This window comes from Ambystoma mexicanum, chromosome 6q, assembly GCF_040938575.1.
Source record: "Ambystoma mexicanum isolate Mex_15411 chromosome 6q, UKY_AmexF1_1, whole genome shotgun sequence".
Classification (NCBI taxonomy): Eukaryota; Metazoa; Chordata; class Amphibia; order Caudata; family Ambystomatidae; genus Ambystoma; species Ambystoma mexicanum.
Window position 1 is genome coordinate 300,766,733 of NC_090937.1, and position 144,179 is coordinate 300,910,911.

Below are 144,179 nucleotides of genomic sequence, written 5' to 3' on the forward strand. Positions count from 1 at the left end.
GGCCGAGGTGCATGCAGCCCGCTCTGAGACAAATGCCCTAAGGCGCGAACTGGTAGTCAACAGGGATAAAACAGATGACTTGGCAAGACAGCTCTTACAGACCCAAGCTGGTCTAGCACCCCTACCAAGTCAAGTCCCTTAGGGACAGCCTACCGTGGCACCTGTAGCCACACCCGTTCAAGTATTGCTTCCAGGCAACATCCCTTTAGCACCCCCAGAACGCTTCTCTGGAGATCCCAGGAAATTTGGAGCGCTCATGAATCAATGCCGCCTACAGTTCATATGCAAACCAGACAATTTTCTGAATGACCAATCTAAAGTAGAGTTCTCTCTTATTTAGGAGGGCACGCGGCGGACTGGTCTGTCCCGTTAGTGTTAAGGGATGACCCTTTACTGAGAAATTACCCAGGTTTTTAGCGTGAACTGGAAAAACTATTTGCCCATCGGACTCGAGGTCAGGCCCTGGATGATGAGCTACTCTCTCTGCAACAGGGTGGTCAGGATCTTGTTTCATATGTTGCCACATTCAACCGCCTAATAGCCGAATCAGGTTGGCCGGAGGAGAAACGAATAACATTATTTTATCGAGGACTGAGAGGAGAATTAAAAGATGTCTTGGCGCAAGTAGTTAATCCTCCTGAAGATTGTAGTGAATACATCGACCTAACTATGCATAATCCATGAGCTCTCTAGTGTTTGGGTTTTCCTGGTTACCACTTCCTGTTGCCAAACAGGAAGTGCGTGACAATCCATGAGCTCTCTAGTGTTTGGGTGTGGCTGGCTATATAAGCCACACCCAAGAATCTTCCAGTGCTTCGTGTTGCTTACTGTGAGCTGCATCAGCAACACACTCACCATGCTCTTGATCAGCTAGCTTCAGCTTACCTTCTCCGGATCATCCTGCTTCCGCTTACCTGCTCCGGATCATCCTGCTTCAGCTTACCTGCTCCGGAACATCCTACTTCTGTTTGCCTGCTTCGGATCCTTCTGCTTCAGCTTACAGGTACTCCGTGTTTTCTCCACGCCACAGCTATCTTCGGTCAAGAGGGGACATCACAGCACACCTTAAAGTAAAGGGAAGGGCCCAGGGGAAACAGGTGAATTGAGGTCTGAGTGTTTACCTTGTATTTGACAGGAATCCCTCTGGGTGAAAACAGGGGAAGTGAGAACCCGGGGGTGAAGGGAGGCTCCTCCATCGCTCCTGCAGAGACACAGGTGAGTGTGATACATTGCATCACTTTTTACTGTGGTTCCTTCCTCCACACAATACTTTATGGGTGTGGACTTAAAGAATGCATTTTTAGCATTCCAGTACATGAAGACAGCCAGCACCTTTTTGCCTTTAGCATAGAGGGTCGGTCTTACACATTTTGTAGAGCACCCCAGGGATACACGGAAAGTCCAAACATTTACAGCCAGGCATTAAAAACACAATTGGATACGTTTACCCCATGTCCAGGCACTGTGTTATTACAGTACATCAATGAGTTACTTATAGCGGCAGGCATAAGGTTTCCCCAAATAAGCTGCAATTATGTCAGCAGCAGGTTACTTATCTAGGTCATTTACTTACTATGGGAAAGAAAAGATTGCACCCACAACAAATACAAATGATGCGTAACATTCCAGTACCCAGCACAAAGCAAGAGGTTAGAGGATTTGTGGGGATGACTTCATTCTGTAGACAGTGGATCCCAAACTTTTCTTTGTTGGCTAAGCCCTTACTGGAATATACTTACTAACACTATGCCTGTACCTCTTCCCTGGACTCTGTCTCATCAGGAAAGCTTTGAAGAACTAAAATCTGTGCTATTTAACTCTCCTGCACTAGGAACACCAGACTATACTAAACCATTTTCTCTGTTTGTACATGAACTAAAAGGGTGTGCCTTGTCCATAATAACTCAACCACAAGGGGAGTAAAATCTGCCATGTGCCTATTTTTTGACCACCCTAAACCGTGTGGCTAAATGGTTGCCAAATTGCCTATGGGGTGTAACGGCTTCTGCCCTTTCTGTGAAACAAGCAGTGGGTGGACAGGAGAAATAGGGGTAGATGGATGTTGCCAAACAAATATGTACCTATGATGATATCAGTCACCCATGGAGCGGCTCACATAGGGCCGGATGTTATGATTAATTTGTTAACTGCACTTTGGAGCAACCCAAATAGTCACAAAGCAGTAATAGTGTTTTGTAAAAATGTTATTGTATGTGCTGCACACAATGTTGGGAAAGCAGAAGGACCGCCAAGGGGTCATTTTGGTCCCCTAGATTTCCCATTCAAAGCACTACAAATGGATTTTATTGAAATGCCTCCTTGTCAGAAGACCAAGTATGTTTTAGTAGTTGTCTGCTTAGTTCAGTAAATGGGTAGAGGTATTTCCCTTGGGAGATAACACTGCATTGAGTACAGCCAAAACCCTTGTAAAAGGATATTTTCCAAGATTCCACTCAAAATGGAGTGATAATGGGGTTCGTTTTGTGAACAAAACAATGGACCTGGTATAAGGCAAATGTTTCATGCAATATATCACCTACAGGCGGTAGGTTTAGTAGAACGCTGCAAAGCCACACTCCAAAAGAAGTTGGGTTGACACTTTGCCTTTAGCATTACTACCTATGAGAACTATTGTGCATTCTGGAGTGGGTTTGTCCCCCTATGAGGTTGTTATGGGCTGCCCAGTCAATGTATGGGACTTGCCTCACCCCAAGAAGCTGTCTGATGTGCCCTATCCTTTGCTGATTGATTATTGTAAGGATCTTACTAAAGCATTGTCCATTATTCATAAACAGGTTAAAGGGCTTCATAGGAGTTTGCTGGTCTGGACACACGGGTGCCGGTAAGCTCAATGGCACCGCTCTTTCCGGAATGGCAAACTCTGAGTCTGCCTGCCGTGGCCGCTGTGCCTGACAGGTCTGACCCTGTTGGGCACAGCGGCCATGGTAGGCAGATTGTTCACGGAAGCACCAGCACTGTTGCTAATGGTGCTAGGATTCTATAGGAATGGGGACTTGCAATTTGCCGGCACCTGACTTCCCGGGCCGCCGGACTTATAATGAGCTGGTGGCACTGTGAAGTCAGGTGCCAGTAAAATATTACGGTCTGGCGGCAACCTGTCGGTAGCAATGGCACAGTTACCGCTGGACTCGTAATGATGCCCAAAGACTGCTTGCTGCAGCCTCTGGAGGGGCCTGGACACTCTATTTTACCTGCAACAGGATATTTACAACAAGCTTTCAGCCGTACCTCTGGTCTACAACCCAGGTGGCAAGGTCTGGTGCAGGTGCTCCTGGCAACACAGACAGCAGTTAAGTGTGAGGGACATTAAAAGAGATCGATGCCAGACATATGAAGAAAGCCCCTCTACCCCTTGTGAGAAACCTAAGGCTTTCTCCCATGTAAACCCTGAGAACCCTCTATTCAGGTGGCAAGGGGAGGGCCATCACTTTTTGATCCCAGCCCTGTGGGGTGGGTAAGCTAGGGAGGATCACCTGTTTGGGGGAGTCCTGGGTTACATTCATGGGGGTGCCACAGGTGAGAAGCGGTATACCCACAGGACAATAAGAGGGGAGGAAGAAGTCCCAAAAGCATCCATGGTATATTCTGACTCTCTAAGTTCTGATCCAGGGTTTATTACTCCAAATTCAAAGCCCGGTATTCATGGTGCAAGTAAGAGTAGGAAAAGAGTTAAGTACACCAAGGCTAGAGAATGTTCCTATCCCTGCCGTCAATATCCTAACAGTATTTTGGTAAATAGAAGTAACCCTCAATCCCAATTTAATTCCCCCTCTCCGCATTTCCCATGTTAAACCCCCTTCCTTAGCTTTCATCGGATATTTACAATCCCATTCCACCTCCCCCTCCCTATTTCCGACAAATACTGGGAAGTAGAGGCAACCGAGAGTAGTGAGGATTACCTGTATGAAACACCTTGAGAAACAAAAGGAAGACTGCCACCTACAACCATTCGGTTGTCCCATTAATAAGGTCAACCAGGATCAGGCATTTCACACTGACTACTCACACCTGACTCCACTTGTCTCTTGTTTTAAGTATAAAAGTTGTGATTTTGCACAGTCAAGAGAGCGAGCTGGGAATCCTGAAGGAAGCCCAGAAGCCAAGGAGCAGTGAGCTGAAGGGAGTGGAGCCTGGATGAACCGGAGGGGAGCGGAATGCCGAGGCGCTGGCCCGGTGCTTGTGAGGGACTGCAGCATGGCTAGGGAGCCATGCCTCCAAGGAGCCAGATTGAGGCAGTCCGTCTCCTGCTGGCAGCGTGTGGAGGAGTGCACGTTCCCTTGGGACATGTAGCGGTCCCAAGGGGGGTCTGAGGGGCAAGTGGTGAGACCCTGATCTAAATCCCATTTTACTGAGAGGACCACTCACCAGCGCAAAACTACCCAGTGAGCTTCCAGGGAAAGTGGGAGAACCTCAGGAGCGTGCAGCTGGCTGGAGCATGAAGGGAGAAAGACAGAATGTGCAAGCGGCACGGAGAGGACAGCAAGGAAGAAAGCAGAAAGTAAAAGGAAAGCAAGAGAGAAAGGAGGGAAAAGGCTTGAAAGTAAATCAGAAGGGTGCAAGTGACCCCGAAAGTGAAGGAAAGGTGCAAGTGAGCATCAGAAAGCTAAATAAACTAAGCAAGGAGGATGTGAGTGACCCGAAGTTAAGGTGCAAGTGAGAACCAGTGAGCGAAACAAGTGTCCTCAGGAGCGTGTGGCTGGCTGGAGCAGGAAGGGAAAAAGACAGAATTTGCAAGCGGCACGGAGAGGACAGCAAGGAAAAAAGCAGAAAGTAAAAGGAAAGCAAAAGAGAGAAAGGAGGGAAAAGGCTTGAAGGTAAATCAGAAGGGTGTGAGTGACCCCGAAAGTGAAGGAAAGGTGCAAGTGAGCACCAGAAAGCTAAATAAACTAAGCAAGAAGGATGCAAGTGACCCGAAGTGAAGGTGCAAGTGAGAACCGGTGAGCACAACAAGTGTGCAAGAGGCACAGAAAGGAAAAGGACAGGTGCAAGGGTGCACAAAAGCAAAGAAATGAATGTGCAAGAGGCACAGTGGGAAGGTGCCAAGCTAAAAGAACAGCAAGACAAAGAAGGTGCAAGTGTGCACAACAAAGTGGAAGTTAACAAAGGGGTGCAGGAAGTGCCTGGATAGAAAAGGAAAGGACAGGACAAAGAAGGTGCAAGTGTGCACAGCCAATTGGAAGATAGCCAATGGGGTGCAGGAAGCTCCTGGAAGAGGAAGGAATAGAAGAGAAGCAAGCACAGGAAATACAGAGATGGGGCAAAGATCGGAGGGGTCACGCTTAGGATGAGCCAATACCCTAGCGTTTTATAAAGTCTCTGATATTACCCCATGAGAAGGTTGTGTGTGAATAGAATTGTAAATAAGAGAAAGGCACATCTTGACAAGTTTACATTTTGTGTTTGAAACTGGACTCGTATTTGGAGTTGGAAGGGCCTGAGCTTGGGGAAGGGAACCACAAGAGGCCTAACCAAGGAGAATACTTATTTCACAAGTTGAACTTTTTGTTTAAAACTGAAGAGGCCTAAGCTCATGGAAGGGAACCCTGAGAGGCCTAAGAGAAACTGTGGTGTTAAACTGAACTTGCGTTTGAAACATAAGGGGCCTGAGCTTGGGGAAGGGCACCCTAAGAGGCCTAACAGAGATGAACTTTTATTTGGAGAAACAAGGAGGCATACGCTTGGGGAAGGAAACCCTGAGAAGCCTGGAAGAAACTGTGTTATATTTGTGTTTGATTTGAAACTTGGAAAGAGTAAAGCTTGGGGAAGGGAATCTCCAGGAAATAAAGACATTGGGAATTGTTGAATAGAGTATAAGAACTTTGTGGAGAAGAGTTGATGAACAACTTCTTTTTGAATGTGCTGAACTTTGATCATACTAACCAAGCCACACCTGGTGAGAAGATCACCTGAAACCAGCCTTAACATATATTTCTTTTTGAATAACTATTTTTACTTTAAGGAGACTTCCTACCACATTTTATTAAAGTTTGAGTGGAAGCATAGGTTTAGACACAGGCATAGTTTGGTTTTGGACATTCAGACATCAACAGCCCTTAGAAAGATCAGTTACGGGAACCTTCCCTTTAGAGTTAGGGCCAGTTAGGTATTACACAAACCTGTGTACTGTAGTAAATAAAGGTTTTGAAACTATAACAGTTGAGTCTGTGTCTCTCTTGATACCAGGGCTGTCTCATACCCTCCTGCAACATTAATAGCCTAAGGACGGCTGTGCTGCCGCACCACTTGTCTCTTCTTCTGCTGATAATAAGGAACGCGGATTGTTTTCTCCAACTACAGTGTGCCCTACAAATGTAGTAGGATCATCAGAGGGGCCATGCTATGATCTGAGACTAAGAAAACTTAGATGAAACTGTCAATGACAAACTGATTATTTGCAAACACTCTCAGCAGAGAGCATCTACCCTAGTGGTCAAGACGCCATCTTTAAAGGATTACCTGTGGGTGAGGTATTTTGGACACTCCAGAAATATATTGCTGCCTTCACGGATACACTGACTATGGGCCTCATTACACGGTAGGCGGTAAGGATTTACCGGTACCGGTATTTTACCGGTACCGGTAAATCCTTACCGCCTTACGACGAGGTCCCTTTGCGGGTTGGGGAATTTAACGCCTGCTTTTTGCAGGCGTTAAAAACCAACCCGCAAAGGGACCAGTGGAGCTAATTACGGTACCGCAATTTGCGGTACCGTAACTAGCGCCTTCCCCATTCCCATAGAGCCCTATGGGGCAAAAATGGAAATGGGGAAGGGCAATGGTGGAAGGGGGAATTACCGCCCGCCAACCTTGGAATGGGGCGGTAATTCCCCTTTCCACTAAGGCAGTGCCGGTATTTTAACGGCATGAACCATGGCGCTAATAGCGCCATGGTTCTCCGCCTACCGTGTAATGAGGCCCTATGTCTTTCCATTGTTTTCCTTAGGACAAAAGACAATTGCCCTATACATATGAAGTATTACGCACTAACAGAAAATGTTATTGCTCAAGATTGTGCCTTCTTTTTTCTTGTTTTTGGATCCTCCTTGTGCTGCTTGGCACTTTTGTATTATGTGATATGCATTTGCCCCTTTTGATAAACCCTGCAACTGTACCCTTTCCTAATGTTACTATGGCATTATCATTGTGAATTAATGAGCAGAAATGTGTTTATCACACTTATGCATCATACACAAAAGATGGTTCAATGCAGCAATTGCTATGTATGCTTCAGTTTCCTGCCTTTCGCAGAGGAATGGCTCCCGCTGCAACAGTTTCCCCTCCCATTCTTTGCTTCATTTTATGCTTCCCACCTGGCTTTATTACGTATAGTAACTATAACTATATTGAAAGGAATAGCCAAAGGAATAGCTAATGTTTGCTATGCTTCCCGTTCTTCCTCCTCCTCTTTGTATACCCAATTACAACAGCAAGTGCTCTACAAAGGAGCCTGTGAATTTGTTATTCTCCCAAATGTAACTTTCCTTTTGTCAGATGTGTCCCTTTCTCAGATGTGTTTACTCCTTTTTTTCTCCTGGGGTTGGCTCCTGGCTGCGGCAGCCCCGGCTCTACCAACTATACAGCTATTGGATAGTAACCCTCTCTCCTTTTCCATCTCCTCCCTGCATCTGCGTGGCTTCGGAATAATAGGGGCCGTTTGTATTGAGAACAATGGTACTAAGTTCCTGCGATATAGCATCAACTGCAACATGACATTTACCATCCCCAAAGATGACACCAATGTCCCCCTTTATGTTGGTGACTCAGTGCCTCCACATTGGAGCAGCCCTTGCCATCTAGGATTTGTATTTCCAGCCATATCTATTAGCCCCCTGTTGTTGACACCCTATCAGGCAACGCAGAACTGTTTTTCAGGACGATACTGGTGCACAAATATCTGGCGATCTCATTAAGGCCATCAGCCCCTGGTTTGGCATTGCCGTAAACCTTAGAGTTATCCGTCGACTGGCCAGATTGTTGGAAGCGACCATTAATGACACCACTGAAATATTGAGTAATATCACTGTAGAACTACAGGTGGTATGCTTTGTGGCCCTGCAAAATAGACTGGTTTTAGATATACTTGCAGAAAATGGTGGCATATGCAAAGTCATAGAGGCAGATTGCTGTACCTACGTGCCCGCCACCTCCACTTTTGTTCGCAAAGCAATACAGAAGCTGCATGGTATTGCTGAACAAGCCCACGGGCCTACTGGCACATGGGACCTTAAAAGCTCCCTTTGATCCATCATCAGCTCCTTTGGCTGAAAAATTGGGGCCTTCCAAATGATTGTCCTCTTATTTTTCTTAGGGCCCATTTTCTTCTACATTGTCTATCTGTTTGTGGCCAGGCACTTGCCCGTTTGCTCAAACCCCTTGTTTCATCTGTATCGGTTAGTAATGCATTGATAATGCAAGATGTACCAATACAAGAAATAATGGCCATTGAAATTAGTACCAAGCCTTTTTTTCTCCTTCCCATCCTGTATGTAGGAACTCATGCATATATATACTACATTGTCATCCTCGATTTAACTCCTCGAGGCTTGCAGGCCACCCTGGATAACCTCAAGGCCTATACTGACCTCAACTCACTAAAAGTGAATACGACAAATACCAAAATCATGATCTTCTGCCCACAAGAAGAAGTCTGAAGAAGGTTGCATGGGAGATGAATGGCCAAATAATAGAAGTGGTGACAACATATAAATATTAGGGTCTCGTTGTCGACAATAAATTGCAAGGCCCAGCTCATCTTGACAAAGTGCGCAATAAAACCACTCATTTGATTGCCATTATCAATTCATTTGCCAAAAGAGGAGGAGGCTATTCAATCGACACACTGCTCAAAATTTATCAGGCAAAAGTGTCCTCCGATATTCTGTATGGAGCTGAAATTTGGGCTATTCAAAATCTGGAAATGGTCAGCAAATTGGAGCGTATCTTGTTTAAGAAACTACTCAGACTACCAAAACAAACTCCAGTAGATACGATCTACCTGGAGTTTAACGTGCCACCGATACCTGAAAAAATCCAGCTTAGTAGCATGACCACTGCCTGGAAATTGGTCAATGCGCCAGCTCAGACTTTAATGCAGGTATTACACACATTAATGACGACGCATGCCATGACCACGCCTCAGAGTCATCTTGCAAATTTAAAGATACTCCTGAACCAGTGGTCTCTGCAAGGTGCCTCTGCCTTCACAATAAAGTTGGCTACCTACAAGCTTCATCTTAAGACCCCAATAAAGGATGGTGCATATGAGCACTCTATAGCAAAGCTTACTAAAAGAAAATCAGCCCCTGGAATTCCTCCAATATATCCAGCGTCAGACTTTATCCCTGCCATATGCACAGCAATTTATCGGCAAATGCCTGGTTTGGGATTATGTCAAACTGAAATTCAACATTGTGAAAACCAGGGAAATTGTGGATGCTTCGGAGGGTGTTCCAAGACAAAACAGGGAATGTCGTCTGTGTGGGGGAGCATTTATAGAAACAGTGAAACACCCACTCTTTGACTGTTAGGCTCTGGAGTTATTAAGAGCTTTGACAAAATTGGCTATGAATATGCAAAGTGACCACACATCCAGTGTAGGGTGGGATCTGTACCTGAGTGGAACAAACAAATCATGTATCATTTATTTTACCCGATTATGGAGGGAGATTGATAAGATATTGGACCTTTGATGCCAAAAAGTATTCTATCTGGACTCGGGAAACAGTAATTTGGTTGATCAGTTTTAGCTTGAAGTATGTGACTGTAAGAATTGTTCTTTCTTTGAAACTTCATTTTAAATGATTTGTCTTTTTTATCTTTCTTTCTCACTTTCTCTTTTGTGAAAAGTTTTGTTTACTCAAAACTATATCACAATAAAGAAAAAAAAGATACCACATTAAGTAGATAGAACTGATGCTTAAATGGCCAGTTGTGGAAATATGCAATAAATGAACACAAGTTCTCCTTTTAGTTAATATGTTACATGACAGTTTTACCTGTGGTTCACAGCAGCAAAATTCCAAACAACCTTTGTGTGACAAACTGTAGGCACTGCTCGTTCCAACAGAGAGGCTGGTGGCTAAGAAAAGCTTGCAGTCAAGATGACATGCACAAATAACAGATGGTGATAACTTCCCCTTGACCTTAGGATAAGTAGGGGAAGGAAAACATACCTTACATTTCTTTGTTTGTTCTCTGCTACGATTTACTTGCTGACCCTCCTGTTCACTCCGCCAGTAATTTATCTTCCAAGGACCCTGTGTTATTTACCTGTCATGCTAACGCACCTGAAAAAACTGTATATAAGTGTGCACAGTTTGTAAGTAAGTCAGAGAGCATTTGCGAAACTCATGTGGTCTCTCTCTCTCCGCTCCATTGTGTTGTCTTGATGCTAATAAATGTATCTATGTGACTACGTTACTCTGTGATGGTGTATCATGATTGGTTTTATATTCCAGGTGGTAAAACCCATAGGAGGGTCTCACAGCTTTACTCCAATTTCAAGCTTTCTGCAACTCATGATGCATCAGCCTGCTGTGAGAGCGTCTGCCTCAAGGCATCCATCTCCTGGAGGAGGTGGGTGCTTGTAGCCAAAAGCTCATCATGCAGTGAATCCCTCAAGCTCTCCATTTCATGGCAATGGGAGTCCTGAGATGCCAACATCTCCAGCTGCAGGCTTTTCCTCTGTGCCACAAGACTTTGATGCAGGGAATCCTGCAGAGACTCCCAGTTTGTGGGACAGCCTTGAGGACTACATCTCTGCATGCAGTGTCCCTCTCAGGCTGTTCATCAGCCGCTGCTGTGCATCCCATTCAGTTGGTGGGGAGATGTTCTCAGCCAGGCGATGGATGTCACCGGCCATCTCATGCATTACCTCACCATGTTCGATGGCCGCACGCAGCATCTGCTGCTCCCACTCCAACTGTCTGTCATGCACACGTCCACTACATGTGAGCGGCTGACGGCGGTGGGATGCCGGGGTCCAGGTCCATTGCATTGGGACCCCTGTCCTTGGCTGCAGGTCTGCAAACCTCTATTGTACATCAGTCCCTGATACTGATCCCAACATGGTTGAAGGCGATCTGGCAGCCATACCACCGTAGACGTGGGGCTTACAACTGACCGAACCCGTGACTTCTGGCTCACTCCCTTGGACTCAACCGCCCCATCCGGACTGCTCATTCGGGTACCCTCTATGTCCCTCACTGTGTCCTCTAAATCCAATTAAGAAGCTTCACTTGAAGAGTATGAAGAGTCCGAGGAGTCGGCAACCCAACCGAGGAGTGCCTGCAGCACCTGTGGATTCTCCTGGGGCATGACACCCGGCCTCCACTGGTGGTCTGTCATGTGAACGCCTCCTCTTTCTCCTCTACCTCAGCATCCAATGCATCTTCACATGCACAGAGACAGACAACATCATTTCAATGTATGAGCGCCTTACAGAACATGCAAATGTGAATAACAGTCCATATGCACACAAAATGGCCTGACACACATACATCACACATTGTTACTGGGCACACTGTGTCCTGTACGGCACAGATGAATGGCTTTCAGTGACCTGTGCAATTATGGCTGGGCATATCAGGCTGTGCATATTTTGTGGGATCAACATACACATATATACACTGACATGATGGGCAGTAATTCACATCAGTGGAAGGATGGAGGTCTGTGCAACATCAGCGAGCCCATACTCGACTCAGATATTTTCTCAATGCAACATGTGGAAGTGTGGCCTGTACATTGTCTGACCCAAAACTAAATGCAGGCAAATGTGCTTCCATGATCTCCCCAACCACCATTCCAACACAGCCCCACGCAAGATACGTGGTTGGTCATAATCACATGCCTCACAACCATGTGTGAGCAGACTGCAACATGGAATTGACCAAGGCACGCCCGCAGGGCCACTGCTCCACTGAACCTCCAAATGTGGAATTTACTGAACTGAAACAACTATTGTCCATCCATATATAGCCCCGTCTGAAAGACGGCCTTATGCGTCTATGCACAGACATTGTTGCTCATCCATGTCCACTGGCAGCCAGGGCCATGGAATGGATGACTGTGACATCATGCACACATTGCAGTGTGTCCACATGAGTCATGATAATCTCCACCAAATAAGTGATAAGCATGCATGACACTGAATGTGTACAATGATATGTGTGTTGCATGGCATTGCCACTCATGCATGTACTGGCACAGCAGTGAAAGCCAACAGACAGTGATGTGTATTGTGACACCAACATGTACCACACACGTAAACCACACAACCTCCTCCCTGAATGCGGGTCATGTGACAGAAGTGTACAAGGTAGCAATCATGCAGTGCCCATGGATGGCTGACAACTGCAGCCGACTGTACCGCAACACATATATGAGCATATCATCCAGAATCTTCAACACATACAATATGCACAAATGACACTCACGAGATGTGTCCACATAGGCGTCCATGCCTCCCATGCCTTGCACCTGCTCACTGCTGACCAGTTCACTTGCAACCTCTTCAACAGGAGTCTGCTCCTCCTCTTCTGGTGGCCCCCCTCCAGTGGCATGGGCAGAGGCCAGGTTGACACTGAGCTTGTTCTTGGTTCTTCGAATGAGGTCATCCATCCACTTGTGGATCTCTTTAGCAGTGTGCCTCTCCACACCACAGGCGTTTATGTGGTCTGTGACCTCCTGCCACATCCTCAAACACTGTGTGGGTGTACGGGTGCTGCCAGCCGAGTGGTAGAGTTACCCATGGTGTCCCTGCACATACGCCATGAGGATTTCAAAATCCTCATCGATGAATCGCTTCTTCCTCAATGGCCTTTCCCTTTCACCTGTGCCTGATCATGTGGTGGTGCCTCTTCCTGCTCTGCAGGATTTCCCCACTTGTCCCTTGGTGGTGCTGAGCTTCATATTGTCCTACGACCATGTCCTCGTCCAGGTTCCGGGTCACCTGTGCCCTGAGGCTCAACACATCCTCCGCCTGGGGCTGGGACACATGTCTCCTCACCACGTCCCCTTCCTCTCTCCCTTTTGGAGCCTTACTACTAATGGTCCAAGCAAAGTGAAAAACACCCACAAAAATATATCACACCAAAAAAACAACAGGCTACGTGATGGACTACGTAGATGACTGGTCCCTCAAGGCTCCAAGGCCCCCCAAAACCAATGAAAGTGGTATGCGATACGCAGTAGGCTTCATAAAAAGCAAAAAAGTGCATATGCGATACTCAGAAAGCTTCCCAAAACAAAAGAAAAGTGGTATGCGATACGCAGAAAGCCTCCCACAATCAAAGAAAATGCATACACGAAACACAGAAAGCTCTCCAAAAACAAAAAAAGCAGTACCCGATATGCAGAAAGCCTCCCATATGCAATAACATGTGTATGTGATACCGTATAGGCTATTCAAACCCAAAGAATGCGGCACACAATTCGAATAGGCACCCCAAAGCAAAAATATACAGTATGTGATGCCTAGAGATACCCCTAAACCAGAAAATAAGGTATGCGATGCCTAGATGCACTCCCAAACTAATAAATACAGTACGCGATGCTTATAGGCACCCCCAAAACAAAATATGTGGTACGCGTTACAAGAAGGCAACGGCTTGTGAAGTTCCCCCAAATTCATGTCTGCGATAGCAAATCTTCTATTTCCCCTTCTTTTGAGCAACTAGTATTGCGCATTGCACCTCTTTAATATCCCCGTCATTGCGGTGCGCTGCATAGGCGTGCTGCATGCAGCGCGTAGCGCCTCACGGATGTGACACAGCCTTGCTCCTGCCTCTGTGTCATTTTCTTTGCCTTCTCATGCCATGTACTTCCTCCCACTTCACCATCTGCTGCTGCCTGGTCAAGTGCAAGTGCCTGCTACTCACCAGCACTGTTTTGTAGTGCTAGCTGTTTCCTCATTGCCTCTTCTTCTGAGTCGGCCCTGTGACTACCTCATTTAGCATCTTGGGACTTCCACCTCTCTGTACCACCACAGCTCCAAAGCACAATTACTGGACCCAACTAGCCCATACCTGCCTCGGGGGTTGCCATGTCCGCACCATCATCCTCATCTGCATCGAGCGTCACTCCCACGTCAGCGAAGAAGAGGGCTGCCAACTTCACCAACACCGAAGTTGGCATTCTGCTGGATCAGGTCCTGGACAAATATGATGCCCTCTTCAACCCAGCAATGCAGCTGGAACATGAAGGACGCCACCAGATCTGGTAACTGATTACAGCTGCTATCAATGCGGAGGGGGTGGCAGTCCATTCACAGAAGACCACCAGGAAGCCCTGGGAGGACCTCAAGACCCAGAGCCATGCTAAGGCGGTGGCAGCCCTCGAGGTAGATCCCACTGTGGAGGTGCGCCGTGCCGGCTGCCACCGGATGTCATCTAACCAGCTGCAGGTTCTTGAGAGGTTCTACCAAGCACTCCACACCCAGATCTGTGAGTGGCAAGGACATCTGGAAGCTGCTGGTGAGTACCAATGTGGTGCTCTGCTCTACATTGATTGTGTGTTGTGTATGGGCATGCATGATTGCAGGTACCCCCTTCTGTATACAGTGGTGATCCACAGCGGCATGCAGCCTCCTGCCAATGCTGTGAATATGTGATGGCAGAAATCTGTTCATTGGCCATGCATTGGTATGTGCACTGTTTGTTCTTGGTGACTTGGTGCACTCATGCACAGGCAATGTGAGTTTGTGAGTACAAGTGCTCAGACAATATGTATGCCAAATTACGATGTTGTGGCCATGGAGGTGACATGGATGCAGGGCACCTCTATGGGTTGCAAATTTTCAAGTGAAGTCATCAACACTCATTATCTGAGAGTGACACATGTGCATGGATCTCTGTAAATGTCATGTTAGTGCATTGACCTCTCAGGGACAGGGATCTGTCATTCTACTGTTATGCTCACCTGGTCTCTGCGGAGGCGTTGGGGCACGGTTGCAGCCCTCCCAGGAATTAGATCTCCCCCTTCAGGTATCTCCCCCTGCGGATAAGCTGTGGGCGGTGACAATTGGTGGCACCGCTCCTGTGTTGATATGAAAAAACTTGAGTGCGCTGATTGGTGACTGTTGTACCTCTCAAACTCTTCTACCCAAGGTGAGATTTCTGTGGGAACGTACCGGCCCATAAGGCTCACCTGGTAAGTATGGATGATGAGCTCTCCGTCCTGCTACTTCTGGCAGGGGCGCTTGTGGATGGGATCTAGTTCCTTCACTGATCCCTGGTAAGTAATAGTCCAGTGCAGCTGCGACTATGCTTCTCCTGGTTGGTGGTACGTGTCTAACAATGTCTCTTGTCTTTTCCCCTTTCTGTTTTCTCTCAATGTCTCCTGCCTTTTCCCCTTTCTGTTTTTCTGTCTTGATACTATTGCTCTCGATGTTGTTAATTCCTGAATAACGTTTTCTCTTCTGTTTTCTTCCCAATAGCTGGAAATGCAGCCCAAAGCAGCTGTGGAGGCGCAGAACGCGGCCGGGAGAAAGATGACTGAAACCGCAATGTCTGACAACAGGTGAGTGATGGTTTAAGGGAAAGCGCGAGGTTCGGTGGTAGCGCAACCTTAAACGTAATGTCTGTTTAGTGTCTAACCTTGCCTTTCATTTTTATTTGCAGGTGCTGCGGTCGTGGGTGAAGCGTGTCATGCTGCGTTGTCCAGATGTAGATTTCAGCGTCCCGGATTATTTGGAAGTGAGCCGCGGTGCCAAGATAAAGATGTCTGCGCTCCGGAAGATTTGGAGGTGAGCCGCGGTGCCAAGATGAAGATGTCTGATCTCCAGAAGAGTTGGAGGTGAGCCGTGGTACAAAGATGAAGACGCACACAGGTGAGAGCAGGATCCCCCAGGGGGTAAGTATGGAGGCAGGAGACAAGATTTCCAAAGGTAAATTGAATCCCTGTCGGCGGTGAGCGTTACGCTGCATGGAAGTGCAGAATAACGAGAAGCGTCTGCCTCAGGGATCGGAGCAGCTTTTATAGCTGTGATCGTGGGCACGCCCACTAGGCTTGGCTTGCCTTCCAGACCCTGCCACTCCTAGTAAGTCAGCACATGCCAGGCAATCCAATAGCAGTATCACCACCGAAGAATACATGTGGGGCTGCTTTAAAGATGAAAGTTCCATGTTAAATACACTATGCACCCGAAATGAAAGTGCCATGTCCATAATAAAAGTATTTCTTACCCAAATTAATGTCTTGTTTATTGTTCTTTATGAGCCTGGCTCCAAAGGCGCCAGGACTGTGTCCATCCGGGCCCCCTGTGTGTGTGACCCTGTAAGGTCTGCGCCCTTGGCCCGATGACCATGACACCTACTGCATGTGAAGCCAGAGTTGAGGTGTGATCATGCCATGTGTTTGTGCTGGGGCCAACAGCATAAGCGCTTGTACCTCAGAAATGTGTTCCTGTATGTGTTGCATGCTTACAGGTCAAGCTGTATGGTATGCATGTTGCTACATGTAATTCGTTGGACTGGTACCCAGGCAGGTGTCATGAGACCTCTTCACCCACTTGCATGGCCATGATTTGCCTAGTCAAATCATGACTGGCTTGTGGGATCCTGCATACAACTGGGGTCTTGACACCAATGTGTTCCCAGCAGTACTCCATACCAGCTATGCTTCCATGCATTCAGTGGTTTGCCACCCTACCAAGGGACTCACTGCCCATCCCTGCGCCCCTGTGTTCTGCCTCCCGGGGCCATGCTTCAGGGGGGTTGGTCTTTGCCAGGGGGCCTGGTCCATGGTCTGCATGTGCCCATTGTGATCCTTTGGAATGCCTGGTCATGTGATGGTGGACCTTGGGTATGCATGGTAGGCCAAGAGGGTGGAGCAGGAGACCGAGAAAAGAAACAACTCAAACAGGCCAAGAGGGTGGGCCTGCTATGGATGTCCAGATGGACTACAATCTGGTATGTACTCCTGTTGCGTATATAAGGAGGCATGACACTTTTGGACAGTCCTCCTCCTCTGTCACCCAGGGTACACAGTTTACAACTCTGCATAATTGCCTTACTCCTGTCTACTGTTGACAGAGTGTAACAGTCCCATCTGCCCACCACCTGGTACTCTCTGATACACCCAAGCTCATCACATCCCCTGGATGGACAAGGGCCGTACACTATGCAATGTGCACACATAGCTTTGGCTGCTGGTGCCGCTCTTCAGAGTGGGCTAGTACTTTTGCGGACAAGGAGGGTGCCTGGCCGTCAAATGACCCTCAGTGACTTGCACTGCAACTGTAGGGCAGGCTGTTCATCTGGCTCCCTGCATTCCACAGATTATTCTTGCACACTTGGTTCTTCTCGGGGTTGGACTGCTTGTCCAGCCATGGCCATTGTGACAGGTATTTAACTGCCACCTGCTTAAGGACGGTATTGACTCAAAGGCATGCAACCTCTGGGAGTGTACTCTTCCATGGGTGTCTCTCCCATCCAAGCAGTGCAGAGGCAGAGCAGGCCAGGAGTTCACCAGTGCTCATGTGAGATTACAAGGATGGTGTGCTGACCACATTCAGTGGGTGTGGGCCCACGTGAAAACATTCAGTGGGTGTGGGCCCACGTGAGTCTTGCCAATGAACTTCTCGACCGGGCTCAGTTCAGAATGCAGTCCCAGGCGACGACAGTTACGCAGGTGCCAGACCATCCTTCCCCACACCAGTGGTATGTGCATGAGCAGCAGCCGCACCCTTCTTGCAAGATTATTGCCTGGGCCCAGGCTCATCCAACCACCCATACAGCTGTTCCATTAGGGCATGGTGACCAACAGGGCCCACCACCCTGCAGCATTAGTCCATCCACTGACACTGAGGTCACATGGACAGACCCGAGGGTGTGATGCTCATCCTAGCCCGCACACTTAGGCTCCTGTCACCTGGCTACATACTCATATCAGAGGTGATGGACTGGTACATTAGGGCATGTTACCCAGGCACGTGCTAGTGGTGCTCCATAGCAGTTGGGGCCCACAGGCCTCTCGGGAGGGTACTGCTCTAGTGCGTCAATGGCATGGACCCAGTTGTGCATATTGTGGCCACACACTTGTGTGCCACTGTATAGTAGGCCATGGCTGTCAAGTTTCCCCTGTCACATGCGTGACTCTTTGTGGCCATCCTGTTTGTAGCCTTTCCCACTATGCCTGTCTATACGAGCAAACAAGATGATTATGTGAGACATGCAATGGTGTTGGCGAGACATGTGCCCAGGTGCACTCCCCAGGGCCCTGGCTGCATGTCACACTCATGTCACTTTGGCGTTGATAGTGTACCATGGCATGATTTCTTGAAATGTGTTTGTGGCCACACAACAATGTGCTGGGTTGACATGTGTATGTGCCATGACTGTGAATTATCATTGCCCCAACACAAGTGTGTCAGTGTTAATGCTGATTGCATGGGTGTGTGTGTGTGTGTGTGTGTGTGTGTGTGTGTGTGTGTGTGTGTGTGTGTGTGTGTGTGTGGTTTGTGTGTGTGTGTGTGTGTGTGTGTGTCAGTTGCTGGTTTACCCATGCTGACTTAATGGTACTGTTTATGTTGTGTATGCCACACATGCATTGTCACTGATGACTGATGCCAATGTTCTTTGTCCCCTTGTCCACCATTGCTGGAGCTGCCGAAGAGGGCCAAACCATTGCTGTGGTGAAAAGGAGCAGGGACCAGACCACCAGACCCAGGAAAAGACACCAGCCAGTCAGCATTGCCACCTCCTCCCCTGAGAGCGAATTGGCTGGGGGAGCACCAGTACCATCGGGCAAGGCTGCTGACGGTAAGTCCCAGGAGCGGATTGTGGTGGGGGACACCTCAGCAGATGTGGGACAGGGTGTTGAGAGACAGAGTGGAAGACCCTCTGGAGTCATCAGGGTTGATGCAGGTGGTGGTGGAGGTGGAGACCATTGCAGCCCAGCCCAGGGGGTCAGGCGGGGGCATCGAGGAGGATGTTCAGGCTGCATCCATCGCCCTGGGACATGAGGATGTGCAGTCCACCGTGGAGGGTTCTGCAAACCTCCTGTCCCTGGGACATCTTCTGCAACAGTGACCACCTTCCTGGATGCCTCCACCCAAACCGTTGACCCGCTTCTGGCCAATGTGTCCATCCGAGATTGGGTGCTGCCCGTGCTGGCTGGGGTCACGAGGCAGACCGCATCCATTCGTGATGCTGTACAAGCATCTTGCCAGGAGCTTGTAGAGCATCACAATCAGATGTGCCGCTTCCTGGCCAAGCTGGAAAAAGTGCTCTTCTTGGGTGGGCTTTCTGGTCTGGCCGGGGCAATGGCCCCCTACTCCACTTCCTCATCTCTGCCCCAGTTGTCTTCCAGGGGGCCATCCATGCCACAAACTACCACAGCCCCCTGTCCACCAGTCCCACCACCGCCAAACTTTTTGGTTGTGCCTATGTACCTGCCGAAGGTGGAAGTCCCAAGAACCACACGGGAGGTGGTCACTGTGCCTGTCCAGACACTGACACACAAACAGGCAGTGGAGAGACAGCTGGCCCTTCAGGGTAGTGCAGATGCATACGCCCCCAATGTATGTCATCTGGTCACAGGGTGTACATACAGAGTATGGACTCTGCCCAGCAGCAGCAACAGATGTTGACTGTTAGGAGGCAGATTTCATCAGGCGATTCCACCTGGAGGAAGTACTTGGCAGACGTGAGGCAGGAGGAACACGGGGGATCCCTACAGGCCATGTGCTCTGTGTTCAGGTGCTATCGGAGGCAGCTGGTGGCAGAGAGGCAGCAGGTGAGGGAGGCTTCTGCGATGGTGGCCAAGGCTGAGGTGGCACTGAGGCGGCCTGCCATCCTAGAGCATACTTGCAGGTCGGCAGAGGATTCAGAGAGACAGGTGGTGGCCATCCTGCAAGCCCACCAGGCAACAACAGAGGCCCGCCTAGAGGTGGGGGACCTATATTGTGACTCAGCCCTGGTCGAGGTATTGTTTGAGATTGAGAACCCTGCTGTCAATGTATATAGTTATTTAGGATTAGGGATAATTTTTTACTTTTTATGGTTTATCCCTGGACAGTTTTATCCTTCCCTTGATTTTCTTTAACATAGTTAATTTTTAATACAATTTTTGAAGCTGTTCATTCTGCGCTTCTTGCAGTCTCTTTGTGTGCACATTTGCTTTTGTTATGTTCTCCCAGTGTTCTCCAATCAATCAAATACTGTAATTTACCTCTAGAATATTTAGGACTTCAAATTGTTCCCCCTCAGATTCGATGCACAGAGGAACAGTTTTCTCAGTTAAGTGACTACCTTTAGTGACTGGCTGAAGTAAACTCACATGAAAAGAGTTGTAGATTTTTGAACCACAGTGCAATTTGGATTTTACTGCCACTGCGTTTAAATCTCCTCAATTTGAAAGGGACCAATGAATCTTGGGCTAAATTTGTTTCTCCCTCTCAGTTTCATAATTCTTGCAGACAGCCAAACCTTATCTTCTGTCTGATATCCTCGACTTGCTTGTCTGTGCCTATCAGCAAGCTTTTCATACTTTCCTTACTGCCTTTTAACACCACCCTAGCCCGTTCCACGTTTCTCCTCATAGGTCGAAGTCTTTCTTCAACCTTAGGGAAAGAAACCTCAAAAAGAGGTTCTGACCTAGGAAACTGGGGATGACAGCCCTGATTGCAAAGGAAAGGTGTCATCTGAATGGAGTCATTAGAAACATTATTGCAACTGAATTCATCCAGCCAAAAAAGATCTACCAAACTTCCATCTGATTTAAGGAAATAGCTCCAAAACTTTTCTAGTTCCTGGTAAACCCTCTCAGTACAACCAATGGTTTGTGGATGATAAACCGAAGATAAACTCACTTCCGTTCCCAATTCCTTACAAAATATTGCACAAAATGTTTGATATAAACTGAGATCCCCTGTCAGAAATTATCCAAGTGGGAAGCCCATGCAATCTCACAACCTCTTGGAAGAATGATTTTCCCAAACTAGTTGCTGAGACGCTCCTTTCATGGGTATAAAATGGCCAGCCTATGCCCAGCCTTTGACAAGTAATTACCCACCACCAAAATGGAGGAGCATGCTTCATCTCTAAGCAAAGCTACGATGAAATCTAGTGAATGTGTATGCCAGGGTCTGGGTGGTACAGGTAACAGTGACAGTAAACCGGCTGGTTCACTGTGTTCTCCTTTAGCTTGCGCACAGACTTTGCAAGATTTCACAAACTTTAGCATATCTGTCCTCATTCTACTCCAAGTATTTCTATATCCAGGATGTCCCGCTAAACAGGATTTGTGGCATTCTTTTAAGGCCTCTTCTCTAATCTCCTCACTTGGCAAATAGAGGCGTGCATCCACCTTGGGTAACCCATCTTTAATACTTCTTATTGGATCTCCTCGAACCCATTCTTGTAGCTGTTCTTCAGTCATTGTTGCTTTACTCTAGCTTCAAAATCCAATTTTTCAGTCAAAGCTACAACAAAATGTTCCTTGGCAATTAAGGGTGTTGACTTATCCTCCTCCAACTTCAAGCTACCTAGACATTGACGGGAGAGACCGTCCGCTTTGGCATTTTGTCTTCCAGGCTTAAAGGTAATGTCAAAATTGAATTCAGAGAAAAAGAGATGCCATCTCAATTGCCTCGGGGTCAAGGTTGTGGCAGATTTCAGAAAAAGTAAATTTCTATGATCTGTGAGGACACTAACTGTATGGTGTGCTCCCAAAAGATAGTGCCTCCATTCCTGAAATGCCACCTTTATGGCAAGCAACTCATGATCTGTTATTGTATAATTGATCTCAGCAGGCACCACTTCCTACGAGAAGTATGCCACACTGTGCAATTGGCCTGTCACCTTGTGCCGCTGGGATAGCACAGCACCAACAGCCAAGTTGGAAGCGTCTGCTTCCAAGAAAAAGGTTGATCCGGAACCAGGTGAATAAAAATTGATCCTGGGGTGAAATTTGCCTTTAAATCTTGAAACGCCTGCTCAGCCTCCACTGCCCAGATAAACTTCACCCCCATTCCAAAGTAGTCTTGTGGTTGGAGCAAACTTAAGTGAGAAATCCTGGATGGAGCGCTGATAAAAATTGCCAAACTCCAAAAAGCTTTGTAGCCCCTTTAGACAACTTGACACGGGCCAGTCTGCTACTGCCTGCACCTTTCAAAAAACCATTTCAAGCCCGCGTGGTGAGATCACAAAACCCCAAAATTCAATATGTCTGTATGGAATTGAGACTTCTCAAGTTTAGTGAAAATGTAGTGATCTTGCAACTTTTGTAAAACCTTTCTCACATGCTCCTGATGTTGGATCTCATCCAGGGAATAGATTAAGATGTCATCTATGTAGACAATTACAAACACATCCAGGAATTCATGCAAGGCTGCATTGATGAAAAAGTAGAAGGCCGCCGGCGCATTGCTCAATCCAAAGGGCATAACAAGGTATTCAATTAAGCCAAATGTCGTCTTGAAGGCAGTCTTCCACTCATCTTCCTCTCGAACTCTAATTAGATGATATGCGACTCATAAATCCAACTTCGTGAATATCGTGGAACCTTGGATTTGATCAAGCATCACTGATATAAGTGGAAGAGGATACTGATTCTTACTGGTAAGACGATTTAGAGCTGTATTGTCTATACATGTTCTTAAGGTCTTGTCTTTCATCAGTACAAAGAATAAGGGGGGGCGCGGCAGGAGACTGTGAAGGTCTAATTCAACATTTAGCTTGGTTTTCTTCAAAATTCTTTTCAATGTTCATTTTCCTTTTCAGTGAGAGCATACATTCGACTGCAAGGAATTGGAGCGCCTATTTACAAATCAATCTTGTAATCATAATGTCTGTGAGGCAGTAGCTCTCCTACTTCCTTTTCATCAAATACCCTCCAAAACTCCTCGTCACAGCTTGGTAATTGACCTACCACAGCCCCAATACACCCTCTGGAAAAGCCACACTCAGCTAATCAAAGTGCTTCGCTGCCACCTCCCTCCTCACCTGGCAACAGCTGCTTTCCAGTCTCCCCACCAAAACAATGCATGATACACAATTTTGAGCCAAAACTGATCCTCCTCTTTTCCCAGTCAATCAAGGTGTTGTGTAAGGTAAGCCAGGGCAGTCCCAAAATCAATAGCATTTGAGGTGCGTCAATCAGTTCCCAAACCAACTCCTCCCGATGCCCTCCTTCTATCTCCAGTGGAGAGTTAAGGTGGGCACAACAAGAATAACTGAAAAATTAAAAAATGTGTTAATCAAATTTCAGAGCTGCACGTGTTGAGTATTGAAAAATACAGAGGAGCTGTCTGGTAAAAAAGATACAATGACACAGGATCCAAAATACCAATTGACAGAAAAACTGGGTGAAACTACTCAGTTGGCCAGACGCTCACACACTGCTCTCCTTGAGTGGAGCTGCTAGTTTAGTTCAGAGTGTATAGTTGCAAATGTTTCAAAAAGTTCAATAGTCAGTACGTAAGTTACTCGATAAAGTTCCAAAAAAGTTTTGCATCCCAAAAAATACGATTAATAGTAAATAAAAAGAGCCAAATAGCATCCTCATGAATTCAGGCTCAATTGCCAATGCATTTCGGAGATAAACTCCTTCTTCAGGGCGCTGAGCATTCTATGCATATAATATTTTCAGCAGAAATGCAATTCATCAACATAACCAACGTTCAACAAATTAAATATGAACAGCCAGCAAATTACAATGGTAGACAATATTCAGTAAATGTGTCCATACGTACCAAAATGATAAGAGGTAAGCAATCAAGGGGGATGGGGAAACGGAAAAAAACATAAAATGAATGTGCCATTCCATGAGATATTGAATCGGGGACAAACACATAGTTGTCAAAAACTGGGTAAGAATCTGTAAATGTAATCGATCTACATTAGGAGCTGAGCGAATAATAATTGTAAAAAACTGTTTGCACACAGTGATCAGGATTTACATTCATGTTCAGTGAACCGCCAGAGTTGTGAGGCAGATCATCTAGAAAGAATAGGATACATAGCAGCAATTATGAAAAAGTTCAACTGGGTGTAAAGCCAAAACTGTGGCTTTTACAGAAGTGCTTACCTGATCCGTGAAAGTAGAGAGAATGAGCAGAGATGGCGTGCGCGAGTGTGCGCCATCTTTGTATATAGATGTTGTCAAGTGAACCACTGGTGTCATGATGTGTCAGGGCAGGGGGCGTGGCCACGTCACTGGCGCCTCAATTCCCGGACGTGGCCACGCCATATTTTGACATTTATAGCAGCGCACCAACCCCTCTGGTATCTTGGGTTTAGTTAAATTGGTAGGTATAGTCCAGGCAGGTGACACATGAGTGGTGTTAGGTGAAGAGATGAGTCTTTAGGTTTTTCCTGAATCTTTGGTAAAATGTTTCAAAATACATGTGAGCTGGCAGATTATTCGAGATATTGGCGAGAATCGTAGGGAAGATGGTCCACCTGCTCGCTTCCGTCTACATCTGACGGTCAGTAGAGACTCGCAATGATCTGAGTATTAATCGTAGAACCACACTGGAATTAGTTTTTGGATATTCCAAAGTGATAGAAGGTGACTTCAAAATAAGTGTAGTTATGGGCACCTGAAATGGCGAAAACAAGCCTATATTTTTATGTTACCATCCATTATGATCAGCCCTACAGATAAGGGGTGTATCGGACACTTTTACTCCCTAGAAATAGGCAAATACTCCCAAAAATAAAGAGAGGGAGTAAAAATACTCCCAACAAAAAATAGGAAACTGACATGTAGGACCATGTGCTCCTGCTTTCACCCGCACAGCTCCCTAGATATATTTGGACAAGTAGTACACATAGTACCACATGAAGAAACTACTATTATTGCTGCCTGATTGGCAGAGGTAAACATGTATCTTTTAAGGTATATTAATAACTAGATTCAAAGGAATGATTATTACAAAAGCAATTCCGTTTTCAAGTTAAAACATGTTTACTGGCTTATAAAATACTCCTATTGGGAATTTGACTTCCATTTTTACTCCCTAAAAAAGAATGTTACTCTCAACTTTAAAAAATAGGGAGTAAAATACTCCAGCTTCAAAGTCTTATCTGGAGCACTGATTATTAAGTGCAGACCTAGCTTTGAGAAGCAACTGAGCGCTTTACAAGGACACAGGGAACAACATGGTGAAGGGATCCAGAGCAGAGAAACAAGGCAGTGGGGAGAAAACAGGGTAGGGGGTGTGGAAGGTGGGCAATTTGTCACTCAAGGATCTACAAGCAACCAAGGGAGGGTACAGTGGGGACTAGATCTTCTAGTCTTAGGTAGGGTGGGGAGTGGAGGGTGTGTGGTCGTAGGTGTTGGTGAGGAGCCATTTGTTGAAGAGGGTCTCCTTTCTGAACCATAGAAGCGAGGGGGAGAGTCTGATGTTGACATGGAGGAGGTTCCAGAGTCTTGTGGCGTAGAAAGAGAAGGACTGTCTTCTAGTTCTTTACTTTCTGAAATGGCAGAGTTAAAATCTGCTCATGTCCTTACTTCAGGTATATCAAAGGCCTCCAGAGATGTAGAGTTTCCCACCAAGGTATCTTGGGGACTTCGGGGTGACAACCGTGTAGATGATGCAGCAGGATTTGAAGTTGATGGTGGTCAAATTTGGGAGCCCTTTGATGAGACGTGCTGCAACACACAGGACACACCTCAGGAGTGCCAGGGTAGTCATCAGAAGGCCTTACACAAGTAAATTGCCACCATGCAGGTGGGAGAGGGCCAAGGCTTGAACAGCAGATCTGAAGTTCTTTTCTGGGATGAAGGGCTTTATTTTCCAAAGGAGAGGAAGTTGGTAACAAGCGGTTTGTGTCTTCCTTGCTATGTCTGGTTTGAAGGAGCAGTGTCATCAATGTCGAACCCAAGGGACTTGGCACAGGTGGCCAGAGGGGATGTGAAGCCCTTGAGGTGCATAGCACAGAGAGCCATGTTTGGATGTCAGGGTGTTCGATGTTGGTCAGGAGTAGGAATTCAGTCTTGGAGGGCTGAAGCTTCAAGTAAGCAATAAACATCCACGACTGGATCAATGTGAGGGATGCCTTTGCTAAGAGTATAACTTGAGGTAGACTTGCGTGTCATCTGTGAATTGGTGAATGTGGATGTTGTGTGACGCAAGGGGGGTTCCATGTGGTTCCATGGACTGAGTCTGTGCTAAGCTTACTAGGCTTTTCTAATATACAAACAGGAGCCAAATGGCTCCAAGCTTCTTTAATTCCTGGCCTTTGCACATGGGTTCTTCAAAACAGGTGGTTATAAAATTGAGTTGATTGACTAAACAGGTCCTGGACAGTTTTCTGAACGCCAGAAAATTAGAATGTTTTTGAGAAACAACTGTAGCCTTATCTGTATGTCTGGTGCTTTGTGAAACATCCATAACAAGCATTTTTAGTTGCAAGGGAAAAGCAGCAAACGTTGTGTCTGTAAGCTACTTTAAAATATAAACTTTTGCAATTCATAGTGCAGGTGTTCCCATTCAAGAGACACTGTTAAATGAGTGCTTACAAATGAGATGTGCCCCACCTAAACACATTTTAGAATGACAATATACACAAAATATTTTTATAGCCATTCCTTGTAGATTACCATTTACAATGTTTTTATGCTACTTGTGATGTTTTGCTTGAGAAATGTGTTATCTTCTTTTCTTTTATATTTTCATATTTTTATAGCTCCACTTTTATGCAAGTCATCCGTATGCAGGGGCAGGGCACAATTTCAGGATTAGCTCAAGGGTTGAGGACCATTGTCTTACAGGATCATGGCACAGTCCTACAATAATATTAGCAAGTACTTTCGACAAAAGGTAGGTGTGGAGGGAGGGACCAGAACTAGTCTACCTTTTCACAGAATCTTTATCAACATTGCTGAGCATAAGATCAAGACAGACAGTCAATGTCAACTTCCTAGAAGAATGAAAAGGACAAGAAAATGGCAATAATGTAGAAAGTAGAATTGTCCTCAAACCCAGCAATAAGGCAGGATCAGTTGTGTGGGGGAGGATGGAAGGCAGTTGGAAAGAGGCTCAACTTCCAATCTGCCCTCAACATTCTACATTGGATCACTGCTGAACAAACCAACCATCTTGGCGTGTGTTAGAGCCCAAACCTCCATTTTGAGCACAAATATCTGTCAATCGCTGAGAAAGACCATTAAGGAAAATGAAAGACATTTTACACATTCCCCAACACGCAGCCATCAACAGTAACCGCCCATGCCTGAGTATCTTAGCACCAGGACTTAACCATGTCCCTTGCCTTCCCATGCCCCTGACATCCAGTGCATATATTTTGTGTTAGTCTTGTGGACTGGGGCCTCACTGTGTGCGTGTCATGTTACTATGATGTCTTCTGGTGAACATGTGCGTATGCTACATGAGTGCGGTAGTTGTGGCATCCATGCTCAATGACGATGGGTGGGGACTTGTAGACGTGCGGAGGTGAGGTGCTTTGGGATTCACATTCTTTTAAACTTAGTCATGCACATATGTTTGTTGACTACATGTGTGATTTGCATTAGATGCATGTTGAATTGTGTACATGGTTTGATTGTATGTGTGACAGTTGTTTGCTGTGGCCGAGTCTATACTCTATTGCTGGATGTGTACTTGTGTGTTTGTTGAATTCCTGTGTTGTTGTATGACATGGTGCCATTATTTGGATTGACTTTGATATGTGTTTTACATGTGGGAGTGGGGACATCAGACAGTTGGAGTGGAATATGGCTGTCTCTCTGATGCCATGACTTGTGCAGGGGCACTGTGTGTTTGTTGGTGGAGAGACATTATCAATGTGTGAGTAATGGTATGGATACATGGATGGTAGTGGTGATGTGTGATGATGGTGTTTGGTGTCTCTCATTGTGGATAGCTACTTATTTATCTGTATTTCAAGATGTTCATCATGTTTTACTTGCTTGGTGTATGTCATGCAAGCTCATTTACCTCTGGTCATTTGCTACTGGGGGTTGATTTTGTTGTACGTCGAGTTCCTTCTCGCTCTACTGATGTTTGGATATTCCTTTGGCACGTGCTTGTCAATGTGTATTTGCCCATGCTTCATTCACTGGTATGGGTGTTGGGCATTTTTAGTGTTGTAGTGAGATGGGGCCTCAATGTGGATGGGTGAGCTAAACTCAACACTTATGCAGTAGATGGTAGATTGTTGTGTCACTCCCACGGTACGGCCACCCACCTGCACATATCTGCAATCACCCACTACCAGCTCTCCTTTCATGCATCACCTCTACCATTCGAATGCAGTTGAGTAGCATGATTGATGGTTCAGTCTAGCAGCACACATGTTCTGTCTCCCAGAGCTGCACACGCTGTGACACACTTCACACCATCCATACGCAGGCCTGTTCTGCTTTGGTCACTGGCAGGGATTTTGCCACCCTTACCTACCTGCCTACTTTTGCACGGGCTGGAATGCACCCAGGCATTCTTTATAATTAGGCCCAATTTGTGATTCCTTGGACTTCTGTCCTCCGAGGGCACTTACAGTACACTCACAGTGCTTTCAGGCCATTGCAATGGCACAAAGGCACTATGTATATGCCACATTGCATTGCATTTCCATGTCACATGTATATGGGGTGGTCACAGTGTAGGTGGTGCAACAGTGTGCTGTCCTGTTGATGTGCAGCTGTGTGTGGTCCACCAGGGAGTAATGGAAGATGCTCCAGGCCTGGATTCAACAGCAGTGCTCCCAGTTGATCGTGCTGAGGAGGATATGTGGCAGGTATATCTCATGATGGAGACAGGCCAGAGGAGCTGGGGGTAATTTGAAGCTCCACGTTACACTGGTAGGGGTTTTAAGTGGGGGTGGTGTCAGGACTTGAGGGGACTGCCTGGGGGCTGGGGTGAAGGTGAGTGGCGGTGGTGTCAGGACTTTAGGGGGCTGTCAGGGGGTTGGGGTGGATGTGCATGGAGTATTAGGTGGTGTTAGGACTTGAGGGTGCTCCCAGGGGGTTTGGGCGGAGGTCAGTGGGGGTGGTGTTAGGATTTAATGGGGCTACCTTGGGGTTGGAGTGGAGGTTAGTGGGTTTGGTGGGTGGGGTCAAGACTTGAGGGGGCTAACTGGAGGTTGGGGTGGAGGTGAGTGGCGGTGGTGGGTGGTTTCAGGACTTGAGGGGGCTGCCTGTGGGTTGTGACAGAGGTGAGTGGAGGTGGTGGGTGGTGTCAGGACTTGAGCGGGCTGCCTGAGGGTTGGGGTGGAGGTGAGTGGGTGGGGTGTCAGGACTTGAGGGGGCTGCCTGGGTTTTATGGCAGTGGTGAGTGGGGATGGTGTCAGGACTTGAGGGGGCTGCCTGAGGGTTGGGGTGGAGGTGAGTGGGTGGGGTGTCAGGACTTGACGGGGCTGCCTGGGTTTTGTGGCAGTGGTGAGTGGGGATGGTGTCAGGACTTGAGGGGGCTGCCTGGGGTTGGGGCAGAGGTAAGTGGGTGGGGTGTCAGGACTTGACGGGGCTACTATGACTTAGGGGTGTAGGCCCGCAATTAGGTGCCTTGAAATTAGGGCTGACAGTCGCAGTTTGACTGGGGTGCTGGCTTGAGTTACAGGGGACAGTGTGCATTATTGTCTGGGTTCTGCCTTGAGTTACGGGGGACTGTACGCAGTATCGCTGTGGTGATGCTTGGTGTTAGGGGTGACGGTCCGCTGTTTCGCCGGGATGCTGCCTTGAGTTACGGGGTACAGTACGCAGTATCACTGGGGTGCTGACTTTAGTAACAAGGGAAAGTAAGCAGTATCTCCGGGGTGTTGCCTTGAGTTACGGGGTGATGCCTTGCAGTTTCGACAGTGTGCTGCCTTGAGTTACGGGGGACAGAATGCATCGCTGGGGTGCTGGATGGTGGTGCAAAGGTTGTTTGTTAGCACTGGTTTTTGTTTGCGTGGGGCATGTCGTGGGTCCCCAGTGCAACTTGTTCTTTGCACAACGGGTTACTCTGCAATTTAGAATCCATGAATCGGCGGGCTGTGCAAAACATTTTGCACGCGCAAAGTATGCAGAATGTTGTTTGTGGCACAAAGTAGTTTGAGTAGACCTGGCACTTTTTCTATGAATTGGGCCATAGGAGTCTTTGGGCAAAAGGTAGTTGTAAACACAGAATATACTATTTTCACTTAAATCGATAACTATTGAATATCTATAACAACTCCAAAATTGATTAAGGAAGACTGAACAGTTTGTATTCCTGGACAATCCGTGTTTAAGGATTCCTCTATTTAGAGAGATTATCAAACTAAGAAGAACGTTAGCTTTACCGTGTCAGTGAAAGTTTTGATTTACTGGAATTTCATCTAATTGGTGTTAGATGAGATGAAAATACCTTGTGTAAAGTAAGGCTTTTATGACTTTGGGTTCTGGTCTGCCCCATTTTCATTCATTTGTATGGTGGAGGAGGGGTGGATTGTAATTTACAATTCGGCTGCTTCCTTCCTCTATGCCATACAAATACTACAGCATTTGCTCTGGCATAGATTTTCATGCTGGCTGCAAAGCTGTGGATTCATACAGTGTCTGCCGGCTTTTTGTACCTTCAAAAAGCTGGAGGACTCCATAGTTAACCAATGTAAAAACTGCCTGTCATGCATCCCTAGCAGGCAGCGCTTACTTCATTTGCACGGTGGGGTGCAAAAGGGCGACGTACAAGCATGGATGCTGCCTTTTTACATTCCCCTTATGCACTCCACCGTGCAAATGGGGAAAATTTGGCAGCGGGGGCCTGTCTAGGCTTAAGTGTAAACGTAACAGGTCCTCACCGCCAAATTACCGGGAACTATGAAATTATTCCCCCATGTAAATTTACAGACTGGATGAAAATGTAATACTGTTCGCCAAAAGCCAATATTGTCATTAACCATTTCACTAGATAGTGTTAAGACGAAAGGAGACGAAAGACAATGTACCACCTCATCGGTCACTGTGCTCACTATATTTTGATCCACTGTCACAGGAACTCAGGCAGTCTGAAATTCCCAACGGGATTTGGATGTAGGAGAGTAAAAAGTTAATTGTGCCTTACAAAAACAGCATTGTTTTAACATCTGGCTCCCACCTACATGAATTTGGATTTCTCTGTTGTTACTTCAATTCAAGCTTCTTCCAATTTTCGAATTTCAAATTAAAATACTAATACTCTGCTGCTTCCTGTAAGTTATCACGGATTTTCTAGGATTTTAAACATCCTTGATTTTAATTGTGAATTGTCTATGTTTTGTTGATTGCATCACAGACTTTCCTGAGTGTCCAACTAGGATCTGAATAATTCAGTCCCAGGGTGATTCTACAGTGTTAAACTCAGCCTTTAAAATTGCTCTGTTATCATTTGCAATAATTATGTGTGATTATTTTACACGCAAGCTCTTACCTCCATTATATTGCATTGCCCCAAGCGTATGTATGTATGTAAACGTCTATCAGATCTTGATGTACATGGACTTTTGATTGTGTCTCTTAGTTGTCAAACCTTTCTTCTTGTCGCACAATCTATACTCTGCAACTCTCTATGGCCGGACTGTGATGTTTGTCTTATGCATTGATTTATGCAATCCTTCCATGTACCTGCTAATTGACTTACATGTGATTACTGGTCTGTGTCTTGTGTCTATCACTGTGTTTTGCCCTCATGTCGAAGGAAGTAATTGAACAACCAATAATTAATTACAATTGGTGGTCTTTTCGAGGTGTGCTGTTGTGATTGAGTGATGGATACTATGTCTATTTTCTCAAGAAATATTTGATTAAATATCTTTTGATTTGCACTTTGAGGAAATCAATGGGTTATCACTAATTCTGACTTCTGTGTGCTCTTCACTTGAACTTTTGTTGAACTAGATGTAGGGAAGCCCCGAGTGACGGCAACCGTCTATTATAATCAGCTGACCTCAATTTGTAATGTTGCAGGCCACAAGGATAGGCAGGGGCCATGAAAGAGTCTGCAAGGGCACATGTTCCTGAGTCAGAGGTCCTGTGGTGGTGTATGGATATGTAGGGTGTTTTAGGATGGTCAGGAAACATCTTGGCCACAAGCCTCCTTCTACAGAGGGAAATGGCATGAGGGGCCAGGGTGTGGGTTTGTGTAATACAGTGATAAAGGGGGCGTGGGGTCAGGTAGGTCTCATGGGAAATGGGCCAGATAGGATTTTCCATGGAACAGAGGTTGTTGCTTATCTTTACTAATACAGAAAGATATATAAACCTGTGGAGGTGCAGCAGATCACAGCGTGATGAGGTAATCCCAGAGATCCCAGACCTTGGATGGGTTAGCAGGGATGTGGGGGAAACAGGATCTGCAGTCATGTTGGTGGGACTGGCTTTTTGATTGGCTGTCATGTAGTGAGGAATTTTTTGATGGTTTAAGGGTAAAAAGAGGATTCTGTGGTTGAGTTGTAGACTTTCGATGAGTTGAACTTGGTAGTAAGTTAGCAATTAGGTAATTCCAATGAGTGCGTCTAAGTGCATTATAGAGTAGGAGACAGGGACAGAGGACAAAGGGTTCAGTCAGCATTTCTGGAGGAAACCAAGATATATTCAATTCTGAATTCGTGCTGTAAGTTGTATGGGGATAATTAGGCACTCTGGAGATGTTGTTGACCTTGTGGGGCATGGTCTGGGCTGATGCAGCAGGATGTGAGTTTTCTCTAATATTAAGTCTTCTTGCCTAATCCGTTTGTCGATTTAAAAATCGTTATGCAGTCTTCTGGTGTTTCCAATGAATTCCTGTGTCTAAACGCAATTAAAGCAGTACTATTATTATCCAGGTTTACTGTACTAGATTTAGTTTGAATTATTTGAGGCGCATTATAAATTATAGATAAATAAGTACCATCTTCAGAAAGATGAAGGACCTAGTCGGCCATTAATTCTGCCCTGTGACGGCAGGTGGCTCCTACCTTGCTGTCCCGTCTAGCTGGCCTAGGACAAGATTGCCTGCTTTTTATTTTTTAATCTCAGTCTTGTCAGTGATGTACAGTTCGTATTTGCTTATCCTGTACTTTATGTGAGAATCTGAAAAAATCACTTTCTTCGATCAGAACTTACAGAAATATCTAAATACTATGCAACTCTAACTAGACAATGTTTGGTGGGGGTTTAGAGGGCATGGGTAAGATGTGTGTGATGTCAGCAACCACCCACGATCTTTTTGTGGGGTGTCTCAGAAGTGTAGGCACCAGTAAGACGTGAGACAATGATCAGGGCTTTGCTACGTGTATGGCTTGTTGGTCGCAGCCCCAGACAAATACTTGCTGATGTAGTAAAAGTACTCATCTCACACAGCAATACAGTGTACCGTGACCATTGCTACCGTCTTCAACATGACCAAAATAATTATTATTGAAGTACTGTGCTTGCCAGAAAATCATCTCTTCGGTAATGTTCTGAACTAACAGCATGTGACTGAAGGAGAGAGAAAGAAAGAGAGGGACAGACTAATGGACAGATGGTCTGAGAACCAGAGAAAATACAAACAGACAGAGAGAGTAAATAGGCAGGTAGACATATTGACTAGATAGACACATAGATTAGACAGGCAAAGCAGCATGCGTTTTAGGTAAACGGACAGACACATCGACAGAAAGACCAATAGACAGAGTAATAAAACAGACAGGCAGATTAGACAGACAGAGAGATTGTGTAGGCAGGGAGACAAACAGGTTTGAAAGATTTGACAAACATGCAGATTAGAAGATTAGACAGATGGAACTAAAAGACAGACACACTAGATAAAGGGGAAGACCGATTAGAGAAAGTCGGAAGTTATAAAGACTGGCTAAATCCACACGTGACATAGGCTCATCGGGCAGATTTACTGACACATTAGAAAAACAGATAAACTAGCTCGAAACATTAGATAGACAAATTTGAGTGGGAGAAAAATTAGGCAAACATACAGACATACAGATTATATAGAGCTATTACAGATCTCAGTAGATGGGGTATTTAAATAGAGATGAGTGGTACATCAATTACCTTCAGTTACCATGAGAAGAGCTAATTCTTTAAAACCTGGTATTCAATTTGTATGAGAACTAATGGGTGATGGAATTTGAAGTGAAATTTAGAAGATAGTCTGTAATTTAAACCACTGAACTGTAATGTAAGCACCTGATAATATTATTTTTTTTAAGTTACTTCTCTATGTTGTGCTCAGATTCATTGTCATTTAAAGTGGATATAAAAATTTGCCCAAATACAAAAATTAAACATTTTATATGTTACAAATAATGTTTTATCTTTTGCTGATTTCCCCTCTCAACACTCTTCCCGCCCATCTTATTTTCAATATTTTTTTAGCATTTTTCTTACTTGTGTAGTCCTCCATTTTAAAAGCCCTGAAACAGGAAGTATTAACTGCAGAGGAAACGAATAGCATGTGGAATCAGACAATATTTAGTAAGGCCAACAGTTCTATAATAATCTAAAACACTGACAAATGAAAAATGAAACCACAAACATATTCTGTTTCCTATCATTTATTCATTGCAGCAAAACAAGACAAGCAGGCCATTGCTGATGATTAGCTGTCCTTTTCTGATGATGTCAGTGTTCTCGGACACAGGAAATTGGAAGGTGATTGACTAATATGAAGAAGTGTGAAGTGGATTTGGTTTTGAACCAGACGAATCTTGCCCCCTTTTCATTCCTACAAGGTAAGTAACAACAGGTAAGGGGTCCATGCTAATGAACAGTTTTGTGTTTACAAATTGCAATAATAATGATATGTGACATTGGTTGATATTAAAGGAACGTCTAGCCCACTAACTCGTAAGCACCACAACGCCATATTCTTCATTGGCAAAATGGAGACTGTATTCAGAAGGTCTGTACAGGCCAACATGCGCCATTTCCCCCAGAACCCGTTTTCCTACTCTTGTTTTTTCTTTAAATTCTTCTGCGACTTGTAGTTTGGAATTTATGACTGGAAGTGGAAATCCAGGTGTTCACATCCCAGAATGCAAGGAATAAAACCTCCTGCATTTGGCCTAGACACGCCTTTCTAGGCCTCCATTGGTGCCATTGACAGTGAGCGCTCTACAAAAGGAAAACCCCTCCCAAAGACAAAGCCTTACATGTCTATGCTCTCAGTCACCACCCGTTGAGATTTTGCCCCTTCTAAATGTCTTTGCAGTTACTTTTGGTCTGTTGGGATGACTCATGCATGACGGATGCATCAAGCCAACAGCCGCCATCTTGAGCATATTTTGACTAAGGCTGTTGATGAAAATGTGCTCTTACATCCCTTATGTTCTTAGTAAGAGTTGGTGCATAAAGTAGGCGCACACAGACAATGCAACCAGCACTCAAGCTCCTGTTATCTGCGAAGACAGCACCGCATAAACCTAATACAGCCGTGCTCTGTCTGCCATATCTACTGAGTGTATTGGAATTAGTCAAGACTTCAGTATTCCAGATACCTGAGACATGAAAGAAAAACGTGAAGCTAAGCCTACTGACAGGCAAAAGCAATGGGAACATGGTATGTATTAACATATATTACCTCAAATCCTTTACACAGAAACTTTAACTGCAACATCAACAGCAAACATCCCTTTACATGTCTCGATCAGTTTAGCTCCCTGCAAATGGTGAAGAAACATGTGTCAGAAGAAACAATCTGTGAAATAATGTATACATGTAAAATAACATATTTCTAACATTGTAGTATTTTTGCTACGCAGCTGACTTGTGCAGCTGAGTTGTAGACGTTCTGGCATATATTTTTACAAACCGAGTGCGGGTGGGATGTGCTGTTGTGTGTCTTCAGTTTGTTTAGTGCTCCCGCACTTTCAACCATTACAGTGAACTATGCTCACTCGCTCTCTCACACTCCTCCACCCACTCATTCACTCTCGATCTCACACTCCCTGGCACATTCATGCATGCCTGTGAGCTGCAGTGGGTGTCGGGGGCACTTGCTGGTCTATGTGCTACCATCTGCCCATGGTCCCCATTTCCACTCATGGTGATCGCTCCACCCCTGCCCCCCCCCCCCGCCACCCCAACACCCTGGCAGTATGTGAGTGCCCCATGCCCACTGTTCTTGCCAGCGCCCAAAGTAGAATCCGCACTCTTCTATTTACTTCATTCCCCGCTGCAATGTCCCTTTATAGCCCAGTTTCACCACGTGTGTACCTGTTTGTGTGACACTTGTTTCTTTGAGTCTATTTCTTACTCATGTCTATCCCAAATTACTTCTTTAACATCCCTGGATTACCCCTGTTCTGTATCTGCCCTGTCAACACGGTACCCCATTTATGCCTAACCAGGGTCAAGTTCATATCCCCCCACTCCTGTCCCTCTCCCACCTATACTATTCAGGTTGCTCTGTGCAGTCCTTGTGTGCCTACGGTATCCGCTTGCACAATGCATCTCTCCCCCTCCCTGGGCCTCTGTTTCCTAACACCGGGTCTGTAATGAGCCTTCTGGAAACTATATAGCATCCTTGACGAGAAGCACTGCATTTGCCAGGATCCCCCTTCCCCCGTCCCCCGGGGCTTGGAGGCCCCCAGCATTGTTTCTCCCCTAAATTGAACGGATGCATTATTGCATGCATTCAGTCAAAGGGAAAAGGGGCTTTCCTTGCGCTGGGGGTTTCAACATTACTATCCACCCCACATTGTTGGAGGTCAAAACTTTTGGGAGCTACAATTGCCCACCTCATGATCATGCAGAATTGTCCTCCTAGTAGACAGCCGGGGATAATACTGTGGGTGGCAGTGGTATACGATACACCACTTCATTTTGCTCTCACAGCCTGACTCGTAATGAGATTCTTAGAGGGTTTTAGGGTGCAGGCCACAATGGTTAGCCCAGTAGACCCTCCTCACACCTCCACGTGAGCCTCAAAGGTCATCAACGCACTGCAAAGGACTTGGAAAGGGCTGTGATGTTTGAGAGGGACAGAGCCGTGGGTACACATTCAAAGCAGCTCTCAGTAATGCCCCTGCCCCACCCATCCTAGCACATTGAGGATACAAATAGCCCCACCCCCTAAACTAACACCGTGTTGCATCTACGAAAAGAAAACTAGACAGACCGTGCCATGGTAAATTCGGGTCGCTAATGAGCTGCACATGTACAGCAAATAATACAAAAGAAACCACGTCCAGTTTACACACGAGCAACAGAATATACTCTACCAAACATGGCAAAAGCATGTTAAGGAAGCTGCATGTTGACAGTAGGGACTTACAGTAGTTTGGCCATTGTGCAACTCTTACTCATAATACATGCGATGAAGCACTCCTTACTAGCAGAACAAGCGATATAGAGTTTAAACATGAAAGGCATACCTTTAACCCTAGAAATGGGGTCTAATTCTATGAAAAGGTGTATGTATACGTTCTAATTTTGAGGAGGGGGCGGTAAGTCCCAGGGGCCATCATCAAAAGAGGTATTTGGTCTCATCATTCTAGGCCCCAAAGGGGTACGGCGCCACTCAAATGGTACTTATATACTAGCCGTGTGGATGAAGCGCTGAGCGGAGGGAATCGACAGGCACCAATCAGCGCTAGCACAGGCAAAAGCAAGACTTTGTGGTGTGGTGTACCTCCGTGGCGAAGCATTCATTGCGCTGGTCTGCTTTGCAACACTGGCCACACATAGCCACAAACTTCTCACTGATTATCTTGACCTGTTCTTCTGTGATGCGGGGCTGGTGTTTAATCAGGCTGATCAGGAACCTGCAGAGGGAACAAGACACAGAGATACATCAGGCAAAAGCGCTGGTCCAGAGAACAGCAAGAACAGCAATGGAAGTAGCGGCAGCATGCACGTGCCTGGCTAGCGGGGGCTATCCCGTGTTCAGGTCTACATTTGACTCCACACATGTTCTGGAAGGCACTGTCTGCTGCGGTGGGAGTACTAAATGCCTGGGCTTTTGTTGCCCAAACACTTCATTGCAGAGGATTTGCCATCTGCATCCGCTGTTGCCATCAACAGCCAAGCCCTCGGCAAAGCTGCTTGAACAGCAGCCGCGGCCACGTGGCCGCCATTAAAGCACGGCTACACTGCTTGCAGAGATTCGAATGCAATCCACGGGCATCTGCACATCCTGCCCGCACTCGCGAGCCAAGTGTACAGGATTGCTCCTGGAACCCCATGCTTGGCTATGTCACCATCTCTCAGGCAGGCCCAAAGTCACAGTTCAACATAGGCATGTCTGCCAAGTGGCACCATGTCATGTGCGAGCCAAGGAGTCGGTCGTAGTGTTCTGCTTTGCAGTCTGGGCCTTGTATGCCCATTCCTCCCTCGGTGGAACTCCTAGCACTTACCCCCTGCCTCTCGTCCATTCTCTCTCTCTCTGCACTTGCACCTTCTGAATGCTCACAAGGCCTAGCAGGACCGCCTCTTTCTTTCTCTTCATTTACATTATATTTGCCTTTCATTCCCATGTTCCCACCCTGTTGCCCTCTGGGAGCTTTGAAACACAATTTACTTGATGCATAAGCGCCTTACAAAGGCACAACAAATAAATAAATAAATAAAATACATTCTTATCTTTGGGGGGAAAAAACTGCAGGTCTCAGAATGCAGAGTGAAAATCCAGACCTGGCTCAAGCTGCCACACATGACCGGGGAGGCTTTTCATATAGATATAGGATCAAAGGGCCATTGATGTGTAACCAAGACAAGCTTTGATAGCTCTAACTCCAGGGCACTACCTTCGAGCAATCTTGATCTTGGAGTTATGGGGGGAGCCCCCCAGCAACCATCACAAGGTTTGCTTTAAAAACAAAGCCATAAAAGAGGATGGTAACCTGCAAACTATTGCTTACTTGGTGCAAATTGAAATATGACCAAACGGCCACATTTGAGTATGCATGCAGAGCATGTAGCAATTGGGCGGTACTTGGGCCCGCATTGGCAAATAATCCGAGATGGTTTGTTTTCCCCTTGCCAGCAAGAACAGCTTCGAGCAGATGTGGAATTCCAACTCCATGTAACCCTGTAGCACCAGTAAGGACTCCGACTTTGCCTCGATCTCTGCTTCCTGTGAAACTTGCTCAAAGTCTGGGTTCCTGTCTGAGGCTGTGAAGTGCCTTCCTGGGCTTAGGCTAGTGGTCTGCCGAGAGAAGCTTCGATTTGTGTGCAAAGGTCCCTGTTCAAAGCTGGATCCAGAGGACCATTGAACACCAATGTGTGGCTAACCTACCACTTAGCGTCAAGGGGCATGCACACTTGAAATTGACCATACAAGACATCTTGTCTGATTTTGGCCTACAGAGAATTGATGTGAACTACCTACAAGATCAATCTGCCAGAGCGGCCGCCTTCTCAGCCTCCAGCTGTCCATCAGACCTGAAAGGCCTCTGCATCAGCAGCACCTGGGAGCTGAATCCAACTTGCTGGGGCCGCTGCTAGCCAGCAGTTGTGGCCAGCACCTGTTGAGGAGTTTCGAGTTCCGAGAAAATCTCACTTTTAGAGAATGGACTGGGACAACACACCAAGCAAATCCAGTTGTTGCACATCTTTCTGCCATCTTATGTTCAAAACCTTTTCTGCTCAACCAAGTTTCTTCAACACATGTTCTCTCAAACCCAAACAGATACCTGTAAACTCTCGCCGAGCAGCTCATGCGACCAGCATCAGCTGATGAATCCCGATTGCTAAACCCAAGCCACATCAAGGGCCAAGCACCTTTTTCTCTCAGCTGTGACTTTTTCTTTCTTAATGGAGAGCTCTCTCTGGTCTATCTGGGCCTATGGAGCCCACCTCAGATGTCCGCTTTGCCCATCTCTTGCGTGACTGTTTGGAGCTCCACAGCGTTGCCTAGGCTTGGAGATGTGATTTGCTATCAGGCTCTAGAGCAGAATAGCCCAAACATGGCTTAGCTTGCCATTGGGACCCAGCCCCACTGAAAATAACTGCATTGATGCTTAGAAGATCTTCAGGCATTTACTGAACACCTTTACATGGGCATCTACTGAGGCCATTATAACAGTTCTACTTCATGCCCTCATAAGAATGGCAGCCCCATTGTCTTCAACGGATAATGGTTACATCTATTATCGTTGCATATTTGTCTTCTTCTTTTTTTTTACTCCAAACATCGGTGCAGTAACTAATAAAATGCCAGAATTGCCCGGCAGCTCTGGGGGAGTGTAGGCCGTTGAGCTTGGCCTATTTTACCCTAAGGTGAGCCAACGACAACTTCAAGGAGACTTGCTGTCTTGCCTCTGTCTAAGGGCTCCTGGATAAAGTTTAAATGTCTTATGTTTGGTGTTTGAAGCACTTTATGGTCTTGCCCCTCCCTATCTTTCTTTGTTTGTCTCTTTCTATCTTCCTTCGCATCCTCTTCGGTCAGCCTCCCATTTCCACCTTGTTGTCCCCTCTCCTCCTTGTGCCCAATCTCGTTTCCGATCTTTCTCTCTCCTTGCACCTTTAAATTGGAATACTTTCCCACTCTCTCTCCGATATACTACTGTTTACTCATCCTTTCGAGCTTCTTTACGCTCTCATTTACTTTCATCTGGTTAGCAAGGTCTTATTGCAATTTTGAAATACGTTGTGTTTTAAATATTGATTCTACTGTCTGTACTGTTTTTAATGCCATGTAAAGCGCTTTGGTGTAAGGCGCTATATAAAATAAAATACAAAATACAATAGGAAGCGAAAGAGCTCAGCTAATATCCATTGAACTTCCAGACACACTGCATCAGCATAATCCAGCAGACCCCCATAACATGCAATAACATATCTGGCACTAAGGGGGCAGGGAAGGAAATGCAGCCTCCATTTACAAAAAACCTGAATAAAACATTGTTGTAGCGAAGCACACAAATTTAAGGAACAATTAAATTAGTGAGGATGGCCTGGAGTCAGTAGGAAGAATGCATTGATGGATGGGCGTGTTAGAAATAATAACACATCCTGTAATAGCTTGTGGTCTGGTGTTCCTTGTTTTGACATGCAGAAGACTGATGCTTTTTGCTGGCATGTTTACTGAAATGACCTCTACTATAGACGCCCTGTTTATGTGGTGTCCTACGGAATACCCGCGCACATGTCGGTGCAAAGAGGAGATTTCACTTACGTTTGTTTCTTCAACTGTTGGTCTGCTTCTGAAGGGGTGCAAACTTTATCATTGAAAATGAAACTCTCCGCTGTCACCGGGGGAGGCACATAGCTTTCATCCAATCCCAGGGCGGTGAAACATGGCCTCTGGAAGGATAGCGAGTCTTTGCAGCAGTGGGTCACCTTCTCATTCTCGAAGGGAGTTTTCCGCTGGCACACCTGTCCAAAGACGAGACCGAGCTGCCCGGGGGAAGGGTGAACAACGTGTAAGAGGCGCATTCATTGGCAAACAAGAAGCACACTTAAAGGTTGTCAACAGTTTATACCGTGTGCACAAAATAAATAAAATAATTGCCAACTCACAGTAGTGTTTCTCCACTTCCAAGTGTCAAAGGCACTGGCAAGTGGAGGACACACCTTGCTTCGTGCGAGTGGGGTGAAAGTGGAACATGATTTCTGTTGATCACAGTCTGTGGCCTCTACATTTATATCCTGAAATTGGGCTGGCATTTCCAACAAAAGTTGTTGGAAATATTGCAAAGCTCATTTACTGTTACCACCACTCGGTCTAGTGGATTTTCGAGTGGTGGTAACATGGTACTAGTCTCCAATATTGAAGTCCATAAGGATCCTTGGGATGTTGGCAAATTTACCATAAATGGTAATTCACCTTGGTAAATCTGTGTGTTTTTGCCTTTACATCCAGCATCTTGCTGGAGGTAAATTCTTCACTTCAAGGTAAACACCTGGAATTCAGCACTGCGGTAAAAGTGGCAGTACTTGAGTGAATGCCAAAAACACTTGAAGAATTACTGACACTTTTTTACCACCTGCCAAACTTGGAATTGGGTCCATTTTGTTTAGAAATGATTCATTAATTCTCCAGAATCTGAGCTTTTTAACACAGTTAGTCATTCTGAAAATCAATCAACAACGAAACATCAAACCGTGGGGTAAAAGAAAGCGTGCAAAGATAGCATGAGCGGCCCAGTAGGAAGTGGGACAGTTGGGAAGCCACGTGCTTCTAATGTACATTCTATTGCTCTAAGAATCTTTTTTAACAAAGAGTTTCTTTGTCAGATGAAGTTTGAGGTGCTAAATGCTTTTTCGCATGAAATATATGTACATTGTTAGATGCAGGAAATCTTTCCACCACTTGCCATAGGGCTGGACCCACCCTTTGGAACCATCTCCCTTTATCCGTAAGGGGCCTGAAAAGCCACTTCCTCTCCTCAGCCAAAAGCAGGAGATTTTTCTACCACATTGCCTTCAAAGTCAGAATTTGGCGGTGTGGTAAAAGTGCCAGTAATTCCGTTAATGATGCTTTTTTTTACGGCACCACCAATCTCGGAATGAGCCCCAATGTTCCCACTCGCTTTGCTGACCATAACTGCATATGTGCTCTACTTTCTCCCTTCCTGATGCCCACTCCTCGACTATCCTCTTTGGGGGCGGGGTGGGGGGGTAGTAAGTATCGCCGTTGGCAATGGCACCATATAAGCCACATAAAATAAAGCTATTCGGCAAAGACGCCCATTTGGTGATCCAAGATGCAACCATTAAACTAAGCCCAGGGTTTATCAGGGTTATGGAAAACTGGACAACAATTAAATAAAGGTTCATACTTACTCCTCCCTCAGAGCACGGCATCTGCTGATCTTCAGGTAGTTTGCAGCACCTTTGTCCAATGGTTGTCATAGACTTGGTTAGATGAAGAAGACTCTCAGTCGTACACCTGGGCGATTTTGGTGTGTATTTAGTAATCAAGCTGAAATACAAATTTCCCAGAAGTCAAATCCTGTCCATGCCGTAATAAAATTACACAACCCCAGAAAAAAACTCACAGTATGGGACAGAAGAACAGGAACTGCTTCCAGTCCCCACACCCAAAGGGCAGGATGGTTATTTTCAGAATCCAGTACTGTTTCTTGTAAATAGAAAAAAAGTAACTTAGAGCTTAACCATGAGTTGTGCTTCCATGGTTTGATCCAGCCCTTCACGTACAATATCAACCAGCACATAGAGGCAATCTATCATGGGCACGCTGGTGCTAAGAATTAAAACCATGAAAGTCGAAATGTGGACTGGGAGAATACACAATAGCAGGTGAACGAAAGCTTTGGCTTTCTAGATGTTTTGGCCTACAACTCCCATCAGCCTAGCCAGTGGTGAGGGATCATGGGAAAAGTAGGCCAACATATCTGGAAATCTGCATGTGCCCTACCGCTGCGCAAAAGCCCCAACCGAAGCCCTCTCTATTGGGGTTCAAAGCAGTTGGCTAGCAACATTTATTCTGCCATTTTTACTTCTGCAATTTTAATTTTAATTGAAAGATAAACTCTACTGAGCCACGATGGAAAGCACTATTAATCTCCTATCTGTGTTTCCTGCGGTTGTTCCGCAGACCAGAGAGCACAGGGTTTCCTGGGCTACAGAATCCTGCAAGGGCGGTGTGAGCTCTGGGAGTCCAGATTTTCAAATGTCAACTATAGATGTCTCAGCCCTAGCAGATGTTGACTGGGATTGCTGCAGCCAGTCAAAGTATGATGAATTCGGGTATATATTAATTACATCAATTCTGACAACAATTGCAAAATCATAAATCATCCATTTACACATTACACAAAAGTAAGGCATAAAAACAATAACCCATATGTCATCATTACAAATGCTGCATTCATCTGTCCATTGTACAATCTATAAATTGTAACTTTAACAGGACATTTTGGGGCCATAAACCATCGTTTTATTTATTTTATTTATTTATTTCATTTGTTGATTGTGCCCAGGACCCAGAGGCATCACGGCACTGGTAAATACCCTACAGTGCAGATGAGACACGGGGTGTCTTGGCGGTCGCTGATCGTAAGGTGCATTACTCCTGATAATCATTCCCGCACGGATTAAAGTTCACATGTATTATTCCAGGAAACAAGAGATTGCAGCAGAATCTTGACAGTTAATATGGTAAGGACATTTTTTCCAGGGTCCAAAGGAATCTGTTGTCTGTTGACAGGATAAGGTAATGAGTTGCTACTCTGCTCAGGCAAAATATTTGTATACGCAGCACTGGAGCCTAAAATCATTTCCGCAGGGACTCAGGAAACAGGAGAAAATGTGTGTTGGTCTCTATAGCTGTTTGATCACAGGGGCAGCATGGGAAGTCATCCTGGTTTAAATGATAGCGTCTTCTATTGGCTGTTGGGGGCTGGTGAACATGTAAGTTAGTACTGAAATGTGCAACAACCTGTGAATATGGCATGGACGCGTTACTTGTTAGCGACACATAACTTTTTTGTTAACCAAATAACCAGATCAGTATTTATAAAATACCACTTGTACGCCCTGAGGGTTTCTACTTGAGTTTGAGAGCCCGCTCTGGTTTTATGAACTCAATTTTCCAACTATTGCACTCAATTCATCTTTTTAGTGTTAGAATGTGTCAGGATCTAATTTAAGATTACTTTATTTATTTATTTATGAGTTTTATAATGCACAAAATAATTGGGGGGCGTGCCCCTTCCAAGCTCCTCAGACAAACAAAACAGGTCTCAAATACAATACAATGGTGTGACATATGTACATGGAATATGAAGCGTGAGATGTAGTCTGTTGATTTGCAGTCTTGGCCAGTGATGCTTTCGCTAAGGTACTGTCTGCTACAGACGTTCTGGTGCTTGCAGGTTGTCCATATTACAACAAACATCAACCAAGTTGGCATTGGAAGAAGTCAGATAACCTTTTCGGAGGGCCAAAGCAGGTACATTCAAGGTTATCAGGTAATGCTTAAATGTGGCCATGAGGCAGAAGTGCTAGCCATAATGTATAAGAGCATAGTCATTGGGGGAGGGAATTAGATTTAGTTAATCTAGACAAATGAGTTCTCGATATCAGCGAAAGAACGAGGTTCCATTTAGCCCACCCTTCCATACCATTCTAGGACCAATTCATACCATACCATTACAAAAGCAGGGGCCTGGGATACTCCCAAAACAGACAGGAAAAAACATATTTTCTTCTATGAATGGGTAGGTTTTCGCTGTTAGCTGTTCCACAAAGGCCACTTATATAGAGAGCTTCTGATATCAATTTGGCATTACAGAAAATAAAAGCCACCATTCAGTCGCCCCAAAAATTGACTTAAAAACTGACAAATCAGCGCCACTCTCAAACTTCCTTCAAATCCTGTAGGTTTCCTAAAGGTGTGTTGGTTTCCTACCCTGGATGACCCTTTCAGTCACTGGTCTTGTTTAGCCTGATGGAACAACTCATTCTCGGAAAGGGAAAATGCCCGTTTGCACCCCTAGAATGAGATTGCCTTTCTGAATTTATGCAAGATTCCAGTTCTACAAAGTCTTCCTTCGGTGGTTCGAGAGATGTCAGTGTTATCATATGGTGTGCAGACAGCAGAAAGAAAAGACAAAGGTAGAACTAATATTGTCAAATGGCCTCACATAGATAGTTAGCAGTCGACAATTGGCTAGGAAGGCATTTGTTCGGGCTATGATTTTCTCTTAGCTATCCTATCTTATACAAAGGCATATGTCTCACTATGTGGTCTACAGCTTGGTGTTCTGTTCAGTCTGCTGATGTTCTTAATATGTGTATGAATCTATCCCTTAATTCTGGATCTGAGCAGAAGGTTCCAGGTTATTGGTTAATATTTTACATTGTCTACCTAGATAAATATTGAAAAAATGCCAGAGTCAACTTAACGACAAAGCGAAATCTAGGTGAAATATTAATTGTTATCCTAATAGTGGTGCTATCAACACAAGACATTTCAAATGTCTGTCAAATTGAAAATGTGTTTTATTGGCTCCTAAATGGAGGACTGTTTCACAGAAACTTCGAAGATCTTTCATTCATTGCTGTGTAGACTCTGATTCAGTGACAAAACCTTCTAAGGTCCAACAAAGATGTTCCATCGACATTGGAAACAATACGGGTTATTACATATTATTGTCTGCAGTACAGTGATGTTCACAAAGTTGTGAGCAAGCATTGGCATCTGCTTTTGAAAGATACTGATCTGAAACCAGTACTGCACTCGAAAGCCCAAATAACCAACAGAATATTTGTGATCTTGTCACACAAGAGTCGTTTGGAGGTGATCAAACAGTCTAATTGGTTACAATTGTAAAAAGCCCTTGGAATGGGGGATTAACGCCATATTAATTAATTTTCGTCTCCACTTTTGAGCCCAGAATTATATGTTTTTTTATCTTTCCATCTGAGTATTTGTATGATGTGAGCTTCTTTATAGTGTGTTTTGCACTCTTATAACTCCATCAGCTGGCTCCTTAGATTACTATTTAGAAACATTGCATTATTTATTGCAAATTGGGAATAGTTCTTTGAGCTGGCTATTTTCATGTAAGTTTCATGCTTTGAAAATCGGTTTTATTAACTACTGATCATCGCACTGTCACTTTAGAATCTGAATTATCTTTTTATGGCTCCTTTCTGTAATTGTTTTTTCAATCTGTCGATTTAAATGCACTATGCACTTTACTTGCATCTGAAATGTATGTTTTTAGCACTATGCACTTTATTTCATTGCACTTTTTGCATTGACACTTTGCATTGCTCGTCTACTTTGCTTGTTCTAGCTGTACTACAATTCTGTACCTGGAAACATGGGAGGTGTAGTTGTGTGTGGGTAGGCTATATTAAGTAGTCCTACCTTTTGAATAAGCTGTGGAAACAGTGACATCGTTTTTGTCTTGCACTTCATGCAGACGGTGGATTAATAAAGCCTCTTTTTTGTAGCCTTCCTGCTCTCTTGAGGCTTTTTTTCTGCAATAGCAGATATTGTGCTCAGCAGTGTCTGTCTCTTGAGATTTTCCATTAGCTCGATTGGGTGTGGTTTGATATGTGTGGACTATATTGAGCACTTTGAATATTTATTTATTTATTGCATTTGATTACACACCCAAACCCTTGGGTGTCACGGCGTAGGTTACATACATCACAGGCATCTTAAACAGTTACATATATCTTGGAAATCTTAGGCAGTTACATACATCTTAGGCGTCTTGAGTGACTTACATCAATCTTGGGTATTTTAGGCAGTTACATGGGTGTGAAGAGGACAAGTAGGTTCCACAAAATAAACTCAGGGAACATGTGGGTTAGGCAGTATTCAGGTTGAGGAGACAAACTGTGTTGCACTTGCGCTGTTAGTATTTGTTAAACAACCAGGTTTTTAATTGTTTCTTGAATTTTGGGAATGAAGTTTAGTTGCTGAGGGGGGTAGGAAGTGATTTCCAGATGCGAGGAGCTGCTATGGGGAAGCTGGCGTTACTATGTTAAGCAAAGGTGCTAGTGAGCCTATCATTGGAAACATGCTGCCTTCGGTGTGGCAAATGCTGGTGGCTCATGGGTAATCTAATATATGTGGACATTGTCAAGGCTAATGGTGCAATTCTCCACACAAATGGCAATGGTGAAAATCGACACCTTTGACAGGTTCAATAAGGCAGGAGGATCGGGTCTGTTTTTTGCTTTCACAGGTATGAGATTTGCTAAAATACATTTTCTAAATGACTCACCAATCTAAGTCTATGTAGAACCTCTGTAAAGCAGTAGTGTTTCTGCACGTATTGTCCTTAGAAAACCAGACAGTCTTCCTTCTGTCTAGGCAGTACCTTTGACAACACTGTTAGAATTCTTAATGGAGACTAGGCAGCCACACATTGCAGCACTTTATGGTCTCTAAGGACATTAAGTGCAGGAATGGTCCTTCTTTACAGAGTTCCATGGGTGTCTTTTGGTGATAATATCATCGCAATGGATTAGTTCAACTATGTCTTCTGTGCCTTCGACTTTATAGGGGTTTTAAACAGAACTCAACTACCATTTGTGATTACACTTTCCTTAAGGAAAAAAAAAAACTTTGGCCTCCAGAAAAAAGATTTTGTGGAGATTGTACCTTTTATTGCGCAAAACTGTAACTTTCTGACGCCGAAGTTAACAGAAAATATAGGATTAGACAGTTATGGCTGCCATATCCGTAGGGCATTGACCACTTCTAGAAATCTATGGACTTGAAAGCATGAGAAAGCTGTAGGCGTTAGGTGATATAAAATAAAATACAATGAAGTAGATCACAGGATTTTGTGAAAATCCCTGAACAATCCCACTTTTTCTGCCAGGCCTAAACTTTGAGCACATTTCTGTGATTTTGACTCATTGGGCATTTGATATAGCGTTGGAGTAGCTGCAAAGAGCAGGGATGGACATTTACTGTAGCAGTAGCATGGCAATCATGGAATTGTAGGGGTTAACCATCAGATTAAGGGACCAACATGTGGTATGTAGCTGGGGATAACACATGCAATTAGGACCGTTCGATTTAGCAGACTTGTAGTTGGTCTTCACATGTTTGCAGCTCATGATACTCATTTACAATTTGAGGCATAAGGACATTCAGTGATGTCTGTAATCACAGTATTATTGTGTGAGTACCACTGCCAAGATTAGAACCCAGGACTTCCACCTTAGCTGCTAAATAACATCGCTCCTAATGCCGTGCTCTACCTCGATATAGGCAGCGCTACGGCCTGATGATATAACGGTATGCTAGCCACAGGCTTATAAGAAGAACCTTACATTTGTGGCCTGAATGGATGGATGTTATGTACTATGATAATCTATTCCATTCTGAATCAGTGTATATCATAGGGGGGGTGCGTGTCAAGCATGATCTCTTGGCTGGCCATATGCACTGTACGATTATTGTAGCTTTGAGGGGTTATGGAGTGTTTGGTTGGGTGGTGTCTATCTATGACCACCAGGACATACAATAGTAGCCTCACTTTGTATAGTCGGTAAGAGGGCGCTTGCAAATGGATCACGCTGTGTGATCTTCTTTGGAAAATAATCTTGATTCTGGGATACAGAGTGAGTGTAGAATCCTACTAAAAGGGTTCCTGTCCATGGCCCTCCCAGGGATCTTCATACCCTATAAAGGAAACATGAGCATAAACTCTAGGGAGGGGAGATTCAGGACTATGGCCATTATCTTTCCTTTAGCATCTCAGACCGAGAGGCAGGCTCTTAAGGAAACTTTGAGAAGTTCCTTCTTTTGTATCAGGGTCTGCTGGTAGGGGAAATGGCAGGCCGCATGGCAGTCTGGGTCAGAGGTGAGCAACAAGGGCACACTTCCCTTTACACGCACAGTTTTGGTACATTTAAATACCTCAGGATTTTAAATATCTATTGGTGTAGAACTGCTCAACATTCACATTTAAGGAACTAAATTCATCAGTGACTGGCGAGAACCTTCAAGAAAACCACTCTAGACTACTACAGTACCACGAGGTGGCATCAGACTGGATGGATGTCATGCCTCTGCGGCATAAAGGTATAAGCTGAAGCACATGTTTCATTGTGTCACAACCACAGTTTGTCAGGCAATATTTGCAGTTAAATCACTTTTCATTTCTAGAAAGAGAGAGACTCGACAGGCGGAAGACATTTCGTGAAAATGTTTCAAGTTAGTATTTGGACATAAGCACACTCACTGGTTTTGGAACAAATAGGGCCCCATCTTCTCCAATGCAGCGCAAGTGGTTTTCAATAATGTCTTACTAGCTTCAATTTCGTGCTTCATGGTCTCCTCCTACGAATCAATACAAATGACTGGTTATATAGATGAACATTTGGCCAACATTGAGCACTTGGCCTGAGTTAGTTGCGGTTAGGGTCTAGCGCTCCTTTACCCATCCCCAGACTTTGATCATATGATAAAAATCCCATAATTTACATTACAAGCCATGCAATGTTATACTTTCAACAAAGAAATGCATATTACCTTTCTGCTAGGACAATGATACCGCAACATATCTGGCATCATGATTAATACCATGGTGGACCATTGTTCCAAACCACTTACCCAAAAATCATTAGTTATCTGAGAGTTTTATCTCAAATACCCAAAGTAATTTAAGAAAATGGCGTTCTCTTGGATGCAGGTTTCATTCTAGAACACGCCCCACAGTACATCGAGTCCAATGCTAGCCATTCATCACTATGCCTCTTACGACATGGGATGTTTCACGATTCAGTGATGTGCCGAGGGTTCCCACTATAAATAGTGCAAGGGGCTCATCTGAATAGTGCTGCTGATGGTCTAATATTTCTCACAGTCTGATGTTTCAAAAGTTATCCTAGCTCTGTGCTGTGTTTTCTATGACGTCTCCCCTTTGGTACACATGCAGTCCTGTTTCAGGTCTTGAGAGTCACATATGGCACAGGTGTAATGTTGGAGCAATTTATGGTAGCACATTGGGCAATGGGTTTTACTGCGTGATGGGTGACGGACACTGCTCTGGTTCTAGCCTACTATATGATGTCTTCAACTGTCTTTCTCACCAAAGACCATGGAAATGTAGCTCAACCATCATCAAATGGAAGACCTCTACCCACTGTCTCTCCTTCTCCCTTGATAACAGCCCACGGTGTTCAACTGACATTTCCCTTCACCCACCGCATAAATAAACCTTCTATCCCCTTTCTCGGTGCCGACTGGCCCTACTTTCCAACCAGACCTCCTTACCGGACAGCTCTAGTGTAGACTACTTGTATCAGAACAAGGCTACCTTCCTCCCTCGCTCTTCTCCCTCTTCTCTCCCTGATTATTCACCCTAACTTCTCTCCCCTCAACTCTATGTTGATGTTCCTAGCAGACTTGCTGCATCAACATCAATCCTCAATTAGACATCTTTAGCCGTTTGTGGGTACCCTTTGCTGCCTAAACAGAAGAGGTTGATCAAGTGTTGCTAATGTCAGGGCCACGCTTAGAAACCTCTGGGTATTAAGCGCGTTATAAATAACCTATCACAAATGTCGCTCCTCACCTTTCACGTCCTATCCCCCTGATGCACCCATACCGGTATTGGGATGCTACTGAAGTATGTGACGTTGATTGTTCGTAGCACTCATCTTCTTTGGATGGGCTAGGATAATTGTGAAGGTCAATCAATCCCATAAGGCCAATTTTCTGATTTCCTATCTGTCAGGTTATTGCATGTGACAGTGGGTACCCTGGTGTCATTTGTTGGTACGGCCCCCACTCCACTGGTTATTGTGGCCATTGGTGTCACCCTCATATTTATGAAAAGTGACTAAGACAAAGTATCACAAAGCATGGTCTCAAGAACTATCACTATACCAGCACAACCCTTAGCTATGTCTCCTTTTTTACAGATGCAAAACTGAAGGTGAATGTCTGGAGGGTTTTGAATTGACTAAAAACACTGGCACTGCTGTGGGCAACCCTCTAGATCATCGTTTTCAGTCTACAGTGCCCTTAGAGAAGGGGAAAGACCAGATAGAAAGACATGTTCAACCCCACGGGGCAGAACAGCCTAAACTGCTAAGCTAGATCCCTTCTGCATGAGACCACAAGCATCCCAGACATGCTTCTGGGTTAATGCACATTGTGTACGCAGTGTTCCATGGGTATCTAAACTCAACTGGTTCAGGATCCGCATCTGAGCATGCCTGTCCCATTTGGGGTGACAATTGTGAAAGTGAATGTTGGTGGTTGGAGAGTTCAGAATTAACTGTAACCAGTGGCATTGAACTGGGCCACCGAACATACCATAATTGTTCTTCATTTTAGGCTATTAGAGAAGGGGGAAGCCCCTATGTAAATGACGCTGGTCTAAACCCCAAAAGGGGCAGGCCATCCTGAATTCCAGGTCACATCTCTTCCGCACGCGATCACACTGCAAGCAACACCAGACAGGTGTTAGCCTCATCAGGAGTCATGAGTGAAGGGTAGCTTTGGTATCTATGGCCACCTGGCTCACAATCAACATCTGGGCATACCCGTCCATACCCGTCCCACTTGGAGTGGCATTTGCAAAACGACGGTTTATACAGAGCCGCATTTAGAAACGTCTTTGTGCATCAGGATAGCCATTTGGAGGACTCCCTCGCATAACAGAGACCCTGAGGGTCTCAGAAATGGTTGATGACGCAGAAAGGAATGGTTGAAGCGCATTGCCAACGACCAGTTTGAAAAGGGTGCAGCGTGATAGCTTTGGTGGCTGACGCCTGTCCATTTAGAAGTACCAAGGTTCGCTCCGTCTTATCTCCACGCCCAACTTAGAGTCATTGCCACATACAGCCCCACAGATATGTGGTGTACCAGATAATTGTATTCCCTACATATAGGTACAAATATCACCCACATAAATATGAAACGATGGATATATAATAGCCTGGTAAGCCCTGGTTCCACCCCCACAGCCCCCTGGAGCGGTCCATGTCAGCTGCACCAATAGAGCCTTGGCCTTAGAAGGCGCTCTGATATTATCACTACCTGATTTGAAGAAGGCATTTAAAGTAAAATTCAATCTTCAAATATTGATGATTTAGTAGGCACAAAAAAGCATTGATTACAAAATGATTGTTTCAGAGTCAAAACATATTTTAACTCCCCTAAAATACAGACTCGTGGGAATTTTAGTGACCTTTTTTACTCAGTTTTGCACTGAAAGACATCAAGTTGGAGTACAGGCGTCTGCCTACATGGTGACTGCTCCCGAAAAGGAGGTCTTTCTGTTTCCGGAAGTAGGGTGCTCCAAATCCTGCGGGCCACCCATGCCACGGCTCGAAGTATAATCCCCCAGGAGCAGAGCGCGAGATGCGAGGGGACACATGATTTGCTGCGGCACCCTTCTCCCTGAAACAGACATATTGTCTGAGCAGCACTTCTATTATCACAGGCCACTTTTTCAGTGTTCCCCTCATCTTGAGCATACTCCGTACACAATTTGATGTGTTCGCACTTGTGTCAGTCTGACGTAGGCTTGGCTTCTCCCCTGAGTTTTTGTCTCCTTCCTTGGATGTGATATTTGAAAATAAAAATGCAGTGAGGGTGGCATTGAAAGAGCAAAGAAGGAATACTGCGATGGCCTCTGTTTGTCCAGCAACAGGCCATGTGTGGATATTCATTCAGTCAAAGCCATCCTAGATTTCCTGCCATATTTGAGGGCATGATTGCACTTCCTTTTTTGAATATATTAATCAATGCCTGGTGTGCCTTGGTCATCCCTTGGGCATCTTCTGGACATGCCCTGCTATTATTTAACCTCTGCACACGTTCAAATCTAGGTTATCTTTATATCTTTAAAGTATTGACGCTTTAATTTGTGAATATCAAATGTGCACACAAGCAAGGGCCAAACCTGATGTTGGCCTTCACATATATGCCAAAAGTATCCATTCCTTTTGGGAGAAAGTAGTACAGTCCTGGTTTTAACTTGGCAGTCTGGTACTTGCATTGCTGGAGTCCCCCATTATAAACCCAAAACTACAAGTACCAGAATGCTAAGATAAAACCAGAACTGGACTACTGTCTCCTGAGTGGAACTGAATGGCTAATGTTGGCATGTATGCATTCATGATAATATTTATAAGCGCAGAACAGGGTTAAAGTGGCTTGTGTTGTTTGTTCACTTATAGCGCAGGTACTTTGCCTATTGCAGCGGGCGGCAAACTGTGTCTGCTCACAAGAACACTTTTTGCACAGATTAAGCATGGCTGGCACGTGAATCAATGCTATCAGGACTAAGGAGGGCCCAAATGAACATTTATCAAGAGTTGGACTCCACGGGGAAATGACACGCTGTTTAAATGATCAAACATGGGTGCGAGGGCCAAATCAAAGGCAGGAAAGGAAATGAGAACATTCACACAAACGTATTGTTTATCTAAAACAAATGATAAAAGTGAAAGAACGTACCGCTTTGGCAATGCACTCGTTATGGGCCTCTCCAGCGCAGCATTTTTTAAGAACCTCCTCGTAGCCACTACCGATACGCAAAATCAATTCCTGTGAGTAGTCCTGGTGTCTCTTTGAGTAGTCACAGAGGAACCTGCGACAAGCAAAAGAAGTGTGTGATCAATTGGGCAGGGTCAGAGGCTTAGACTGTCAGAGAGGGCCTGCGGAGGGCGTTGGCTCCTAGTGCAAATAGCCTCCTGTAAACACAACTTCCTCAATGAACTCATGGTAAACAACAAACAATCGTATCATTGCTGCATGATGCAGCATGTCTGCTGCTAAGGTCCATTGGGCCTCATTACGAGTTTGGAGGTAGCCATGCCTTTAATAAGGGCATGGCCACCCCAAACTCAGGTCTGGCTCCGGGACCTGCGAAAGGGGAATTACCGGGCCATCCCAACCTTGGTGGGCCCGGCGATTCCCTTGTGCAGGATCCAGTGCCCGAACGTCCCCATTCCCATTTGAGCCCTCATAGGGCTCAATGGGAATGGGGAGGATGGTAGCAGCGGGTGCTACCATCCTGTTCTATTTGCGGGTGCCGCTCTGTACGCCTGGTCTGACCAGATGTGCAGAGCGCCCCAGCGAGCAGTACTCGTAATGTGGCGGCCCGGTATGAACGGTGCCGGTGCCTGACCGGCACCGTTCATATCGTGGCTGCCACACTTCTAATGAGGCCCACTGACACTTATCAGAATCACAGCTTTTGCCAATGGGAACATCAACTTAGATTTTCACCCCACACTGAGATGGTAAAATAAGGGGAGCTCTTGATGGTTACAAGTAATTGCCAACAGAATCTAAATATGACAAATTCTACAAGCTGAGCAATAAACAACAATACTGTTATCTATGTGACCCGAACAAAACCAGACATTGGGCCTCATTACGACCCAGGCGTTAAGGGTTTAACGGAGCCGTAAAAGGCTGTGGCGCTGTTAACCCCTTAATGCCTTACTACTAGGTCCCTTTGCCGCTCCTGACCTTAACGGCTGGTCTGGCCCACCCGTTAAAGTAGGGACCCGCAAAGGGACCTTGATGGCAATTACGGTACCGCAATTTGCGGTACTGTAATTGCCGCCTTCCTCATTCCCATTGAGCCCTGTGGGGCAAAAATGGGAATGGGGAAGGGCCATGGAGAAAGGGGGAATTACTGCCCCGCCAACCTTGGAATGGGGTGGTAATTCCCCCTTTCTCCATGGCGGACTCCGGCATGGATCATGGTGCTACTAGCACCATGGTTTAGCGCCGGAGTCCTAATGAGGGCCATTAACATATATGTTTAGAAAAGAGGTTCCATTTTAAACTATCTCTTACTGTGCCCTCCAGTTTGAACCAGTCTCTCATACTTTTCAAAAATCTGGATCAACCGGGCCCTTTCTGTGCGGAAATCCTTGTGAGATTTTGCTTGCGTGAGGTCCACTCTATTGGACAGTGTGAGCCACCTTTGCATTGATCTCAATTCTCAGATGTGCTCTTCGTAATTGACGTATCATGCAGCCTCCTCCCATGACTGATCCTGTCGTCGGATTATTAAGAAATAGAGGGTGATGGCATGTCTCCATGTATGCCCTAGTGTGTGCTATCTTTGCATTAAGCCTAATTCTGAGATTCTCCCTCTGCAATGCACCCATCACTCAGCCTCCTACTGTCCTGACCGTTTTTCTGAAGTCAGCGCAGGAGGGTTTATGAAACTATACCGTAGGCAATACAGTAACCTCCAACCTTTAATATAGACCTGTACTACATAATTTGGTAGCATGGACAGAGCAGTCGGGCTTATTTTACAAGGGGGAGAGGCTGCAGGAAAATACAAAGAACTTGTAGCGCGCATATGGTCCAAAGAAACACTTATACACAGATGTATTGTAAAAATAACAGTGTACTTATATATAGACTGGCAAAGAGAATTCTTTAGAAAGGTAAATACTATTTCAAAGTCATAAACACATTATATAAACCAACACTATGCTTATAGTGGTACACCAATGAATAAACCACATTTAGAATAGTTATATGCAGCTAAATGCTAATGAAACCTAGTGTTACACATTTATCTCCCCAGCACTCCAGAAAAGGTGGGATGTGCTGGTCTCACAAAATAAAATGTACAGGGCAGAAAAATCCCTGTGTACCCTTGAGAACATGTGTTCTACAAGGTAAGTCAATAGAAAATACAAAGGAAAGCCCAAGGAGCAACACTGCCCAGAAAATGTAGGTGCCCAAAAAGTTATAGGAAAGTATAGATTCAAAAAAAAACTATGGATAGCCAGAAACATGACACCCATAAAAAGAGTAACAGAACGGGTGAGTGGGGCAAAAAGGTTCCCACTCACTCAGGAACATAGAAAAATAATCCACAAGTCCAGCAAAGTGAAGTTCATCTGGCATATGAATTAAAATCTTGCCTTACACTCGTCTCCCCAGACTAAGGGACAGGAGGATCTAATCCACTCCTGGATGGATCTCCTGTTGCAGGCAGATAAGTCTACTGTAGAGTCCATCAGCAATCTTTTTGTAAACCTTACTGACATTATTTTAAATGTTCAAGATCCTTAATAGACTATAGGACCTACAGGCATTGCTTGGCATTGTTCTAATTTTAAAAGCCTAGGGGACCTGATTTAACAGTCCCTCTGGAGGTGTTCAAGGTCCTGAACCTGAAATAGAGTTTTTAATGGGATCTTTGGCAAGGTGTCCCAAGGACCTAGAGAGGACTCCATGATTCCTATCCACCTCCTTCTGGAACAGGTTGGGTCTCGGGCATTGTAGTTGGATTTTTAATTGGGTCCCTTGTAGAGGATCCAGTAATCTTTTAACATACTGTGCTTTGATTTCAGTGTGTTTATTCGTGTTATCCTACTCCCTGTTTTAGTGTTAAATATATCTCTGATGATTCCGATGATCCGTTCACACCTATTGCTTCGTCACTGAGTCTCCTGTTTGAAGCCTCTCCACCGGCGTGCCAGAATTCTCTATCACCCTGTTGGTGTCACCAGTAGCAGGTAAATTACGTTTGTTATACATAGTTATGTTCCAAGCATCTGAGGGTTTCCTCCTGAACACTTATAGCCTTGTATATGTTACCACAGAGCGTTGACAGAATCTTTGGTGCAAACTGCAAGGTAGCCATGTTGGAATTATTCTCAATTGAAATACCGTTGCCTTCCCTTTCATTCTAGAGTTCGCGAGTCTTAGTAAGGCTGTGCTTGGTTCTGACCTGGATGGCGGGTGCGCAACCTCCGTCCCATCTTTCACAGCTTCAACCTGCGCACTTGTGACACTGTCTCTCACTGTCCCCGAATTAACAGCATTTTCAGACTGCAAAGAATAACACAGGTTGGGCAAAGAGTTGTTGTGATCAATCCTTGAAGATTTTGTGATGTTATGTACTCCGTCTACAGCCTCGGGGTCAGTGTTCTCTCCCCCCTTTATCTGGGGTTGAAAATAGGTACTGATCTTATTAGTTCCTTCTAATTGGTACAAACTTTGCCCCCCACTGGGAGCATCCGTAACACAGACTGCCGGATGATCATTCTGCGTTGCGGCCGAATTTTTAGGACCAAGACCATACTTGCTATTTTTTTCCATTTGCTTTTCCAGGCATGATTTAGTCAAAGTTCTTCCCTTTCTGGTTTGCCGATATTTTGAAAGGTGCAACACCTCACCGCCAAGCCGCAGACTGCTCGACAGCTATACACCTAGCAAAACACTTGATAAGTCAACGGCAGTCACATGATATTTTATCTGTTGTTTGATAATTATTTACACACTTACTGAAAGAGTTTCCTATGTTAAAATACTTTTGAGCGCCACGCGATTTCCAGGAGCTTCCAATTGCCGGACTCGCCATCAATGTATAAGGAGATATGAGGGTGGGTACATGACATGTTGGTACTTGTCCCTTTCACCAGTTAAAATAGGCCTGGCAGCCAAGGTTTCATGATGTGTATAGCCTTGTACCCAAAGAAGCAATGGTTAAAACGTTTTATCTCAAAAATAATTCTCTGATGTATTTCTTTTTTTTTCTTCTTATTTCACCAGCTGAGCAGTGACCCTGCAGGGAGATGCTAGACGGCTGCCCAGGTAAATCTGCAAGTCTTCCAAGAATTACAAGTGTTTTGGAAGGTCACATTTTATTTGAACAGTCATATATTTTAAAGGGGACAAGGATTTGGTTTCCTGATTTATAAATCTTCCAAAAATGGGAGCTAAATTAAAGTCTGCATCCTGCACTGCTAGTAGCTTACTCGTTTGGGCTGTTAGGTGGTCGATTAGCGCCACCTATAAAACGGAACGATTGCATTGCACTACAGATATGGAGAAATGGCACTTGTGGAGGCACCCAAAGCTTGTAGGTGTTGTCTGGTTATTTGCCCACCCATTGACTGCCCGGTACCATGATCATCCCTATAGCAATTCCCATCCAGTTCCTGCCCATCACCGCCCAAAACACCTCCTCATGGAAACTCTTTGTAATCGCTCTAATCCAGCCTCACCATCAAACTTTGCACTCAAAGTGCCTGCCAGTGTTTTTTTCAGAGAGCTAATGACTTAATTGGAGCTGTAAGTTTGCTGCTATTGTAATCAAAATGTCCTATCCAGGTCTGCCTTCAGCCACTTAATTTTTAAGTACTATGGGTGTCATTCACTGAAGTCCTGTTAACAGCAAGCATTGGAAAAGTCAACAGTTTTAGCTTGTGTGTAAGTATTAGGCATTTGCCAGGCACTGCTGTTAGATACTAAGGTACTTGTACCATTTTGCACCTGCTACGAGCAAATGCCAGTTAGTACCACTACAGCAGTGCCTGGCAAGTGTCTTTCCTATGCCTACACAAAAGCCCAAACTGTTGGCATTGCCAATGCTCGTTTTTATATGGAAAGGGTTTAACCAACGTTCACCAAACCAATAACGGTAATTGAGTCCCTCTGCTGTGTACACTGGTCATATCATGTACTGTGTGGGGTTGGGGCTGATTGGTGCTTCAATTGCAAATGATCAAAACTCCCTGGGGGAATGTGGTGAGCAGAAACTTAAGGAACACACAAACATGAAGATCCAGGATTCTGTGCCCAGTCATATCAAAAAATATTTTAATGTGTTGCCCTCTAGATAACACGTGTTTCGGCCTTCCTTGGCCTTTCTCAATTCAGGGCTATTGTATGTAAATGATTCTCCTAAATTGGGTTCATTTGATAATTGTTAGCCTTTTGCTCATGCTCACGAGTTACTGGTGCAATCCCATGTTCTTAATTCTATGCTCCGGTCATCCGCGTTGGCTCCCTGCTGTTAACAGTAGCCTTGATTTGAGAAAGGCCAAAGAAGGCCGAATCACGTGTTATCTAAAGGGCAACACATTAAAATATTTTTTGATATGACTGGGCGCAGAATCCTGGATCTTCATTTTTGTGTGTTGCATAGTTTGTGACGGGTTTCCAGTGGCTTACCGGCAATCCAGTGAATCTGCAAATTTAACCAAATATTAACACTAGGGGAAGCAGGGGCTCCCTACTCCCCTCCAACCATTTGAACATTCTTCATTTACGTGGATCAACAGCATTTTCAGTTTCATTTGACCCTTCAGTCGCCAAACAGACCAGCTGTATCCATAAGCCCGACATTGAGTACACAAAAACTTAAGGACACCTTCCTGCATAAAGCTTTTGAACATCTCAGCCAATACCCATCAATTGTGGCACTAGATGGTTTTCCAGACGTGAGTACTGGCATGCCATGTTATGGTAAGAATCTTCCATACTCTGGCCATCACCAGTCTAGTGGTCTTACAAGGCAGAGACATGTCTGGAGAGTAGTGTATAGTGCACCCGCCAGAAGTGATCCAGTCCATGGTCTGAAGGGGAATGGAAAAGGGGAAAAGTTGAGAAGAAAGTAGAAGCCAGAGTAGGATTGTGAAGAACAAGCCAACAAATGGTGAGGTACAAGTGGGTCCAAGGGGGATGTGCGTGGTGTCAGCCGCTGGAGGGCATCCGTAGTCAGTGCGACCAAATCAAGTGCATGCTGATAGGGAGAATAGTGAAAAGAGCCCCCCATGACTGCAAGCAATCTGTCAGGAGCACTACTTATGGTGCAATGTTGACATGGGAGTAGAATGAGTCTAATCATGGATGTGAGAGGGGCTGGAGATGCGCTATAAAGCGTCCCCTGGAGGATTGGTCACTTCTTTGCCAGATAAGGTCGTTACACATCCCTCTGCACAAATCTGGGTGTAATCTGGTAGTGCCACACCAAAGGACAGGCGTACCAGTGCCACAAACTGACCATGTACAGGGGACTGCAGCGAACACAACAGGGAGACAGGGAAGACGAAGCAGGGGTAAACTCCACCCCCCATGCCAAACCTAGACCACGAGATGAAGGATGATACTGAACGGCATGTTTTGAGATGAGCTTGCCCTTAATGTGGATGTTGAGCGTAAACATATATAGTGAGGCTGATCACTTCTGCAAGCAAAGGTTGGACCGTGGGCTCCCCTCATAAGATGTGTCCAGGCAGCCAAAGGAAGAGCCTCCCTCATTTACTCACCCAAACATTTGCCGGCCTCAGTGTCCCACCGTTATCATGCTGGATCCAGAGGTTCTCGGCCCTTAGGATTGTATATCCCCAAAAGCGCTTTGAAATGTAAATGGTCCCCAAACTGCAGTGTGCTGCATTAGTCCTGCCTGCTATCCTCATTACCAGAAGTCCTAGTGGAGGCATGCTAGCTTCTACTTCATACCGTCATTGTGGCTGTGCTAGCGGAACGCTAAAAAACGTGTCCCTTACATATAACAAGATACTATATACGTGCCGACCCCACACCAGATGAAACTTGCAGTGGTTTATATTCTCAGAACGCAATGATAGTCATTTCATGCCTGGTTGGGCGTACAAAATATTTAGGTGTCACTCTTAGTTCAGGGTTTAAAAAGGTTCTTTGGGTTTAATAAAACATTCCTCACACAGCCATTTTAAAAACAGAAAAGGGTTACATTACCGTCCCATGAATGTATCTCCTTCCTCCTTGAAGTGTTTGCACACCTCAGGGTCATCGATGTACTGACGGACTTGCGGTGACAGGTCAGCGGGCTTCTCATCATTGGGCAGCTTTACGATGCACGCTGAACGTTCAAGGACAGGCTTCTCGCAGCATTCTTTCAGGTGTGTGGAGAGCTCATCCTTCTTCTCACAGGTCTTGGTGGTGAGCTTCATCTGTGAGGTGCGAGAGCCGTCATGGGATTAACTTGGGTTTCATGCAATAATAGGAGCAGCTGGCTCTCTTGGGCTTGCCCCTTTAACTGCTCTAATATTAGAGGGTAACTCATAGTTTGGGTAATTGCGATGTGGGGCGGAGAGGGCAGGCTGTTTCTTATCTGTGATAGCCAAGGCTTTCCTCGCAGTAAAACAGTGTCCACAAGTCTACCCATGCATGCTCCCAGTGTCCTCTATTCTTTGTTGAAGAAGTTGATATTTTGTTTCCACCCTTTTCCCATAAGTGGAACAGTCCAGTAGGGTGGGAATAAGAGTCAGAGTGCAGGACCTTTGACACATGTACTTGAAGAGGAAGGGGAGGATTGCAGCTGGAATGAAAGTGTGGTGGGATTCAGATGTGAGAGGGCTATCCCTTAGGTGGTCGCATTGTGTAATGCATAAATGCGCCAAAAGCATGTTTGGAGATGGCATTACATTGATGTTGCTCGTGATCAAAGGGAAACAACAGACGTGTAAGGGAACAACAAACCCAATAACAGAGGAAGAAAACACTGGAACACAATGCATGTGAAGACAGAACAGAGTGCACGAATACTCGAGAGCGCATCTCCAAAGGTGAACTGAGCATCAGAGAAAAATGCAGAGGCCCTGGTAGGACTCCTGAAAATGAGGTGAAAGCTATGAAAAGAGGAGGTAGGTGATCAAGGGAAGGATTGACGGAAGGAGGAGCTCAAACTAGTCTCCAGACCAGAAGGGAGTCATGCATGTGCAAAGTGTGTTCACAGTTTCCCCCTGGACTGCTATATTGGAATGCCCTGATCCTTGGCACCAACACATTGTGCCACAAGGCTCAGCTCCATTTCAAAAGGATCTTTCACAGACAAATGCAGCTTTTTTAAGTCAATAACAAGCTTCAAAGACAGTATGCATTGTAACAAAACCACTTCGTTTTAAAAAATAAGATATACTTTAGCTCTCCTAAAACGACTTTGTTGCACACAATGTCCAAACTGACTTGCAGAGCCCAATCCCTACATCACCACTTTGATTATGTTGTATTATGTGGCTTAAATCATGTTTTAAACAGATATCGGATGCAATGACAAAACTGACATTAGGCCATGCAATAACATCATTAAACTCAGGCGATGGACGTCCATGAATAACGTCTTAAAAGGCTGCATTCGGCCCGCGGGCCGTATGGTGTGCACCACTGCTTTGGAGCGAACAAGCCGTTCACTCATTCTTTGTGGTAGACCAGTTCTGTACTCAACTTTGCTAGGCGAGAACCCCACCAAAGGGTGCTCTTGCACTGTCTTTGGAATGGAATTTTTTAAGTAGTTCCAAGATGGAGGGGGAGCATCAAGCAAAGGGAGTTGTCACAGAGTTCTGCCGCTCTTGACTGTGATTTCCCTTTGCACAGGGAGTGTTCCTGGGCTCTTCTCGGATCCACTGAAAAGACATCAGTCAGATTTTCCCATCTCCTTGAATGGTGAACAGGAGGGAAAGGGTACGTTTCATCGATTTGCATAAGTACTAGTTACATGTTTTTTGATTCTTCTGAAAACCTGACTGGATTTCACTATTGGATGGCTGGAAGAGCCCAGCTCTCGCAGGGAGCAGTGAAAATGCCACAGAAAGGCATGGAGAGGACAACGCTGGTCATCCTTATGTCGCGCTTCCAAACCACCAATCGACTTTTTAGCTTTATTAGTGTTGTCACTTGTATTACACATTGATACTGTTCTGTTACTCTTGTTGACAAGGCCCCACCTTTTTAGATGGTTTGGACTATGACGTACATGATGCCTCACCATTGACTATGCTGGCCGGGGCTGATGGGATTTTTGGTTCAAAACATCTTGTGAGCCAAAGGTTGCCGACCAGTGCAGCTACAAATGAGTTGCTAATCTGTGTATCTTTGGACATGACAATCCCTTTTTCAACTCATGTTAGACTGCTGCTGGATATACAGAAGAAAAATTAGAACAAAAAGCCACTGCAACAAACATTTACGACTATGGAAGTAATGAAAAGTCGTGTTTACCCTCTCCACCATGCAGGCCATCATATCTCCACCACAGCAGGTCTGGTGCACGTGCACAATACCGTCGGTAAGAGTGTGCGCATTTTCAAATGAAGCGTGTGGGAATTTTTGACAGGTCTGGACCACCTTGCTATAAAAGAAAGGAAAAACAATGTACTTCATAGCACCAAGCCAAGAATATGTTTCCTTTACTCTTCCAGAGTTGTGAATCAATTGTTCAGGCGATTTCTGGTACAATGTTTAATGTGCACGGAGTGGAAGATCTTATGTGGGCGTTGGATAGTGGATGGGACTAGTACAACCAGAGTTCATGGCGGTTGTTGGCGAACTGGACGTGGTCTTCAACCCTGCATCATAGGGTGGACCTCCTCGATAGGGCGCTCTTTGAAATGTTGCCGACGACCAATATGCACACAAGCGGTCTTGCCCTTGATACGCAAGGCTTTAATGACCGCTAAGAAATCCACTGGGAGGAGGTGCTCGAAGGTGAGCCTCAGAAGCTCTGCGGTCGACTCGAGATGATGTATCCCCTTAGTAACAGTAGGCAGAGACATGCCCGCTGGTCCCTGAGTGCCAGAGCCAAGGTCACATTTCCACATGACCTCTAGCCATCATCTTATTATTAACTTTTAAAGATAATTGCTGTCTTTTTGTCTATCGTCTATCTATGTACACACACGCACCCAAACGTGCATCCATGCCCTTTACATTTATTTTCCAATCTAACTGCAAGTCTAACATTCCAGCTCCTTATTGTCGGCACCACGGCAAATCTTAACAAACTGGGCCATCTCTACTCTAATTTCACGATAGACAACAATAACATAACAGTAGCCAAGGAAGTTAAAACCCTTTGCTTCTACCTAGACTCCACTCTCACTTTCAAAAAACAAGTAAATTCCATGGCCTTAGCTACCGCTTACACTTGTAAGTTGATCAGAGCAGCCAGGCCATTCCTCATGCCCAATAATTGCATTACTCTAGCAAGAGCTCTGGTCTTATCTTAATAGGATTATTGCAATGCCCTTTACATAGGGAGCAATAAATCCATTACCAACAAATCCAGATTTTACAAAACAATGCTCTAAGAGCAGCTCTCAACATTCCAAAGAAGGCCCACATATCTGACATCAGAAGATCTAATAACTGGCTCTCCATAAAAGACAAAATCTTCCTTAAATCAGCCTCCTTAAATGCTTACATAAGGCTGTCCCACTGTACCTTACCACTAGATTCTTGAGACAATCTACTAACCGCCCTGCTAGAACAGCCACTGCCAACCTACTTCAAGTGCCTAGATTTAAAGGCATGAAGACAGGCGGCAGTAGCTTCCCGCTTAAAGCTGCCCAAAACTGGAATTCTCTCCCACCCCCGTTAAGGGAAGACATGCCCTACCTACACTTCAGATCCAACCTTATCCACTGGATCAAGGAACATGATATCTGATCCAGCACTACTCTATGATCAAACTGCTGTCAACTTTTACTGCATATTAACTGTTGTCTGTTTCCCTCCATTACATGTTCCTTTGTTGATAACCTCAGCACTGCCTTTAATGTTTTGTAATGTAATGCACAGCATTGTAACCTAAGCTGAACAATCCTCTTTTGCTTTCTGTGCCCTAATACCCTTGGGTCTGGTGCGCATATAAACAAACAAACAAACAAACAAAGTTGTTATTTGAACGAATCACGCCCGAATTGTAATTCCTGTGTATTTCGGCCTTGCCGTATACGCTCTTAATGTGAACTCATGAACCAACGCAGCCCTCAACACGTTTAAATTCAGAGAGGGCCCTGTAGACAGGCAGCTCACATGCCATCTATTGCAGAGTTGTTTTCCCCCTCTATCTAGTGACTTGTTACAGTCCGGACTGGAGAAATGGGGTCTGAGTTGCAAACTGCTTGATCATGATGACAAACACCAGGTGTTTCACCACAGCCCTGACGTCGATGCTGCTGCCTGCTGGTGCTTGACATCGCTACCCTTCTTCAGATGCCTGCTTCCTACTTATACAGAATACCCAGGGGCCTCAATACAAGTTTGGCAGCGATAGCTGTGCCAATGCCCCAAAGCTGAATTACTTTCCCGCATGCGGCACCTGCATTCTCTCAACTATCTAGGGTTAGACTCATTTACCATTTTGGAGTCCCATTTGACTATTACCCAGCATTAATGAATGAGGAAATATTGCATGGGCCAGAACCGCCATTTTGAGTAGAGGTAAAACCTTGCATTACAAACTGCCGGTCATTTGCACAAGTGTAACAAAACCCATAATTGTACAGTAAAAAGGGAGGTATTCTGAAGTGCCACCTGTTTTACCACTACCTCACAACTTGAAATGATGCCCATGCAGTGGTATGTCCGCAGCAGTTGACAAATGAGCTAAGACACAAATCTATTCCCCTTTATTTGCATCAGCAATATTTATACCCGGTGTGACATACACATGTTCTCGGCCAAGGTAGCAGTGCAGCCACCTCATAAGGCCCTGCCCCACCCCTTAATGCCAAAGGGCGACCATGGGCCACCTCACACAGAACAACATAGTGTCATCCGAAATGTTAACATTTGGTGAATTTACTTGCACAGTTCGGCCCTGATTTAGAAGTATTCAATTCCTGATTCCATTCACACATTCTTCAATTGGAAAATAAAAATGCAAGTCTTACTAGGCCTGCAGGGCTCTTTCCTTAAAATTCTCTAGAATGTAGCAGTTATGCTTCTGCACAGCACATATATATTCCACTTGTTCCTTATGGGCGGGCATCTAAAAAACAGACAATAGGGACGGGTTAAACAACTTTTTGATTTTGCATGAGTACACCGCTCATTAACATGGATCTATCTAAACGTACCGACATTTTTGTTACTTTAAAATAAATACATTTCATGCAATATCCCCCAAGCAAAAACACTGCAGCAGGGTGACAATAAAAGGAACCAACAGGCAACTTTCCGACAAAGACTAGTCGGAGAATGGACTCATTTGGGTCAGACTCCTTGTGACCGAAGTGGACTAGGACGACAACGCCACCTACAGCCAACAGGGCAACTTAATCCACTCCCAAGATGGTGCCAAATACCTCGCTGCAGGATTGTGCCCTACATTTCCCACACTTCAGGTAACCTTCGTTTGACTATCCCTTCTTCCCCATGACCAACATACGCTCATCTGAAATGTCCCACCGCCTTGCACTACACAGGAAAATACTCCTCCCGCGTTACCTCAGGCTGTTCAGTTACCACAATCCACATGAATCGAGCGATTACGATGCTCCCCTCTTCAGATTGAGCACCCCACTTCACATCAGGGCCACCTTCAGGCCGAGAGCGATGTCATTTATTAGATCTTCAGCTCTCCGAGGCCGGGTTCACATATTCCCAGAGCAGCACTTGGGAATCGGATACTTCTGACGTGCACCCATCAGCACCTCGGGTTTGGCATCTGCCTCTCCCTCGATCCCACCAACTTTGCACCCCTCTTCTTTTTTTGCAGAGGCCACACCACAAACATGCACAAGGCCACTATAAAAGGCCACTTAAAATTAAATGATATCACCACCTATTACCTTTGTTCCCATTGAAGGTCTAATCTGCTTTCCTTTTCGAGGATGTGTTCATGGACATCTATACCCTCTCCCCCCTTCCCCTGACATCCACTTGGGCTCACCTGAGCAAATGATTTCCAGCAGATGAGCATTGCAGAGAGTTTAACAAAGTGTCTCACCCATGTAAGACCAGCTCCTACAGCGCTGAGGGCAGATGTGGAAGTGCGCGGGAACTAAAGGCTACAACATTCCTTACTTTATGGGAAAATCCATCGTCATTCCCTTACTTGTATCCATCCGGAGCACCATTCCTGGATGGCTGGGAGGAGCATCTTTGTTTCCCACCCTCACTTACCCTCACTTGGGGATCCCAACTTGAGACCCGTGCCAATGTCACTCTAGTGTCTCATCTTGCTGGGCTGTCTCGCAGGTGCAGTCTTGCTTTTGTTTGTTTGCTGGCTGTGGTCATAACACCCATTCCAGAGCCGCCACACGGCACTGCTTAATTGCAGAAAGCTACATGCTGAGCACTGTGGTGCACTCAGTGTTCAGGGTTTGTTTTCTGGAATTAAGCGCGATTAACCGGAAATTGCTGCAGGTAATGGGAGAGCTGTGGGTGGGGGACGGGGGGGGGTGGCTGTAGTACTGGCCATGTTCCCATTTAAGATGTGAATAGTGTTTGATTTGAAAGATGCGGGTGCGTCAAGCTACAAAAATGTAATGTTCACAGAAAAGGTAGGGACAGTGGAACAGGCCTCTAGCAGAAAGAGATTGATACGGTAAATGATTTATTCTAAAAGGTTTGGTGCAGACAAAGAGCAACTAGAACACTAAGGAAACTAGGGTAAATCTGGATAATGTAAGGTCTGCACAAAATGGGCAGAGTTGTTGAACCTGGTGGTCCTTACCAGTATCACTGTATGTGATACTGTGCTTCTCTAATGAACCTACTGAGTGGCATGCTGTGGAATGACATGCCTTCACATTGTGGGTCTGGTAGTTCTGGATACATAATGGGGTACGAAAAATACAGGACAACAAGAACCAGAATACAAAAAAACTACCTGATAGAATTGGGCACATTGGAATGCATGACATAATATTGATGCCGTGCTTCTTAAGGTCTGTTTACTGCTGCGAGGATAAGACTGAGGGCCCAACTCTTATGTTTTCAGACATGTTTATGGGACCCAAACCTTTGGTGACTTACTACAAAGTTCAAGTGCAAGAAAGCATCCTGGCCATATTCCATTCAAGGTTGCACTTGTTCACAGACATATGTGTCCATTAGTGATCGACCCCCCTGCAACCACCGTCACCTCCATACCTGGAAAAGCAGAGCGGTTATTGGGCTAATGAGGACCTCAAAGGAAAAATTAATTGAAAATGCGGGTAACTATGTCAAGCAATTCTGAAAAATGGTTTTATCCATAACAGGTGCAATGCCACATTTCACGTGAACTTATTGGCACTTTCTTTTCTGGGTCTGCAAGGACCCTGCCCTTCTCTGGTCATATGGTGAGCATGACCCCCCAGTTTCGCAAAGTCGGTGATGCCTCTCTCGCCTTGAGCACTGTAGCTTTTCTGTTGCCAACCGTCTGACACCCCCCTCGCTCCCCACCTGACAACTGAGGTCTGAAATCAAAGTGATAAATCGCTACAAAATGGTTTCCCCCTTGCCAGCATCACGGCAGTGACCATGTGCGGAGGAGTCCGAATCTGACAGTGCCTGGGAGATGGAGTGGGGCAGGCGAGAAATAAGTCAGCCAGGGGATACAGGCGTGAGGTGGTAGTGGTACCTCCATCTTCTGTGAACACACGCAGGCTCGGCACTTTGAGTAGTTCAGTAAAGTTGCTGGGATGGAAGATGAGTTCTCTGTAGTATGTAAATTGCACCCAGTCCAGCTCAGTCTGCTGGCCACTTGGGATTCACGCTTCACACTGAGCAATTATTTTCACTGCACAAGATTTTAGAATTGGAATTTTCGCAAAGAAAGCTACCCTTAATTCAATGATACAGCCCGGCTGTCTTACACCCCTCTATTGGAGAATTTCACCATGAACCCCAGGACGAGGTTGTGGGTATTCATTGTCATGAAAAAGTGCACATTTTAACAGCTTGCATGCAACAGCTGAGAATATTACTGTTGCATTATAGTTAATTTGCCATTGGATCACCTGATAGTCGACCACCTGCACTAACTGTGAAAGTTTACTTTTCCCGCTACCTTAAATGATATACCCCTAATACATGCTCTGTTGTATGGACTCTGCCACACCTTTGTGCCCCCCATAACCATCTAATGCATGCGTGTGACATATACTGCTCGTCAGCGCTCTATCACTTACCGAAGCCATGTTCATTCTCCATAAATACCCCGAATTAAATGTGCCGTGACCAATCCATTTCACCTCGTTTCGGGGCTTTGATATTGGAGACATTTGAATAAAAATAGTATTAATTGGTGTGGGGGGCGGAGGGGCGAGGTTCCTAGGTGTAATATGCATACAAAAAAGCCCAAACTATTGGCCTTGCCAATGCTTCTTTTGAACTGTTTTCCATTGCAGCCCTGCCCGGAATACGTGATTTAAAAGTGAGCCCTGCTGGGGTGAGGTAGACCGCGTTTTAGATGCATATGGCTTGCCTTGCGCCTTCAGTTTCCCCATTCTTGCAATGTGGGTAATAGCTGTCGCATTGCAAGCCACAGGATTCTCTGACGAGCACTGCTTTAATCCCCTTTGCAACATATGTTGGGTAGGGTTACATGTCTTTTCACGTAAGGGTTTTTTCATCAAATTGTATTTTGATTAATAACACTATTCGCCGAAAACCTATATACCACATTTTTATTTATTGTTTTCAACTTTTTTCGGTGAAAAAGCTCTTGAGGAAAAAAATGTCACTGTAAAAAGACTGTATACCGTTGGGTAGTATTTCAAAAGAAATGGTCACAGGTTTGCACATTTTTCAAAGAATGTATTTTGAAATGTCTTTATTGGGAGTCGTGGAATGCAGCTACTTGCGTGGAGTAAAGGAGGAGGGGCAAGGGAGAGTGGAGAAGGCGGGTGGGGAGCATAGATGTGCTGGTCCACCGCTTCAGACCCTCCCCCCTCACAGCACCATCACCGGTGCCACCTGCTCGCCTTCTTACCTGTGTATTTGTTGGGTATCTTGTAACATGCAAATTGCATACCAAAGCGGCTTGGAGGCAAAGAGGGAACAGAGGGAGGCAGGAGGGTGTCAAGGGAAATGCTGGCGGGAATTACTATTAGGTTTATCACAAGCCATCGTTAAGGGCTTACCCACCGTTGGGTGTTCTAATCTTGCCTCTGGTGTCTGGCCTTGTACGTCCCCAACAGCCTTCCCTGGGGTATTACGCAAGTAAGACCTAGCCTGATATGAGGAACTGCGCTCTGGGAGTTATGGGGCTACTACCGTATTCCATTTAGTCTACATTTCTAGCAGTGCTCAAATGCACCCATGGTTGCACCCTTTCCACCACAAGCACTGCCTTTAAGCCCAGCAAAATCAGGTAAATACAGTAAATGATGACCTTTGTTAATAGCTGTGTGTAAAGGCACATATAAAAATAATATTTAAAAAATACCTTCTCGCTTAAGCACTGGCCAGCAGTTGCCACATCTTTGCAGCAATGAGAAACAATTCCATCAAAGTCCTGAGCGACGTCAAGGATGGCTGGGCTGTACATCAATGGGTGTCTGCTGGCTACTATATTAATATAACTGAAAGACACGAAGTTCCACAATAACTCATGGTGCAACATCCAATCCACAAGAACGAGTCCTGCCTCATCGCCTTTTATTGATAGACTTGTTTAGTATCATCATCACCGGTGTAGTGCGCTTGTCGCACCCTGGTGTGTGAGATAACATGTTATACTCAACAGTACTTTTAACTCTGTGGCAATGGGGAGGCAGCTTTTGGTGCCCAGGGGGTGGGCGTATGGATCCTTATTGGGCACCTGCATGGTAAGCAATTCAAAGTCAGTGGCAATTGATGAACATTTTCAATGATGGAGCACCTGCGATAACATCTTCTAAAATTAGTGTTAGCAACCAAGTGTAGCGGTGGAGCACTAAGTAATGTAGTGGGATTCTGGTGAGGAGGGGGTTTCTCCGCTGAAATTTTTTTAAAAATAATAATGGCTTGCAATGGCGCATTTTATGGCATGGTGTTTTTGAAAATAGAGTAAAAAGCCATACAATTTACAATTTTTATTTCTGGGTAATACAGGAAACAAATAGCTGCCAGGTCACCAACAGTACACAAGATCATTGTACAACATTTTCATGTTTCCTGTGTCCACAATATTTGCTGTCATTTCCATTCCAAATCACGTTCATAATGCTGTGTACACAATTCATGCAAGCATTGCCACTGTAATTTACCTTCTATAAACTGCACCCAGAATATATGGCAGCATGGACACTATCACTTTCATGATGCTGTAGCCACAATATATTGTACCTTGCCACTGTATATCCCTTTCATGAAGCTGTGTCCACAATATATTTCAGCATTGCCACTGTATATCCCTTTCATGATGCTGCTTCACACACATGGTAGGTCATCATTCATACAGTACATTACTTTGATGTCCTTTCTTCAAACTTGCCTGTATTGCTACGTTACATCACTCTCGGGAATATCCTCCAATATATGCCAGCATTACCACTGTAAATAACTTGTTTGAAGCTGTTCCCACAGTATGCCAGCATTGTTCTGTGGATTACTTTCATAAAGATGCACCAGTATATGCCAGCATTGTCTCAGTGAACCACTTTCATGAAATTGCGACCAAAATAGATACCAGCATTGCAGCTGTTTAGCACACTCATGATGCTATCCCTGCATTATATGACAACATTGCCACAGTAATTCACTTTGACAATGTATCACACGCAATAGAGGCTCCAGTTGTCATTGTGAATAACTTTCAGGACCTTTATTTCCTTGAGAAATGGTAGGAAGACTTTTGTTTAGTCCATCATCCTTGGCCTATACCCTAGGTGACCTTCCATGGCCCACTAGAGTTCAGGGCTTCTCTACCAGGGATAAAGCAGCTTACTGGGCTAAAGCTAGGAGAGCCTCTATTCTGTAAATTTGTTGGGTGGCCACATGGGTCCTTACTTTGACTTTCCCTCTTCACTATTGCTTGCATCTTCCTAAGCACAAGGATCAACGTTTTTCCCCATGCAGTTCTTCGGGCAGATTCTTCTTGGAGTTTTCTGTCACTTCTTAAATGAATGTTCGCAGGGTGTGCAGTAACTCTGTGTCTGCACTATTGTTTAACCAACAGTGATATTGTTTATTCTTCATGCGCGGGGACTAGAATGAGGTACAGGGCATGGAGGTAATGCCCCACATATATGTTGTAATCTTCACTACTCCTTGTCCTACTCTTCCTCATCTCAGTACGTACACCATCCTTCTCTCCTTGGGCCTGTGCCGCCACAACCTCTTGGCTATATTATCAAGAGAATTATGTGGGGAGTACAAAGTGGAGTGGGGGTAGAGTCAAAAAGACTTGACTGAGTGGAGCAATTGTAGAAATAGCTGTTGGGGTGGGGAGTGTCATTCATGAGTAACTACTAGGACAAGGAAGACTAGTAAGAAAAGAAGTAATGAAGTATAGCAGTATGTAAGCGGGGCATTTCTTGTCCTTTTCTGTGACATTTTCATGACACCAAGTGAAGAAATACAGCATTTTGATTTAATATCCAAACATTTCAAAGGAAGGTGTGATGTATTTAGCACCAGATATGGCATGGTGTCATTATCAATTTCGTACCTAATAATTGCTTGTACTTTAGTTACTCTTCCCTTCTCCCAAAATGTTATTGGCTTGGAGAGAAACCTAACGAAAAACCCAAACTTATTCGACACTGTCTGTGTAGTTCCAGTAATATTTGATCAAATACTGGTCCTAAATGTGTTACTTTCTCATTCATTTGTATGATAGTATTTATACACTGTCCTCTATTTAAACTGGTTTCTTCATTATATGCTTGGGGACCTCAGCATCAATCAATTTTCCTAGAGTTAATATCAGCAATACGTGATCCATTAATGCTTTAATCACTTGGAAATGGACATTTAAAGTGTGTCTATGACAAGCAGGACATGGAGGGAATGCTGTGTATCATCACAGAAGGCAAAGAAACACATGCCACGGAGCACCAGCATATTGCGTAATATGGAACCATACGGGTGGCCATTTTGAACCTCGTGAGATTCTTATCCCAGAACAGAGTGGCTCCACATGCCGGATTTCTCTGAGAACTCAGCCACACCGTGAGCCTCTTCTGGAGGGTCTCATGATCTACTGTGTGGAAATGTAGCATAGAGAGGAAGCATCAGCAAAAATTAAGCTTCTGCTGAGTCAGCTGTTTGTATGCTATGGTCTCTGCTCCAATTACTTGGCCAAAACTTTGTCCATTAGCCAATAGCTCCGAGGCTTCCCGGTGGTTTCCTAGCATGTGTGGAGGGGCTCGTTTCTATATGCCAGGTCAGCAATGGCGTCCAGTTGACTGGCCATTTATATAATGTGTCCTCATGTTGAATTGTTGTTGTTTTTAAGAATGCAGTGAACCAAGAAATCATCACAGCATCTGACACCTTCACCTGCTTGGGAGATTGTAATTGTCTTCGGCGTCAGAGGGGCTGGATTAACCCCGTACGGCATGGATCTCCAGGACCTCATGCTAATATTCTCTTGGATCTGCTGTGACCATCTTCAACACGCTCCCCTCACACCCTTACATTTCAGGCGCATTTCGTTGCCCCGCCTCCCAGAGATTACACATATTTTTGCTCCTTAACTGTCCCACATTTGGAAACTAGACTGATCTCCACTAATGCATTGCATTTTTGCTATGGCTCCCTACAACTGATTTATGGAGCTTTCTGAAGCCAAAGATGAGCACTAAAAATAGGAATATAGACATTAAGCAAACTGTATTCAGCACCCGGAAGGGTATTAAATACACAATTTAGAGTTTGTTTTCTGGCTCGGGGTGGACAGTGAATCACTAACCAATGCCTAAAGACTTTTTTCAAACACAGACATGTGAGAAGGCAAGATAGGATGTCACATGTTGTCAATGTGTCCCACCTAGGATGCTCTCCTCTTAAAAAAGGAACCTACCCAGAGTTCCCTTGCTAGTCTTGCAGAATGTACATGTCGCCCTATGCTTTCAATCTTGTTGACTTCACTTATCCCGGATGCTATGCTTGTCACTAGACCTGCTGCTGTACTCTTCTGATGGACTCTAATGAGAGCGAAACTTGTGTCAAGAGCTGATTGCACTGTATTCCAGTTGCGCTTGGACAGACTTTTACTAACACAAAAGTGCACTGTTTTGCATAAAATGGTAAAAACCCACATTATTATCTGGCATATCCTGGAGCAAATCCAGGCTCTGCACTCAAACACCTCCATCAGTAAGACTAAACCAACAAGGAATCCTGTCTGAGCCCATTGGAACAGCACAAGGGGTTAAACAAGGGTGCCCGCTAGCCCCCACTCTTTTCAACGCTTACTTATGGGACTATAAAGACACGGAAAAGGAAGCAAGGCCATGTCCTCCATCTATGGGAGGTACTAAGATATCGCATCTCCTGTATGCAGACAATCTAATTCTTTTAGATCAAACTCCAATAGGTCTGCAGCGCCAATTGGACAACTTGAGCGTGTACATCAGAAAAAACAACTTGGAAATAAATCTAACAAAAACAAAGATAACGACCTTTCAAAGAGAATCGAGGCTGAACAACAACTTTATCTGGCAATTAGAGGGTGCAAAAATTGAGATGGTAAATGAGTTTAAATACTTGGGAGTTATTATGTGTAACAGCTCTGTGGAGGTAAAGATGCAAACGTATTTATTGAATAAAGTCAAAAAGCTGACTAGCCAAGCTAAGGCGATAGAAATAAAATTCTGCCGATTTTCGTTGAGTCCAATTCTTCTATCGAATAAAGCTATGGAGCTGAAGGTTTCCTAAAAATCCCAGAAAACACATGACAAAAGCTTGAAAGCTATTTTTGTAGAAATCTTCTAATCCTACCAGCATCTACACCAATGCCGTTGATTAGAAGAGAGCTGTGCATTCTGTCAATAAAAGCCATCATCGACAGAAACCGATTAATGCTATTCAGAAAAATAATCTTGTCGGAGTGAACAAACATCTTCAAAATAGTTAACAGGGAGCTATATGATTAAAATGCCCAAACTAGAAAGTTTGAATGGAAAAAATCCAACTAAATCTAGAAGAAATAGGTTCAACAGAAAAAGACCTAAAAACCAATCCAACTAAAGTAGCCTCAAAATTGGAAACTTTGGACTGGATAAAAACTGTGGAGATAGCAGCTGAGTACAAACTTACAGCCCATCTACCATCAGTCAGTGGAAAACTGAATGGTATAAGATCATATATGAGGAAATTCCCCAATAAAGAAGTATGTCATACTTTTATGAGAGCGTGCCTTAACATCCTGCCCACAAACGAGATAAGGTCTATAAGAGGAATTTCAAATAATAATACCTGCCGATTCTGTGAGCGGGTCGACCAAAAGGAAACACTCAGACATTTACTCTTGGATTGTATAGGACTGGCAAAGGGAAGACTGACTCACATGGCTCATCTTTTTAAAGAACATTATCTCTATGTGGAAGAAGAATGGTGGACTCGCCTTATTGAGGGAGAGCGACCAAGTGAGGTCATTGCAGTGACACAATTTCTTCGGCATATAGACCTATCAAAAAACATCTGTCACCACAAGAGCACAGAGCTGAAGTGAATCTGAAGTAAATCTGGTAACTTATTACATGGATGGATGATGAAGCCTGTTATTCTCAGCTAAAGGAGAATATTTACACTACCCATGATCATAGGGGTTTTTCTTTCCATTATGCTTTAACATCTATTCTCTGTTACTGTCTTTCTCCCCTGGGATCTTCATTCCACTTCCTTTGTCTTTTTGATGTTTTGATGTTTTATTGTTTTGATGTTTTGATGTTTTAGAAAAGAAAATTCAGGACGAGGAACTTGTTTTTCGAATTGTAAAAAAATGTGTAAGCATTTTAAATTAAAACAAATAATAATGATCTGCCATGATGATGCTTCAACTAACCAGTGCTTTATAATGTTGCCAAGATATCGATCCTGTACACAGGAAGGGCACATCAGGTTGTCGCCTCTGTGATCGAGGTGGCACGTTCAGGCTACTCTCCACCTAAAATGGGAACCAACCCAGGGATGCTTTCCTACTTTTGCATCCTATATGTGTCACCCTATAGAAAATGTACCGTTGGAGGATGTATGTTTTGTTCTACTTCGGGAGTTTGCATGTCTTCTAAAACTGTTAAACAGAATGTGTTTGGAACTCTGGGATAAACTACAAGCAATACAATAACATTCTATGACAGTGCACTAATGCAAGGAAGCACATGTCTTTTTGCACCTAAAAAACAAGAGTGGCAAATTGAAAAGGCAGCATTCTGTGCACAGCTTCACATCAGACTGTCTCTTATGGGATCGCACAGACTCGTCTTAACAATGTACGGTGAAAAGGGTTACCATGCGGACCTTGTAGCTGGTGTAAAATACCACAAGAAAGCAGAACTGAGACATTAAAACAAGTGAAAGCCACAGACCTGGTGGGCGAGCTCTGTGTCGGCAGACTCTGGACACCCCATTTTGGGGGCCTTAGGTTACATTGGGCCGGTTATGGAAGGGCACACTCCAGTGAGCGAAGAAGGTGGGTTTTGGCCTAATAGCGGGCAAGGCCATCGGATATTACCATTTCACTAAATTTGAAAGCAGAAGAGGTATAAGGGGTTTTGAAAAAGGAACCAGGGGTGAGACCGACCCTCCCATTCCAGAGTCTCTGCCTTGGATACTGGCTTTGCTGCAAGAGTTTGGCGTGCAGACATGTTTCAGCATTCGCACTGTTTTCCTTGATTCATACACAGGATTTTATCAGGTAGAAATACTGCAGAACCTGTCATGCCCGACCCCAAACATCACAAAGGTGAGCTATGACATGATATGATGTGGCATTTATCACGCGCCGGCACACACGTGTTTAAAGTATAAAAGTACATGTGCTTACTGTCCCAAGAACAAGTCCCTGTTTTCTGCGTGATCTTTGCAGACCTGCTCAGGCTCCGGCCTTACATATTTTGGCAGTGCTTTCGGGTCGGTGATCTTGTGCTTAACAAAGCACTTGTGTCTTTCCTGGTCCTTCTTTTTACAGCACTCTTCATGGAATGGGTACTTATCGGCATTTTCTGGCGTTTTGCATAATTCATCCAAGATAATGGTCATCTGTGAGGAAACACACATGTGTTCATGACTCCCCCATGGCATATCTTCTTAAGAATGTATTCTAATAAACACAAAAGCATACGTTCCGCTCCTTCCAACTTCTTGCTCCTTTCCATTGGACCCGCCTTCCCCTCCCAGTCTGCTCTACTACCTCCTACCCCTCATTTCGCACTTCTCCAAAATCCTGCCTCTTCCATTCACCCCCCTAGCATCGTTCAGCTTCCTCTCTCTCCACTGAATCCTCCTCCTCCTTCACCTTCTAACCCTCCTCTCTCACTTCAGTCCCCCTCCATATGCACTTAACCTCACCACTAATGTAAATTGTTCCTTGTACTGCTTTCTGGTTCGATTCAATGTTATGTATTGCGTGTTGTAATTGCTTGTTCCTCATGTAAAAGAGAAAAGTATTGTCCTGACACGTATGAGCCACAAAGCTCAATCAATATTGATATTAATTGTTGGTTGTCTCCACAATATATGAGACATCACACAGAGTCTATATAGTACTCAACTGTTGGAGTGTCCTATATTAAGCTCGCTGTGGAATAGAGAACTCCTGGCTATGCATTTTTTTATTTTTTATTTGCATTTCTACCTATGTCCTCATAGCAGACCCTTACAATCTAAGGGCCCAAAAACACTCAATTCAATTGAGTAGTTTCAAAGGTAACTTAGTTATTACTAATATACATCCTTTGAAAACTTCAAGCAATAGTCAGATACTGCATACAAAGTAATTTTAAGAAAAACATTCAAAAGACATCATATATACAGTTCAAACAATAAAATCAAGGATCCTATACACAATATACATACATGGAAACAGTAATAACACAAAGAATTAAAAAAAAAGATATCCTGATATTTTAGGCAATTACATAAGATAAAAAACAACAAATTTGTTTTTGACTAGTGTTCCAAAGCATAAACAATTATTTTACATACACGTGGGTACATGTTATCCCAAGTGTTATCTAAGTAGTGTTCTCAATTTCAACTAAATTATATATTATGTTCCTCAGTGCTATATAAATCTAAATAAATACAAAATACAAACACATAAAGGGAGACCTAGGCTAGAGCTAATCACGTCTGTTACTTTGGAAGATGTGTGCACAGCTGTTAGAATTAGTTTCAGTCACGTTTTTGTTGCCTTTATTAAGAATTAATGTGTTTACATAATTATTGAAAGGCGCTTTGTCCAATGTGTTTCGGCAAAGTTATTGCATACCCTTCAGGGGTGGACTGGGAACCAAAAGAGGGCCTGGAAATAATTTTCAAAACGGCCCCATATTGCACATTTTCTGCACGCCCAACGCTTTTCCTATCAGAAAATGTGGAAATGGCGCACAAAAGAGGCCCAGGGTGCAGAGGCCTACCGGGAAATCTGCAAAGTTACCCATAGGCCAGTCCACCCCTGATGCCCTTCGTTTGGTAACACAGCGGGAGTGCGTAGCATGTACTGTTTATGCAAAGAGACTGGAAAGAATTTCCAATAAAGAACAGATATGTGTGCAAAGTGAGAAAAAAAATAGGAACGCTGCCGCTTTGTGCGAATGGGAAGTGAATTGTGATTCAAGAAGCACAGAAAAAGAGGCATTACAAACAGATGCTGGCACAGCAGGTAGAGGTTCTCACAGCAAACTCCTGCCTGTCAATTTCAAGGTGGCAATGCGACAGGAAGTGAAGTGATGCGTGCTGGGGTGGAAGGGGAGGAGTCATATTCTGCCCACTGGAGCAATCATGGTGTAGTCTGTCATATATAGAGTGTCATGGTTTAAGGTTCCAGAGGAAAAGGTACTGCTTCGACCCCCTACTCCTTTTCAGCATGACCGTGTTTGTTGCTTATTGGGCCATCCTGGCGCTTTCTGCCTCTGGCACCATAGAGGAAGCCGCCCACGACTCCATACTGAGGGCTGGTAAAGAAAACTGCAGGAGTATTGGTGTTAAGGTAATAATAGGTACTAATAATAGCACATGGCGCTCATTATTGATCTCTTCTACTACAATCAGAATCAGTGGCGGCTGGTGACTTTGAAAGATGGTGGGGCGTAGATTTCTCTGGGAGAATTTGGGAGCGAGCGAGTGCAGCGAGCAAGCCCACACCACACCAAGGGGGTCCGTGAGTGTTCTCCCCCGCAACATATTTTGAAAAATGTCTTCCATACTGTGCAATTTACTGTCCAAGCCCACAGAAATACGACATAAAAAGCATCAGGTTTTACGCACTAAATGTGGTGCATTATTCTTACGTGTGCAAGTCTGATGGTGTATTTTACATCAGCTTGTATTGAGAATATCTGGTACTATGATGTATGCATAAAGACATTCATTATATAGATAGCCAGTAATGATGGAAAAATATCTTTTTGTCATGCTATTACTGGCATAAACATGTGTTCATCCTCTTGTTAAGGTGTGATTTTATTCATTTTCTGAAATAACCCACAACATAACTACAAATATAGTAGTACCACACTAACCAGACAGCATTGTATTTGTACAGCTAGGGAGAAATGGCATGTGAGGAGGGATAGAAAGTATGTAGGTGTTGCTTGGTTATTCACCCACCCATTGACTGCCCATGGCCAAGCTAATCCCTATGGCCATTCCACCCATGTCCTGCCCTTCCCTGGGCAAAACACATCATCATGAGAGCTCTTTGAGATAGCTTTTTCCGGCATTACCATCAGACTTTGTGCTCAAAGTGCCTGCCATTGTTTTTTCAAAGCAGTCTTAAGTTAATGACTTAATTGGAGCTCTAAACGCACTACTGGTCTTATAAAAATGTCTTTACCAGGTCTGCCTTCAGCTACTCGATTTAGAAGCACTATTTGTCCTTCACTGAACTCCTTCTGAAAATAAGCACTGGCAAACCCAAAAGTTTTGGCTTGTGTATTGTATTAGGCATTTGCCTGGCACTGCTACTAGAATCCCAGGAACTCGGACCATTTTGCCGTTTGCGCATTCTGCCATCAACTTCCCCGTGAATTTCATTTCCCTGGGCAGGGCTCCGGACGGTCCTGGAGTGGACTGTCCTCCTGGGGAATGATCAAACGTCTTTTTCTGTGGCAATACTTCTGTGCATAAAGGCGTTCACAGGGGTCAATGGAGAGCAGGGTCGGACTGGGCCATACAATTGTCTCGGGCACCAATGAAAAAGTGGCCCACAGTTGCAAAAGGCTATTCATTCCTTTTGTGACACTGTTTGAATAGTACCAAAGGGAGAGTTTTTTGATAAAAAGTGAAGCAAATTGTGCATTTTAAAGAATATACATTCAGCAACACTGGTCAAAGCTACTAGCCACATAGTGAAGTAACTCATCAAACTGGCCCACATTGGCCAAAAAAGTGTCCCACACCAGCATTTTGTGTTTTTGGTTCAGCCGTGGGCCTATTGCCCTATAGGCTAGTCCGAGCCTGATGGAGGGAACTCTTGAACTGGGCTGGAGTCCCATACTGCTTGCTGGTGGCCTGCTAATGCACCAATGCTTGCATGCCCTTTCCCCAAAAAAAACAAGCACACACCCCTGCATAGCCGAATAGCCGATCTCACCTAAAACTGATTAGTATGGCAAAGGGTCGTTTAAGCAGGGTGAATGGCTGCTGCTCTTTCCGACTGTGAGAGAAGTGCTCTCGATGTTCCATTTTGGCAGGTAACATACATGGAAACGGTCTGAATTGAGTTCTAGACTAACGAATAGACTCATTGCAGGGATTCTCCATCAACTGAAACCGCAACTGCCCGCTGGTCCCTCTTCGTTGTCATTTTCATAAGTCAGTGAAGGATGGCCAGGTCCTTCACTGATTTATGAATGTTATGAATTGATTGTACCTGACAGACTCGTGTTTGGGGCGGGGCCTGCAGACGTGCTGGCCCATAGGTGTGGTCAGAGCCAAAACATTTACAGTACACACTCAGCACAGACGGCCTGCAGTAGGAAACTCGCAGAGCCACAGGCAATAAAACACTTTTTTGGCAGCAGGCACTCTTTTGCAGCCTTCGCCATGGGATGGTCTCGGACGAGCCACAGGGACCATATCTACTAGTCCAAATGCCCTATGTCGTATCAGATGGCGGCTACATGTCCCCACTTCTTCATTGAAGCCGGGAAATAAACTCGCCGTTTTGCTAAACGTGTGCAGAAACAATTTATCAAAGTCACAATTTATTAAAACTGGTACCTTTTCTAAAAACTTTAGGAAGAACACCCCAAACCGTGTGTACCTCCAACACTGACAGCCTACAGCTCTCCTAAATATAGCAACAGCCGTGGTCTATTAGGTACACTCGCTTTGGTTAAAAGCATGTTAAAACTGTTCCGCTAACACGTACCTGAAGCCCAGCAGCCCCATGGAGTAAGACTCGGGGTCATAAGGACTGCCTTATGTAATTCGACAGCAGGCCGAGGAGGCCCCGCATCGATGACACCCGGGCTGGGCTCTCCTCTGACTCACACTGTCGTGATTCACCGGTCTGAGTCAGAGGAGAGGAGAGCCACACACAAGTGCTATCCAGGCTATGCAGGGCCAACCGGCCTGCCGCCTGGCCTAGAGGCGACGAAGTCTCAAGTAGTCCAACAAAACAAGGCCCTGCTAGCCCCACAAGCCCCGCATTTCATTTCCCAGGGCAGGTCTCTGGGCGGTCCTCCCGGTCCTGGAGCAGTCTGTCCTGGGGAATGATTTCCAGGCCAGGCTGCCTGCAACACTACAAGTTAAGTTGCTTACCGGCAGCGACAGCGGTGGCCGTCCAGGGAGCCCGGTCGGAGTTGGCTTCTAACACCTCTGCTCTGTCAGGATCCATCCCAGGACAAAATGAAGGTGGCAGTGTGGCACGCACGCACCATGCGGCCTTCACCCCACCCATACTGAAATGTCATTGGCTGGCAAACAGCCAATCACATTTCTGTTGCTATGCGCCCTTGTCCCCTGACTAACTGAAAGCAGCACTGAAATGATCAGATCCACTGCGCTGTTTGCGCACATGATATTAATGCTGGCGGGGCCACCCCTCTATCGCCCCGCCAGCCTCCTAGTTGATGGGGTTACGTAGAGTGCGTGGAGCTACGAGCTCCACACACTTTACTGCAGAAAGAATCTGCGTAAAAAGGGACGCGCCCCTGTGGCAGCCGGCCCATGATGAATATGCAGGCAAGGCAACGAAGCGCACACACAGTCAGCGAGTGTGGGTGCTGGCATATATATATATATTTTTTTTTTTGTTTTGCTCACTGTCACGAAATGCAGCAGAATAGATTCAGATCAGAACTTCTTTTGAATCTGTTCTGCTGCACACATAACAACTTAAGTTGTTCGAACACTCTTCCCTGGGGAGCGTCCTGGATGGGGGGGCGGCGCCCCCCCGCCCAATGAAAGCGGCCGCCACTGATCAGAATGCTTGAAATCCAGTCATTAACTACTGGTATGGACCGCATTCCAAACATTGTGACTTCAGAAGCAGAAAAGGAAACGACGGAAACCATTTCTCCGTATTAAACACAAAGAAATGCAATTTTTCACCAGTATTGTTTTGAACGAGGGACTCCCTATCCGGAGGATTTTATTATCCCTGCACCTTTAACATAACAGGAAGCATCCAATTCAACGTACCGAAGTGAAAGCTAGAACGTGCAACAATGCTTTTACTTCAGGGAAAGATTCCACAGAATGCATGCTCGTGTTCAATCCTTTCCAGTTCAACCTATTCATTATAGTTAAAATGCCTCTTTTACGGACAATCTTTTCATTTTGTTTTACATAGGCAGCAATGGCCTACATATGCATGGCAGGTATGCTTTTCAAGCGCGTTCATAGGCCAAAGGTCCTTTTTTCGAATGAAAATTATCACTAGGCAGATTTAAGCATGCTTATTCTGGGTACCGTACAATTAGACTTCCCCCTTTCTTTGTATATTCATATTGGGCATTTAAATGCCTATATCAAAACCAGCCATCCCATATGTATTTAACAGAAGTATGATAAGAAGGAGGGCTCTGTGACAATTTATGAATTATTCAATTTTTGTGCTGTAAAATCCCAACATATCTTTGAAACCAAGCATGCGAGGAACTTTGTCTAATGCTTTACTCACTACTAAACTAAAAGAATGTATTTCGCCACCACATCCTGAAGCCAATATTGCTGTCACCATTATGTGCTGATACCATATAGACCTCCTGAGGGGTAACTATCCGTAGGGAAAATGGTGCGCCCCAAACGTATGACCCTCTTTGAATTTGGGGACGGTTCATTAACCTGTGATAATGACCCCTCCCTCGGTCTAGAAGACCAAATGATAGGTTTCTGTACGCAACGTCCACGTGCTAAAGGCTGCAGTGAAGAAGCTAGAGGTTACTAGCAATAGTGAAGGTGAGAATTAACGCTGGTGGAACCAAGGTTGCATTGAAGAAGCTAGAGGTTACTAGCAGTAGCGAAGGTGAGAATTAACGCTGGTGGAACCAAGGCTGCAGCGAAGAAGCTAGAGGTTACTAGCAGTAGCGAAGGTGAGAATTAACGCTGGCGGAACCAAGGCTGCAGCGAAGAAGATAGAGGTTACTAGCATTAGCGAAGGTGAGAAATAACGCTGGCAGAACCAAGGCTGCAGCGAGGAAGCTAGAGGTTACTAGCAGTAGCGAAGGTGAGAATTATTGCTGGCGGAACCAAGGCTGCAGCGAGGAAGCTAGAGGTTACTAGCAGTAGCGAAGGTGAGAATTAACGCTGGCGGAACCAAGGCTGCAGCGAAGAAGCTAGAGGTTACTAGCAGTAGCGAAGGTGAGAATTAACGCTGGCGGAACCAAGGCTGCAGCGAAGAAGCTCGAGTTTACTAGCAGTAGCGAAGGTGAGCATTAACGCTGGCGGAACCAAGGCTGCAGCAAAGAAGCTAGAGGTTACTAGCAGTAGTGAAGGTGAGAATTAACGCTGGCGGGACCAAGGCTGCAGCGAAGAAGCTAGAGGTTACTAGCAGTAGTGAAGGTGAGAATTAAGGCGGGCGGAACCAACGAGCAAGCAGGTTCAACAAGGTGGTCAAAAAGAACTGTCAAGGTTAAGACAGAAAAGGAATGGAGAGAAACTGGAGGCTCATCACAAGCACTGTGAGACATGTGGGATCTGGTGAGTGCAACTCGTAAAGAAAGGAGTTTGTATCGGTGTGTGTTATTGTGCTTGGGAAATAGTTATAGTATGGTGTGCTCTTTTCATTAGCATGCTTTTTTATTTGTTATTTTAGCGTGTAGAAACTGATATTGTTGGACGCTTCTTAAAAAACGAATACAATTCATTATTGCATCGTTTATTTAAATTGCTCTGCGGTGCAGAGTGGTCCATTGCACTCTGCATGCTGCCTCATGAAACACCTGTGTGTCCTTAGGTCGCTAGTCTGCTTCATTGTGGGAAACCTTTGATAAACACCTGAACACTGACCAACGTCAATCATACTGAAATGAACAGCATGAACCCGACTTGCCAATCTGACTGACTGACAAAGCAATCCAACAAATGGAAAAGGGGGCGTCCCACAGCGTTTACTGGGCCTCTGCCATTCTGCCCTTTCACTGATAGTATTTTTGTGGAGAACATAAACATATTGTTTGATTTTAACAAAAGCCATTAAATGAAACAAATACTTCAAGCAACAAAAATCATAAAAGCATAAGAGTCCCTTTGTTCCTGCAATCTTCCAGTGAGCCCCCTTGACCTCTCTGAGCAGGCTACATTACACTGTTGCTAGCTGACCGCTGGAGACTTCTGTGTGGGGGTGCAAGGGGATTTTCACCCCGGCTACTATTTTAAGCTCCTTGCATCTCATTCCCAGTTTGTAAGTGCAGTACATTTTTGGCGTTCATTCCTTTACCGTCACTTTCTTGACAGTAACAGAATTACCACGAAATGTTCTGTACCATGGATTTCCAAGATTGCAAGTGATCGCCAGCACAACGCTGAGGGTAAATCCTCCACTTTACCTCCAAAAATTGTCAGTTTTTCCTCATCAAATGACCACTCTCTGTAAATCCAACAAAATCCCTATGGAGTCCTTTGGATGCCTAAAACAGGGAATCACACCGCCTGACCGGCTCTTGTAATCCTGCAGTAAACCCGCAGGGCTGAGTGGCAGCAACGGTGAATACTCACCCGCAGCAAGTACTATACCTCATGTAGGGCCTCATTCTAAGCTTGCCAGTATCCTGCCGGTAGAGCAAATGTAAATACCGCATTAAGGGTCCCGGAGTGACGGTGTAAATCCCCATTCATGAGGGAATTTGCCATTGCCGGTGCTGAGGGCTGCTTTTGCCAGTAGGGCCCCTGGCCTACCTCCAGCTTGCAGCTGGAGGCAACCCAGGTGCCCCACCGGCAAACCCGTAGTCGGATGATCCGGTAAAGGGCCAGTATCCATGAACACTGGCACTTTTTTACCGGACCGGCTGACTTAGAATGCGTCCCTTAGAGTGAACGTGGAGGATGTGTAGAGGCTTTGTGAGTCAAACAAAGCCCCACTTCTCATAAGCCATGCAATAAGGCATGCCCCCCCATCCCCATACTTATTCTTGGCAATGTACAGGATGTTAAAGTTAGTACACCTACACATATTGTGCGTATACACATATTATTTTCATTTTATTTGGGGTATGTATTGGGCACTGAGCTAACCCCGGAAAGCAATGGAGCACTATGTATCAGTAAGGGCTACGCGCATACAGTAGCTGGTTACAGGAGCCAACCGTCGCCACACCGTAGCATGTATTGCCATTTAGGGCGGCAGGGAATCATTTCTATTTTCAGTTAGTGGGGACTATGTAAAGTGCTGAAAGGAGGGAAGGGGTGAAACAGATGGAGTGGTTAGACGATCAGGAGGGACACGGGCAAGTGCTCGGTTTGTACTATCTGGGAAGAAGGTGCTCCTTGAAAGTGTGAAACTTGATTCACAAGGAAGGTGTTGAGCGTCGAGCCCTGCACACGGCATTGGTCTTTTACCTTGCTTACCTTGGGAGTTAACTAGGGCAACTTCAGTTAGGGGGATGTTGCCTGTGGTTTGTTAGTTACGGTAGATGGAACTGGCAATGTGGTTGCCTTGTTATGGTGGGAGAACGCAGCTAATGGCCAGTTTCCCAAGTTGTTCTGAATAAAAATGTGCCTGTTTTTCAATCATCAAGTAGTTACGCTATCTTATGTTACGTCATGTTGATTTAGATCACGCACCGCTACCGGGTTAGAGGGGCTGTGCAAATCACTTAACAATGAAAGCAGTGAAATAGAAGGGCTATGGTACAATTTTATTCTGCACATGAAACTACCAGCCTGCCTCATAGGTGATTCTAAGAAACTGGAAGCAGTGTTATATGTAGGACATTAAATAAGAGGAATCATGTATTTACCAAAAAAAACAGATGTTCGATAGATGAGTAGTGAATACTGGAAAGGGTCCAATGTCTTTTTGCCACTGACAATGCAATCGGTGGCCTTTCCCTTTTTTGGGGATAGTGTTGCTGTCCTCCTGTTTACCGCTACCTCCACCACTATCTAAAATCCTACCCCTCATCAACTTTACTGGGGATTGCAGCAGTGTCATTTCAAACTCAACCAAAATCATAGAATTTGGGGAAAGGTAAGAACTTTCGTACCGCTGAATTTCCACAATCGGCTCGTTTGGCGCCTTTGGAGCAAAGGACAGCAATTTCCATCACATCTTTGACCCGTTGGACATGCTCCTCGTAGGGGCACTTCTGGAGAAACTGAGAAACCATGACCATGACCCTGAAACAGAAAAAAAATAACAGAACAGGAACAAAATAGGATTCATACTTTGAATACAGCAGCAGTAATGGGGATCCTGATAGGAGTAGCGATAGGGGTAGGATTAGGGGCAACAATAGGGAGGGAACTGGATAAGGTAAAGCATTTAACTGTCACGCGAATAGGATTAGGGGCAGGGTATGCATAGGAATGGGAACGAGGATAGGAATGAGTATAGGTATGCATAGGAATGGGAACGAGGATAGGAATGAGTATAGGTATGCATAGGAATGGGAACGAGGATAGGAATGAGTATAGGTATGCATAGAGGAATGGGAACGAGGATAGGAATGAGTATAGGTATGCATAGAGGAATGGGAACGAGGATAGGAATGAGTATAGGTATGCATAGAGGAATGGGAACGAGGATAGGAATGAGTATAGGTATGCATAGGAATGGGAACGAGGATAGGAATGAGTATAGGTATGCATAGGAATGGGAACGAGGATAGGAATGAGTATAGGTATGCATAGAGGAATGGGAACGAGGATAGGAATGAGTATAGGTATGCATAGAGGAATGGGAACGAGGATAGGAATGAGTATAGGTATGCATAGAGGAATGGGAATGAGGATAGGAATGAGCATAGGTATGCATAGGAATGGGAACGAGGATAGGAATGAGTATAGCTATGCATAGGAATGGGAACGAGGATAGGAATGAGTATAGGTATGCATAGAGGAATGGGAACGAGGATAGGAATGAGTATAGGTATGCATAGGAATGGGAACGAGGATAGGAATGAGTATAGGTATGCATAGGAATGGGAACGAGGATAGGAATGAGTATAGGTATGCATAGAGGAATGGGAACGAGGATAGGAATGAGTATAGGTATGCATAGGAATGGGAACGAGGATAGGAATGAGTATAGGTATGCATAGAGGAATGGGAACGAGGATAGGAATGAGTATAGGTATGCATAGAGGAATGGGAACGAGGATAGGAATGAGTATAGGTATGCATAGAGGAATGGGAACGAGGATAGGAATGATTATAGGTATGCATAGGAATGGGAACGAGGATAGGAATGAGTATAGGTATGCATAGGAATGGGAACGAGGATAGGAATGAGTATAGGTATGCATAGAGGAATGGGAACGAGGATAGGAATGAGTATAGGTATGCATAGGAATGGGAACGAGGATAGGAATGAGTATAGGTATGCATAGAGGAATGGGAACGAGGATAGGAATGAGTATAGGTATGCATAGAGGAATGGGAACGTGTATAGGTATGCATAGAGGAATGGGAACGAGGATAGGAATGAGTATAGGTATGCATAGAGGAATGGGAACGAGGATAGGAATGAGTATAGGTATGCATAGAGGAATGGGAACGAGGATAGGAATGAGTATAGGTATGCATAGGAATGGGAACGAGGATAGGAATGAGTATAGGTATGCATAGAGGAATGGGAACGAGGATAGGAATGAGTATAGGTATGCATAGAGGAATGGGAACGAGGATAGGAATGAGTATAGGTATGCATAGGAATGGGAACGAGGATAGGAATGAGTATAGATATGCATAGAGGAATGGGAACGAGGATAGGAATGAGTATAGGTATGCATAGAGGAATGGGAACGAGGATAGGAATGAGTATAGGTATGCATAGAGGAATGGGAACGAGGATAGGAATGAGTATAGGTAAGCATAGAGGAATGGGAACGAGGATAGGAATGAGTATAGGTATGCATAGAGGAATGGGAACGAGGATAGGAATGAGTATAGGTATGCATAGAGGAATGGGAATAGTAGTAGGCTAGGAATAGGAAGCGGGATAGGATTCAAATAGAATAGGAATAGAAAATAAAAAGCATTGTAATTAGCCATATGGATAGAAATTAGACTACTAATAGGAACAAGAACAGGATTAGGAAGAAGACTGGGAATAGAAATGGGAAAAGGAATGAGAATTTGATAAAATATAGATTGTTTGGGGATGTTAATCGTATTAGGAATCGGGGACCAGGATGAAGATTAGATTAGGGATAGGAACGGGAATAATAGGAACCACGGATGATCATGTAGATGGTGTATAGGTTTCCCAGAAGGTGCTCCAGGACTTCCTCTTTTTCCTTTATCATTGGCATTGTAGGGGAGAGGGCTGTCACAGTGGCCTTTCCTTTCTGCAGTCAATCATCCTGGAATGTGTATGTTAGAGGAGAGGGACAAACACGTGGGTGAATAGGCCTGGCACTCGGCAGGCAGGGAGACGGGTCAGACGATCACAATCTTATGTCTACTCTGAAATAACCGCTGCAGCCGCGTCTACCTAAGTGTCTCTGGGCCAAAACTTAAAACTCAAGAAACGCCTTTCGGATGGTGTGTGTGGAGAGAGCTGAACCCTGGCCTGCTTTTATGCACACACCTTTTCTGCATACCAGGCCTGTAACGCTCAACCTGCTATATGATGTGCCACCCTCTTTGCGGGGTCTCTTGTAGCTGTGATTTTATTCCCTGCTTGCATCCAGCTCCTGAACCACTTCCTTTCCCCCCCCCATCTCTTGCTCCTCAATCAGCCTGTGCTGTAGTCGCGCTACGCACTGCTCTTTCGTTTTGTGCAACTACCCTAACCGTCACGTCTGGGTAAATACTCAGGCCTCATGAGTGTAACATGCCTGTGCTTTCTCTAGGTATTAGCATTTAAATTGCAATCATTTGAATACAATCCTATTCAGCACTTGGGGCCTCATTGGGAATTTGGCGGATTTTCGAATGGGAATGCGGCGTGTGCCACACACCCCACACCTCATAATTTGGCAAGCTTTGAAAACAGACAGTATTGGAAATAACTCCTGTTTTACTGTTACTGCCAAACTCAAAATGCGTCCCTTAGTCCCAGCACACTTCTCCGGTGGCTGAAAAGCAAAGAGCCACACACATGTTCACTGCTCCTCAGACATGTCTTTCCTGATGAGAAACCCTGAAACCACTCTGCTTATGGACCGTGGTGCAAACCACCTACCCAATCATTACCGACTCCTATTCATATCGTATCCCCTCCTATTCCAGTCCTATTTCTATCGCTATACCTAACCTGCTACTATACTATTCCTTCCCCATTTCTATTCCTTTTTCGGAAAAATGGATCCACATAAAACTAGAAAAGCCCATAGTTTGGATGCCTGTTGAGCACTTTATGCCAAAAGACGGGAGCAAAGGATATTGCGGAGAGCACGGGCATACATGCCAACCCTCCCGATTTAGGCGGGAGACTCCCGATTTCACGTTCTCCCGCCTAAGATAGTTATGTCCCAATGCATTCCAATGGTGAAATTGTTGTCTCCCAATTTCACTGTAGAACTCTCCCTCTCAGCCACTTCGTAATGTTGGCATGTATGCACCGGGGGCCTGGTTGGGCTGGGGAGTGCATGGAAACTTCACTCGTGGAGGCCATCACAGCAGTCTCTCTGCCCAGGGCCTCGGAGGAAGGCTGCGCAGCCGTAGGGGAGTTGCCTCTAGCACCGGGAGAGTGCATGGAAATGCCACTCTTCGCCCGTGGGGGCACGCCTTCGGCAGTGGAGACCAGGCCATTCCAGAAGTCTCTCTGCACAGCAGGGCCTCTGAGGAAGCGTGCGCAGCCGCAGGAGTTCCCTCTGGCTCCGGGAGGGTGCATGGAAACTTGACTCTTCGCCCGCGTTGGCAGGCCTTGGGCAGTGGAGGCCAGGGCCTTCACAGAAGTCTCTCTGCCCAGTGTTAGGGGGTAAAGCGGTCCATGGGACATCATACCAGATCCCCCGGTTGGATGCTATCGGACACCAGCATCAGGAGGCTCAGGGCCTCGGAGGTTGCCCGGGTGGGGGCTGACCATGGACATCGCACCGGCCCCACCTTACAGTGCTATGGGACACCAGCACTGGGGAGGCTTCAGAGCCTCAGTGATCGGCATGGCTGGCCGTGGTCCTTCATAGGATCCTGCCCTGCAGTCTAAACAGGGAACTTCAGGGCACCGTGTCTACAGGGCGGGCCTGCAGGTCACAATAAAGGACACACACACCAGTTGGGCCATGACCCATCTTAAAAGGGTAACACACGTACCAAGGTACACACCCCCTTAAAGGGGAAATACATATCGGAGGTCCACTCCGTAACATACCTTCTTTTCCATAGGGAACAAACATGTGCGATTCCAACATAACGGTTAACCATTGTAACCACAAACATCACTGACTTCATAAATGTCACCATCTGTCAACTCATCCCCCCCCTCACAGGTGCCAGTCGCAGTGGGTCCTTCTCTGGTGGATGGTTGGCAGTTGTACCGCAAATTACAGAAACCTTTATTAACCTCGGGTACGGAACTGCCACCATTTTAGGACACTCCACCATTGCTGTCCTCTACTGAGACCACTTTAACTATGTACATACTATGCCAGTTCACAGCATCGCAACGCAGTCTACTGAGTCCTCCTAATGCTGAGTCGGGACTGCAGGAGACCAATTCATTCTTCATGAGCATTGGTTCCGGAGTCACTCCCTGGGTCCAGGTTTGTTGCCAGTACAGTTCACAGCCGGCAAAGCCGCACCTGGTAGGTACCAGGGGCCACATCGGCATAGTCCCTTGATGTGGGCAGGGCAGCGATCCCCATACATCCGGCCATCAGGCTGCTCCATTCCCATGTTTATTTCCTTCCATGGCACAGTGTTGGAGACACCTGCCCAGGAGGGCGCACAAGCACCCGTGAGAGCTGCAACCCTTCCTTTCCCATCCTTTTTTTTTCTTTTATGTCAGAGTGCGCCCCATGGGCCCAGGATGCACGGGGTGATGTCTCCTGTGGCTTGTACGCGTTGGCATGATCTTGGTGCTGCAGGCCCCCAGTCCCTGAGGTGCAATTTTACTCTGGTTGTGGTGTAAGTGCTGCTTCCGTGCCCTTTGATGTGTGGTGGCCACTAGAGCTCTGTGGCTCCTCTTTACCGACCCCATGGGCCCCCTGGGGATGAATGCTGGGGCACCCACACCCCGGCAGCCCCCAGAGCCAGGGCTCTGTGCTTGCCGTTCCTTGATGATGGGCCTTGGGGATTATTTGAGGGTAGGTCCTGGGGACATGCGGGCAGCACCGGCATAAAGCACACATTTTGTTTGGCTCTATTTATAGCTCCCACGGGGCAGTGCAGCACTCACCACTGGCGGGCCAGGTCTGAGGATGGCCAGGGAGTAGCGCCTTCCTGCATTCTTCGCTCCGCTCTGGAGCATTTCTTTTCTCAGGCGGAATGGCGGCAGCGTAGCTGCAGCGCTCCATCCCGTGGCTTGTGTCGCTTTCCTTCTGGCCTGGCCTGTGGTGCTGGCAGGCATGCGGGGGATGGGCAGCTCACTTCTCCATGTTGCGGATACCGCAGTTGTGGCCACTTCGGGTTGAGTGGGGGAGGGGCAGCTCCTCTTCGTTGCGGCGGTCGCCGCTTCTCCTTTACGGCAGGTGGGGGAGGTGCAGCTGTGGCTTTCCCCCCTGCGGCTCGTGCCGCTTACCCTCCGTCCATGCCTGTGGTGCGGGCATGCGGGGGAGGGGCCGCTCAGGTCTCCCTTTGGCGGAGGCTGCAGGGCAGGCCTCGGCATCTGTGGGGAAAGAGAGGGGGGGCGGGGCGGCCAGCTCACCTCTTTCCCGGCGAGCGATGCCTCTTCCCGGAGCACTTCCTTGTTGCGGCGGATGCTGCTTCAATTTCTCGGCGGGTGGGGAAAAGGGCACCTCACTCCTTTGGTGCAGCGGTTGCCACGCAGCTTCCTCCGCTCGGCGGTGAGGTGGAGAGGGGTAGGCCGCACGCCTCTTCTGGGGTTGTCCTGGTTGTGGCGGGTGCCACCTCTAATTCACGGCCGGCGGGTGTCATCCCAGTTGCAGCCGGGGCCGCGGGGCATTCTTTCCTGTTCTTGGAGGGGGGAGCAGAAACACTTGTGGCTCCCCTTGCTGTGCGGCCGACGTCGCTCTTCCTGCTGCGGGGCTCGGAGCCCATTTCCTTTTTGCGTGCGGTGGTTGCCGCGGGGGAAAAGAAGTACCGCTTTGTCCCCCCAGGAACCGCCACTTTCTTTCCTTCCTTCTTTCCAGGCACCTCGGGATGCAGCTCACTGCAGGGTGCCCCGGGCTACTGCCGCAGTACGTGCGGTGAAGCGCGGGTCCTTCCAGGCTGCAGTGAGGGTCGGGTGCTATGCTGAAGGGACCGGCTGTGGCCACTCCACTTTCCCTCCTTCTTTACAGGCAGCTCAGGATGCAGCTCACTGCAGGCTGGCCCGGGCTATTGCCATAGTTCGTGCGGTGAAGCGCGGGTCCTTCCTGGCTGCAGTGAGGGTCGGGTGCTGTGCTGAAGGGACGTAGAGACTGCTTACACTTCGTGAGTCCGTGGTCTTCTCTCTCTCCTTTCCCATCTTGAGAAAGAGACGACTTCCTCCTTGTCACCAATGTTAGGGGGTAGAGCGGTCCATGGGACATCATACCAGATCCCCCCGTTGGATGCTATGGGACACCAGCATCAGGAGGCTCAGGCCTCGGAGGTTGCCCGGGTGGGGGCTGACCATGGACATCGCACCGGCCCCACCTTACTGTGCTATGGGACACCAGCACTGGGGAGGCTTCAGAGCCTCAGTGATCGGCACGGTTGGCCGTGGTGCTTCATAGGGTCCTGCCCTGTAGGCTAAACAGGGAACTTCAGGGCACCGTGGCCTGCAGGCCCTGTGTCTACAGGGCGGGCCTGCAGGCCACAATAAAAGACACACACACCAGTTAGTTGGTCATGGTGCCTGCGGCCGTTCTGCCGGCACGTGCCTGCAGGCTCCCTTTTATTATCTTGGGCCATGACATAGTCATGGCCCATCTTAAAAGGGTGACACCGTACCAAGGTACACACCCCCTTAAAGGGGAAATACATATCGGAGGTCCACTCCGTAACACCCAGGACATCGGAGGGGGGCTGCGCAGCCGCAGGAGTTCCCTCTAGCACCGGGAGAGTGCATGGAAGCGCCACTCTTCGCCCGTGGGGGCACGCCTTCGGCAGTGGAGACCAGGCCATTCCAGAAGTCTCTCTACACAGCAGGGCCTCGGAGGAAGCGTGCGCAGCCACAGGAGTTCCCTCTGGCACCGGGAGGGTTCATGGAAACTTGACTCTTCGCCCGCGTTGGCAGGCCTTGGGCAGTGGAGGCCAGGGCCTTCACAGAAGTCTCTCTGCCCAGGACCTCGGTGGGAGGCTGCGCAGCTGCAGGAGTTCCCTCTGGCACCGGGAGAGTGCATGGAAACTTGACTCTTCACCCGCGTGGCACGCCTTGGGCAGTGGAGGCCAAGGCCATCACAGAAGTCTCTCTGCCCAGGACCTCGGTGGGAGGCTGCGCAGCTGCAGGAGTTCCCTCTGGCACCAGGAGAGTTCATGGAAACTTGACTCTTCGCCCGCGGTGCACGCCTTGGGCAGTGGAGACCAGGCCATTCCAGAAGTCTCTCTGCCAAGCAGGGCCTCGGAGGAAGCGTGCGCAGCCGCAGGAGTTCCCTCTGGCACCGGAATAGTGCATGGAAACTTGACTCTTCGCCCACGGTGGAACGCCTTGGGCAGTGGAGGCCAGGGCCATCACAGAAGTCTCTCTGCCCAGGACCTCGGAGGGAGGCTGCGCAGCCGCAGGAGTTCCCTCTAGCAAATGCCGGCCCGTGGGCTTTTCCGAAGCTTGTTTCTGGTCTAGTCACACTTGCACTAGCATTTCAATGCAACGTTCAGCGATACAATCGAAACCGAATGGGCAAGTTGTGATGGGGCTTTCAGAGAAAACTGGCAATTTAAAACTGCTTTGACCATGCAGTTGCTAATCAAACTAAATCAATGGGTTCGCGAGCACTCGGCGCCCTAACTTATTTAGGCTATTATTGATCATTATTGCCTCCTTGCGGCACTTTCTTTTTCCTCTTCTCTCTTCCTCAAGATGAGCTTTGAAGTAGGCGAAGCCATTGCTGACAACACTGCTCTATAGAAGACATGTGCAGGTCCAGTTCGAGGCCAGTATGTGGGTCGCATTTCCTTCTGAATGTATTATAACAAGCCACATAAGAGGTCAACAGGCCCCAGGCTCCCCCTGCGCACATTGGAATTATCTGATTTCCAGTGCGGTCAAGAGGATTAGTTCTCGAGTTCTGTGTTTCAGCCAGACTTAGAATTGGGCAAAGGGTTTTAAAACAAGAATTGGCAAAGACAAGAGTTTGGGCTTGTGCGTGGGCATGGGAAAGTCATTTGCAGGACACTGCCAAAATGGCCTAAGGAGGCAAGAGCTGGAAAATGATATGATTACCTGGACATAGCGTTGCTGTTCCTGGCAAATGTTCAATGCCTTTTCAAAAGCAAAATACGTCGGCTTTGGCAATGATTGTTTTTGAAAGAACTTCAGTGTAAGGAACTGAAGGCACACTTGGTTAAGACATTTTGTATTACACCAGTAGAAGGTTTACAGCTGGTATTAAGCAGATAAATCTCAGCAGACAGCTTAGAAATAACACTAACAGGACTAAGTTTGGTGTTACTGCTTGATAGAGCTAGTCTAAAGAGATCTTAGGAGGGTGTGTTTTTGACTGGGAAGGGCACGTCGTGGGTGGGAATGGCCAGAGGGGGTAGGATGGCCATGGGAAGTAAATGGGTGAGTAAATAACCAAACAGTACCCACAATCTCAATACCGCTCCTTGCGTATTTTCTACTTCCTAGCTGTCTCCAATGCAATATGTTCAGCTCATAGGTGGCGCGTCACCTAATAGCCAAAACTGCAAATCATTTGGTGGTGTGAAAGGTATATGGTGTAGGCAGGAGCAACTGTTGTTGCTGGAACTGCACATATTTCAGGATTGCCCTTTGCCCTCAATTGCCCGGAATGACGGAAAACGAACACTGAAGCAGAAAGAGAGCAGCAGCATGTAGTGTTAAACGAACAGCACACCCAAATGAGTATGACACGGATAAACATGAGACGTTTTCATGTGAGTGACACTTACATTCCCTTTGCATGTTCTACTCCGAGCATGTTTACTACGTTCCCAATTAATAGCTGTGGATCGTCTGCGTGTCCATCCTCGTGATCTGAAACAGATGTTTAATGTGTTTAATGTTGAGGAGTTTAATAAAAAAAAATATTTTTATCAGTCCTTTTATTTTCGTCGACATATTTCTGATCTGCAGCAGCTCCAACCGAACAGCATCAACTGTCAGCCAAACTGGATTTCACGTGTAGGATTCAGGCCGTGCAAATGTGCAAAAAAGAAACCAAGCACCCCTGATTCTCACCCAACGAGCCATTCATGCCAACTCTAAGTACCAATGCAACAGCAAGAAGAAGGAAAACTAAACGCCATGAACGCACAAGAGGCCGACTCTGCGCTGCGGGGGAGCAGTTCCAGTAGTATATGATAGATTATTTATAACGCGCTTAATACCCAGAGGTTTGTAAGCACGGACCCAGTGTTCGAATCTGTGGTGCTCCATGTTGTCTTGCTTCCAAGGCGAGCAAGTTGCCCCTATGCCATCCTGCCGACAATTACCACCATTATGGACATCCTTCCATTCTGCAGCGGGTCAAAGCGTGTGTATTGCCCAGTGCGCAGTGGAATGGCCTCACTGTGAGACGCTCCTATGGCCACCCTGCACACAAAGCCAAGGAGACGATGGTCAGCATTGTCAGTTAGCCAGGCCCTGGAGGAACAGCTCAGCGGCAAAGGGCTCGCCTTGGAAGCAAGACAACACGGAGCAACACAGGTTCGATCCCCAGGTCTGCGCTTCGAAACCTCTGGGTATTAAGGGGGTTATAAATATCATATCATATCATAACCGCAGCCGGTGTGTCTCTAAGATGCCTCCTACCCTCCCTCTTGCTCATGAACAATTATGAACCACTCCTGTAACGCCTTATAAGAATCAGATATCAGAAGTAGTGGCTACCACTGCTCGTAGGAAGAGACGTCTCCAGGAGACAAAAACAAGGCCTCTTGAGGATGAAAATGGAGATGTAACAACTCTGACTAAGGGGAATCCTGGCCATTCTAGGGATGAAGATGCTAGTTCTTGAGGACTTGGCCTTGAATCTGTAGCTCCCTTGGTGCCCTCGTCCACACAGCCTGACACCGGTGTAGGTGAGAGGGCGACTCTTATGCCAGAAGATGTTTTGGGGCTTAACAGTGAGCAATCTGTGGAACAGATGGAAGAACCGTATAGCTCCTCTCAATGGCAGCAAGTACAGGATGCTATTGTTGCGGATCTTCTCCAGTGTAGAATCTTTTATGATTTTTGCAGGCCGTAAAACCAACCCGCAAAGGGACCAGGGAGCTAATTACGGTACCGCAATTTGCGGTACCGTAATTAGCGCCTTCCCCATTCCCATAGAGCCCTATGGGGCAAAAATGGGAATGGGGAAGGGCAATGGTGGAAGGGGGAATTACTGCCCCGCCAACCTTGGAATAGGGCGGTAATTCCCCTTTCCACCAAGGCGGTGCCGGTATTTTACCGGCATGAACCATGGCGCTAATAGCGCCATGGTTCACCGCCATCCGTGTAATGAGGCCCCATGAGTGGCCATCTACTGCCACTATCCGATTGCAGATGTTTCTTGCATTGTCCCTCGATTTTGGAATTCCCTTTCTGTTTCCCGCCCTGTTTCTTTGCGTTTATCTGCTTCCCTTCTTGCCTTTTGTAAATGTGTAGACCTTCCTCTTTCCTAAATATACTTTGTTGTAAATTATTTCTGGGCCTTATTTTATTATGCAGGGCTTAATTTCCCACCCAGCCAGGTTTTAGTAAAATAATGAAAGCACGTGTTATGTGGGCTTTAGTCTAGTGCTTCCCAATGGAAATATACCAAAATGTCGCTTCCAGAATTCCGACTGCCGAAAATGTAGACTTTTTTTTCCGACCCCCCCTTACGCCACACATATATGTGGGGGGGGTATGGGATATAATACAAGTATGGGGGGTTTCGGGGTCTCGCCCCACATTTGTATGTGGTGTGAAGGGGGTTAAAATAAACTCCGCATTTCCGGCCGTCAGACTTCTGGGGGTCGCAGTAATCCCATAGACCCTTTCCTGTAGACTCATTAGCAGCAGCCATTGCAGACAATAAGGGCTCGCTCTATACAAACTAAAGTCTCTTCCTCCTTGGCTATGGCAGGCACTAAACACATTATCCGTTCCATTCAGGAGACGCTGGTCTAGTCCGGGTTATAAATGCACCCACGAACTTGTAGTCCTGAGTTTATAATGGGGGAAACTCAGGACTACAAGTCCCAGAATGCAAAGTTAAAGCCAGACCTGAACTAGTCTTCCAAATTGAATGGATAATGTTGGTATGCATGATACTAGCATACTATGCACACACAATATACGTAGGTAGCGGCACCGCACTCTGCAGTCCTTTTCAGAGACTCTGGGCCTGATTCACAGAAGCGTTTTTATAATGGTGCAATACCACGGCAAAAACGCTCCGTAAATGCGCCTCTCTGGGTAATGCTCATGCTCGCCCAGGGCGCTGCTGCCCTTCAGGCCGGCCCTGCTTGTGATCGGCTGTGAGGGCATAATGCTCATGCTTAAGGCAGCAGAGGGGTAAGGACACGAGCCACTAGGCCTCCCATGTGTCCCCCTGCTGATTGGTGCACAGAGGAGGGGTGACACCAACTCTGCTACACACAATAGCCCCTTTTAAGGAAATATGAAAACATCAGAGTCTTCTGCGTTTCCTTGTGTGGACTCTAGGATGGTACCTCTGCCCCTGATCTTCCTTCCCAATCCTCTTCTCTAAAATATCCCGCTCCTACCCCCCCCCCCGTACCCCCCCTGCCCCCCACACTCTTTCAATGCTTCCCCGAGGGCTGTCCGTTTTGGGGTTTATAAAGATATGTATGAAACAATGCTGCCCTAAAAGGCAATGACGTGAACCCTCGGACTGCGCAAAACAGGCGCATTCCTTGTTCTGTGGCACTGAACTGCAAGTGAACTTCCAGGGACGGCTGCTAGGTGGCACTGGCCAGTGGTCGAAGTGTTCGAAAAGGAAGTAGTGGAACGATATTCCCTGCTTGCCTGCTACCGCCACCCACAAACCCCATCATCACAAACACACCTGCAGGTTCCAACTTCTTCCTACACTTTCATTTGAACACTAAAACCACCCAGGAACAGTTTATTTTTAAAATAAAAGTATAGGAACAGTAAAACTTAAAAAAAAAGAAGAAGAAGACACTGCGCTCCCGCCCACTTCGACCACTGGCACTGGGACATGTGCGGCTTGCTCGCTGAAATGGCCTACTCTACTCCCCCAGCTCGTTGTAGCGTGAGGCACCCCATAGTGTTGTATACTCCTAGCCCAGTTAAACCCAATCTCTATCATCGATCGGGAGCCACCAGGTAACTTCGCTGCACGCCATGCATATGTGGGGGTGGGCAATCAGCCTACTGCCCAGCATCAGCCTACTGCCCAGGCTGATGCTGGGCAGTAGGCTGATTACCCCCCCCCGCCCCCCGCACATATGAGGCCTTCTCAGTGAGTCTTGCAGCGCGCGCCACACACACACACACACACACACTTCCTGAATGTCTCCAGTCTCGAGGCTGGGAGACGGAATGCCGACCCATAGTCATCCTATGGTGCGTTGATTACAGTGACACAAACGGAAAAGCACATCTCAGCATGGCAATGCAGGCAGCACAGTCAGATCGTATAAAGGAAGTGCTGCATGTTTGCACCGCAGCACCGGCCTGCAAAGCTGTGACTGCCCCTCCCTCCCGTGACATGCACCACAGAACCCTCCCCATAGCCTAATGCATAGTCAATTTCCGGGCAAAGCACAGGTGACCAATGAATAACAACCAATCAATGCACACCTCAGCCCCCGCTCCCCAATACCAAAGCAGAGCAGCGCTACATGTGTGAGAAAATGTCCTCACGTCTTTTATGCAGGATCCTGGACTCCGTGCAGCTGAGCACAATCACGATGGAAATTAGAGTTGCCCACTTCATGGCTGCTGATTTTCTGTGGGGTGGGGGGGCTAGTCTTCGCAAAGCCTGACAAACCAAAGGAGCCGGGTCTCTTTTATACTTCTTGGAGGCACCTCCCCCTAAATCTTTCGCTGAGAGATGTCTGCCATCAATTAATAATTGACCCGCTGACGGCTGTCCGTTCGGAAAGATTCTTGTCAATAAATCTATCTGATTAAAAAAGGGGTCATGTGTCTTGTTTGTACGCTGGACCACTTCCCTTGGGGCTGGCAGGCTGCCTACCGACTCAACCTTCAGCCCCCAGACTCTTTCTAAGTCCCCTTATCACATTACAAATAAAAGGCTTTAGCAAATTGTCCCGTTTGTCACTACCTGTTGGTTGCCCCGTGGAACATTTGCAACACCAAGAAAAAAGAACTCTGCCTAAAGGTGAACTGGTCTGGCGCTGCAGGGGGTTTCTAGGCTGTTCGTTCAGGGAACACTAAAATCGTGCAATACGCGCCAAAAACTAGAGCTCAATCCAGAATTGTGCACCGTGTGATCTCAAAGTGGCAAGCGTGCAATAAGGGTAGCAGTCCATCACGTTCGCTTTATTTATTTTTCTATTTACATGTTATCAATTTTTCGAACAATTCACATACACCAAATTACAAACAGTTTATCTCTTTAACCCCCGGCCCCCCAAAAAAACCCCACCCACAGACCCTATAAACTGAGCTATTTAGAGGAGCCTCAGTGGCCAAAAAACGGATACTGAGAGGATGGAAATCGAGATTGTCTCCGTAAGTGGATGTCCGATGGATGAAATGTTGAAATTGGTTAATATGGAAAGGGTGATTTATCGATGAAAGAAAAAAAATTGTATTTTAAAAAAAGATATGGGGTAGTTTCCTGGACATGCATTAGCTCTGTTTAAACCACCACGTTCACTTCACTTCGCTTTCATTCCCTCATTGGTACAAGTAACTGCAAAATTTAGTGCAGATTGGTGGAACAGTGTAGAATTGTACAGGGAGCATACACGAAGCCACAAACCCAGAGACGTTTGCTGAAATCCTGGAAAAGGGGTGGGCTGTCCAAATGTCATGTAGCCAGTAATGTCTGGAGAGTCCCAACAGGTGACTGTGCAACATTTTATGCAGATTGGTGAAACAGTGTGGAATTGCATAGGGAAAATACGCAAAGCTACAAGCTCACATCCAAATGTCTACTTTTGCTGAAATTCAGGGAAGGGGTGTCCAGATGTCATGTAGCCAGTAATGTGGGGGGGGGGGGGGGATCATAACACGTGACTGTGCAAAAGCTGGTGCAGGTTGGTGAAACGGTGTGGAATTGTATAGGGAACATACGTGAAACCACAAACACACACATTTTCACTAATATATATATTTCTTCTATTAGGGGTACTTTGTATTGTGAGCGTGGCAAAGGAGTGCTGTACATCACATAGATATGGGGTGCAGGTAAATATGGCAAACTGGGGGGGTAGACAAATAGATAAGTGATTGCAAGGAGCAGGAAGGAATTGCTCAGGGTTGGAGAGATGCAGTCGTAGTTGGTGGCCAGGGTGGGCAGGGTGGCAGTGGATTAGACAGTGAGTCCAATTATGGTAGGCATACACACTACCATGAGAGTCACCTGCAAACAATCATTAGTGTTCCCAGATCAATGTCCTTTTATAAGCCCTGCAGCGTTAAAGCAGGGTGTCAAACCAAGGAGTAAAGCATTTTACGCTTTGCACTGCAGCTTTGGGAGACGGTCTTTCTTTTTGCAGGCGGAGTAGGAGGAGCACGAACCACCCATGGCATTTCCACTGTGGATTCCTGCTCCACCTCCAAAGAGAACAGGGTTTAACAGAAGCACGTATTTTCCTGCTGGAAGCAAACTAATGGATTCCTATGCCATGTGCCTGCAATGAGCACCTGCAAAGTGGCATTTACATTTTCTACAAAGCGGAGTCCATGAGGACGGAGTAAAGGCAATTTCGCCTGTTATTACGCTTTTCCTTTGCACTGAGTGGTGGAAAAATTGAAAATTGCCTGGAGGGGACCACTTGCATATTAGTGCAAACGTTACGTATCAAAAGAATACAACCTCCAATGTGTGTGATATATTACACACTGTACTGCAGTGATGTAGGATGTACAGTGTTCACCAATGATCGGGCGCAAGGCTACCCTGGAATCCATCCCTACACTACCCCCATGGGCTGCAAGAGAGGGAGCATTGGGGACACCCCAGGTTGGACTCCGCAAAGCAATAAAGAATCGGTCCATAGTAAGCACTGCTTCTGACAGCACACACCAGTCCAGCACGCCATGACCTGATATTGCTGGCCTCACATTCCCATTGAGCCAAGAGAAGGAATGCTTTTGTGCATCATATTTTCAGTACCCAACAAAAACAATGATTGGCCAGTTTAGGGCAGGGTGGGCGGATGCTATCAGCCACATTGTTCGGCGGGTGAACCATGTATTTATCGTTCTCCAACATTAAGCATCAAAACCCAAGTATGTATTGTTACCGTTGACATAGTTTGTGGTGCGCATCTCTCCTTGCCTTGTGTTTAGGCATGTTAGGAGCTCCTTTAGATTAGAGGCGGGCTGGGAAGGGTGGCAAGGGTAATTTACCCACAGGTAGGGTGACCAGATTTAAAAAGCAAAATACATAAAAGCAGGACTAACTCTTGAAAGTGGCTGTCAAGGCACTACACTTCAGTAGCATTTGAAGGAGGGCGGGATAAATATTACTGTTCAAATAAACATATTGTAATACATGTATCACAAACTAACACTATCTTAAGTTGGAAAATGCAGCATTTCTTCTGTGCGAGATTGTGCATTTGTGCCTGCCAGCTACCAAGACCTACTACAAAAAAGCAGGACAACTGCAGTTTCCAATGTAAACAACATCTTGAGAAAGGGGGGCAGAATACCAAATTCTGGTCACCCTACCCACAGACGGCAGGGCTGTCACTCTCTGGGCTAGGGCTCCAATATGTATACAAGTAAATAAAAAAAGAGAAAATCATTCAGAATGCAGCCTGCCAGGAAGGAACCAAATGCTGCAAAAAGGCTCGGTTTTTGTGTAGTTGGTGTGAGCCACTCATGGTGGATTTCAACAATGTTATAAATGTGTCTCCAGTGATTGAGAGAGTGGCAGGCACGGTCATACCGACCACAGGTAGTGTACACATTTGAATGACAGTCTTTGCGACCTTGAGGTGCAATTTTGGCACTGCAGTGGCCCCTACATCAATGGTCTGTTGGGACCCTCAATAGCCTATCAGGATTCCTTGTTGACAATCCTATCTTGTTAGAGTTTGCACTTGCGTCACGTTGGAAGAATGCTGCCCTTGCAGTGCGATGGTTTTCTTTTCCAAAGGGCATCTTGCCATGCTACTGTTGCAATTCCCCATGGATCCCGTGATATTCCTCTGGTAAAATGAAAACGTTCTGCCACAAAACAGCCCCTCCAGCCATCTCCATACTCTCCAATTGCACATGTGGGCATCTTTCCCCAGCCCCATCCCTACCGTAATGTGAATCCACCATTTTCCCCCCGACTACATTTTGTTTGAGCACTTTTCTTTGTCGCCTTCTAACAATATTCTGCAACATGCAAATTGTTTAGCCACCCCTCAGAGTTCCTCTGGAAGGTCCCATTTGCACGGCTGCTGTGTTTACAACTAGGCATTTTCCCCTCTTTTTAGCAAAGTCGAATCTGGGTGGTTTTGCATTGTGGTTACTGTTGTTCTGTGAACTCTGTACCATTAGGCGCTCTCGTACTCTCTCCCACCCCTGCTTGGGGTAATGTTGTACTGTTGTGTGTCTCCTGTCTGCTCCTCCTGTGTGTTCCCTACTGTGTGACCCCCAACCCCTCTGTGCCTGCTGTGTTGTGCAGCACTTGCCTGTGTCTCACCTTCTCCCCATCACCCTCCACCCCCTCCACTTTCCTCCTAGCCCCCTCTATGGTGCTTTCGCTATCTCACATAACTGCTATGCTATCTCCTTTCCTATCCCGTTTACTAAGTCTGGAAGGAAGAAGTTCAAGAGGGACATCCTGGTCTCCAACCCAAGCCTCCCTATCGCTGATACTTACACCAGTGCTTTCTCCACTCAGATTCTCATTAACATCCTCTTTGTCGTTCCCTATGGACCCCTCATATAGTCTTGGTTCCCTCTCCCACCTCTTCCTCTCCCATTATTGGTGGCACTCGGTGGCAGGTCCTCTTGGCCTGCTCCCACTCGTCCAAGACCATCATTAATATGTATCTAAATGGCACCGCCCTGGTCCAGGACCCTCAACCCAATCTCCTCCTTTTCGATAGGCTTCTCCGGCATCTTATCAACTTCCTTCCTTCTCCTGCTACTCCTATTAGCATCTCTCTGGCTCCTCTGCCACCTCCTGCCTCTGCTGCATCTCTGGCCCCACCCTCCTCCTTTATGGCTACTATCCCACCTCCTGATACCATCGCTGGCCACTCTCGGGCCCCTCTACCACTGCCGCTGGGTGTACCCCACCACGGAAGACTTTCAAATGTGGCAACCTACTCCACCTCGCTGCACTGTCAAACACTGCTCTGACATCTGCCACCTCCTCAAAGAACTTGACCTGGATGTTTTCGCTCTCACAGAATAAACAAAACAAAATTTCAGGGTGAGAGGTCACACCACTCTAGAAGTCTAACAAATATGAAAGTCAATAACAGCACATGTTTCGACTTAATATATTTAAATAGCATATAAATGACAAAATATAGGGATAGAGGACCCAGGAGTATTGTGAAGACAATACAGGTATGCATAACCCAGTGGAATGAGCTGGGTTTAAATGGACAATACTCCTGGGTACTCTATCCCCATATTCTGTCATTTATATGCTAATTAGATATATTAAGTCGAAACACGTGCTGTTATTGGCTTTCATATTTGTTAGACTACTAGAGTGGTGTGACCTCTCACCCTGAAAGTTTGTTTTGTTTATTCAACTACGCCCACCTGGGTTTTTCAGGGCATAGCCAGGTGCCCTTATATATACTCTACTCGCTCTCACTGAGACATGGTTAATGGCCAGCTCTGTCACACGTTTTGACAGTCTTCTCCCTGATGAATACAAGATCCTCTCCAAGCCCAGAACCAACCAAGCTGGAGGTGGAGGTGGAGTAGCTCTGATCTTTCCAGAGTGGGTCCCTGCTTCTGTCATTCCTATGCAGGCTTACTCCTCCTTTGAATGCCTGATCTGCAGGCTCTCTACCTCTCCTGCCTTCTCTCTGACTGGCCACCATCTAGAGGCCTCCTGGCCAGATTGCCCTTTTCCTCTCAGAGCGGGCTGACCTCTCCCCCTCTCTCCTTGTCTCCACCTTGCAACCTATTCTCCTCAGAGACCTCAACATCCACCTGGATGCATCTAATCGCTGCTCTGGGCTCTTCCACAACCTCTGTGACACTTTCTCTCTCCTTTCTACGCTCTGGTCCGACACACTCTGCCGGACACACCTTGGATGCTCTCATCTCCTCAGACATCCCCCTCTCTAACCTTCTCACCACTCCGATCTCTTGGACTAACCATTTTCTGCTTTTGTTCACCTGAAACTCCCTGTCTCTCAAGTAAAGCCCACCCCAGCACTGCCACCTACTTTCTCAGTAATTCGGCCCATGAAGCGTATGTCAATGGATGCCTTTGCCTCTACTTTCTCTGCTCGTCCTACTTCTATGGCTGACTCATACTTTGACACAGCCCTCTCTAACCTGCATCTTTCTATCTGCAATGCTCTGGACATCCTTGCCCCTGTCATGAGAGTCCATCTGAAGCCTACCTCCAAGTGCAACTCTGTATGACTCTGACCTTGCCACCCTGAAACTTGAGTGTAGGACGGCTGAGAGGAAGTGGAGTGCTTCAGGCGCATCATCTGATAAACTGGCCGGCCGCCTGCTACAAAGGCAATACAGACTCTCTGTCCTGCCCAAGAAGAGAGTCCACATCCAAGCCTGTGTCTCTGCTGCCTCTTACTACATGGTCGAACTCTTTAAAATCTGCAAGGAGCTGGCCAATCCTTCTGCAGTCTCTACTTCTCCTGTTCCCTCCCAGACCTTCTGTATGGCTATGGCTTCTTGCTTCACCTCTAAAACCTAGGACACCCTGTCCTTGTTCTTCACTTCCTCTACCTCTCCCGGCCCCTCCTCTGGCTGCTTCTCCCGCACCTCTTCCCTTCTCTTCTTTCTCTCTGACAACACCCAACAATGTTTCTAGACAAGTCTGATCTATGAAAGTGTCATCCAAACAGATGATCCCCTGCTCCTCCAGAACCATCAAGGACTACATTGACACCCTTGCTCCAGCCTTGGTTGTTTTCTGGAATCACTCTTTCACCTCTGGATGCTGCCACTCTCTCCTCAAGCACTCCTGTGTGCATCCCCTCCTTTAAAAAGCCTTCTGCTGACCCTACCAGTCCAGAAAACTATCACCCAATCTCTATCACTCCTTTCCTGGGCAAACTTCTGGAAAAGCTGGCCATCTCCCAGCTTACCCTCCACACTGTGTGGGATGTTTTTACCCATGCATCCAAGCCCTACCATAAAACTGTGCAGTACTGGCATGGAAAACATCATGATGGCCAGAACTCCCCAGAGAGTGCACACGGAAAACATGAAGAATAGGCTGCCACCCCTTTTTGCCTATGTTGTGAGCACAGGAGGGCACTGCATAAAACCACCATTGGGCTACACACACAGTAGCCTGAAACCATTGGGAATGGCAATGCTGATTGCCAAAAGCAACCCAGAACTGTGGGGAATTCATTTTCTTAATGTCAAAAATGGATGCAGGACCGGTGTTCACCACTATCAGAAAGCCGGCGTTTTAAACCCACCAGACTTTTGAGTAAAACTGAACAAATGAACCAAAACCAGGCCAAGGAAAGACTTGCTAAGAGGTGGATACAATGTAAAACTATATTCTGAAATGACTTGGAGGAAGTCATTATTTAATGTATATATAAAAAATAGCTGCATGTAAGTTGGATTTGAATGTAGAAAACTGGGAACTAAAGTGACATTTAGCTGAATTCTGCCTGACAACTACCCCCGACAGGAGTTGAACTGGCTCAACAACTCTTCCCAGGCCTGGCTGCATCCTGCTGGCCCCACCAAAAGGAGATCACATAGCCCTGTTGATTGAAAGGGGAGTGGCAGCTGGGGACTGCAGGGAACTGAACAATGGGCTTTCTTTGGCTCAGGCAAATGTTATATTGGGGGGGTCGTAAAATGGCTTCCTCTTGGGAGAAACTGGGAGGGGCAGTGCCTCTGCTAGCAGCTGAGCTTGGGGGAAGTGGATAAACCAGTTATTCCACCCTGTGATGTGGGAAGCCACACCCCTTTTTGACCAGGGCATAATTTTAAAAAGATAGATAACTCATAGTGCAGACTGGTCAAAATTATATAAATAATATCATTATTCTTGGGCTTTTTCTGTGCACATTTAAAGAGGTGTTAGGGCCCTGTGATATGTTCCTGGGGATAGTAGCGGAAAAAAGGTTGTTACTCCAAATGTATGCATGTTAAAAATCTGACACTTTATCATCTGTAACCCATATCCCTGGTGCACATTTGTGATTTGTGTAAAATCTGGAAAGGTTTAGAGGTCGTTATCTGGATGAAAAGGGGAGAATTCTGTCATCAGTGGACATGACATCGTACAAAGACAGGGATCGGATGGTTTGGTGCTACAGAAAATATGTTAACTGGACCTATAATATTAGAAAAATGGTACATAGATAAATATGTGTTTGGGTCAGAAATAGATTTGTGTGCAATCTGACAAGGGGAGGTTCCTCTGACCATAAAACCTACAGCATCACTCTGACTCACATTTCCTTCCCCCAATCAAGGTAGAGAGGAGGAATTAGCCAATGATAAGTGAGAGGGGCAGGTTTAGTTATGACCAACGCACACACCCACTTTCCAAAACACATAAAAAGAGACTGCTGGGACAGGTAGACACATTCATTTTCCATTTCTGCGGAGCATTTTGACGGCCGACATCCCATCCAGACAGAGACCAGAAGCAGAGACCCATAGACTACAGAACTTTGAACCTAGAAGGCCCACTGCAAGCAAATGTATTCTCAGCAGGCCTTCAGAATCCAGCAAACCTAACCAAACTATTCAACAGCCAGGCGAGCTGTTTGAATTCTTTGCCAAGAACTTTTGCCGGAACCGCAGACCAGACCCAGATCGCTGTGAGCAGAACCGGTGCTTGACAGACCCAGAGAGCAGAGCTGACCCAGATAGCCGGGACTTCAGAACCACCCGCCGGAAGTCCCGTCCAACCTGCCCAGACCTTGACGGCTTATTTAAAAAATATAGTGTGAGTACTCACTGTGCAAAACCAATCTCTTAGTTAAAATAATCTAATCCAAACTATTTTAACCTAATTAGAACAGCCTCCTAGAAATCGTGTCATCTGTCATTTTTAAAGCTGCACAACTGTCACCTGTCAATTCTGCAGCTGCAAGCTGTCACCTGTCATTTTGAGTTTACTTTAAATCCGAAAAACTACCTTCACAAAATCGTCCGTATCTCTGGAACCGTTTATCCTAGGAACGAGATTTAACTTTCCTCTGAAAGCTTAGAATCTAAGCTTTCCAACAAGCCTATGTAGTCTTACCGCAATCGCAATTTACGCACTCATAAGATTTACTGCGATTTGCGAGTTGGCCTGATTTCGTCATCTGCAAAAAGATAGCCGCTTTTGCCTGAACTGCTAAAATTTGTTTGCAACCTAAAAACCATCCCAGAACCATTGTTAGGGCTGACCTGAACTGATTTAAAGTGTCCACCACTCACCCTGAACTTCCTATAGGGAACTAAAAGCAATTTTAGCATTTTTCACTTCCTTGCCACCACATAACAAAGCACTCTTGCCCGTGTTTTAAAAAGCATACCTGTTGTCTAAGCTTGTTGGGGGGGTGGGGAACTGAATTCCGTATTGTATTTGATTGTATTCCTGAAGACTGTGTGTGTTACTTCCATCTCCTTGCATTGCATACGGGGGGGGGGGTGAATTGCCACCAGGGGAAAAGTGAACATATTATCTCTTGTGAAACCATATCAGTTTATTTTCTGTACTGCATTTATTCCACCTTGCATTTCCTTCAAACCATAAAGCATTTCAGCTACCTCATCCTCTATACTACTTCTAAGTAACCAAATCAGTTTACCAGTAGAACATTATCCATTGTTGATCACTGTCATGTTTTAAGTGTGATATCCAATATTAATTTATTATAAAAGTGTGATAGATATATAGTGTTATATTTCTCAAATAAACCTTTTAAATTTGCAAAACAGACCTACTTCTTGGCTCAGTGGGGTCAGGGGGATTCTAAGAGAGGGGTGTTATATAAGGGCTGTCATCCAGAGTACATGAACTGGACCTAAAAATATATCAATAAGGGTTTCCCTCAGCATCCCAGACTAGGCATTGACTTAGCTGTAGTGTTGAAGTGAAGCCACTTAACAAAGTGGGGGCTCGTAGCCGGAGATTCTGGGTTAGATCTATCACTTGTGCAGATTAATACAGTGTGCTAACTGACAGGAGACATACATCCGGTCGGATCACCATGCTGTGTTACTCTGTAAAGCACTCCTCAAAGGAACGCTCTAAGGAAACGGTCTGTTTTGCAAAAATAAAATACAAACTTCTGTAAGTCAGGAAGGAACTCAAATTCCAGAATGACGACACTGGTAGACATCAAAATAGCCAGAGAGCACTTCTTACATAAGCTATTTGTGAGAGGTGAGTGGACTCATCAGGACCAAATGGTCTGGTTGCAGGCAATCGCGCAACAGGTCACTGAAACAGGGTCAGATACATGGAGAGATCAGGGTCCCCTACATGTGGCCCTGAGTGAACTATATATGGCCCCTAAAGCCAAAGATGAACATAATAAGATTGCCAGGATAGCGGCATATTTGTACCTATATATGGGAGCCATGCAGGACAAATGTGCTGAAGGCCAAGATCTGGCAAATAGGCAACAGATGGCGTTAGAGAAGGCCCAATCTGATCTGGACTCTTCTGAGCAGAGGCTACTCAGGAGCCAGGAGTCAGAAAATGACAGCAGACAGTACATCACTAAAATAAAGGAGGATATGGATGTGCTGCAACAGGAAAAGGCTAACCAGGATACCAGATTTCTGGCCTTACAGAGGGAGTACCAAGAAGGTTTGGACTCCCCACTGCAGAGCCAGAAAAAGCTGGAGCAACAATTAGATTTCAATAGGGCATGTGCTGAGCAGGTAGTCACCCTGCAGAGCCACCTAGATAGGGAAAAAGAGGAAAGCAATAAACTGATTTTGAAAGCCCTGGATACCTAGGCAGAGTTTGACCAGGAGCGCCAGAAAGCTGGTGCCTTCCAAAGGCAAAGGGATGACCTGGTGGCACAGATGCAGGCTCTTAGTCAGGAAAGGGATACCTTAGGCCAGGAAGTCTGCCACTTAAAAAGGAAAATGGAAGAAAATCACCTGTCCCTCCAGGGACTGGGTGACCTCCAAAAAGAACACCAGAACTTGTTAGAGCACACCAGGAGGGTGGAGGAGACTCTGGCAAGAAAGGAGCAGGCCAGTAGGGATGGGACTCAGGAGGTAACCCTCCTGCAGCAGAGACTGGCCCAGTACTCTAGGACCAATCAGGAGGCACAGAGAGAGAATGATGCTCTTTGCCAGCACAATGATAGGCTCCAGCAACAGGTAGCGATGCAGGAGAGACTGATAGAGTCTAGTAAGGCCTTAACTGAGGAACTGAAAGCGCAGGCTCTTGCATTGCAACAGGGAACAGGGGCGGATAGAGATGAGGTTCGCTGGGAAAGAGAAACGCCTGAGCATAGCCTCAAGAGCCCTAGTACCAGAGGCCTTCATCTCTCCCAGTCCCTGGACTCTGCCACCCACATGTCCCCTCGCGCACATGAGCCCAGGGCCACAGGGATGGCAGATTACTATCCAGCTAGAAGTATGGGGCTCATAGGCCAGTACCTCCCAGGAATGGATGGGCGGGCATCCGAGTATGGGCACCCAAGCACAGTGCAATTTAGTGGGGAACCCCAGGAGAGTAGGCCCATTAAGGGCATCCTGAAAACCTCTGCCCAGTTAGGTCAGTGGGGGGGTACCCATCAAATCCTGGCAGCAAGGAGGGATCTGAAGACTCCTCTGAGCATTACAGGACACAGGAGACCAGGTCCCCACATTCTGCCAGCCATTCCCAGGCTCGCAGAATCCGGGAAAACCTGGAAGATCAGACGGGTACCTCTGGGAGCAGCGCTTCTGAGTCGGAGGATGATTGGACCAGGGTTACCCGAACCAAAAAGGCCAATAAGGCAAAAAGGGCCTTGCTTAAGGCCCCAGTGAAACAAATAAAGGCAATAAGGAGTGTCATCACCCCTTATCATAAGAACGCCAAGTATTCTGTTTGGGAACACTTGGAGCTCTATGAGCAAATGATGAAGACTTTCCATTTGAAGGACAGCCAAAGCTGTATTCAATATGTAAAGTGGACCTTCTCACCAGAATACTCCAGTTTCTTTGCGGGGCTGGAGGATCAAAACCATTCAAGGTGGTCCACATACAGGGCGGCCATCTTGAAACATTTTTCTGTGCACAGAAATCCTCAAGAGGCTCGCAAGGCAGCCTACAATTTGCAATGTGGGGAGGATCAGGCCCCACAAGAATTTGTGCAGGAGTTAAAGCGTGCTTTTGCACAGACTACAAAAAGGGTGCGCACAGACAGCAAATCGTTTGTTAATACTTTTTTCCATGCCTTGCCCAAATACATCATGACCCAAGCCAGTGAGAGATTTTCACGAGAAGAGGTCACTAGACTGGGTCATTGAACAGGCTACCCGAATCTATGAGGTGCAGAAGCCCATAGAAAATAAAAATAATGCACAGAAAAACCCCAAAACCAACAGCACCCCTGCTGCTGCTAAGGTGGCAGAGGTAAAGGTTGCCCCCGTTTTAGATTTGGAGATGGGGGGGCCTAAAAACCTGCCTGCACCAAATAATTCACAGCCCAGAAGGTCCTCGGGCCAGTCACAGACAGGGAGTCGAGGAGGTAGTCCCACAAATGGGGTCCCTCGCTCCCCTGATTATGTAAGTCCCTGCTACAAGGGAAACCGACCCATCCTGGGTTATGTGTGGACTCCTCCAGCCCAAGGGGGGGGGCCCAGCCAAGCACCTGACCCAGGGAACTTCCCTCCTAACGTCCCCCAGGAGGGCAGAAATTCACCAAATCCTGGGCAGAACTTTTTCCCCAGCTATCCACCCAATTTCCAGCCCCAAAATCATCCATCCTTCTTGCCCCAATTCCGTGAGCCCAGACAACCTAATCCGGGAGAGGGGAGGCCAAGGGTGGAGGGGTACCCGAATCTTCCCAACCCAGGGTATTACCAGAGAAGGGATAGCTACCCTTTCCGGGATCAGCCCAGGGGAGAAAATAGAGGCCCGTATCAGCCTGAGCGGGTTTCCCAGTTAGAGCGCCAGGTCCAAAATATGGCACGGGATCTGGGTCACATACTGCCCCAAACTCTGGACCTGGTGCTCCAGAACAATGACGGGGCAGCACCCCGATAACCCACCGGTTCCCAGGGAAGAGGCACAAGGGGAAGGGGGGTGTAAAGCCTTGGAGGAAGCTTCCTTCCCAACTTGTAAACAGCCCCTGGAAAACCAGGAACTGGAAACAAAATCTCCTGCCCCTGAAAGCCTGCCTCCCACGGAGCAGAGGGGGGGTAGGAAAAACAAAGGACCCAAACAGACCCACTTTGTGGAGGAGGTACAGGTCTTCCAATTTGAGGGAGAGGGATCCTCAGAAGATCCTGAGAAAAGGATCTTCTCCTTCAGAGATGGGGGAACTCCTGCCAAGGAAAAATGGGTCCCAAGGGATGCCAATTCAGACTGGGGAGATGGGGAGACTGAGCTACCGCCACCCATCATCTCATCCCAGGACCAACAATACCAAAATCCCATGGGTCAAACCCATCCTGATGACTGCCTCCAAAAAGGGGCGGGGGGGCGGCCCAGAACCCGAAACCATTTCCAGTTGCCAACTTTTTCTTTCAGATTCCCCAGGCTCTCCACAGAATTCTGCCCAAATCTCTTCGCTAGCAATGTCCAAAACCAGAAAGTTAGCCCACCAGTTGTCCAAAAATGTGCATTATCTGTGCCCCCTTGAGGAGAAGGAGGGAAGATATTATGCCCCGGTACAAGTACAGGGGCAGGGTACAATTTTGGCACTGGTGGACACTGGATCCCAAGCTACCCTTCTGTCCAAAAGGGCCTTTGATGAACTAAATGCAGGAAGGGGGGAGAATTACCGTATTCCTCTCACTTCTCTTCCTGGACAACTGCAGAACTTTGACGGGAAGGAAATTCCCGTCGAAGGGACTGCAGACTTGGACATTAAAATTGGGCGACACAAGGTGAAACACCCGGTCATAGTAGTAACTCCAGAGGGCACCCCTTGTTTACTAGGGAATGACCTCCTGAGAAGGTTGTCACCCCTAATAGATTGTGTAAACAAGGTCCTCTGGACCCACACTAGCCGACCAATAAAGTTAAAACAGAGTGTCAACCATGTTAGTTTAAACGGCACATGCCACATGGTTGAACAAAAATCGGACCAAGTAGAATTTCACTTCCAGAACAACCAAATTCCAGACGTGACAGTAATAGCAGTAGGACAACAGACTGGTGATGGGGGGTCCTCTCTATTTCTGAAAATCAACCTTCCTTCCAGTTTAAGGTGGTACTCCAAACTGGAAGGAAACACTCTGAAATTCTTTACCAATCCACAATCAGACACTCCCACTCCTATAGTCCAGAAAGAGGTGAAATCAGCTCAGAGCCTGGCTGATATTCAGCAAATTGGAGAGCAGTTGTTCATCCCTGTTCAGTTAAATGATGGGAAGGACTCTGTTCTCGCCCGAGTATGTGTGAACAACTTTAAGAGCTTCATCAGCGAAGCCATGTTCCGCCAACTCCCAAAAGATCCAGCCATTCCCACATTCAAACTGATAGATGAATGGGAAATGGACCTGGACGCACCCAATTCCAAACATCTCCTGCCAAGCAGGAGTATGCTCAAAATCTCCATTGGCAACAAGAGCATAGTTCATAATTGTTGGGTTGTGCGAGACGTCACTGACGCCTTTTACTTAGGCAGTGACATTCTCAATCGCTTTGCCATTAGTTTGGACCTAATAAACTTCAAAGCTTGGTCCCGATTAGCGGATAATCCCATGGGCTTTGATGATCCAGAAAAAGCATTTAGGTCAGCTCAATTGCTACCTTATGCAGTTGAAATTCAGATTAAAGAGGAAGTCACCATCCCGGAAAGGACCCGACAATTCTCCCTGGAAGTGAAAGTTAAAAGAGGACAAAAATTGAAAAACCTTGATGCTTACATACATCTAAATGCTTCTCTCCAACAGCAAGGGTTGGGGGTAAACCCAACTCCATTAGTCAACATAGAACATGACACCATTCCAATAGAGGTGGATAACAGCGACTTAAAGAGCATTACTCTAGCCGCAGGCACCATTATTGGAATGACGGTTGATGACCGACATTTTTCCATTGATCTAGGAAATTAACTGTTAGGACCGATCCCCAAGACTGTTTTGACAGTGACAGTGAGGATAATACAACATCAGACAGGATCTTCACCCGGCATGGGGGGAACTTCCTGGTGTACACTTCCTGCCCTTATGGTAAGGAAGATGTGACTTGTGACTTCAGGAGGGATGAGGTGATTTTCCAGGTCCATGAGGGCTGCCTTTCTCACCCGAAGCCTCCAGTCCAAATCAGCACTCTGACCAGGAACTTCTCCACCCAGCTGGAGGAGGCCGCTGAGGTAGCCAAACCAGAAGTCTTTCCAGGATTCAGGCAGATGGTGGAAAAGAGAGTCAACCTTGCTGATGCATGTGTGACTCTGGAACAAAAGTAAACGTTGAAACAAGTTTTCTTGGATTTCCAAGATCTCTTTGCGGTAGACTCATATGACTGTGGTCTCACCGACATCCACACAACAACAATTCCCACGGAGCCTGGCATGACTCCAGTGTTTGTGAAGCAATATCGCTTGCCTCTCGCATCCATGGAGTCCCTTACTGAAATAATTAAGAACCTTGAGTCCCGGGGAATAATTCGTCCAGTCCACAGCACCTTTAATAATCCGGTGCTGGGAATATTGAAGCCAAACGGCCAGTGGAGACTCTGTGCCAACCTTAGGGATCTCAACAAACGGGTCCATACTTCCCGATGGCCTCTTCCCTACATTGACCAAGGGCTGGCCCAGATCCAGGGGTCACAGGTATTCACTGCAATAGACCTGACCAATGGATACTGGACCGTGCCTGTCAGTAGGGAGGACCAATACAAACTGGCTTTTACCTTTGGGGGCCAGCAGTACACATCGACCCGGACTCCCTTCGGATACCTCAACTCGGGCAATGAATTCAACATTTTCCTACATAAGGCCATGCCCGACCTGGGTGCGAGGGGTAACCTGGCTTATGTAGATGATGTCCTTATCAAAAGTTCATCTGTGGAAGAATACATAGCAGAGATCCGTTATGTTCTGACACAGTTGAGGGCCGCCGGAGCAAAACTTTGCTTCCAGAAAGCACAGTGGTGTAGAACCCGTGTTAATTTCTTGGGGAATGAGATTACTCCTCAGGGTCTCTGTCCCCAAGAAAAGAAAGTGGAAGCACTTCAGAAACTGAAGGATCCCACAACTCTGCGGGAACTAAGGAGCCTCCTTGGACTGACTAATTACAGCAGAAAGTTCATTGAGGGCCACGCAGAAATCACCAGACCCCTGATTCATCTCTTGAAGGGGGGGGTCAAGTGGGAATGGGGTCCAGAACAATCCGCGGCAGTAAGACAACTCAAGAGAAGCCTCTCACAAGTGCCTTGCCTAGCTTACCCTGTCAGAAACAAGGAGTTCTTCCTGGAGACAGGGTTCTCTAATACGTGCTTGACAGCAGCATTATACCAAAAGCATGACAAGGTCAATAAAGTAATCTCCTATGTGAGCAAAACTTTATCCTCTGTGGAGGAAAGATTCAACGATTGTGAGAAGGCACTCCTGGCAACGGTGTGGGCATTGAAGAATTACCGCCCGTTTATCCAGGGGGAACACAACATAGTGGAGACTCCACACCAGCCTCTGCAATACCTACAAAGTGATAGAATCCGGGCCGGAAATGTGAGTAATTCCCGAATTACTTCCTGGATTCTGTCAATGCAAGGCTTTCCTGTGGAGGTCAGATATGGCCAAAACAAGAAGAGTCCCCTCGCGCAAGGGCTGGCTGACTTGCATGATTGTGCCAGAGAAAACTGTCTCGAGGACGAAAGTCTAAAAATCAAGGACAACATGGAGGCATACCTCAATTCCCTACACAAAGTCTTTGAAGAGGACAAGTGTGAGGGAATGCCCACTGTCTATGTGGATGGATGCTCTTACCATGTTGACAACCACGGGGAGAAAGAACTGGTGGCCGGCGTAGGAATGCATGGGTGAAGGAGTTTCCTGAACCCTCCGCTGGGTACAAAATTGGTCCCCGAAGTAGTCAGGTGGCAGAGTTGATGGCTGTGCATCAGGCCATCCTCACCGCTGTCCAACATCAACTCCACGAACTGGTCATAATCACAGACTCGGATTATGTACGGAACGGGTTCGTGGAGCACCTGGTTAATTGGAAAACCAGAGGCATGTTATGTGCTAATAACAAACCCTTGAAACATGGGAAGTTAATTCAAAACATTGATGATCTGGTCACCTCGAATGGGATGACCATCTACTGGAAAAAGATCAAGGGTCATTCCAAAGTAGAGGGACCAGACAAAACTGGAAATGACTTAGCTGATCAGCTGGCCAAAACCAGGGCCATCCAAGGGGATCTAATAGAAATAGAGTCCCTGTTGGGGGAAATCCAGGTCACTGCCATCACTAGGTCCCAGACAAATGCTCACAATGTTCTTTCAACTGCCCAATGGAGTAAGGAGACCCCTGATGCTGTTTTAATTACAGCTCAGAAGAGGGATCCAATAATTGGTAAGTTTTACCAACACATTGAGGACCCTGAGAACTTTCCCCTGACGGATACCGATTACATCGGGAAAGAGGACCTAAGAGTGTTGATGAAATGTCCAAAAAGGTTCCGAATCCAAGACGGTTTGTTGGTAAGGAAATCCCAAGCTGGCCATGATCATTGGGTGGTCCCTACCTCATTCCGAAGCCTGATGTTAAGTCACGCCCATGATGCGGCCACCGCCGGTCATAGCGGGTTTCACACAACACTGGAAATCTTAAGAGAGGTTGCATACTGGCCACACATGGGGCAGGACCTCGACCAATACTTGAAGGGGTGTCTTGTGTGTGCACAATTTCAGCCATCATCCCTCACACATCGTGCACCTCTCCAAAAGAGGGGGATGACACTGCCATGGTCAGAGTTGCAAATCGACTTTGTAGGCCCCGTGATTCGCTCGTCTAGGGGAAATAAGTACATGTTGACCGTGACATGCTTATTTACTAAATGGGTGGAATGTCTCCCAGCCCTAAACTGCAAGGCAGAAACTGCAGCTGCCCTGATGATTAACCACATCTTTTCCCGTTTTGGTCTACCTCAAAGGATTGAGTCAGACAGAGGTAGCCACTTCACCAGTGAAGTAATGACAAAGATGTGGGAGATACTGGGGGTCAAAAGGAAGCTACATATTGCTTACAGGCCAGCTTCTTCTGGAGCAGTGGAGAGATATAACCGAACCATTTTGAGCATCTTAAAAAAGTTTGTGGCAGATTCTGGGCCAAGTTGGGATATCCGACTACCTCTGGTCCTAATGGCCATCAGATCTACCCCTTCATCTGCAACTAAAATGTGTCACCATTTGAGTTGATGACTGGACGCAAGATGGTGCTTCCCCAGCATTTGCTCTACAGGACCCAAGAGCAGACATTGATAAATGCCTCCACAACTCATGAGTATGTGGAGAATTTAAGGAAACACCTTCAGCATGCGTTTGCCTATGCTCAGCGGAATCTAGAAAGATCAGCTGATAGCATGAAGACCCACTAGGACCTGAAGACCACCAGGAAAGTATACGAGGTGGGGGACCGGGTCTATCTATACAATTTCCTAAGGAACCAGGCCAAACAGCGAAAATGTTTGCCTACATGGAAGGGACCGTTTGAAATTATAAAAAAAATCTCCCCTGTGGCCTACAAGATCTGCATCCCCAAAGGCGGTTTGGCGGAAGGGGAAGACAAGTGGGTACTTATAAATCAGCTAAAGTGTTGCCATCCCAGGCACACGCTGAAGCAGCTGGAGGAGTCCTCTGCAATACCAGAGGGGACCGCTCCAGATGAATTCAGTTCCAACCCTAAAATATCCCACATATAGTCTCTAAAATATTATGACGCTTGTAAGCCACTGTCTCTGAATTATATCTTGTTTTTCAAAATTGGAATGCTATGTCTATTAAAATATAAAATGTATATGTTGCCCCAATATTGGGGGAGAAATGTCAATAAATAAGTATTGCCGCTTTCCTTTGTCGTCCTAGGAGAACGAAAACCTGGAGATTTACCAAGGAGGACGACCGGGGACCGGGACCAGAGACCCAAGGGGCCCGGGGTACCGCCCAATATTCCCATCAGGACCGGCTAGGAGAACCGATCGATCCAACTGGGTGGAGGAAAAGATGCTGAACTGTGCCATCTACAGAATTGGAAGAAGAGGAGGCGAACATCCCAGATCTTGCGAGTTCCATCAGTGAAAGGACAGAATGGCCATCGCAAGAGGGGGGCTTGTGGGATGTTTTTACCCATGCATCCAAGCCCTACCATAAAACTGTGCAGTACTGGCATGGAAAACATCATGATGGCCAGAACTCCCCAGAGAGCGCACAGGGAAAACATGAAGAATAGGCTGCCACCCCTTTTTGCCTATGTTGTGAGCACAGGAGGGCACTGCCTAAAACCACCATTGGGCTACAAACACAGTAGCATGAAACCATTGGGAATGGCAATGCAGATTGCCAAAAGCAACCCAGAACTGTGGGCAATTCATTTTCTTAATGTCAAAAATGGATGCAGTACCGGTGCTCACCACTATCAGAAAGCCGGCATTTTAAAACCACCAGACCTTTGTGTAAAACTGAACAAATGAACCGAAACCAGTCCAAGGAAAGACTTGCTAAGAGGTGGATACAATGTAAAACTATATTCTGAAATGACTTGAAGGAAGTAATGATTTAATGTATATATAAAAAATAGCTGCATGTAAGTTGGATTTGAATGTAGAAAACTGGGAACTAAAGTGACATTTAGCTGAATTCTGCCTGACAACTATCCCCGACAGGAGTTGAACTGGCTGAACAACTCTTCCCAGGCCTGGCTGCATCCTGCTGGCCCCACCAAAAGGAGATCACATGGCCCTGTTGATTGCCTGTTGATTGAAAGGGGTGTGGCAGCTGGGGACTGCAGGGAAATGAACAATGGGCCTTCTTTGGCTCAGGCAAATGTTATTTTGGGGGGGTCGTAAAATGGCTTCCTCTTTGGAGAAACTGGGAGGGGCAGTGCTTCTGCTAGCAGCTGAGCTTGGGGGAAGTGGATAAACCAGTTATTCCACCCTGTGATGTGGGAAGCCACACCCTTTTTTGACCAGGGCATAATTTTAAAAAGATAGATAACTCATACTGCGGACTGGTCAAAATTATATAAATAATATAATTATTCTTGGGATTTTTCTGTGCACATTTGAAGAGGTGTTAGGACCCTGTGGTATGTTCCTGGGGATAGTAGCGGAAAAAAGGTTGTTACTCCAAATGTATGCATGTTAAAAATCTGACACTTTATCATCTGTAACCCATATCCCTGGTGCACATTTGTGTAAAATCTGGAAAGGTTTAGAGGTCATTATCTGGATGAAAAGGGGAGAATTCTGTCATCAGTGGACATGACATCGTACAAAGACAGGGATCGGATGGTTTGGTGCTACAGAAAATATGTTAACTGGACCTATAATATTAGAAAAATGGTACATAGATAAATATGTGTTTGGGTCAGAAATAGATTTGTGTGCAATCTGACAAGGGGAGGTTCCTCTGACCATAAAACCTACAGCATCACTCTGACTCACATTTCCTTCCCCCAATCAAGGGAGAGAGGAGGAATTGGCCAATGAGAAGTGAGAGGGGCAGGTTTAGTTATGACCAACGCACACACCCACTTTCCAAAACACATAAAAAGAGACTGCTGGGACAGGTAGACACATTCATTTTCCATTTCTGCAGAGCATTTTGACGGCCGACATCCCATCCAGACAGAGACCAGAACCAGAGACCCATAGACTACAGAACGTTGAACCTAGAAGGCCCACTGCAAGCAAAAGTATTCTCAGTAGGCTTTCAGAATCCAGCAAACCTAACCAAACTATTCAACAGCCGGGGGAGCTGTTTGAATTCTTTGCCAAGAACTTTTGCCGGAACGCAGACCAGACCCAGATCGATATGAGCAGAACCGGTGCTTGACTGACCCAGAGAGCAGAGCTGACCGAGATAGCTGGGACTTCAGAACCACCTGCCGGAAGTCCCATCCAACCTGCCCAGACCTTGACGGCTTATTTCAAAAATATAGTGTGAGTACTCACTGTGCAAAACCAATCTCTTTGTTAAAATGATCTAATCCAAACTAGTTTAACCTAATTAGAACAGCCTCCTAGAAATGGTATCATCTGTCATTTTTAAAGCTGCATAACTGTCACCTGTCAATTCTGCAGCTGCAAGCTGTCACCTGTCATTTTGAGTTTACTTTAAATCCGAAAAACTACCTTCACAAAATTGTCCGTATCTCTGGAACCGTTTGTCCTAGGAACGAGATTTAGCTTACCCCCGAAAGCTTAGAATCTAAGCTTTCCAACAACAAGTCTAGAACTGACTTCTTCTACAGGGAATTAAAAGCAATTTTAGCATTTTTCACTTCCTTGCCACCACATTACAAAGCACTCTTGCCCGTGTTTTAAAAAGCATACCTGTTGTCTAAACTTGCTGGGGGGGAACTGAACTCTGTATTGTATTTGATTGTATTCCTGAAGACTGTGTGTGTTATTTCCATCTCCTTGCATTGCATATAGGGGGGGGGTGAATTGCCACCAGGGGAAAAGTGAACATATTATCTCTTGTGAAACCATATCAGTTTATTTTCTGTACTGCATTTATTCCACCTTGCATTTCCTTCAAACCATAAAGCATTTCAGCTACCTCATCCTCTATACTACTTCTAAGTAACCAAATCAGTTTACCAGTAGAACATTATCCATTGTTGATCACTGTCATGTTTTAAGTGTGATATCCAATATTAATTTATTATAAAAGTGTGATAGATATATATTGTTATATTTCTCAAATAAACCTTTTAAATTTGCAAAACAGACCTACTTCTTAGCTCGGTGGGGTCAGGGGGATTCTAAGAGAGGGGTGTTATATAAGGGTTGTCATCCAGAGTACATGAACTGGACCTAAAAATATATGAATAAGGGTTTCCCTCAGCATCCCATACTAGGCATTGACTTAGCTGTAGTGTTGAAGTGAAGCCGCTTAACAACTGAATCTGTTGGTTGTCTCCACGACCATCAGTCTGGCCTCAGAGCAGCCAGAGGCACAGAAACAGATCTCCTGAACAACCATAAAATTCTACTCTCTAATCTTGATTCCAGCCTTCCTTCTGTCTTCATCCTCCTTGACCTTTCCTCTGCTTTTGACACTGTCAATCACACCATCCTGATCAATCGACTCTGTGAGAACCTGAGCATTATGGATCAGGACCTGGGGTGGTAGACCTCCTTCTTCCTGGACCGACTCTCCCAGGTCCAACTTGGGTCCTTTCTGTTCACCACCTCCCCTTCCACATGTGGGTTTCCCCAGGGCTCTGTCCTCTCACCCTTGCTCTTCAATGTCTACCTGGCTCCTTTGACCTACCTGATCTCTGCCTTCTCCTCTAACTTTCAGTGTTATGCGGATGACTTTCAGCTCTCTTTCAGGCTCCCCTCGGCCTCCTCTCCACACTCGCTCATTCCTGACTGTCTATGCACAGTTCAGGATTGGTGCGCCGCCAACGATCTCTACCTTAATGCCAGTAAGAGATCCTTCTGATTGGGACCCCACCGCCCACTTTCCCTCTCTCACTCTGGCCGCTCTCCTTGGGCCCTATTCCTTCGCCTTCCTGTCAGGCAAAAAACCTTGATGTCATCTTTGATTACACTCTCTCCTTCTCTCCTCACATCACGGACCTACCCAAGAAGGCCCACTACCAGCTGCACCTCCTCAGAGGTATTCTTCCTTTTCTTACTTTCCCACAGAAGCTCACTGTCTCCAGAGCCCTAGATCTCTCTAGGCTGGACTACTGTAACAGCCTCTTTCTCGTTCTGTCTTCCTCTACTTGCCACCCTGTGCAACTAATCCAGAACAGGAATGCTAGACTTATCCTTGGCCTCAAGCCCAGGGACTGTATCTCTCCAGCCCTGAAATCTCTCCACTGACTCCCGGTGACTGCAAGGATCAAGTTCAAGTCCCTTTGCATCATCCACAAGGCTTTCTGGGGCAAGGGCCAGCACAACACCCAAATCTCTCTCTACCCAAATACCTTCCTTCTCAAGCTCTCCGCTCAGCTCCCTCGAACTCTCTGACGGTCAGACATTTCTCCAGGTGGATATCTCTGCTCTGCAGATGCCTCCCCGGGAATGGTCTCCCAGCCCCTCTCAAACTTGAGATGGACCACCTAACGTTCCATGAGCTTCTCAAGACCTTCCTTTTCTCCTCTGCTTTCTTTCTCTCTCTCTCTCCCCTGCTGACCTACCTGCCTGCTGCACCGACTGGTTGCTTGGCTACCCCCAGAGTCTCACTGTGTACCAGAATCCTCCATGGTTAGTCTCCCATCCACTGTCTCAGGGCCTACAGGGCACTTAGAGGCTGTAACTGTAACCTCTAAAGCCCCCTGTCTCCTTGCACTTACCCAGAGCGGCATTGCCCCTGCTACACTCACTCAGATCATTGCTGCCCTGATTGCACTTCCCCATCCATCTGCCTGGCACTGCTCCCTTCTTCCATCGCCCTGCACTTGCATGATCTGATTGGCACAAGGCCTAGTAAGATCATTTGTCTTGTCCTCCCTCTGTCTTCACCCTCTTGTCTTGTCGCGCCTTGAAACACTTGTGTACAGGCACGTTATAAATGACATATCATCATATCATAACAATCACTAACATCAAGACAAAATGGACCATGAGGGTTGGCACATGAAGGGTAGAGAGACTGCACACACCTTGCCAGGTTTGGAGGCCACTGCCTGTATGCATGTGATCCAAAAGTCCGGAAATTATCCAAAAGAGCAGCCGTGCCTCCAGCCCGATCTGTGAAGGATGCAACAGTAGTTCTTTGTGCCAACGGGCACTGTGCAATCGCCCATAAAACACAGAGATAAATGGGTATGAGTATTTTAACAGGTTTTTCTGGCTCCTTGAGCCATGTCAGATCCTGCAAATGATTTCTCCATACTGTCCAGCCCTCTTGATTAACCTGTACCATGCCTTCTTCTGAGCATCCCCCCATTCCTCCAGTTGTGCAACTCTCCGCCCCTTGCTCCCATCGATTTTTATAAGAAAAAAATAGCTCCTCCCAAGGTCAATTGAACTCTTTGAAAACACCTAATATTTTTGTGTTCTGTATGCTCGTCATTTGAACATTCCACATCACTTGGTATGATTGATAGCATTATTGACTGCCCTCAAATCCTTGAACCCTGCACAAAGCTAGGTGCACCATGCATAGCGCATCTGCTACCTCTACCTCACTCAGGATAAATACCCTATGAATGCCAGAAGCATGGGGAATGAGAGAGAAGATATAGCAATATCCTATGGATCTCTCTCTCCCCACCCTCCTCATATGTCTATACCATATGTTGACTGTTGCGAAAACATGTGCATTCATTGTAGGATCTAATTCATCACTATCAAAAAGATTATTGGCATTTCTTTTCACTCTGAGTATTTCCTCCTCGGACCTCATAAAACCTGACAATTTTACATTTCCCCTTTTTATACGCTTCTCCTTCTCGATTTAGTAGCTCACCGAGGGGAGGAGCCCTGGCATGGACACTGCCAGCAAACTCCAGCTGTCCCTGGTTTGGTTCCATGGAGACACGGCTCCCTTGCCACACTGCAACCTCCCCTCTATTTAAAGGCTCAGTGTCTTGGCAGTCCATCCTCCTCCAGGCTCTCCAGGGTTCCCCGAGCTGTTTCCTCCTTCTGGTCTTCCCGGTCCTTCCAGTATCCCCAGCTCACTCAGAGGGTGCCTGTGTGCACCACCTTTTGGACTTGCTTGGGAAGTTGAGTGGAGTCAGGTGTGACTAGTTGTCCAGCCCTGCCTGACTCTGCCTGACTTTGTTAAAGAGACAAAATGGAGAATGCCCATAGGAATCTATTGACCATTGATTCCTATTGGTAATCTTCATAGCTCTAATGTGCCTCTTATTTGTCTCAGTCCTTTGTCAGACACATATGCAAATTGATTTATGGGAGTTGTAGTGTTCCCTATGGTACTACTGTCAGGAACAGGGGAAAAACCATGTTGCTGTAAACCACAGGGTAATATGTTTACTTGCCTTTTCCAGGTTCTCATATGCCTCCCTTTTATCTTGGTCTCTGTTGGAATTGGGGAAGGGGCTAATGGGACAGGATTAATAACAGCATGTGAAGGTGGAGGAAATGTCGGCTAGGGGGGGTGTTGGCAAAAAGGGGGACACCATATCTCACCTTTGGGCTCATCCCCAATCCCGAAGACTCTCCACCCAGGTAATCCTCCCTCCGTTGTACACCCCCAGGATCCGGATTTAACCACGATGGCCGTCCCCTGGCCATCTGAGAAGAAGATATGATTGAAGTTGATAGGGAAAAGCCCTTAGGTTTTTCACATTGCCCACTACACAGCTCCCTACTAATCTACTTACCTCTTCTTGTACGTTAGGGATAATCCAGTCCTCCTGGAGCCATGCTGCGATTTGTCATCGAGAAGTATACAAAGGGTAATGTAGTCGTTCTAGAGCCAAAAGAAGCAGCTCTACAGGAATTACTGCCTTCCCCATCACTTCCTGTCTCCAAAGCCAATTGGAGCACCAGGACTGCGTAGTACAAGGGTGGTAACTGTACCTGTTGGGACACAGTTTCCATTTTCTGTGAATCTGTGAAACAGAAATACACTGCTTCCTTTGCCGCCTTCTCTGTGGCATCATTTCTGAGAGCTATTGTACTTATCTCTGCTGGCCAAGTTAATGCTGCAATTAGCCGACATAGCAGTGTAGCATGCTGGGCAGAGGACCTCTTAAACATCGTAAACCCTCTTCTCTGCTATCTTTATAACCCAGAATGGACGGTGGAGGTCAGAATAAACAGTGAATGCCTTCCCCTTACACATTTCTAGCACCTCTAAACGCATCACCAGTTCTGATGTTTCTGCAGAGTAATGAGAAGGCAACCATCTCTTCATTCTGACACGGTATTCCCCATCCACAAGACCCATAAATGATGCAACCATATGCCTCTCACCCGTCTCCTGGTTGATGGTGGAAGACCCATCAACAAGATTCACCTCACCCGTCTCCAGGGCACCCTCTTTCACATTCTCCCTCTCTTACGCTTCTGCCTGATACGTAGCCCAATCGTGAACAATATCATTTGTTTGACTGTGACTGGCTGAGGCATATTTTGGACTGTGGTGGCTCTCTCTGAAATTTCCTTCCTTCCTGCAAGCAATATTACTTGCCCCAGATCGATAGGTCAGATCATTGCGCAAAACTGTGCACCACTCTGCGCCTTCCTCATCTGTGCTGAGAGAACCACCTTGTTCTTCTTGATTACTATGGCCTCTAAGAGAATCGTAAACTAATGGTGCTTGACGTTACTTCCTGCGACACATCAGGCTGAAATGAAACTGAAAGGGTACTCGCCAGGCCTGATTTCCGTTCCCCAGGACCAAACTCAACAAAGCCATCACCCTTTAAAGAAACAATGCTGCATGCACGGGAACCCCCTAATCACACTGTCGCTCCAATAGGTCTGAAAAACACGCTGCTTCCCTTACCAGATACAACCCTGGGGTCGAGCATGCAATACCTTCCTCTGTGAAGGTAATTAACATCTGCATCTTGCTGAGGATGTCCCTTCCCAAAAGATGTGCTGGGGTGTCCATACAATACAACAAAGGTGCTGATACATTTTGATCACCCACCTTGATACAATGATCTTCAGTATAAGGAACTGAAAGGATAGCTCCAGAGAATCCCTGTGCGTCCATCATTTTGCCTGTCAAGGGGAACTCAACTTCGTTGATATAAGTATGCTGGATTTCAAGGAGTAACTGTGTGGTATGCGCTAGTCCTAATAATTACAAGTGTGTTGTCTACTGGCCGCTAGTTTTCAGCACATGGGGTTCCCTTGAAGAAATACCCTCTAAATAAACAAGAACGGAAGTGCTGTCCTGTGCCAAGACCAGATATATGGATTGAAACAATGTGAATGTGTCACAACATTTGCTGCCCACAAGTAATTTCCACCAATTCAATGTCCACACATTTGCGGTTTATGAGTTGAAACCATGTGAAAGTATCACAAAAATTGCTGTCCACAAGTGATGTCCACAAATCAATGGCCACACATTTGCGTAGGTGCTCAAAAGGACAATTTAGTTGGTACAGCCGACACGTGTTTTGACTTATGGGTCGTTCTCAAGGAGCATCTATAATCAGAAATGTGCACACATTACGCACATTAGGACCGAACGCTGGGGGCTCAACCGTATAGATTCTAATGGGGTATTGGGACCCGCGGATTACAAAACACTAATACGAGCTTTATGATTATAGATGCTCCTTGAGAACGACCCATGGGTTGAAACACGTGTCAGCTGTACCAACTAAATTGTCCTTTTGAGCACCTACGAAAATATGTGGACATTGATTTGTGGACACCTCTCGTGGACAGCAATTTCTGTGATACTTTCACATGGTTTCAACTCATAAGCCGCAAATGTGTGGACATTGAATTGGTGGATATTACTTGTGGGCAGCAAATGTTGTGACACATTCACATTGTTTCAATCAATATATCTGGTCTTGGCGCAGGACAGCACTTCAGTTCTTGTTCCTTGATATAAGACTTGGTAGTTCCTGTGTCAACCATGAATGAAAATGTTTGGTCACCTACCTACACATCTATCCAGTTTCTCTCCCATTGCGGTGGTAACGGACAGGGCTGGACACATCATCACCTGGGAGAAAAAAAGAATGTCCCCTACAAACATTTGCTGCAGTGCAGTGCGCAACTGTTCCTTGGGGTAAAGAATTCTTATAACATGTCTGCACCTATGTTTGTGCTGGCATGGTCAGTGGGATCCCAAAGATATGTGCAACCCCAGTCACTGGGTTCTGTTCAGCCTGTGCCTGCTGTGATAGCACATAGCCCAGGGCATATGGCAGGGGCTGCATCTGTTGAGCTCCCATGTTAAAGTACTGTGGCCATTCATGACAATCCCGTAACACGTGTCCCAACCTTCCTCACGACCAACACTGAATCCCCCAAAATCCACCATAATTATTCCCTGTTGGCCCATAAAACTGGGTACCCGTTCCTCCAAATCCATTAAATGGCCCACTTCCCTGATGAAATCCTCCCCTGCCCCTTGGAAACAATCTCATCAGCCTTGGACCGGGGATATATCTGTCCATCCACCTCTGTGTCATACCCAGTTCTCTGTGTCCCTGTTGTCCTGATTGCCTCTGCTGCCCCTCCATAAGATTCATGATTACTTCTAGACAAATCTTCACCAATGTCTTTTGAGCAAGCTTAGCCTCTGCATTTTGTGCCTGCTCTACATTCTCCCTCTCTTTTTACTGTCTTCTCTTAGAAAAATGCACGATGTGTGCGTGAAATTCTGACAAACTCTTGGACTCCATCTCTACCATTATTTGTAAATTGTGCTAGATTCTTTAGGAAATCCCATCTTTAGTGTGCAGTAAAAAATCCCCACATTCTTGTCCCATGCTTATTCCGTTTCTGCCCTCCACATCTCTTGAATTAGCTGGATGTATGCAGCAGGATCATCATACAATTTCATTGTCTTACTAAAATGGAATTGATGTGAGACGTATCTGGATACATAATTCGCAAGGCCCCCCATACCTATACCCTAAGATTAATAAAAGTTGTTCCATCATGGGTATTTGTAGCAACTGAACACCTGAATACCCTGATCTCTTACAAAAGCTCATGTGGCCGAATCCTCATTAGGGCCATGAATAAGTTCTTCATGTCCCCTGTGGCAAACATGACACCAGCAGTTTACTTCTCCAATGCATATAGCCACTTCCACGCCCTTGCAGTGAGTAAAGGGATTGTCTTCATCAAGTTACTCCGGTCCATGTGTGACCACAGAACATAATATGCCCTTCCCAGACCCTTTTGGAGCAACAGAAACTCAGTTCCCCACAGTTTTTTTGGGGCTTCCCCCATCTCTCCCCTACCCCTTACTACAGCAATGAAAATACACTGGTGCATCCTATGGCTCCATGGTGTGTTGTCTATCACTGCTACTGGAGCAGGAGGTAGGGTGACTCCACACTGCTCTCCTTGCTTGACATCCCATTCTGCTGCATTCGCTGCCACCTTTTCATCCCCCTGTCCCCTTTCGGCTGACACTCATCCTAACACAGCCCTCTCCACGCTCCATTCAGATATATCTGATACTCTTGATATCCTTGCCCCTGTCATGAGAATCCGTCTGAAGCCCAAAGCCAAGTGCAACTCCTGGTACGATTCCGACCTCGTCACCCTAAAACGCAAGTGTAGGGTGGCCGAGAGGCAATGGCGTGTTTCATGTGCATCCTCTGACAAACTGGCCTGCCGCCTGCTGCAAAGGCAATACCGGCTCTCTGTTCTATTCAAGAAGAGAGCGCATATCCAAGCCCGCATCTCTGCGGCATCTAACAACTCGGCCAAATTCTTTAAAATCTGCAAGGAATTGGCCAATACTGCCGCAGTCTCTACCTCTCCTGTCCCCTCCCAGGCCCTCTGTACGGCACTGGCTTCACATTTCATCTCTAAAACCCAGGATATCTTGTCCTCTCTCTCCTCATTTCAACCCCCTCCCCCCATTCCCTGCTTTTCCTCTGGCCACTCTGCAGCCACCTCTCCTCCTTCCTTCTCTACCTTTCCCCTGTTCTCTGCAGACGAGGTTGCAATACAAGTCTGATCTATGAAAGTCTTGTCGAAACAGGTTCACCCCTGTTCCTCCAAAACCATCAAGGACCACATCGACTGCCTGGCTCCTGCCCTGGCTGATTTCTGCAATCACTCCTTCGCAACTGGGGTCTTCCCATCCGCCCTGAAGCACTCCCTTGTGCACCCCCTTCTCAAGAAACCCACTGCCGACCCCTCCTGCCCGCCCAACTATCGCCCAATCTACGTTACTCCCTTCCTGGGCAAGCTCCTGGAGAAACTGGCCATCTCCCAACTCAATCTCCACACTGAATCTGTTGACTGTCTTCATGACCACCAGTCTGGCTTTGGAGCTGCCAGAAGCACGGAAACTGCTCTCCTGAACATCCGTGAAGACCTGCTCTCCAACCTTGACTCTAACACTCCCTGCGTTCTCATCCTGCTTGATCTCTCTTCTGCCTTTGACACAGTCAACCATGCCATCCTGCACAACCGTCTCCGTGATAACCTGGGTATAACCAGTCAGGCTCTGGCGTGGCTGACTTCTTTCCTCTCCGACTGACCTTCCCAGGTTCAACTTGGGTCCTTCCTCTCTGCTATCTTTTTCTCTAGCTGTGGTGTCCCCCAGGGGTCTAACCTCTCTCGCTGGCTGTTCAACCAGTACCTGGCAATCCCGGGCCACCGCATTGCCGCTCTCTGCCCCAATTTTCAGTGTTATGCGGATGACACCCAGCTCATCTTCAGGTTACCCTCTGCCTCCTCCTCCACTTCCCTCATCTCTGACTGTCTGTCTGCTATCCAGGAGTGGTGTTTTGCCAATGACCTCTGCCTCAATGCCAGTAAGACTGTGATTCTCCTCATCGGCACACCCACTCCCTCCTTCCCTTCAGCTCTCTGGCCGGCCTCCCTTGGCCCTCTTCCTGTTCCCACCTGCAAGGCTAAAAACCTCAGGGTTATCTTCGACTCTACACTCTCCTTCTCTCCTCACATCTCTGACATCTCTAAGAAGTCACACTACCAGCTGCACCTCCTCAGAGGTATACTTCCTTTCCTCTCCTTCCCCCAGAATCTCACTGTCTCCAGAGCCCTGATTCTCTCTAAACTGGACTATTGTAACAGCCTCTATCTAAATCTGCTTGCTTCTACTCTCCGCCCTCTGCAACTTATCCAGAACAGGACTGCAAGACTTGTCCTTGGCCTCAAGCCCAGGGATCATATCTCTCCAGGACTGAAATCTCTGCACTGGCTCCCAGTGGCTGCAAAGATTAAATTCCAAACCCTCTGCATCGTCCATAAGACCTTCTGGGGCCTGGTGCCTCAATACCTTCAGCTCTCTCTCCCGAAACACCTTCCCTCTCGAGCTCTTCGCTCATCTACCTCAAACTCCTTCAGAGTCAGTCGCTCTCCAAGCAACGAGTTGGTGGTAGGTCTCTTTCTTCGGCTGGTGCCTCCCTCTGGAACAGCCTCCCTGCCTCCCTGAAATTTGAGGAGAATCATCTTCTATTCCAGGAGCACCTCAAAACCTTTCTCTTTGCTTCTGCTCTTTCCTCTGCTCTTTCCTCTCCTGTCCTTTGCTGACTTCCTGGCTGACACTGAATTTGCACTAGTTACCTGGTCACCCTCTGATCTCTGGCCTAGGTCCCTTCCCCTGCCAGTCTCACTCCTGCACTGCCTTCCCGGCACCTGAGGACTGGTTCTGTATCGCTACAATCCCACCACCAGCACTTGACACCTGATGGCTGCACTTCCTGGCACTTGCCACCTGTGAGCCGTACTTTTAATTAATTAATTTATTTTGTTTGGTTCTTATTCCATGTACTGCACTGTCCTCTCCCCCTCCTCCCTCGCACTTCTCCTCCTTCCCCATCCCATGCACTTGCGCGATCTGAATGACACCTGGCTTAGTAGGATCGTTGTCTGTCCTCCCCTGTTCCCCCTCCCATGCCTCGTCACACATTGAAACACTTTTGTATAGGCGCGTTATAAATGCCATATCATATCATATCATGTCATTCCTCTCCTCCTTCATTGTCTACTCCATCCCCTGACCCTTCTTCAGGCACAGAAGCATAATCAGCACTACCATAGGGTGCCACCTCCCGTCCTTCCTGCTCAGCTACTGTACACGTGACAGCATCCCTCTTCTCCATATCCACCTCAACCGTTCTGATCACCTGAATTGTGCAATCTAACAGGAACCTGTCCATGTCTCCACCTCCCTTCTTCTGCATCCCTTACCTGTCTTCTCACTCCATCCTGATCTTCATCTTTTTACTGCCATAGCAGCACTACCTCTTCCTCCGCTAGCCTTAGTGGTTTCTTCATTTTTGCTAGCTATTGCACATCTCTTCACAGTCTATCCTCTATCCTAGCAGGAAGAGGCGTAACCTCTTCTTTCCCTCTCATTTTCAATCCTTCCTCTGCTCTTCTGACTACCGGCCTTAGTCTTTCTAGCTCCTCCACCCTAGTCGGGGTAGTTATCACCTTCCCGCTCTCAGTTATCAACCTCTCTGTCACCCTAACCATTGAAGGAGTTATCCTTCCACTTTTCTCAAAAGCCCAGTTCTTAAGAAACGTAACTGATGGAGGCGTTACCTTTGTCCGTCTTGCAACCACTGGAGTAGACGCTGGGGGGAAATGGTGGTATGAATTCAGGGTCTGTATACCCCTCTCCAGGTGATAAAGGATAGCACCTACATGGTGAGGAGTGCAGAAGAAATGAATTCACCCTCCTTTTTCAGCCCCCCCCCACAATGTCAACATTATGACCATTTCTGCTGCTTTCATACATACTCCAAAATTCCAAGATGTTTAACCGCTCATCTAACTTCAAGCCCTTGTGCTTTGTAGTTAGAAATATATGCAGGTTCTCCAATATCCTCTTATCGTATAGGCCCCCTTCAATAGGCCAAGAATTTATCATTTTCCCCTTACCCTCCGGCAACCATTCTCTATGATATTTTAAAATTGTCACCTCATGGCACAAATGATTCAACTACGTCTCCATACTCCAACCCAAGTTATCAAAAAATAGTTTTGCAAAAATCTGATACTGAGCCAAACGTGCGGCACAAAAACAATGTTCACCCGTGAACTCCCTCTTTACCCGTACCCAATTCCTTAGTCGTACTTCACACTCATTCACCGTACTCGTCTATACCGCAATTACCTCATTTCACTATTTACCCCAATTCTACTTCTCACTCATACACAAAAAACAGCATCTTATAAAATAAAACACTCTGCCGGCCAATATCTCAGAGATATACCCACCACTCAAGCATAGAAAGGGCGTAACGCTTTCCACTAGAGCACTGCTGCTCTCATTCTCTTCATCTCTAGTACGAGTTTCTCTACTACAAAACCGTCTTTCCCTAACTACAGGAAGTTTCCCTTCACTACTTTGACTAACCAAGAAGATCGAGATGAGGGGCTCCACTAGCACAGCAAATACAAAACAAAGTTGAGGCCTACTTCAGAAAGGTATCTACTGTTGTACTTACCCTAAGATACCACCCCACCTTCAAGTGAGGGCTCCAGCAAACCAGACAAGCAAACAAAAGGGTATCAGGACAAGATTCACACTGGGCATGTGAGGTACGGTACCCCCTCACACCTCTAAAATAACAAACTAAGTACAAAATATATACAGGGGACTTACAACACAAAACAGTTCAACCACTCTATTAAAAACATCCACTTTTCCAATGCCTACAATTTCAACTAATTTCACACCCACACTATAATTTTCCACTTACAAAAAACCCTTTCAATCAAATAAACAACCCCTTTTTTCCCTTATTTCCCGCTTGTCCGATATGGTGCTTCGTCAAGACGTCCTACACAGCTAGGCCATGGCACCACGTCTCTGGGGACTAGACGGACATTTAACCAATATGGTGTCTGCAGAACTCTTTTTCACCATGCATGGAAGACTGGTCCCCGTCGTGAGGTGCCACAGCTGAAAGATGCAGACAGAAGATCCCCAACGTCTCAGAATGCCTGGGCTCCTACTGACTGTGCTAGCCAAATGTGCAGATGGGCATTCATTCTTCTTAACCCAAACAGGCCCACCACTTAAGAAGTGAGTACACGGTTGTACATAAAGCAAGTTTATTGTACAAAGCTCCAAGAAGCAGTTTGATGGTGTTGCAGGACCAAACTAACCCACATCGCAACAATACCACATCAGTTCACATCTTTTATACATTTTTTGGCAACAGTTAAAACACTCCCAAAATGCTTTATTGCAATCCACCCCCCAAACATGATTGGACACAACCCTCTTCAAAGAAATCCCATCTTTTCCCATTTCCTACATTTTCATTGGCCAGGGTTACCTCAATAATTATCTTCAGATTATATTCATAACACACCTCTTCTTATGATTCGTCCTAGTAGGTCATGACAAAAACACATGGTTAAAGATTGGTATTGAAAACATAATTCATTACTAGTAATAACTGGCCTAATCAAGTTTGAACCCTAACTCTTGATTTTCATATGGCTCGCGTCAACATTTCCCGCAATATGAGGAGGCTCGGTGAATGATTTCTCTTCATCCGTGATGCTATCTCATTTCATAGGTCATTGTTCCCTTTAAACGTTCTAATCTCCAAAGGTCGACTTTATTGCACATTTGAAACTCCTAAATAACTTTAGGCATTTAGCTTACACTTTGTTTTACCACTGACCAAACTAAATAACTAAACTCCCTTTGTCACCCTCTAAAACAGCAGGAGATTATATCTACTATCTACGAGACATATCAGACCATAAACCTCAAGGTTATTCCTGCAGCTGCTGACAGCAAAGGTTGAGATTACTCATTGACCTGCCTTCTGCCGTCAGAAAACCTGTTTAGAAGTCAAAGTGCATTTTGCACGAAAGACCTAACAACTGAGTTCTGATTCAATGTGAAAAGGCCACTTATATTAAGATTCATGAATTCCACATATATTTATATTAATGTGCCTCTATGTTTTTACATTTGGTGGATTTAATACTTTATCTGTCTGCGCAAGTGCGAGCTATATGCATCAGTTCTGAACAAAAAGTAAACAGCACTCAGTTCTCCGCACCCCTAGTCATTAATATGGCGTGCAACATGAACCTCTCATAATGATGGGGGCCCTTCCTGTCCACCCCACCATACATTTTACTTTTGAATGATTTCTGTGGAATTACATGCCACTTGAAGCCCATTTTTAAAATGTTCCAATTTTGAATCATCATGCAAAATGAATGTCTGTGAATTAACTAGATATTGCTTTGCCCACATTACACAATATGGCATTTTAATGAATGCTTCCATACAGTTGTACCTGTCATTGAGATTGCGGAAACTGTTCTAAGCATAGTATTCAGAATAGCCATTCATATGAGCTAATTTATGTATGGATGTTTGTTTGAATACTTAATATGTTTTCTATGTTCCATGATTCATTGGTTTTGATTAGTAAGACAAATAAATGCGGGAAAATCAGCCTTTAATTTGATTGTATTCTTAGTAAATAAAAGACATATATTCTGACTAATACATCCCGTTTCTTGCCCCAGTTTGCGTGGTGGGATTGTGGTTGTGTGGATAATTAAACAATGTTATTCTTGTATGTTAAGGAACCTGAATAAAATAGTGATGTGAACCTAGTTTTTGGGTGGGTTGTTAAATTGATCTGACAGGAAGGTCTCCGAATTAAATTTGGTTCTCCAGCATTGGAGCTTTCATAGATTGACATGCTTGAATATTCCCCAACGTCACACTGGGAATCCTCTGTAATCTAAATAATGTTATAATTAATTAAACTTTTTCCAATAACAAAATGCTAAACAGCATGCCCCTTAGGGCCTGCGTAGCCCTCCACTTGTGCAGTCCTTCCACCTCATTTGGTCCTTTTAGACCCTAACCAATGAGGTGGAATGATCATCCACAGGGGCGGGATCCACAGCAAAACATTTGCCATTGTCTACGAGCGGCCTTGCACCATCCAAGATGCCTGGCCCGTCGAATGACAAATCGTCAGTCAAGAAAACCATAACCTCGTCGAGGAGACCTCGTTGTCGAAGGACTCAACAAAGCATTAATTCACTAAACATTTATCTACGAAGCATTCGTCTACAAAAAACACTTGTTGACGAGGACATCATCGTCGATGGAGACTCCGTTGACGGACACCTCCAAACAGCAGAAAAAGGTCCTGTCGACTAGCACCCCACCTTCCATGTCTGCAGTGTTACGCTCACCTGGTATCCACGGGGACGCCACCCAGCCCTGGTTGGATGATTTGCACTCTCGAACCCTCTCCCAGTCCGTTGGTAAGGCCTCTGGCTAAAGATGGGTCTGCAATATAGGAGAGCTGGATTCAATACCAGATTGTCTTTATGTTTTCCCATCTCCCTTGGCCTCAACTCCTTCCTCCCCCTTGGGCCTTCTTCTCACCTTAATATTGTAAAAGGTGGATTCTCCGTCCAGCTCCTCATGGCAGGGGCGCATAGATGTGGGAGGCGAGCAGCAACCAAGTTACTTCACTGGTGCAAGGCCCCGGTGGGAATCCAGGCCTGCTGCGACTCCGTAGGTTTGCTGCTTTACAGTCTTTATATGCAGTTCTTATGTTCCTCTTAGTTCAAATAATAATATCTTGCTTCTTTACTTTTAGGTATGGAAAGGTATTTTGGTGCTGTCATGCAGTTTGAAGATGAGCATGGGCCGGTAGGTGAAAGCGTGGTGTGCGCGATGCTGTCCGTGAGTAATGCGCAGTGCGCGGCACTGTTTCGCTTTTTATATTGCTAACCTGTGTCTTTTCTCTCCTTGCACATTGCGATCTTCCTCGCTGAGAGCCGTAATGTTCCAGCAATGATATTGACCAGGAGATGACTACCCAGGTAAGAATTGTGTGGCTTTCTTCATTCAGGAGGAAACGTGACTAAACACTTACTAATGCTGCCTTTCTTTCTCCTCTTACCAGGTTATGATATTCCAGGATGCATGCAGTGCCGGACGATGGAGTTCGTACCTTCAGGTGAGTGGAACTGAAGTCAGCGATGGATTGAAGACAGGATACTGTTCCAGGTAAGTTTCGTAGTATTCTTTCTCTCTCTGCAGGTCCTTGGTTTCAGGTAAGCTGGCATCAAAGAACTGGACACGGTGAGCGTTACGCTGTCCACAGCAGAATAACGCAAAGCATGTTCTGCTGTTTGGGTGCGGTTTAAATAGTCTCAGTTAAAGTAGACCAGGTAAAATAGTCCAAGGCCTGCCACACCCAAAGTAGTCCAGGTAAAGTAGCCCCAGGCCTGCCACACCCAAAAGACTAGACAGCATAGCTCAATTACTTGTAACTGAGCTATGTGTGTGCCTCCATGTTGGCTGAACCCCCCCCCCAAGTTAAATAGTCCCAAGTAAATAGTCCCATTATAATGTTGGTCTTCATGATGGTTATGAGCCTGGTGCCAAAGGCGCCAGGACTGACTCCAAGAGAGTCTTGGATGAGGTTTTAAGGCCTTTGACCTGGCCCTAACTGGAGGCTGACTTGCCAGTGAGGGCCAGGGGCAAGGGTCATGACAGCTTTCCCCCCACCCCGAGGCCCCTCTTACAGTGGCACTTCTGCCTGGTCCTGGTTTGACAGGGTAATTCTGATGGAACTTTTTAATTAAGCGAGGTGCATGGATGTATTCACTACGTTCCCATGATCTGTTTTGAGGATCGTATCCTTTCCAATCAACTAAGTAGTATAGTTTGGATCTGGTGTGTTTTGAGTCTAGGATATCCTTTACTTCAAACTCTGTCAACTAATACTGGTTTTGGTGGTGTTGTAACCCGAGTACCGGGTTGTACTGGTTTCAGGCGTGATACGTGAAACACAGGATGAATCTGCATAGTGGGTGGTAGGGCTAATTTAAGTGCCACTGGATTTATTATGGATTCAATAGAATAAGGTCCCAGATATTGGGGGCGAAAGGTCTGAGTCCCTTTTATGGGCACATATTTTGATGCTAACCAGACCTTGGCCCTCATTACAACACCGGCGCTAAACCATGGCACTATTAGCACCATGGTTGGTGCCGGTGTTGTAACAAGTCCGCCATGGTGAAATGGGGAAATACTGGCCCATTCCAAGGTTGGCGGGGCGGTATTTCCCCATTTCACCATGGCCCTTCCCCATTCCCATTTTTGACCCATAGGGCTCAATGGGAATGGGGAAGGCGGCAATTACGGTACTGCATATTGTGGTACCGTAATAGCCTGCAAGGTCCCTTTGCGGGTCCCTACTTTAACGGCTGGTCCAGACCAGCGGTTCAGGTCGGGTCCCGCAATGGGACCTCGTAGTAAGACGCTAAATGGTTAACGGCGCCGCAGCCTTTTACGGCGCCATTAACCACTTAGCACCAGGGTCGTAATGAGGCCCCTTGTCTCCAATTTGATTGTCGGAGGGCTTTACTACGATGTTGGTCAGCAAATTTCTTTTGTCTGTTCTTGGCTTGGAGTAAATGTTCTGATGCTTCTTTGAAGGCCTGGGAAATAGTTGTATGTAGGGTTTTAACCACTGGCATTTCCAAAGGGGTTAGGAGATCCAATTTTGAAGTACGTGGATGTCTACCATATATAGTGTAGAAAGGGGTTTGTCCAGTACTGGTGTGCAATGAATTATTATAGGCATATTCAGCTATCCATAACAAGTCCTTCCAATTTCTTTCCACTTGATGTAACATGCAACGTATTGCTCGAGGGTTTGGTTTGTTCTTTCTGTTTGGCCATCTGTTGAGGATGGTGACTTGTGGATAGTCGAATGTCAATTTGGACCATTGAACAGCGTTTCCTCCACAAGTTGGATACGAACTGACTACCTCGATCTGAGATCAAGACCGTTGGAAAGCCATGTAGGTGTAGGATTTCCTCCAGGAATACTTTTGCTAAATTGGATGCATTTGGAAGACCCTTAAAAGGAATAAAGTGTGTCATTTTAGAGAACAAGTCTACAACTACTAAGATGGTGTTGAATCCTTGACTGGGCGGTAGATCCGTAATGAAATCAAGGGCTAGTGTGTGCCATGGTGCGGGAGGAATTTCCAATGGTTGGAGAAGACCAGCTGGTTTCTGCTTTTGGGACTTGTTTTGTGCACACACACCGCAAGATTGGATACATTGTATGATGTCTTTGCGCCATGTGGGCCACCAATAGTTTCGTTTTACTTTAGCTAGAGTTTTGGCAATTCCAGGATGACCTTCAATCAGGGATTCGTGATAACCCGAAATAACCTGCTCTTGTAAATCTTTACTTGGCAAGTATAGACGGTTCCTAAAATATGGTAACTGGTCTTTAATGGTGTAATGTTCTCCTTGAGTAAACCACTCTTGTGAGAAAGTGGGATCCATTAAGAGTTGGATCTTGTTTTGGAGTTCACCCTGTGTCAATGTTGTCGTAAGACCCAGGAGTTTGTCTTCTGGAATGGCTACTGGATCTGGAGTTATGTATACCTTTTCATCAACACCCATGCGGGAGAAGGCGCCAGCCTTTCCGTTTCGGAATCCTGGCTGGTAGGTGATCACATGGTCATATTCAGCGAAGAAAAGAGCCCACCGCAGTTGACGGGATGATTTAGCCTTTGCTGTTTTTAGGTATTGCATGTTTCGATGATCAGTTATGACCGTGACAGTATGGCCTTCATTCCGAGGTTGGTGCTAGTCATGATGCTATTAGCGCCATAACTAGCACCAATACCGGTACTGCCACCGACTTGGTGGTATGGGGACTTACCGGTCTATTCCAACCTTTGCGGGACTGGTAAATCCCCATTTGAAAAGCCATTCCCCATTCCCATTGAGCCCCCATAGGGGGAAGGCGTCAATAACGGTACAGCAAATTACGGTACTGTTATTGACCCCGGTATCCCTTTGCGGGTCCCGTCCATAACGCCTGGTAAAACCAGGCGTTAAGGGAGGGACCCGCAAAGGGACCTCGGAATAGGGTGCAAAGGGATTACCGGCACAGGTGTCATTACCGGTGCTCCGTATTCCTTTGCGCCCAGGTCGTAATGACCCCCTATGTCTACAACCAAGGAGATAGTGTCGCCATGCCTTGAAAGCTGATTTTATAGCCAAGAGTTCTTTGTCTGTGATGGCATAGTTGAGTTCGGGAGGTGAGAATTTTTGTGACCAGAAGGCCACAGGGTGTAACTGGCCAGTTCCTGAGTCCCTTCGTGAGAGAACGGCTCCCATAGCCATGCTAGAGGCATCTGTTTCAACTATATAAGGGAGGTCTGGGCGAGGATGCCGTAGAACTGGAGCAGAAGTGAATTTTTTCTTAAGTCCTTGAAAGGCCTTCTCTGCTTCTTCGGTCCGATGGAACATTTTATTGTTTTTTCTCAATAGTGATGTAATTGGATGTAATTGGATGCACTATTTGGGAAAAATATGGGATGAATCGGCTGTAAAATTTGCAAAGCCCAACATACTCTGGATTCCTTTAAATGAAGTTGGTGATGGCCAGTTAAGAATGGCATCTACCTTGTGCCTATCCATTCTGATACCTTTTGGTGTGAGGATAAAACTGAGGAACTCCACTTCGATTACATGAAAAGAGCATTTTTTGAGTTTAGCATACAGAGTTTGTGTTGGCAGAGTATAGTAAGGACGGAGCGGACATGCCTGACATGGTCTTCTTTTGTAGCAGAATACACTAAGATGTCATCAATGTAAACCAGGGCGCAAACGTCGATTAACTCCTGCAAAACATCATTCATAAAGTACTGGAATGCAGCAGGAGCGTTGCAAAGTCCAAAAGGCATTACCTGGTATTCATACAAGCCATATTTGGTATGAAAGGCGGTTTTCCATTTGTCACTTTTCTTCACTCGAACAAGATGGTACGCCCCCTTAAGGTCCAGTTTGGTTTAGATTTGGGCATCTTTGACTTGATCCAATAATTCGGGAATAAGGGGCACTGGATAACAGTTTTTTACTGTGATCTGGTTTAATGCGCGATAGTCGATGCAAGTCCTCAAATCTCCTAACTTCTTTGGTACGAAGAATAAGGGACTGGCTGCCAGTGATTTAGATGGGCGGATAAATCCATTTGCCAGGAACTGATCAAGATAAGATTTCAAATGGAGGTTTTCTGGTTAAGTAAGTGCATAGATTCGACCACAAGGATTTGCGCACCAGGTATGAGGTCGATCTGACAATCAAAGGTCCTGTACGGTGGTAGAGTAGGTCCTGTGCGGTGGTACAGTATTGGCTTGTTCTTTATGGAACACGTCTTGAAAATCTTGGTATTCATCTGGTAGAGTACTAGTCACACCTAGTACAATCGCTGCCGTACTGGGAGTAGCAGATGTACATAAGTCTGTTTTCCCCTTTTCTTGGTAATAACAGGTGCGAGCACAATCATCAGAAAAGGCCAACTTCTTGGCACACCAATCTATTAGAGAGTTGTGAGCTACCAACCATGGCATTCCTAAGATTAGTCGGAACTGAGGCACTTTGATGAGATCGAATGCAATAGATTCTCGGTGTCCATCCTGGTACAATAGGGTTAGTGCTGCTGTACATTAGGTTACTGATCCGGAAGCTATTTCAGTCCCATCAACAGTAGTAACTTTTTCAGTAGTCAACTTAGAGCATAAGGGAAGCCCCATCTCTGCTGCCAGATCTTGGGCTACATAATTCCCAACTGCTCCGCTGTCTATGTATGCTTCGACAGCATGCATCCGAGACGGGTGTTGGTGATTGATCAAAATTACTAGTAATGCAAAGTCTGAGGTCTGTGGCTCATCCTTCTCAATCGACAAGCGGACCTCTACACTTGCTGGGCTTGGTAGTTTTCCGACTCCTTGTTATTGTCTTCCTTCTCTGTGGCTCCAACAGTTCTCCTTGGTGGTTTCACTGGACATTCTTTGAGGAAGTGACCTGATTTTCCACAATATAAGCATAATCGCAGTTGCCTTCTCTTGTCTCTTTCAGTTTAAGTTAAAGGGAGCCAAACACCTCCGACTTGCATGGGTTCTCCCGTGTTTTCCAATGTACGTGGAACATTATCCTTTGACCGGACATACACAGCTGGAGTCTCTAACCTTATCCGGTCCGCTTTTCGGTCTTGTAATCTGTGATCTAATTGCACCACAAGGTTGATGAATTCTCCACAGTCTTTAGGTTGGTTAACCACTTGAGCAAGGACATCCTTTAGTTCCCCTCGTAGACCCCCATAAAATAGTGTGGTCCTTTTTGCCTCAGGCCATCCAGCTTCAACGACTAGTCTGTTAAATGTTGCTATATATGTAAGCAAGTCTTGACTTCCTTGACAGAGTGACAAAAGTTTGTTGTCTAATGTTTGGCCTTGGGTATGACGAGCAAAGAGTTTTTCCATTTCCATATGGAAACCCCCAAAGTCATGTAACAACGGGTTATCCTGATTTACCAACGGTACCGACCAATCCACAGCACTGCCACTCAGATATGACAAGACAAAAGCAACCCGCGATTGGTCGTTAGGAAAATCCCCAGGTCTGCAAAGGAAATGAAGACGACACTGGTTCATGAACGTTGCATACTTCTTGGGGTCCCCTGTAAATCGTTCAGGTGGAGCTAAAGGAACTACCCCAGTAAGGGCTATTTGTACTGGATTGGTGGAAGAAGTTGGTACGGGGGCTGGCGGAATATGTTACCAGGCAATGGGGTCTGTCCTGCCTGTGATTGGAGCAATTTTCTACTTCTATCGTCAGTACAATCCTTAGTAACAATCAAATCCCTCCTAAGAGCGTTGGTTTCTTGCCTGGCTGAATGTACTTCAGCGCGTAATTGTCCCAACAACTGAACTAACTGGTCAGTCACTGAAGTCTCCATGACGCCCAGGTGGATAATATTATTGAGTCTTTGCATTTTGTTACGCCCACCCAGTATCCAAGGGGATGCCACCCAGCCCTGGTTGGATGATTTGCACTCTCGAACCTTCTCCTGGTCCCTTGGTAAGGCCTCTGGTTAAAGATGGGTCTGCAATATAGGAGAGCTGGATTCAATACCAGATTGTCTTTATGTTTTCCCACCTCCCTTGGTCTCAACTCCTTCCTCCCCCTTGGGCCTTCTCCTCACCTTAATATTGTAAAAGGTGGATTCTCTGTCCTGCTCCTCGTGGCAGGGGTGTGTAGATGTGGGGGGCGAGCAGCGACCAAGTTACTTCAGTGGTGCAAGCCCCCCAGTGGAAATCCAGGCCTGCTGCGACTCCGTAGGTTTGCTGCTTTACAGTCTTTATATGCAGTTCTTATGTTCCTCTTAGTTCAAATAATAATGTCTTGCTTCTTTCCTTTTAGGTATGGAAAGGTATTTTCATATTGTCATGCACTTTGAAGATGAGCATGGGCCGGTAGGCTAAAGCGCGGTGTGCGCAATGCTGTCCGGTGAGTAATGCGCAATGCGCAATGCTGTTTTGCCTTTTATATTGCTAACATGTGCCTTTTCTCTCTTTGCAGGTTGTGATGTTCCTCGCTGAGCACCGTAATGTTCCAGCAATGATACTGACCAGGAGATGACTACCGAGGTAAGAATTGTGTGGCTTTCTTCATTCGGGAGGAAACGTGAGTAAACGCTTACTAATGCTGTCTTTCTTTCTCCTCTTTGCAGGTTATGGTATTCCAGGATGCATGCGGTGCCGGATGATGGAGTTCGTACCTTCAGGTGAGTGGAACTCAAGTCAGCGATGGATTGAAGACAGGATACTGTTCCAGGTAAGTTTCGTAGTGTTCTTTCTCTCTCTGCAGGTTCTTGGTTTCAGTTAAGCTGGCATCAAAGAACTGGACGAGGTGAGGCTCAAGCTGCCCACAGCAGAATAACGCAAAGCATGTTATGCTGTTTGGGTGCGGTTTAAATAGTCTCGGGTAAAATAGTCCAGGTAAAATAGTCTAAGGCCTGCCACACCCAAAGTAGTCCAGGTAAAGTAGTGCCAGGCCTGCCACACCCAAAAGACTAGACCGCATAGCTCAGTTCCTTGTAACTGAGCTATGTGTGTGCCTTCATGTTGGCTGAACCCCCCCAAGTTAATTAGTCCTAAGTAAATAGTCGTGTTCTAATGTTAGTCTTCATTATGGTTATGAGCCTGGCGCCAAAGGCGCCAGGACTGACTCCAAGAGAGTCTTGGATGAGGTTTTAAGGCCTTTGACCTGGCCCTAACTGGAAGGCTGACTTGCCAGTGAGGGCCAGGGGCAAGGGTCATGACATGCAGACATCGTAGACGAGCCTCCAATACAGTTAATTCACCCTGAAAAAGAGCTAGTTGTCCTGGAATCACAAGCTCCAGAGTTAGGAAGCTTAGAGGGGGGCATACAGCTGTCCTAATAACAGAAATGGTAAAATTGCAAGACCTCATTCGGCAGGAGGAGTATTCAGAGGGGGAGGAGCTACAGCCAGCACAGCCTCAAGAACATAGCTCACACTAGCAACCAGTAATGGAAGACACAGCAGATCCCTTCGACCTGGCCCTAATGCAATCAATGCATAGAATAATGGAGGAATTTCAGAGGAGACAAAGAGCTAGACAGTCTACTGCTCTGGCAAGTCAAGGAAAAGGTAGATCATCACGGAGCAGTTCCCCCACGGCCCGCACTCCATGCCCTTCACCGTCTGTCAGCAGTCACCAGAGGCAAAGATTGCATTATAGTGAGTCCCCCAGACTGCAAAGATGGAGGCATTCTCCCACCCCAGCACGGTGCTCCCCATGAAGGGCCCGAGAGCCTAGAGTGCCATCTACCATAAAAGTCTCTGAATGGCATGAAGACGCCATGGACATTCCGATAGAACCAGATGACCCGTTCAGGGAATTTTCTGACACTGAGCCACAAGGGGACGAGCCGGAGGAGGGACAGTTGCCACGAAGTACCCCCAACACAGAGTCAGACGATTGGGACACCATTATCATTGAGAAACAGAAAAACATGATCTTCCCCTCCAGATGATATAGTTTTGTTTCACTCCACCATTGCCAAATCTGCTGAGGTTGTCAAATTCCAAGTGGCTTCAGAGGAGAAGACTCCTGTCCTATATGAACATAGGGAGAAAAGAAGTCGACAGTAATCACAATTCCGATCCTGGATACAATTTGGGAAGCGGGGGAGAAGATTTTTGCCACCCCACTCTCCACACCTGTGTTGGTGGCGAGAGCAGAGAAAAAGTACAAAGTCTCTTATTTCAGCTGCT

General features: G+C 46.1%; 1 protein-coding gene across 1 annotated transcript; it reads right to left on the minus strand.

The window, feature by feature from the left end:
• Positions 1–34,444: 34,444 nt before the first annotated feature.
• LOC138515996 (serum albumin-like) lies at positions 34,445–99,754 on the minus strand. The gene is made up of 15 exons (XM_069630786.1): positions 99,627–99,754; positions 95,696–95,780; positions 86,578–86,710; positions 76,749–76,963; positions 70,221–70,356; positions 65,734–65,831; positions 63,059–63,188; positions 60,797–61,011; positions 53,765–53,897; positions 49,533–49,630; positions 42,634–42,772; positions 41,024–41,244; positions 37,538–37,670; positions 35,486–35,564; positions 34,445–34,630 (listed from the first exon to the last, which is right to left on the minus strand). Exons 1-14 carry the CDS (start codon positions 99,697–99,699, stop codon positions 35,496–35,498), a joined length of 1,878 nt encoding a protein of 625 aa, XP_069486887.1. The 5' UTR covers positions 99,700–99,754; the 3' UTR covers positions 34,445–34,630; positions 35,486–35,495.
• Positions 99,755–144,179: the final 44,425 nt, after the last annotated feature.

Bases quoted from the DNA above. Each gene is read 5' to 3' on its own strand.
- LOC138515996 (XM_069630786.1), bottom strand. From the start codon at position 99,699: ATGAAGTGGGCAACTCTAATTTCCATCGTGATTGTGCTCAGCTGCACG. The intron at 95,781-99,626 runs GTGAGGACATTT...CATCTGTTTCAG, and splicing joins CAGGATCCTGCATAAAAGAC to ATCACGAGGATGGACACGCA. The intron at 49,631-53,764 runs GTACGTTCTTTC...ATTGATTCGTAG, and splicing joins ACGAGTGCATTGCCAAAGCG to GAGGAGACCATGAAGCACGA.